At 36.2% G+C, this 144,179-nt stretch overlaps 1 protein-coding gene and 1 non-coding gene across 5 annotated transcripts; both read left to right on the top strand.

The window, feature by feature from the left end:
- The first annotated feature begins 26,862 nt into the window (after window positions 1–26,862).
- LOC145671379 (ATPase family AAA domain-containing protein 2-like) lies at window positions 26,863–143,618 on the top strand. 4 transcript variants are annotated; one of them, XR_014128517.1, is made up of 24 exons: window positions 26,864–27,140; window positions 27,403–27,625; window positions 38,429–38,594; window positions 48,010–48,339; window positions 59,403–59,647; window positions 68,039–68,141; window positions 73,827–73,973; window positions 77,336–77,567; window positions 79,492–79,578; window positions 80,840–81,093; window positions 83,289–83,437; window positions 86,011–86,259; window positions 87,769–87,981; window positions 90,893–91,074; window positions 93,616–93,802; window positions 95,961–96,146; window positions 97,847–97,982; window positions 103,174–103,330; window positions 105,806–106,191; window positions 112,175–112,288; window positions 119,658–120,119; window positions 122,888–123,066; window positions 125,778–126,141; window positions 135,628–143,618. XR_014128517.1 is itself a non-coding variant. In XM_081740461.1 (23 exons), exons 2-23 carry the CDS (start codon window positions 27,536–27,538, stop codon window positions 125,826–125,828), a joined length of 4,305 nt encoding a protein of 1,434 aa, XP_081596587.1. In that variant the 5' UTR covers window positions 26,864–27,140; window positions 27,403–27,535; the 3' UTR covers window positions 125,829–134,113. The 4 variants fall into 4 exon arrangements, 3 of the variants coding, with proteins under 3 accessions (XP_081596611.1, XP_081596587.1, XP_081596601.1); XM_081740461.1 differs by lacking the exon at window positions 135,628–143,618 and having other exon boundaries at window positions 125,778–134,113; XM_081740485.1 differs by lacking the exons at window positions 112,175–112,288; window positions 135,628–143,618 and having other exon boundaries at window positions 26,863–27,140; window positions 125,778–134,113.
- On the top strand, window positions 65,560–65,632 carry TRNAQ-CUG (transfer RNA glutamine (anticodon CUG)). Its single transcript has one exon. It is a non-coding gene; the product is annotated as a tRNA-Gln (tRNA).
- Window positions 143,619–144,179: the final 561 nt, after the last annotated feature.

The raw sequence follows: 144,179 nt of genomic DNA, 5'->3' as shown, positions 1-144,179 counted from the left end.
GGATAATTTTCAAGGCGAGTTTTCTTTGTACGAAGTTCCTCGACAATGGGTAATAATTTCGTTTCTTATCTAACAAGATTTGATTTTATGTTTATCGTTTCTTTTTAGTAGTGAGGATGTATGAGACGTGGACCTTCAGCTTAACGAGAGATTAGAATTCCATGAGTCCCTCCGGAAATGGAACCCTGGGTTTTCCATATCAAACCGCGTACGCTAACCATTTAGTCACAAGGAAGATCTCTTATTTCAGAAGAAAGTGTTTTGTTAGTAACTGCAGCATAACATAATTTAGTGTAAGGAGGGAAGGAAGTTTAAAAGCTGCAATCCATTTACTCCGTATGGAAAATATTTTTCCTTTCGGAGCACGAGACAATCATAACAAGAAGTTGAGTAAAGAATGAGGGTAGTAGGTTATTAGAGCAACATCAAGAAAAATGCTAAATTCCAGTTCAGCAGTGACAAATGACAATCAATGTGCAATAAAAAAACGACTAGCTCAGGAGAGTAATGCTCCCGGAAGTAGGAACGGAAAACACAGTTCTGATTGGTTGGCGTTATCTATGTCTTGCCACGTTCCATTTAAATAGCAGAATTCAGACACTTGCTGTTGTCGGTTCTCGTGGCCGAGTGGGCTAGCGTTGTATGCTAGTAACAAAAATATATTTTGGCGTGAGTTCAAACCCGGCTTGAGGAAAGTTTTTTAAACATTTTTTTTTACATTTTTATAACACTTTTTAAATTAAAATAATACGAAAATAATACTCAAAAATGTGATTTACTTACTTTTGTGCAGATAAGTAGTAGTAGTAGTAGGAATGGGTTATAAGCCCCGCAGGGCTCGTTTTGTTGCCCTTGTACTCTATGATATAAGGCTCGTTTTGTTCCCCTTGTACTAAATGATAGATTTTGTGACCAACTTAAAACAATTGACTAGGATAGCGCGTAAAACAGCTGGCTAGAGTAACGCGCGAAAAAACGTACTTCCGGGAGGACTAGCTCGGGAGAGTAATGCTCCCGGAAGTAGAAACGAGAAACACAGTTCTGATTGGTTGACGTTATCCACTTCTTGCCACGTTGCATCAAAATAGCAGAAATGAAACGCTGGCTACTGTCGACCTTCGTGGTCTAGTGGGCTAGCACTATACGCTAGTAATAAAAGTATCTTTTGGCGCGAGTTCAAACCCGGCCCGAGGAAAGTTTTTTTTTACATTTTTTATACATTTTTATAACACTTATTAAATTAAAATAATATGAAAATAATACTTAAAAAAGTGATTTATTTACTTTTGTGCAGATAAGTAGTTGTAGTACTTATGCCCTTGTACTCCACGATATAGGGCTCGTTTTGTCCCCCTTGTACTTCATGATATAAATTTTGTGATCAACTTAAAACAACTGGCTAGGATAGCGTGTAAAACAGCTGGCTAGAGTAGCGCGCGGAAAAAGGTACTTCCGGGAGTATTACTCTCCCGAGCGGGTCGTAATAGAAAGTGTTGAGTGGAAATGTAACACACCTGAAATACTAAGTGTTTTATATGAACAATATGCTTTAAAGTGTGATGTGGAATCTTTGAAAGTTGAAAACATTGAATTAAAAAAGAAACTTAACGAAGTAAGTATACAAATTGACTCTGTAGTACAGTATACTGCTGAACACGATAAGACTCAGGTATGACATAATAAAAGGTGAACAGAAAACACGGTATCTGAAAAAAGTAATACGCTGGATGGAAAAGATCTATCTACAACGTTATATTCTGTACCAGTGAACAATAAGTATGATCTATGCAGTGAAGTGGTAGAAAATTCAAGTGCAAGGAAGAACTGTGCTCTTGCACACTCAAGAAAAACAACGATCAATGTGCAAGGAAAAACTTCATCTCAAAAATATCATCGTTTGCACATAGGGAAGAAAAGTGAAAACAAGAAACAAAAGAATGTCGCCGAAGAAGTGAAACAAAACTCAGAGGTAAAAAAAGAAGTAACTCCGAGTAAATTGCAATTAAGTAACAAACGACGCGTTCTGATTCTTGGAGATAGTTATGCTACAAATATAGCTAACCTACTACACGAAAAACTACAGTCAAGTTATGATGTGAGCTGCATTACGAAACCTCGGGCAGGAACCAGCAAAGAGTTGAAAGATTGTGTATCACTATCCAAAAACATGACTATGAAAGACACATTAATAGAGATTGAAGGAGGAAATGACGTAGCAAGGAATGAGGGTCAGGAGGCAGTGCGAAACTTGTGCAAAGTGCTGAGTATGTTAACAAAGACTAATGTGTTTGTAGTGGAAATTCCATACAGACATGTCTTGGCAGAGTTCATGTGTAAATATACTACTGAATTGTACTAATCGTAAAATACTAAAGATATGTAAGTTTTTCCCAGATGTAAAGTACGTTGATTTGCAGTTCCTAGATAGGTCACATTTCACAAGACATGGGCTACATTTAAACAGCAATGGAAAGCACCTTATGGGTAATAAATTTGTTCAGCTCATAATTTCACAGTCTACTGTCTCATTTGATGCGATACCTCTAGCTCATGCTAATTTTTCAGATCAATAGACTTTAATGATGCAGACTTAGCCAAAAAATATGCAAGCGGTTATAGCACAACAGGTTAATGTAAAACAAAGCCACCTATTGACTTTAAAATGGGCTACTTAAATGTTCAAGGGATCAACAATAAACATGTAGTTTTAAATGACTCTGGGAATGATAATAATTTAGATGTCTTAGGTTTAAGTGAACATTGGTGCAAAGAGGATGAAATTGTGTTTAATAAATTAGACGACTATGTACTTGTTAATAGTTTCTGTAGGAATCACCATGCTCATGATGGGGTAGCTATTTTTGTTAGAGACAAGCTCTCACTTAAGTGTAAGAAATTAGTCCTTGACTTTCTATGTACTGAAATCGATTCCGAAGCCACAGGTATCGTTATTACTTGTCTTAAGTTGGTTTTCGTATCACTATACAGCATCCCAAAGGTGATTCAATAGTCTTTCTAGATAAGGTCGAGGAACTACTAAATTTATTCAGTAGGCCTAGTTTTAGAAATTTTAAGATGGTTATAGGTGGTGACCTAAAGTCTGATTTTGACGTAACAACAACAAAGAACAGTGTAGATGAATTAAAAAAAATTGTTAAGGCAATTTAATTATAGTATTACAAATATGAAGCCTACAAGAGGTCTAGCTTGTCTTAATAATATATTTATAAATTTCAATTTATGTCAAACTCATTGTGATGTATCTATATTTCCATTTTCTGACCATGATTGTGTATGGATAAAATTGGATAACGCACTATTAAGTAAGCCTTGTCCACAGAATGTAAAATAGTTGTCTCTAGGCCAATCACTGAGGGTGAAGTATCTGAGTTTAAGAATTCACTCTGCAACACGAATTGGTTTGAATGCTGTCGAATTACAATGACTCTAATGCACTGTTTGAACGCTTTCTAAATTTATTTCTCTATAACTTTGACATCTTCATCCCACAAAGAATTTGTAAAGTTAATCAGAGTCTACTTAAAAAGCCACATAAAGTAAGTAATTTCACGTGGTATACCCCTCAACTTTACTCAATGAAGTGTAAGATGATGTTATATTTAAACATATATAAGAGAGAAAAAGATAAAGTAACTAGGTCAGCCTATCTGAAAGCTAGAAAAACATATAAGCAAGCTGTTAATGAAGCGAGAAAGCAGTATACTTGGGCGAAAATCGAATCGTCTGTTAATAAGTGTAAACAAGCTTGGAATGTAATCAATTCTATAGTTAAGAGTAATCGGGACTGTTATCCGAATCCAGAAGATTTTAGTAATTATTTCGTGAATTCTGTAGATGAAGTACACAATAATATTGACATACCTGATATAACAGCATTCAATCTAATGGAACAATCTGTAAATCCTATACAGGATAATTTTGTATTCAGCAATATATCTCCCCAAGTAGTTCTCTACAGTGTAAATAACTTTAAGTGTTTAAACAGTATTGATGTTTATGGATTGTCGAGTAATCTAATGAAAAAGTTATTGATTGTATTGTTCTGCCGCTTACCCATTGCATTAACCAATGTCTAACACAGGGAGTCTTCCCTGAACTTTTAAAATTATCACGAGTTGTGCCTGTGGATAAAAAGCCCGAAAATTGTCCATTTAGTTATCGATCAATTTCTCTGGTACCAATCTCCTCAAAAATTCTTGAAACTGTTATACATATGCAGTTATGTGATTATCTTGATAAGCATAACGTAATTAGTGATTCACAGTTTTGGTTTTGTAAAGGGTTTTGTACTGTTGGAACCATCGAACCTTCGTTAGTAAAGAAGGTTATTAGAGGCTTTGAAAACAAGGATTTTGTTCAGGCAACATTTTGTGATTTAAGCAAAGCCTTTGATTGTGTTGAACACACAATTCTTCTTACAAAAAATAGCGTACTACGGTATCAAGGGTTTAAGTTATAGATTATTCAAGTGTTATTCAAAACCGTAAGCAAATTGTTTTTGTAAATAACAATAAATCTGGTATTGCATCAGTTAAGTACGGAGTGCCCCAAGTTTCAGTACTTGGGCCACTTTTATTTTTACTAATGATAAATGATCTACTTTACTTTTTATCTGCTTACTCTATATTATATGCTGACGATACGACCTTCCTAAATGCTAGTCCTGATCTGAGTACACTTAATACTATAACTGAAAATACATAGGATCAGATTGTGATTTGGTTTAAGGATAATGTTTTTTTACTTAACGAGAATAAAACTCAACATATGACTTTTAGTTTGAAAGAAGTGCTTGTTGAGAATAACTCAACATGTGTGAAGTTTCTAGGTATATATTGACAACAAGTTATAATGGGAACAGTATATTAATTATATTTCTGGGCAAGGGCGCCCATCAGGGGGGCAAGGTGGGGCACACGCCCTAGAGGAAATTGCACTTCGGAATATGGAAAACCCAATAGAATTTTTAGAATAGTTACATCAAAATTTGAAACTATATTTGAAATGTCGCTTATACTTGCCCCCCTTGGAAACCACAACATGGGCGCCGTTGGAGAGACTCTCAAGACTAATATATCTGCTAAAACAACTAAAAAATCATGTTCCTGATAACTATGTCAGATCAGCTTACTTTGCTTTTTTTTAGAGTATAATTTTGTATGGTATATTATTTGGGGGTAACAATTATCATGTAAATAGCATTCTTTTAATACAGAAAAATTCCATCAGAATTATCTCAAACGCAGACAAATTAGCTGATTGCAGACCTTTGTTTATCAATCTTAAAATTATGACAATAATCAATCTGTACTGTCGCGGCCACGAACGGTCTCAAGGGGAAACTAGACCTTCGTGGTGGACTGGTAGGATTCTCAGTGTTAGAAAGTTGTAAAAACACCGCTTCTATCATTTGCATTTAAAGAACAACGAATAGCTTGTTCACGCTCCCAAGTAAGCTCTGGTAGAATTCAAAATATAGGTTTTATATACACGAGCGCTTAACTAATTTATGGGCGTACTGACAGGGTGTGAAGACACCGATATAGAGAACGATAGCCAAGAACAACAAGTATTTATATACCGCCAGAGGATAATTATATCACAACAAGATTAATTCATATCAGGGCCACTATTTATGTGGGCCAGGGTTCGAGTCTCAATGTAGCCACCAATTTATGTCAGTGGGTACATATCCCAACGATTCTGTCATCAAATTATGTGCGTGACGAGGGGTATCGCATGTCACAGGCCGACAACAATTATGTCGCGCGTGCACCTAAATTACACTTGTGACGCGGGCTAGTATCCCGCCGTAGCTGGCACCATTTAGGGTTACAGATCCTTACCGCTTACCACCATTTCTGTCGCCAAAGTATGTCTTGGTGGAGGAGGTTGTTATTAGCACAATAATAATGAATAATAGCAAGAGGTAGCCTTGAAAAAGGCTGTTTATATTGGGACTTCAAATTAGTCCGAGTCAAGGAGGAGCTATGCAGCTCGGATGATAGATGGTTAAATAACATACAATTTCAATAACAACCGAGTCAGGGCGCAAAGGCGCAGATGTCCATCTCAAGCAAATAGGCTATCGAATGACCACTCGTCAAGGGGACAGCTTTAGGGTCCCGTAACAATAGGAATAACAAAAGCAAGGCGGTTTTCGTCAAAATGAGGACGAGTGTGGTCAGTACGCAAGAGAACAATGATTACAAGTATTATGATATTAGCGAGTAGGTGTTAGCGAGTTGGAATACCACTGCTATCAGCCGGTTCTGAATACTTAGCAAATTAGCATATCAAAACATATTATATCGTTATAATTAAACACGAGATTACAGCTCGAATTAAAAGAGATCTTGGAAATCAAAAGTAATTAGCAATTCATACAAACGATATTAAATAACAAAAGGTTTCAAAGTAATTTTGAAACTACTTGGGAGGTGATCCCCTTTACAGTTAAGCGACTTGATGGAAATGATAATGCAAATGACAGGTACATGAAAATATTAAATAAACAGTGGTAACCCACCTGAGGTCCGTGGTCCTACCTCCAGGCACTCCTAGTCGAGATGGGAAGACTGGGTTACCTCGACGTTGCTGTAGCCATTTCGTACGCACCAGGTAGCACAATCACTTGAAAGCACTAAAAACACTATTACGATAAACTTAATCACTTGTACTTCGAGCGGCTGAAATACAAGAGCAGGATAGACGGACGATGATCAGGACTTCATGTAATACGATGTCGTCACTGAGCTTCGTACGGGATTAGAAGTCTTCGGAAATTTGGGACTTCGCACAAGCTGGTCTTCTCCTGGATGGATGATGGAATAGAGGTGAGACGAATGGAAAATGCAGTTCCCAGGTTAGAACGAGGTCACACAGGATTTCATTCCAAAGGTCATCTGCTGTCTCCAGTAGACTACAACATGGGCACGTCGATACGAGGCGTTAATATAGATATTGAGAAAGATTATGAAACGTTCACCAAAAAGGAGTATTGAGATTGTTTTTGAATGACGTAAACAACGCAAGTTCGAGTTAGGAAGAATTTTATTAGCTGGCTCGAATAAGTCCGTGGACTTGATACAACACAGGTGTGACTTCCTACATGAGGTCTTCTATAGATAGGTAACTCAGCGTTAGCACAGATTAACTAATATGGTGTTAGGAAGCGTTTAGGTACACAAGAGTTAAGGTTAATGAGAGATCTTGAGGAGATCCGTGTAGAGCCAGTGCTCAGATTAGGTAAGCAGAATCTGAGTAGAAGTAACTAAGTTTGTAGATTGACTGTATACTCACAGTGAGAACAGAGGTACTGTCCAGTTGAGCACTTAGGATTGAATTAGCGATAACACACTGCTCGTCTCCAATGATGAATCTTTATGAATTGACCGTGGTGAAAGGAATACCGTCCTTACGCCGTATGATGGAAGTTAACAGTCACTGCCGACACAATAGCACAAGTCGGTGAGGGATGTAACAAAGTTTCTCCCGACCGAAGAACGGGCTAGAATAAGAGTGTCAACGTTCCGGCGTAGTTCCAAGTTAGACTGCGGACGATAAGTCCATGTCGTGGAGTTTGATGGAACTTTAACTGAAGGGGGCAACAAGCGGGAGCTTGTGCCTCTTCGAAAGGTTATCGGAATTCCCCCGAAGGGGGCAACGGGCGTAGGCCCGCGCCTCTTCGAAAAACTATGTAGTTATTACCCGATGAGAATCCCCCAATGAATATCCAATGAATATCCCATGAAGAGAGATGTACTCACTTTTTGTTTAGCCCTTATCATGTTCACACGGTACTAGGATAGGGACGTGTGAATGTAGGGGTACGCCAGGGTTTTCTCTGATTGGATTTCTAATTATTTATGAAACGAATTTAAGTATCTGCGGCTGCGCAAGCAGTCGGAGGGCGTATACTAAAAGCTTCCTTTACATGGGAAAATTTCTTGATACAAAAACCCTGATAACCTGAGGAGGTTGACATTTGACCTCATGTGTACAAAGAGTCACTTTTGGTTACAGATAGTACAATTTACTAAGACAAATTTAATTACACCATGACTCTACCGACACATTATATTTCCAACAAGCTATTTTCCGCTGTATATCGCCTGTCATTTATGTTAACCCGCCGAGTGACACGGTCATGCGGGTTGCATATAAATACGTTTATTTTTACCTATGATGAACTAATAACAAAGGATTTGTACGTTATGGACACCTGAATGGTCAATTATCTCAAGACACTGGTAATTAAAAATTAAAGTGATATGATAAAAACCATCTAGGGTCCAAATCCTAATAACCCCCCAAAAATGAAAGAAATTGGTTCAGCCGTATTAGCGTGATGAGCGGACAAAAAATTGTACGTTCTCTTTTATATATATAGATAAAATTTCAAGGGTTTAAAAGTTCAAACTTTGCAAGTGTGCTGTAAAGATAATAACTTAGGTCTGTGACAATTTATATTACTAAAACGTCCAGAAACAGAGTGAATAATCAAATTTATAATCGGACACTTGTGGTTGTATTACGGGAAGATGAGACTCTGTGTCAGAGTTATTGAATATATTACTGGCTAGCAAAATAACCTTTTTAACCTTTAAGTTAACTAAATGAAATTCAGATTAATTCTGTCGTCTCTATTTATTTAAGATTGTGATAACCGAAAGTAGGAATCTATTACTTTCCTGTAGGAGGAAATATTACACTGGTATACAAAATTTTGCTTATTATTATTTCTTGATGAATTTTTATGTATTTTGGCCCCCTGAACACGAATTTGGCACTTATATTTATGTAGTGTCAATATTTTCAGTGATATAAACATGTTTTATTTTTCTGCTATACTGATTTATGTAGAGCAATTTGCGTGCTTTTATTTTGATACTCACTAGGTTTTATCGCATTTGTTATTAAATATACTTGTTCGGAGTAGCAAACAGAGAATATAGATTCTAAAGATTCATAGTAGAATTGTAAATTGATTAAATAGAGTTGTTCAAATGTGAAGCTGATGTTGGAGAAAACTAAATATGAGGAACATCAATGGGACGTGTGTGGGGATTTCAAAATTGTTGGTTTTCTTCTTGGGTTGCAAAGTGGTTATATTAAATATTCCTTCTTTCTGTGTCTGTGGGACAATCGGGCAACTAACCAGCATTATGATCAAACCGTGTGGCCTGAAAGAACGGAGCTAATTCCAGGAACACATAATGTGATAAATGAAGCATTAGTGTCCAGGGAGAAAATTCTCATGCCAACATTACATATTAAGCTGGAATTGGCAAAACAATTTGTGAAAGCTCTGGATCGCAATTCACCTGCCCTACAATGTATCAAACAAATGTTTCCAGCTTTAACAGAGGCAAAAGTTTTGGCTGGCATTTTTAAAGGGCCTCAGATTCGTGTCATGCTTAATAGTGCTACACTTTAAACAAAACATGACGGAGTTGGAAAGAAACGCTTGGGAGGCCTTTCATGAGTTGGTGACGGGAATATGCAACATAACCGAAGTGAAGCGTTTGATCACCAAGTTAAGACACTCATTGATCAATATCGAGCATTGGGATGTAAAATGTCTTTAAAATTACATATGCTTCATTCACACCTGGATTTCTTTAGGGAAAATTAACGAGATGTTAGCGAAGAGCACGGGGAACGTTTCCATAAGGACATTCAGGTAATGAAAAAAAGATACCAAGGAAGGTGGGACTGTGCAATGATGGGTGATTATATTTGGGGGTTAGTCCGTGACGAAGTGAACGTTTCCTACAAAAGTAAAAGAACCACTAACCTTCAGTTCTGACTACGGAATTCCAGTACTTGATGAACACTTTCCTTCAGTCTCAACTACTTTTGTATATATTTTTATAAGAAGTGTAATATTCATATATTTTAGTATTTATGTATTGTTATGTACATTTTTATACCCAGAAAGTTGATGTCCAAAATGTGTTATGTTTGTAGTTCAATGTTCCTATAAGACACAATTGTATAATATATTACTGCTTGACTAAAATCTGACATGCTTATATCATTACAAATTTTGACATTACGGGAAAATAACTGCCATACTCGAGTTCAGCGGGTGCAAAGCACTAAGAAACCAATGAAAAATCAAGAGAAGCACGACTACAATGTTTGTACAGTTCAACGTTCTCATAAGATACAATTGTATAATACGATACTGTTTTAATAAAATCTGATATGCTTATATCATCACAAATTTTGACATTACGGGAAAATAACTGCCATACTCGTGTTCAGTGGGTGCAGATCATCAAGAAACCGACGAAAAAATAACATAAGCACAACCTTGATCAAAATTTGTATACCAGTGTTATCTTCTCCAGACGAGAAAGGTTATGGTTTAACTGCTTCTTGAGCAGACAGTCAGCTGGCTGGGAGGGATGAAGCAGACAAAATATTTCATCCAAAAAAAAAAAAATTAAAGACAGCTGGAAGGAGCTTGAATGAGCGCGAAGAAAATGACTAACATTTCCCTGTTCTCTCGCTTTTCCTTGTTTTAAGATTTAAGAAAAAATAAACTTGTCTACGCAATTAGAAAAATAATTGTCGTTAATTGTTTGAGTAATTGTGGAGTGTAGCAAAAATTTTGGCGCCAATTGAGATGGCGCGTGTGGCACACTACAGTACATTTACACAGTACTTCTCTATATAAAAAATAATCATCAAAATTTACAACTCATGCAAGACATCTATTCGTATAATACTAGAAGCAGTAAATTCATAAATGTCCCATATCAACGGCTATCCAAATCGTTAAATAGTTATGAGACACTTGGAATAAAACTGTATAACAAGTTGCCTGCAACACTAAAAGATGAACACATAGATAGATTTAAAAGTAAGTTATACAATTGGTTAGTTTGAACGCCCTTTTATTCTTTAGAGTAGTATTTTAATTGTTCAATAGAAGTGTAACGTATTTTCTAATCTCATGTTGGGCTAGTATTTAAAATGCATATTGTTATTGTCATTTATTTTGTAATATCATTTCATCATTAATTTAGTTATAGATCATTATTTATTTATACTTACGTATCAATATTGTATCGCATTTTGACGTCTATTGCTATGTATACCTTAACGACAATAAAATTATTATTATTATTATTATTATTATTATTATTATTATTATTATTATTATTATTATTATTATTATTATTATTATTATTATACCTTCCTCTTCAGTCATCCCCAACTGGATACTCTTAAATCTGCAGTTGACTCGTCGTCTTCTCAGTAAACCATACACAAGAGAGCAAACGTAGCATTTTGATGGAAGACATTGGTCTTTGGCAAATAATATGTTGTCTTTTTTTTTTTTGTAGATTCATTGCTTTAGTCTTCATGAGTAATGGTATCCTGGCAACACGATTTTTATTCCATTACACCTCTCTTTTTTTGGACAACCAGTTTGCTCCATCCTGATTTTAATAATCATATATCAGCCTGTTCGAAACGCGTTTTATACTTTCCAATTCATGTAGTCAAAATCTTTCTCACTTTGATTTTCAAAGGTTTACATTTTAAAGAGACTGGGTGAATATCAGATACTCAATAGAACAAAGATGTAAAACAAAAGCTTCCAGTCCACACTTGGGATCGAATCCAGGCCTCCAAGTTCGCAGAAGACTCATGCTTTACTGACTACGCTACTGCATCTTTCAAGGCATAAAGCGTGTTGTTCCTTACAAGATAAAAATTACTACTCTTGTGGGAATGACAATTGTAAGGCAGTGCTAGTTTAATATAATTTTAATAAAATCACATTGTTGAAGTGGAGATCCATCCATGATTTCCACTCCTGCTCTCTCCACAAAAAAAAAAAAAAAATCTTGGACAAGACGTTTAGGAAGTTCAACATTTTACATGAGGTTGAAAACTAAGGGACAGATTAAATATTAACTTGTGTGATCGTAACGAAATATCTGCGACAAACGGCGATAAATATGTTTTCTCGGAATTTGCGTAGGTCTTGAAACTAAATTTTAGAACAAAATTTATGAGTAAAAGTACCATCTGCTTTGTGATGTTTGTTTGCAGAAGAATTCCATAAGAGAACACGATGTTCCAGATATCGAGCAAATTAAGAATATGGGGAGAGGTTACTTCATAAAAGTATTTTACATCATTTTTCTTGCTTTAAATAATACTAGTCCGTTGGAAGCAGGCGCATTAGTGATGGTGGTTTACGCGTAATATTTTCCCCTTACAAACTATAGTCACTACTGATTTAATTTATATTGTATTTATTGTTCTACTCCCATGCTCATTTTTCGCAATACCAGAAAAGTTCATCCACTTTCGTTTCTCTAAATTCAAGCCATATCTTTGTCACATGAATTACACACTTTGTAAATGCACTTGCTTAATTATAGAAACTAGTACATGACAAAGGAGGTTATAGAAGAAAATGGTACATAATCAAGTTCCTATTGATTTGTAAATGCAATTTTATTTGGTTGGTGCAAATTAAATGTCCATTTTGAAGCCTGGGGAAAAATTACCTCGGCAATACAACATAAAAATGGACTAACATCACAAGCTCTACACACTTTTAGCAAACAGGCTGGGGTGCAAGACAATAAGAGGTTATCTATTCATTACATAAAAATAGTGTAGACTCATATAAAAGCAAGCTTGTTGAATATGAGCATATTGAGTGATGCAGTAGAAGCATTTGTAGAGCGATTAAAATTGCAAAAATCTATGACATATATATGTCTATGATCCTTCTTGCAGAAGAAAACAGTGGATATGAATCAACTGAAAATTGTCATAGATAAAAGGACGTTTGAAGAAATTCTTCACTTATTAGAAAAGAAGGTAGAAAGTTTAAATATTTTAATTAGCTATTTAGTGGAGAAAATAAAGGAAGGATTAGAATATTTAGAAGAAGGGCTGTGTGGAAAAAATAAGATGATAATATAGATGATGAAAATGAATTATTAACAGAAACGAAAATTAAAGTATAAAAGATTAACTTGATAAATATAGAAAGGAATTAGAAAAAAAAACTTTAAGTACTATACAATAACCTATAAGAAGTTGCTGATCATGACCATTTAACAGGTCAATTTAGGATTGCTGCTTATTTTTATTGTTCCTGTATTTATTCATAATTTATTTGTATATGATACGCAGCTATAAAGAGTTAAGGAGGTGCAATATTAAAAGAAAAATAGATATAATACCTAATACAGAAGAAAAGTACATTACATTCTAGAAGACAGTAATATATATGGATAAAAGAAAGAAATATTCAATTAAGATTTATTGATTCATTTAAATTCTTATCAAAAAGTTTAACACTATTAGCAAAAAAATCACAACCAGAACAATTTAGAGAAACATTAAAATTGCTAATTCACCTGAAAAATTAGAACCTCTCCCATTATCAAAAGATAAATTTAACAATAGTTTAACAGGAGAAGAAATAAGTGATGTGAATTATAATCTTCATATATTAATCTGTAAGGAATTCAACTAACAACTTTAAAATAATGTATTCAATTATATTAAAAAACTGATTAACTTCATTTAGCAGATATTCTTGAAAATTTCAGAGATACAATGCTTAAAACATAAATTGGATCCAGCATGGTATTTGACTAGTCTTGGATTTTTGTGGAATGCAGTGTTAAAAATGACAAAACAAAAATTAAAATTATTAACTGATTATGACAAATTGATCTTTATAGAAAAAGGAATAATAAGTGGAATTAGTCAATGTTCAAATAGATACGCAGTGGAAAATTATAATCCTAAAAAGATGAGTTATTACATAATGCACATGGATGAAATAATGAATACTGATGGAATATAAATCATCATATGTCTTATGGAGAATTTAAGTGGAAATACGTTGTTAGCGCAAATGATAAATATTGGGTAAATGGAAAATAATTCTAATATTGGATATTTACGATGGTACATATTCAGGTTGTACAAAACATTTACCAAATGGTTTTTGACGATTCTCAAAATTAGGGGGGGGGGAATTAAGCCCTCACAAAAATGTAAAATGGTGCATGAATATACCTATGTCTTATAAAAGTCAACGGGACCCTCTACACACTCATATAATCATATAATGTAATCAATTTTCATCAAATTTTAAATTTTTGATAATTTTATACCTGTGAAATGTAACGAGATAGATTACCCAAATTTATAATGATATATATTAAGATCCTGCAGAACATTTATCAATTATTGATTTTTAATAATTTCCTATTTTACGATATGCTTCTATGCATCCCTTCCAAATTTAGAGAAGAGCACAAACGTATCCATATTCTGTGAAAGCTGATTGATATCTATTCAGGCACATGTGACCATATAAAGCAATAAGGCCTCACCAAAGAGGATAAGTTAGGTTTAAAAACTCCGACATTTGAATTTTTATCAATTTGTTACCCATGAAAAGCAATATAGCAAGCAGAGGCGTCATTTCAGACTTCGCTTGAGGGGGGCAAGAGCACCACTGACATAAGATTGTCACGTTTTGTACTAGTACATTAATAGAGAATCTATTAAAGTATATGTATTCCTCAAACTCTTGCGGGGGGGGCAATTGCCCCCTTCTGCTCTCCCTAAATGACGCCCCTGACAACAAGCATGAAAAACAATGGACCCTCAAAACTTATACCCCGGTCCTATACTACCATACTCAATTTTTAAATTTGACATTTTCCAAAATTTAAAGGGGGTGGTCCAAGGTACCCGTAACAAAATATATGAATTGGGCTAGATATTCCTGCCGAAATCAAGAGGGCAATGACATCATACCACGAGATCAAGTCAAGTGACGTGTCTCAGCCAATCAGCGAAAATCTCGCCTAATGTTCCCCAAATATTATTTATCCTTTTTAGTGGTTATTCTTAATTTGTTTGAGTAAATTTGTTATGTGGATTATAAACTTCAAATCCTATCTTCATGTAATGAATGTCGTTTCTCTTAATTTATAAGTATCTCCAGAATTATTTGTTTTGCATCTTGCAAGAATTTATTAAATTATCGTACATTTGCCTATTATTGGTTGTTGTTAGCTGGATTTGAGTTTAGCATCCCTTTCAGCAGCAAGGCTACATAAGACGTGAACCTAAAGTTTAACGTGGGATCTGAACCACATAAGCTCTCGTTGGATTTCGTGTGCCAAAAACGCGTACGCTAATCGAGTGGCCACGAAAGAGCTCGTTTCCTTCTTGTATATGAGTTATTGAATATCATATAGAGTCAAAAATTATTGTATGATTCGATAATTATCGTACATGTTGGCAATATCTTTACATGAGGTGATGATGCCCCGGATTCAATCTTCGATTGAGACACTCAGCCGAAAAGATGTAACAGCTTTTTTTCAGACCAGTCATGCTGAGTGAGATTTTTCCTCATTCACATCAGGGAAACGCCGGGATGGCATCTAACACACAGGTCCAAGCCCGGTACCTTCCTCCGCCTTTTCTTGGATAGTGTGCTCGCCGACGGACGCCATCCCTCATATATGACAAGTTTAAGAGTATAACTGCCGGCAATGCCCAGAAATATATATATATGTAAAATGAAATGTTGATACGGCCCGGTTGTAGGAGAAGGGAAGAAGACGTGTAGTGTTGACAATTCGGGACTTTGGACTTCAGTCTCATTACTTTATCTACATAGGCCTTGTATACTACCTTGGAAGCAATTACACAGAAGGTTGGAATAATTTCGCTTCCATTATTGTAATCTGTATAAAGATTAGGCCTATTAAATTTAATAAGCAAAATGTAACAACTTTCCTGAGATCTTATAGGATTAGGGTTAGAATTTAGACTTCTGGGCCGTCGGCATCTAAGGCTATTTAGCACGTCACGTATATGAGGGACGGCGTCCCTCAGCGAGCACACTATCCGATGAAAGGGGAGGAAAAAAGGAATGGGGAAGGAAGGACGCGGCCTGGGGCCATTATGTTAGGTCCCGGCATTTGCCTGGTGTGAATGAGGAAAACGCAGGGAAAACCTCATTCAAGATGGCTGGCCTGAAAAATCTGTTACACTTTTTCGACCGAGTGTCCCCACACGGAATCGAAACCGGGACCACTAGTACCAAAGGCGAGAGCATTAGCGACTACGCTACGCGGTCCATGGAGATCTTATACTCCAAATCACTTTGTAGTTATAGTCCTCCAGCTAGCCTAGTATTTAGCGTATGCGTGGTCGCGGGTTCATTTCCAGGTGGAAGAAAATAGAAATATTAACATGATTTGTATTTCACCTTAAGCTGTAGATCCAGATCTCATATAGTCTCAGTGCTGAAAAGGAATGTTAAACATCACCTAACAATTTCTCTGAATTATTCTTTCTAATTGTATTTTGATCTTGTGTTCCGTAATTTAGATGTTCACAATTTATAGGGATGCGCTCGAGTCGAGACATGTCTCGAATCTCGACTCGACTCGACTCGAATTCGAGTCGAGATTCGAGTCGAGACACACTTTGTAAAATTCGAGACGAGTCGAGACAAACGTATTTCTCGACTCGAATTTTCGAGTCGAGACACGAGTCGAGTCGAGACGGCTCTTAAAAATCTCGACTCGACTCGAATGTCTCGAAAATCTTTCTATAATTTTTAATATTATTTTGAAGAAAGTATTCACTCAGAAACAGCCTTGAAACCAATTCCAGCTTTTATTCCTTCAGAAAGGTACAGAACGCATAAAATTAATAGTTAATCTTTAAAGATCAAGATTTAATTTTCAGGTCAATTCAGTTAATTAGAACTAATAGTTAATATCATTGTATTTGGTTGTACTGCAAATATAATGATAATAATAATAATTGATTATCCAGTTTGTATAAAACTATTATCCGTAGTCTAAATCTAGTTTGTATAAAACTATTGCGATAAAGTGAACTTCATAAATTCTCTGAATGAGCAGTTGGTAGTCTATAGTAATTTAGCATAGTTATAATTATTGTGTTTTCGTTCCCATGAACGCAATAGGGTTACGTAACTTCTGGATTATTCGCTTTCCCAACTATTCTGAGGCTTTAATATGTTGCAGCATATCACGAGCTACGGATAATATATAATGTAACATTTGTTGAACATCACATATTATGATACGAGACTATTTTACATAGTATATCTTATCTAATATAAATAAAATAAAGGGTTTGTTTGTGTGTTTGTCTGTCTGTCTGTGTGCGACCTGTGGACCAGACGAGTGGACCGAGAGTTCCCAAAATTTGGTCACGGGTACCTTACTCCAGGCCCCAGATCAAGACGAAGCGTTTTTTTTTTTAAATTTCGAACCAGGGGGGTCTCGGGGGGGGGGGACGTGTACTGGGACCGACCTGGGGACTAGACAAGTTGACCGAGAGTTACCAAATTTTGGTCACGGATACCTTGGTCCAGGTCCCAGTCTAAGGCATGTAGTAAAAGTAATCCAAATTGATCGACATTAGTGTCAAATCCATAGTTTTCACGGTCGCTGAGATCAATGGTGACACTTCCATCAGCGATGACTTGCAAATTCAGCTACTACTGTATGCGGGCCGGGTGTCAGCGGGTGAGGAATACCGAGACATGTATAAATAGCCCATATTGATTGATACTAGTGTCAAATCCATAGTTTTCGCGGTCACTGAAATGAATGGTGATACTTCCACAGGTGTTGACTTCCAAATACAGCCCCCATGCGAAGAATGGGTATATTAACCTAGTATTACAATAAATGGACTGCTTGGATGCCAAGAACTAGTACAGATAAGTACCATTCACTTCTATGAATAGGTATTTTTTAAAAGGATTTTTGTAAACACTAAGTTATAAAACAATAAACTACATACAGTAGTTATAGTTTTGGTTCCCAACATAAAAGAAATATGGATTGTTCATGAGATATTGAACTTCAACTTTCACTCCTGGAAAATTTCAATTTTGGAGTTAGGTCACTTGGCATCAAAGCAGTTTACTGTAAGATAAATACATTCCGCGCATTAGTAACATTCAGGGGCCTTCGATTTCCATCCTCTCAAATGAAAGCTGAACGATTGCTTGATACATGCTGACTATATAGGAGAAATAGTGTATTAAGTTTTCGAGCTTTGGTGCGTATCCGTATTTACACTCTGATATAACTTTAAGTTCACACTCAAATCGAGCTAATTGTTTAATGCATTTCGAAAGCTTTTGTTTTTATGCAGCTCATTAAGGAAAATCTATTTCATAATCGTAACATTTATGTACTAAGAAACTATGAACGTAAAGTGGACTCGACCTAGCCCCGTGGCCGCTGTGACTCAGTGGCACAGCTCTCACCCTTGGTGTGTGAGGACTCTGATTCTGTGTGTGTGTGTGAACTCCGCGGCTAGTGTACGCGTCTTTGCCGCGGAAGACTCGGGTTCAATTCCCGGCGCGAGCTCATGTAGTTCGGATTCCACGTTAATCAGTAGGTCTACATTTCATATATCCTCGCTGCTGAAAGAGACGGTAAAATCAAAATCAACTCAATAATATATATGTGTGTGTGCTTATGTGAATTTTCTCGTGGCTGTATGGTTAACACATACGCCTTGATCGCGGGAGACTCTGGTTCGATTTACGGTGGAAACTCATGAAGTTGTTACCGGTATCCCACTTTAAACTGTAGATCCATGCCTCATATAACCATAGATATAATATATATGCCTTTGATACACTTATTTTCCGACTTGGAAGCCATCGAAAATTTCCGGACACAGAGTCCCGTAGACCGAAAATGAGAAACATGGGTACAGAGTAAAACAGCCATAGAAATTTAAGCTTTTTAGGCTAACTTAATCCTTACATATAATGCAATAGCTTGGCCAAGTTATAATGGAGGAAATGCTATCATTTCAACACTCTGAGAATAGAAAATGTTCGTCAGGTATTACTATCCCCCCTCTCCTGCAGAATGAAAACCCTGACTAAAACTCAATATATATATATATATATAAAACTATTTTGTGTAATGTAACAAACAGTGGCGGATAGTATTCATGTTTCCTTGCAGAGGTCCTTACGAAGGTTCGCTTCCATCTTCCTCTCCCCAAGAACTAAGATAAATTAAAAAATTGCTATTACTTGTTAATCTTGTACAAAGGACGCAATTAAAGTCCCAGTGTAACACCCCTTCACATTTAGATTTTTCCCCTGGAAGAAAACCAGTTATTATTGTTTCTCGATTTCTCAGTCTCACCTACATAAACATACGAATAGAATTACAGGATAGGACATGTTTAGAGTGCTTGCACGTGACATCTAACTATATTTCTCATCAAATGTGTCACAGATGAAAATTTCCGTTTGTACTGCCTCTATTTTCTGGTACATATGTTTCATTTATGTTATGTTGCTAAAATTCGTTAGAAAACAAGTACAGACTGCGCCTGTGTGCCTGACAAAACGTAAATGTACTGGATAATTATTTCTTCACTTTCTTCCAAAAAAAAAAAAAGGAACCCATCTCATGTCGGCTAACCAAAGGAGGTAGCGGACCAAAGATAGCCGTTGTTTACCTAAGGTCGTTACACAGCAGGGGTTTCATTCAGTCAGAGGGAAAAGAAAAAATAATTTAAGGTTTCTACATTTGTTTTGAACTGCAATATACTTCTTCCTTTTATTTTAAGAACCATTTCCTTCTCATTTGTCTGCATCAGAAAAAAATGCAAAAAAATCACTAGAATGTGCCTATTTACCCAAGTACGTACTAGATCACTAGTTCAATAGTAAAATCACTAAATTTAGTATTATACGAAATCATAAATGTGGCATCCCTGGGTTGGAGCGAAAGTAATGGTTGGAGTAAAAACTAGTCCGTATTTCTACTGCGTTCTGTTGTTGAATTCACAGAAATGTTCAAAAATCAATTCAAGAAGTAAAACACGATCCTACAAAAGACTGTTTACTTGCTCACTGGTTTTAGTATTGTGAACTGAAACTCAAGTGCGCAGTCATGTTGAATAGCCTACTTCTGTCCCTTTCTACTTTACAACTTGAGGTGGGATGAGTCGGAGTCGGAATGGTATGTATTGTTTATACTACTTACAACGTTAACACCCACATAAAATATAAATTCGCCCTTTCTCCCTTCCCTTTTTCGAATACAATGAACCGACTCTTTTGCTGAAGAATGATGCTAAAAGAAAATTGAAACATCTGTGTCTAAACTTTCTTTGAAGCGCAGTCTTTTGTATTTGTAAGGTTTTGCGAGTGTTTTCGAGATAGCCAAATCTTTTACCATGGACTCCTGCTGCGAACTGACCGTGAGTAAACACCCGATCTCGCTGTGCTCAATTTCTCTCGCACACGTGAAATGGGTTTGTTGTTTTCAAAACAAATAGGAAGTTACCTTGTGCTTTTGCATTTCTGCACGCACACAGGTACCATTGTTGTTTTAATGATCAGAAGAAATATCAAAACCATTCGATATATATGATACGAAACAGCTAACAGAGGGAGGTAAAGATAAAAGTAGGCCTATACCAAGTTTTCCGCGTGGTACCATTATGGAGAATAAATATTTGATAAAGTCACGTAGATGCGCTTAAACCTATTCCATCTGTCCTTATAATTTTTCTGGTCTCATCAATTTCTCAGGAGAATACGTACAACATATGTCCAAATTCCATATATACTCTTTCTAAACTAATGAGTAAACTTATTAAGAACACCAACTGATATCAATAAACAGGAAAGAAAACAATACTTTATACTTCTATCATTTGGTACACATCTCTATGAAGCACAGCTTGTTTCTTTTCGAAAAAGCTCCTTCGTGTCACAGCTGTGGCTAGTTTTGTTTTCTGTTAGGATGAAAGAAAGAAATGCAACATTTGCTTCGCGGTGAAGTTATATATATTATTAAGATGAGCGGTGATAAGCGAGGTTTAACAAAGAGTGCCTTTCGGATGCACAATTTAACGGGTAGTTGCAGTCCGTGTTGAGAATCGAACCAAAGCTATGTAAGACATGCTAATATTGAGCTCTTTTGTGGTAAAAGTGAACTTCAGAAACACACAAAAGACTTGAAACATCAAGCTAATGTAAAGCAATTGAAAAATAGCCTACCTATCGCTGCATCTTTTCTGTGGCTAGGAACATGCAGTGTGTAGCAACAAGAATCGTGTTAAGGACTTTTTTTTCGAACATAACATTCCCTTCCACACCATAAAAGACAATTTAATGTTTGTTAAAAGAAAGTGCACATAATATTTTTAAATTTTGTTTGTGATCCTATCATGCATAATTATAAATAATGCCTTTCATGCTACGAGAATGAGTTCAACTATACGTCATGGCTCCTCTAAAGCGGGGCCGCGGGGGCTCAGTGCTAGATCGTTCACCTCTGGTGCTTGGGAACCGTGGTTCGATCCCAGCTCGCACCAAGTGAACTTTGTGGTAGACAAACACCGTGTGCGTGGGTTTCCTCGGGGTTCTTCCGTTCCTCCCACTTTCTTCATTCCACGATTTCACTAATTTCTCATCATCACCTCTCTCCTTTAGCCTAACCGGCATAACCGTGGGACGTAAAACTCAAAGATTTCACTTCCTTTTTTTCCTTCGAAAGCGATATCTTTCAAAATTATTTATTGTTAGATATTGTAAATTTACGGTATCTATTTTAGTGGACGGGAAATTTTGCCTCTAATCGGATAATTTCATGGCTTCTAACAGGAATTCGCAGTTACGAAATTTGCATCACTGTCTTTTGAAAGGATCCCTAGAAAAAATACTACTAGAAAATAACTGAAAACACAAAATGGATTTTATAGCCAAATTCACGTCATCTTGGTGCGTCATCATTTTTCTTTAAATATTTGTATTTAGTGTTAGATTAGAGTTTAGTGTTCCTTTCAGCATCAAGGCTATATGAGACGTGAACTTACAAATTAACGTGGGTTCATAACCACAGGAGTTCCCATCGGAAATCGAACCTAGGTCTCCCGCACCAAAGACGCGTACGCTAATCATATGGACAAGGGTGTTCGATATTTAATAATGCGTACATAAAGTTGTGAAATTGCGCTTGTATAATGGAATGCAATTCCTTCTACTGACATAAACTTTCACAATACTCAGCTGGACAAAGTATCTTTAAAAAGAAAATGTCACTCTTTATGTTTCAGTTCCTGGTTAGACTGAAGGATGGAACAAATTGCAATGAGCGTTTTTGGATCCTACTTTGTGTAGTTGATTCATCATAAACTTGGTATTTGATACGGATATGAACTAAAAACGTACAAATATAAATTTAAGTCATTCAAATACCTTTAAACAAAAATTGAATATATATATGAAAGAGTCATGTTATTTCTTTAATACAAGTACATGAATACAGTTAGCTCCTCTTAATGAAAATAAGTGGTGGTTGGTCTTTAAAACTAGTGTGGAAACATTAGTAAAGAATCTGGCATAATTTAGAAAAGATATATGGTAATTCAGGCCCGTGTGTGGCATCATCGATTGTCTCAAGAGTGGCAACCCTGACTTAAAGGTTTCTCTTCGAGAATAATGGATTATCTGGGATATATCAGATATACAACTCGAGTTGGAGCAGTATTCTCTATAACAAACTTTGAAGCAGGCAGCATATCTGTTGAAATAAGTTATTTCTGAGTATATGAGTGGAATTCAGAATTATTTTGAGTCAGTTCGACTTGTTTCTAGTTAAGGCAAGGTAAATCAATCCCCGAATAGAGAAATAGATTACTCTTATGTTATTTCTTAGTAGGGAACATCTAACATTTTCACGGGAGACAGTGTCTTTTTTTGAATATTGACATTTCCACGTATATTTAAGATTGCTAGCAATACCTGGTTTCCATAGTAACGGAGCAAGTCGTAGGGATTTTAGAGTGAGAGCCTTATTTGAATTGTGAGCAAGAAGGATGCTTGTTTACGAGGTTCAAAGACTGTTTTTAAACCACAGTCTGACTGTATTCAACTGAGTGTGAACTTATAGAATACTGGACTAGTTCTCGATGCGAACCTAACCTCAAACGAAGATTCTGCTGAAGGCGCTTTACTTCTCTGGTGAGAGGAATTTTCTTATATTCAACCAACTCAATCCTATAAGTAACAGAATTAGCCTTTTTGATGGAGAGTCTGTTTATAGACCATTCCATGTTTAGGACTTTAGGCCAGACAGCTTTCTGATTATTGACATTGTCTTTTAGATGTGAGGGAGTATGATGTAAGAAAACACATGTTCTGCTCTCTCATGATTGAAGCACAGCTTAGCTGCGTTAAAGAAAATCGATTTGAAGTTATAGTTTCATGAAGGCTTAAGTAGGCGACTTCTTTTCCGGACTGAAAAGTTGGTCTTTTATTTCATGGCAGTTAAAGGAAATTCTTCTCAAATCAGAGCACCATTCTTAAGCACCAAAATATCCTGTATGGACTGTGGAAATGCTTTATTTATCAAAGTTTCCTTAAACATGTGGTATGTACTACTCTGTGCTTGTTAATTACCCTAGACAAATTTACTGGGCAGTTCAAATTTTTACAGTTAAAGAAAAGATTACAAGATTAATAGTTATTTACTATATGTTATTTTAAATGCGACACTAGTAGCAATAGAAGCCACGAACTCATTTTCTTTTCTTTTCTTTCCTTCTTTTTTTAATCGCACACACAAGAACACATGTACACCAAAACGATCATGTTCGACAATGTTCCTGGGTTCATTGCGTGTTTCTATCACTTGGTAGATGAATGTTTGTCCAGAATCACTATTGGAAATCGGGTTGCAGACCGCGAAATGCATGTTTAACCCTTTGAGACCTGGTGGTAACATTTGCGTACATCATATTTGCGAGCACAAAATACTACTTAGTAAATAACCAGTGGTTTTGAAATAGTCTTTGTTACTACTTAGTTTATTATTTAAACAAATTAGATGGAGCACTATGGCTCAGTGGTAGAGCGCTTACCTCTGGTGCGTGGGGCTGTGGTTCGATTCCCGGCAAAGTAGTTTTGTAGTGGACAACATCGTGCTCGTGGGTTTTCTCGGGGTACTCCCGTTTCCTCCCACAATTTCATTCCAACAATTCTTCCATCATCATTCACTTACTTTAATCATTATCTCCCTTACCCTAACAGACATAATCCCGGGACGTTAAACTCAAAGATTTCATTTCATTAAAAAAAAAATTAAATCATAATTAAATTGAAGGCTTATTCTTTTAGTATGGGAAACATATTGACACCCATGGCCGTAATCAGGCTTGAAGATTAGGTCGGACAGACATCATTTAGGGTCAGGCTCTTAAGTATTCTTTTAATAAACAATGCTGAACAAACTAGACAATCGTGTTTTAGGATTGTAAAAACGACCGTGAATTATGTTCAAACACAATTATTATTATATTTATTTCTCTGACTATTGGATCTTTATACCCTACATTACAGTGTTAAACAAAAGAGAATAATTGTTTGTATAATAGTATTCAAGAGTTTTCTCATCATGATTAGTTTTGTAAACAATTCAATTACACTTATTTGGTGTTTATTTCTAAATAATAAGTCCTAATACAATTTCATAAAGTTGTAATTCTTCTTTAGTTTGTATCACTTTACACAATGACAAATCCAAAAGGTGTTGTATCGGTGCAGTACCAGTTTTTCACATTTTTCAAAATGTTCCAAAACCCAAAGAATAATCTTTAATTTCTGATATTTTAGTCGTCACAAATTACAATTTTATAATGTAGTCAATGTTTATAATTACTGGGCAGTTGGGCGTTTAAACTAATGACATCATAATAAAGTCAAAACCATAATCTTGAGTTGAATTGATTCTGAGTTTAACGTCCCGTTCAGCAGCGAGGCTATGTGAGACGTGGACCTACTGATTAACGTGGAATCCGAACCACATGAACTCCCACCGGGAATCAAGCCTAGGTTTCCCACGCCAAACGCAAGTATGCTAACCGTTAGCCACGAAGGAGCTCCACCATAATTTTAGTGGGCGATAAGAAATATCTCGCCAGTGCTTTTACAATAAATAAAATTTTATAAGTATTAAAGAATAGTGGTAAGAGATTTTATAATAGCTCTTTTATTTATGAGATATGAGTATTTTGAAAAAAAAAACAACTAAAGAATAGGTTGGCGGAACCAGAAAAGACTCGTAAAATAAACTTTCTTATAAATACATACGCACCTTACTCACCTTTTATAATTGCTATGCTTACGTTCTCCAAAAAAACAGAAATTCTGTTTTAGTGATACTTTACACAAGATCATGAAGTGGGTTCAAATTTAATTAAAGGCAAAATATAATACAATAATCCACAAATATTGCCTCAAGTGAGTTTAAAGATTTCTAAACACTAGTGCGAAACCGGGCTCTGCCGTTGCGATCGATTTACAGGTCTTGAGACGAAAGTAAGAAGGGACTTACGCACACAGTAAGTAAAAACAATTACTATTCCTGTAACTTTCCCCCAAATGGGTGTATCTTAAAACTAACCTCACCATTATTTTTCTAATTAAATTCTAGCCCGAAATTATGTATCATATTACCCTATTCCCATTTTGAAAACTTGACCTTAATTCAAAATGGCGGATTTCAAGATGGCTGCCATCAAGGTCATATCTACCATACGACTTCTCCCCAGGACTTATATGTATCCACATGGTTTTTCTTCACTTTTCTTCATTAACGCTCCGTTTACAAAGGGTAGTAAGGGACTTCTGTAGTAATCTCTAATAACCACATCACAACTCTTAAAAGTTAATTTTTTTTTAAAAAAAAATAGAAAACATGCACCATGGCAAAAATTTGTCATCACAAGTAATGATGCATACATGCCTTCTATCAGCAAAAAAAAAAAAAAAAAAAAAAAAAAAGTTTCATTGAAATTGGAGCCGGACATTTGAGTGATGTCCCTTGTGGGATGTGATTGAACGTGACGTCAGAACACATCGCCCCCCTTCCCGGAATTTACGGGAATTAGGTGACCTGAGTGAGCACATGTGGTGCCAGCTCTCTCCAGCGACCTATCAAGGATCATTGCGTGTATGCCAAGACGTGTCGCCGTTTTTATCCATGCCAAAAGTCGACATACTGACAATTAGGTAGGTAGTCATGATGGTCTGGCTGATGTGTGCGTATATTTTAACTCGTATATTTTGTCTCGACTCGAATTTCGAGACGTCTCGACTCGAATTCGAGTCGAGTCGAGACAGAAACATATCTTCGAGTCGAGACAACATTTTCTCGAGACGAGTCGAGACAGGCTTAAATCTCGACTCGATTCGACTCGAATGCATCCCTAATAATTTATTCCGATAAGTGAAATTTATTTTCTGCGGAAGAATATTCCCTGATTTTTCTCCTAAATTTATTTCTGATTACCGCACTCTCTGGCTATTAGGTTTATCTTAAGTGCTGCATCATACTTCAGGCGATTTTTAAGACAGAAATATCTAAAAATATACAGGATTTGATTTTATAAAATATTAGCAGCGCTAATTACTGCAATGACATTTAAGTGCTAACATATGGTATTAATTAATATTTTTCTTCTAAATATTTTACTTATATGTTTATTTCCAATATCGTTATTCATTTCGGAAAGCATTTAAAGCTTGACATATTCACTGTTGCATTAAGATATATGCAAATTCGTAATTTCAAGAACAAAGCGGGAAAAAAATTCAGGAAACACTCTTCCCGCGCGTTCCCGCTCAATTACTAATTTTAAAAACATAATTAGTTGTTTCGCGATATTTTATAAGTATTTTCAACTTTACTAGAATGCGAAAAGAAACTTTCGTTGTGAAGGAAAAGCAAGAAGACTTGCTGAATGTTAACTAAATGGAATGTAATTCATAAGAGAAAGAATATATTAAATCTTTTAACTTCCTAAGATTTTAACTTTAGGAGTCAATATCAAAGGCGCCGTAATGACGAATATGCTGTAAAGCTGTATACTATAGATCAGCAGCCAATAAGAATTGTCGCCATTTCACTTTATGCTGTTCTGTTGTTAGTCGGTGGGGGTCGGTGTCGGTAGTGGCAGGTAGAAGAGGATGTCTTTGTGATGGTTGTGACAGTGATGGGATTGGGGTAAGTGAAACTATCAATATTTTTTAGTGTTAATGTTGTTTAAAATATATATTTTAAGATTTATTTAAATAATATTGGTTTATAAGGTCATATTTATCTGACATAGTTATATCTCACCTGATACCAAATTGGTGGAAAGCGTTTTTATATTGAGGGCTACTAGCACCAAATCTGTTTATATTGTTGTCAAAGGTGATATATTTACAATGGAAGCGGTTAATTTGTAATGCATAAGTGATACGAGGATAATTTTTTGTTGCAGCGAACTTCACGTAGAGTCTCAGTTGAAAGAAGAAATTTTCCAGGAAGGTGAAGACTGCCATAGTGAAATGAGTGTGCATAAGAACATTCCTGTGTTCTGTATCTGCATATTTGATTGTTTTCTTCTGTGAAAAATGGTCAAAACTAGAAAAGCAGCTGAAGTGACTGAGAATTTTCAAAGAATGCCGGTTAGAAGTAGTGCGACACTGAAACAGGAAGTGGAGGTATGTCCGTATGATTTAGCTTTTCTTCTCGTTCAATTTTGTTGTGTAAGCGACGTTTTTTGCTCATTATATATATATATATATATATATATATATATATATATATATATATATATATATATATATTTTAAAACACAGAAGCTTTATCTGAACTAACAGTAGTTGTAATACAGAAATATCGGAAATTCATGTATATTGCTCACCATGAAGTTTTCAGTTGAAACTAATAAATAAATAACCTTACTTTAATGATGTAGTCAAAACGTATCGATTTATAGGATGCATTGATAATTTGTTTAATAAGCAATAGATAAGAGTGAGCTTGGTAATTGCTGCTCTGAAAGGATGTATATTGCTTTGATTTTAACGTCTAGAAAAGTATGCTGGATACGTAAACAAAATTATATCCAGAAGTACAAGGTAGACTTTTATGTCGTGCAAGGTGTGATTCGAAAATTTGTGTCTATAGTGTGGAATATCAATTTCCGCGATTCGTTGAAACCGTTATTCGAAAGTGAAAGTATCACCGAATATCATTACTCCTTAAAATAAAATGCTGAAATATATTTTTCAGTGCATGATTTTGATTTGATTAATTTATTCGTAAATATGAACGAACTGCGTTCAATGTTAGACTAAGTCTCTAGGGTTATATAAAAATATTTTTTCATCTGTCCTATGTTCTAATTTTGGTTGCGTGCCTATCCTTTAGAATTAGAGTTAACTGGCCTTTGCACTGTGTGATTCACACAGTAAGGCTATAAGGTGCATTTATTGTTGCTAAGCTGCTGGACAGAACTTTCGTGTAAGTGTACAAAATAAAGCACTTTGTGACAGTGATTATTAGAATTACTAGTTAGACTTGGTCTACCCAGTTTTTAATCTTTTATTTATTTAAATCAGTGTTTGATTGAATAAGATAGTAGGCTCTGTCATCATTTGAGTGGTTAGAAGTAAGTGTCTAGTGTTTTCTATCGACGTGATATACCAAACTGAATCCGGCATTAGCGCCCTATCGCCAGACCACTTTGGAAACTGAAAAAAGCACCAAAATGTACTGCATTCGGTTCTATTTTGTTGGATTACATTAAGTTAGGTTCGATGATTAGGTTAGGGGCATAAAAACTACAGCATAAATACATAAACCTACCTGTGCTAGGTGACCACTAAAAAAAAAAAAAAAAGCACGTATGTTATCTAACCGAGTCAGATCAGGAGCGCAGCAGAGAGCCCGAGTGGTGCGAGTGGGCGCTGAATCCGAATGGAGCAGGCGCGTCAGCGGCTGTGGGTATACGCGTAGGCGAGGGTAGTGACATGTGGCTTTTGGCGATCATAAAAATTTCAATAGCTCTTATCATGGTTTCATACTTGCAACGCGTCACTTGTTAACTTACAATACAGCTTCTGTACACTGTGCTGAATTACATTTCCTTTCAGTTAGAAGTCACTTTCCTTCAAGACTGAGGCTTCTAAACTTTTCCAATTTCAAGAAGAGAATCGTTTACAGCAGTTTCCTTTCCTTAAATGAATACCCAGCTAAATAGCCCTCGGAATGCTCTTCCTTCTTCCCCAACGCTATGCCTTTCACGCTACTTTTTCGTAAGAAATGTACCTCTCCACGAAGCAGGGTTGGCTGGTTTAAACCAACTGGTTTTTTTTTTAAAAAAAAACAACTGGTTTAAACCAAAAAACGAAAAATGTTCGTAAAAGTGTAAGTGTTTGTAAAATCTTGATGAACACACATTTATGGGTTATTACGTTTCATTCCCATATATTATTCGTATTATATTCAGACCTAAATTCCCATTCATTACTCAAAAAGATTATACTACAAAAGCAACTTTTTTTTAAATAAGTTTATAAATGTTTGTTTTGTGATTGTTATTATTATGTAATTGCAATCAAAGAAATATTCTAAATATTCTTTCGTTTCAATGTTTACTATTGATAAAATACATCAAAATGCCGTACTTTGTGTGTGTGTGTGTGTGGGGGGGGGGGGGAGTCATACAGACCTCATGAGAGGCATTTAGTGAAATGAGAAGAATCTTTCCTATCTATTTATGTATGAGTCTGAGCCAAAGTAGACTCAAATAATTCGTATCTTTATTCACTTTTCTTACTGATATGCAAATTAAGTCGTCGTATTTCTTTAATTTGGACCAATAAAAGTCGTTGTTAACTAACTAGAACTAAATTAGTTCTTCTGTACTCCGTAATACTTTGAAATTGCCCATATGTAATTCTGTATAATGGTTTCACTTGTGCAACTGTTTATCTTTTTGTCCTTCTGAAATGACTCTTGACAGTTATATTAAGAAGCATGTAAAGATCCGTACATCGTATTTTTTTATCAGGATTCCTTCGTGAGTGAGTCGGACGCAGACGTATCGCATTTGTGGCCAATTAATCCTGGTTCCGAGTTCAAATGGATGACAATTTCTCTCGGATGTAGCTCGAGAAGCGATTTTTATTCCGCTTTAGCTTATGTGGCCCCTTCCAGCATAATCCGGTTGTTGCATAATAACATCAAGGCGAAACAAACTTATTTCTGTCCATATATATGATATGAATATATAGAGCAAATTATTAAAACCAAAAAAACCTGGTTTAAACCAAAAAACCGGTTTTATTGGTTTTTTTCAATAAAAACCATGGTTTTTGCCAATCCTGCCACGAAGTAGTCCTTCCGCCTCCATATACAGTGCCGCTTACATCATCGAAATCAGCCAACAGAAAAAACAACTTTCTTCAATTTTATTATTTTACTTACATCACTATCACTCATTCCTCCTCACTAACTTAAATAAATTCTTCAATTGACCCGGTAAATTTCCTAAAATTGGTCCAGCGATACGGCACTTAACCCCTGAATTCTTTTTTGGGTTCACTTGAGCAGACGCATCTCCCAAATAGGAAATATATAGGTAAAATACGATGTGAATCTTTTTATTTTTATTTATTTATTTTTTTGGAGAGTGTGAATGTAATTACTGTCAGTGCACAGCATATTGAAATTCATTGTGAGTAATAATGAAAGTAGGTTTGCTTTTCCACCATCCTCGTTTATGCGTACACTCCCCGTCGCTGACGCGCCTACTCTCTATGGAAGCATCCACTTGTTACAGTTTAGGCCACGCTGCTGCCCTGCCTAGGTTAGATAGCATTGGTGGTCATCTGGCACAATGTTCGTGTTTTATGCACTGTAGTTTGTATGCCACACGTTCAAACTGTATTTATACTCAGCTCTCCTGAAGTCAATCTGAGGGTAGTGATGGAGCTCCTCATTTAGTGCATGCACTGCTAAAAGAAATACGGGGCCCTAGCCTAACCTCAAATTATAAGAACTGTGTCAAAATTTGGTAGAATCTATTGTCCGCGTAATACCTTCTTTTTTTTTTCAGTTAACTAAATACTATGGGAGTAAACGCACAAGGATATAATTGTTTTCGGTGCACAGATTAAGAATATAGAGTCATGTAATGTAGCGTTTAAACTCATATCTGCGTAAATATGCTATTCTAATCTCTTGCATTTTTTTTTTTTTTTTTTTTTTTTTTTTTTTTTTTTTTTTTATATATGTCCACATATTGTACTTAGCATAGGTACAGTTGCGGAGCGCCATCAGGAATGTCATTTAGAAATCCACTTAAGGCTGCAGACTACTAAATATTTTTGAAAAACTAATAATTTTTCTTTTGCCCGTTTCTCGTAAGTGGAAAGAGGTAATAAAATGTAACTTACCACAATAATAGATAATGTTATTCTACACCTGAAAATACAAATCGGAAGAATTTTCAGTGTTGCCATCCATAGAAATTACAGGGTGACCAGAATTTGAATTACTCAAAAATCTAGGTAAAGGCAGCGACTAGAAAAATGAATTCAACGGTAATTGATGACTTACCGTTCTGTCTATCCTTGTTTACTACTTTTTAAATAATGTTTCTATTTATTTTGTAATGACTTATTTATTTTGTAAGAATTCATGTAAGGTTTATAAAAAAAATGGAAATATTGTTAAAAAAGTAGTAAACAAGAAGGATAGACAGGATGATAAGTGATCAATTATCGTTGAGTTTATTTTTCTAGTCGCTGCCTTTACCTAGATTTTTGAGTAATTCAAATTCTGGTCACACTGTTATTTCTATGGATGGCAACACTGAAAATTCTTTCGATCCGTATTTTCGGGTGTAAAATAGCATTATCTATTATTGTGGTAAGTTACATTTTATTACCTCTTTCCACTTACGAGAAACGGGCAAAAGAAAAATTATTAGTTTTTCAAAAATATTCAGTAGTCTGCCCCCTTAAGCTTCTATATTGATCTACTATAGCAAAAATGATAAAAGATAGTCAGGAACGGCTTTTCGGAATCGATTTGGCGTTCTAAGAATGGGAACTGCCTTCTCTTTTAACTCTCTATTCAAATCAGAAGTGGGGCACGGTGGCTAAGTGGTAGAACGATTACCTTTGGTGCGTGGGGTTCCTGCTTCGATCCTCGGCCAAGTAAATTTGCAGTAGACAACATGGCGTCTGTCGGTTTTCTCCCGGTACTCCCGTTTCCTTTCATATTCGTTCCACCAATTCTTCCTTCATCATACACTGGCTGTAATCATCCGTCTCCCTAGCCTAAAGGGCATAAACATGGGACGTTAAACTGAAAGACATCATTCCAAAGCAAAAGTGGCAAAAAAAAAAAAAAAAAAAAAAAAAAAATCAATCACCTCCGGTGTTAACGTTGAGCACTAGAGAGTATTGTAATTAATTGAGAGACAAGCGGTTTCCTGCAAGCAATTAAGCTCCTCGAGAATATATATATATATATATCCCATCTCCACTTTAAACTCTCTACAGCTTCACCGATAGTGATTGAAATCTTCTAGACTTTCAGGTTTTAGTAATAAGTGATAAAATACAAGTTCTTCGTGTCATTTATGGTTATTCGGTTGTAATGATTGAATTTCGTGCTTCTCTCGTCTTCAACGTTCGTTTATTTATGGAATTTCAGCTGCCCTTTTCAGATATCAGGCTGTAGATAAGAGTTCAAGATAAAATCCGAATTACCATAATGCGTTCATATTTCAATGTGCTCTATCCGAGAATCGAACCCGGGACCACGTGCAACCAAAAGGATGCGCTAGCTACTATGTCAGGATAGATACAATATATTGTAGGGTTTTGTTGATAGCATGTTTTATTACCTTTAGGCCATATAGTGTAAATGGCAAACGTAGATAGATATTAAATGTGATGTTTCTATATTGCAGAAATAATATTTACCTACATGCTATTTTGTTCGTTTCTTGGGAATTACCTTTCATCACATGTGCTATATGAGACGTACTTAATGTGGAACCAGAACCGTATGAGCCTTCATCTGAAATCGAATCCATGTCTTTCGCAAACTTACATGACTGAAGACCGAACTATTCAGGAACGATGAAAACAGTAAAGTTGTTCTTGTTTGATAATATATAGTGAAGCCTGTCTCCGTTGACCACCATCGGTTCCACTGAAAAGCTCACTGCCACTGGGAATAGATGCATTTTGAGGCAATAACTGTTGTAGATCATACATAGCATATACTTTTCTAAATTGGTAACTATTATTACCTGCTTATCAGTTCGTATCGTATAAATAATATAATATAATATAATATGTACAGGGCGTTTCAAAACAAGAACGACGACGTTTGGGAGGTAATTCCTGATACCAAGATAAAGTATAGACCATCCTGGGTGCACAAATGCTTCCTTTCGTAGTTATAAACTGGCAAAAACATGCAAAAATGAACTTTAAAGATCCATAGCTCCAAAGCTGTCGGACCTACTGTAGTCGGGTAAAGACTTCTGCAACAATTTTTAGAGTGAGTCCTTCAAATTAAGTGCCCGTAGCCAAACTCCCTCTATAAAAATTGTTGCGTGAGCACCTTAGGATTCTGGTAGCGCACGTATTAGTTCCTAAGTGAAGTCTTGACACGACTACGGTAGGTCCTATAGTTTTGGAGGTATGGACATTTAAAGTTCATTTTTTCATGTTTTCGCAGCCTATAACTCCGAAAGGAAACATTTGTGCACTCAGGTTGGTCTATACATTTGTTCTGGTGTCAGGAATCACCTTCCAAACGTTTTGAAACACCCTATATATATATATATATATATATATATATATATATATATATATATAAATCTCAGAACTCCTTCGTGGCTGTAGGATTAGAAACTGGAAGACTCACTCTCTCTCTCGTCCCTATTGGTTGTTAGTTCTGGATTCACAAACAGGTTCAAATTATTACTAAGTTACGACCACCAAGGAGTGGATAGCTGTAGGTATTTGTTTTCATTTCTACACTTTTGAATATGAATCTGATCGTCATTTGTTATACATTTCTTGCAAGTTTCATAGGAGCAAAAGCGCTACGAGCACATGATGAAAACAAATCATGTTAGTCAGTTTGATGTGATTGTACTGAGTTAGAGGTTTTTTTTTTTTTTTTTTGCGTTATCTTTTTTGACGCTCACGGTAACGTGAATATATATGCTTATGAACTTTTCCTGGTTAAGATCTATCAAATCTTGTGTCAAGAATGCGCAAAACTGAGCAAAGGTTTTGCATGATACTGTTAAATATTAATTTTACACGCCCCGAAATGAATACTTACGTTTACGAGTATTGCGACTCATACATCCCATCGTTATCTATTCCTGGCGCCAAAATAAATGAAGGTAAATTTTCCAAAGCTAAAAAGCTAACTTTGTGACAAAAATGCCCCAAATTAATCAAACCTTTTCGGCGTGACGCTGAGTTCGAATTTCGGGCATCTCCCTTCTCGGTTCATTAGATCACATTATGTAAAAATGACAAATTCTTCCAATGAACGTCCAGCCTCGTAAAAACTAAAGCACTATGATGCAGCGGGGTTGTACCAGTAATATACTGATAAAAGCCCAAATACCCAGGTGGATTTTTTTTTTTTTTTTTTTTTTTTTTTTTTTTTTGCCTGATTGGCAAATCCTGATTCCGGTTCAGAGCAAGTCAAAGTTGGAAGACTCGCTCGGAATGCGTCTGATAAAACAGGAGCGTTAGCAACGGTAGCAGGGTTGGCTATTTGGTTTTATTTATTTTTTTTTTTTTAATAGATTTACTTCACTTCATTTATTCAGATAAAATATGTATAGAAATAAATTTCTTTGTACTTAATGCCCTTACCTAACACTGGGGTTGTGAAGGACGGGACCTACAGCTTAAAGTGGTATCCGAAACAGTACCTGGTTTGCATCTGAGAGAAATTATCCTCCCTCTGGATTCGAACGCAGGATCCCTTCCTTGATTACAAAGGCGACGGGCCTATCGACTTATCCATGGAGGTAGTCTAATGGAAATTCGTTGTATTGATCTTGCGTACTGATGAATATTTTAAGTCATTTCAGAAAGACAAAAATATACATAACTGCACAAATGTAATCAAATTACATAGTTATACAGCTTATTAAAATGACAATTTCAAAAGACTACAGATGATATAATTTAGACAAAGTTAGCTCATTGAGTCAGAACTATACCAACTTAATTCAATATGCATATCAGTAAAAGAAGTGAATTAAGATATGAATCAGGTGAGTCCACTCTGGCTCTGAACCATTCATGCATATACATACGCAGAAAATACTCTTGATTTCACTAATCACTTACATACATGTTTCCTGAGTTTGTATTGTATAAGGATGATTTGAGGTATGTGCAGGGTTCCCACATTCTGGAAAATCAGGGAATGTCAAGGAAAGTCTGGGAGATCATGCATTTTGCGTAAAATGTCATGGAAAGTTAGGGAACGTAAATGTGCAAGACAATTCATGAAGTGTGAATTTTGTTTCTTCAAAACTGTCACAGCAAAGTGTGAACCATTTTAAAGGAAATTCCAGAATCTTGAACCATTTGTTTGTTTCCCTGTACTCAGAACTTCTTTCTCTCTTAAGGAATCTAACGAGTCGTTGTGTCAAACAAAGCATTATAAAACTTGCTGACAGTGCAGTGAAGCTTCTTGCTTTGGATTTGACTGCAAATGAAAATTTACTAGAAAAAAGGAAGGTGGCCATTGGTTTTAAGACAGAAAAACAACTGAAAGCATCAAATAAACTAGCTTTCAGGCTTGACTGTCGAAACTTTTTGCTGGGCATAATCAAGAAGATCGTTGAAAGGAGCCCTCTGAAGTACAAACTAGTACGTGCTCTGTTAGCTTTGTACCCCAGATTACAAAAGGACAATCCAGAGCTTGCTCAGACTAGGATGAAGCGCATCCTACAAATTCTGTATGAGCTTGACAGAATATCTGATTCTGTACCTGAGAAAGCAAAGTGTCAATTTGTCTTTCTGTACTGAAATCCAGGGACCTCTTGCAGTTGACTTCAGAGAATACGAAGAGAAGATGGGCAGCATCAGGTTAGATGACTTCTTTGCAAAGATTATGACCAAAAAGCAAGAATATTCCGATTTGCGGCATGTTGTGAATATATGATTAATTTTATCCCACGGCAATGCCTGAGTGGAGGACGGGTTCTCAGTCAATAAGACCAACCAAATCAGTAGAGAACAGAACCGAAGATTCTCAGGTACCACAGAAGCGAGTGCATGATGCAATTATGTACTATGGGGGTGTAGAATCTGTTCCTATTGGTCGAAGAATCCTATGATGAATACCTTAAACAACCGAATCCAAAGTGCAGGGGACTGTAAAATTAAAGGTGAAAGAAGAAAACTAAGTGCTGAAGTTAAGAAATTTGAAGAAGGAAGAAACAAATGGAATTATGTTACAAACAAGAGAAATACGCTCTCGTAAAATAAATTTAGGAACTGAAAGCAAAACAAAATTGTTTGAAAATGTAAATGTCAGGATTAACCTGTCTTGCTAATATTGGGGCTGATAGGGTTAGGCTCAGGAAGAGTTGACAATATATTCTTGACTGCTTTTTATTGTCTTTTCAAGAAAGAATAAGAAAGTTTAATTTGCAATGTCACGGTATGTGCAGTGCCGGATTTAGGTTTGATGAGGCCCTTTATACGTCAAGTTCCTTTTTCAGCGACAAAATGTCCCCCTACTTTAGGTTTGAATATATGCTGTATACTAATTTATGGACCAAGAGATACCTAAGTGGAAATAAGGGCCCACTGCAAGTGGGGATAAGGAATAGAGTTCTGTTACTTGCTACATACGAGCCTAATAGATAACAATACAAAGCACCATTATTGTATTTTCTTATCTTATTTGAATTTTCTTGTTATTTGGAAGTTACATTACAATCAGCTTTTTCTTTAAATTTTTGGGGCCCTAAGCTATAGCTTGTGTAGCTTATACGTAAATCCGGCACTGGGTATGTATTACTGTATCATACATATATTATTAGATACTGAAATGTTAAAATTTTGTGTAAATAACGATTACTAATATTGACATAACAAATATGTAAATTGGAAATTAAAGTTGTGTGTTCGACGGCTATTGGAATGAAGGAGACCGTTAAAAAGTGTATGGTAGAACTTACCCCATACATTCCCATTTATATTCAAGAATTTGTCAGGGAAAACAAGGATTTATGTCAGGGTAAGTCAGGGAAATCGATCTTCACTTTTTTATAGGAACTCTATATGTGGAAATCTCACCATGAAGTTTAGATGACTTACGGCATTTTTGCTTCTAAAATTATTATTATTATTATTATTATTATTATTATTATTATTATTGGTTTAAACCATGGTTTAAATCACCTTGGTTTAAACCAGCCAACCATGGACGCTGAGTATGCGCGAAAATGAAAAGTAATTTGTTTATTCATTTTCTAATATGATTGATTGTTCTCATGCTCGAATATAGTGCCATTTTTGGTGTGTGTACCAACTGACGATACTAGTATAAACTTAACCCGTTTTATTACATACGTTTACAGAAAGCCAATATATTTTTGCTGTAAGGTTTCTCTAGTGACTCATTTAACGGCCCGTCTTCGTACTGCCTTGTAAAGGGTTATTCTTTCTCTTTTATGTATTTATTCTGTTTTGATTTTATTTCGAATTTCTTTCTTTAGCACGGATTCTTATGTGATGTTGACTTACATCTTAATGTCAAATCTTTATCAGGTGAATTCTCGTTGGAATGGAATCTGAACCTCGCACCATACGCCCCAGACTTGTGTAATACCGTATTTACTCGCGTAATTTTCGCACTTTTTTAGACGAAAAAAGTTGTTTTGAAACAAGGGTGCGTAAATTATGCGGGAAAAAAAAATTAGCCACATCAGTGAACATCATCTAATTTTTTTTCCCCCCCGTCAAAATAACACGAAAATACCGGTACACATTTTCTTTGTAGCAAGAAGTCGTGTGGTTTCTTACCTTACAACAATGGCTTTGCTGCATTGCCAATTGTTCATTAGCTACCGTAATTGATTCCTGGAAAAATGCTGTTTCACAAAAAGTTTCCGCGTGCGCAAATTACGCGAGGAAAATAAAATATACAGAAAATGCCCTTCAAAATTGGGATGCGAAAATTATACGAGGGCGAAAATTACGCGCGTATTTACGGTAATATGGTCACAAGGTACCTGTTTGACTGGTGATTCATTTTAACTTAACTTTCCTTAGTAATAAGCAAAGTAACTTTTTTTTTTTTTTTTTTCGTTTGTGTTATTAATGTACATTTGTGGTACAATTGAATTCGTGGTAATTCTTTTTACCTGTTGTAATGTTCATGTTCATTGTATACTTGTAATTGAAATAAATATATTTAAAAAAAATGTACTGTTTCAGGTTTCCGATTCTGATGGTGAGCAGGAGAAAGTTATAAATGAAAGGCGATATTCGTCGCAGGCTCCTGCAATATGGGGTAGAGAATTGCGCAATCGCTTTGTATTTAGCTCGACATCTAGAGTTGGGGCTGCATCACCAAATATTGCAGTGAGATGTATGACCAGAGGTAAGTGATAGTTAATTCTTTCAGGAATTTGGTTTAACAGCACTCATTTGTGGATTTACTGTGTTTGTATGTCCGTTGGTCCAGGAGACAAATGAATCTCAGGAATTACCTAATGGAACACCATTAATATTAATTGGGATGTAAATGGTCCATTAAGCGACAAGTTTGTTGATGAAGATATTCTAACCAGAATCACTAAACGTTGATCACTAGTACAATGAAACTGAAGTGAAACCTTTTTAAGTTTTATTTTCACGATTATGTCGGCTTGGCTGAAGGAGACGGTAGTGATGAGAAATGAATGAAATAGTGGCATGAAGAAAGTGGGAGAAAACGAGAGAACCCCGAGAAAACCCACGTACACGGTTTGTCCGCTACAAAGCTCACTTGGCACGAGCTCTGATCGAACCAAGGACCGCATGCACTCAAAGCGAACGCTCTACCACCGAGCCACTGCGGTCCCCACTATAAAGCAAAAGAGATAAATGCTGAGAAGCTATTTTCTACAATCGATTAAGCGTCCTAAGGGGACATTTCATCTCCGTCCTTAACTCTCTATTAAAACCGGAAGTGGTAGATATTCACTACAACTTCCGGTTTTAATATTGATCTACTTCGAGCGAAAGCTATTGTGGATAGGGAGGAGTGCTTTGTGGAAGTGATTTAGCGTTCTAAAAATAGGTATCATTTTCTCTCTCAACACTTCATTCAAACTGACAGTGAAGATAAAGATTTACGGGTGTTTAATGATTAAGCTATTAAGTCGTGTTAGTTCTTCCTGGCTGAAGAACACTAAGAAAATACTAAATATGAAGGGAATGAGAATACACTTCATTTATATAAATAAAAATTAAAGTGATTTTATTTTTCCCATCACGGGAAAACGGTTGAACCTAAAGGAGAAAGAGAGGTGTTCAAAATTTATGCCAACAATAGAGTGCCTCACAAGCCCTGCAAGTTATTATTAGTATTAAGTATTCTGCCTTTGGCAGATCCTGAGACTAATGTTTTTTTTTTTTTTTTTTTCATTCTTTCTTTTTTCTTGGGTTTAATTTTGTGTGTGGAAATTTTTCTTCCATGTTTCTCGATTTTCAGATTTCTCTTTTAACTCCCAATATTTTCTTCTATAGGGCAGTGAATTTCGGTACATAAACACATTATTAGAAAAAGTAGGCACATAATATTCCAGCGCTTTTGAAGAAAAGGAAAAATACGGGAGCAGGAAGTAATTTCTATATTTGTATTCATAAAATGGTGAAAGTGAGGAATTAGGTGAACCGTTTAAAATGAATTTTTTGAACATAGCTCGTAGGACTACGTGGTTTTTATAACTTCACTAGCGTTAGTTACCCGCTTCGCTAGGTTATAATAAGAAAGATTAGTAACATGCTCCGTTAGTCAATCACTTTTTACTGTTACTGAAGCGCTCTCTTGATACAGGTCTTTTTAGTTTATTTTTATGTATCTCCCCCTTCCTCCAAGTTGCAGGGCTGAATTTGGATCTAAACGGCACCGGAAATGTCACTGTTCATCTCAGCGATCCCGAAAACTGTAGATTCGAGAATAATGTCGGTCATTTTCGATCATTTTTAAATATCTCTCTCTCTTCTCTACGTTGCACCATCACAGTGAAATGATAAAAGCCATGCCTGGCCAGAACCTCATTTATGTTGAAAATTTGATCGAAATCGCTCTCGTGATTCAAGAGGTACGAAATCACAAACATAGTCACTTTCAGTTTTGCATATGTAGATTTCGATTAAAATGCGCATCTTAAAATGTGTGAGAACAGTATCCCAGTACGAAGAACGAACATTTCTGCTAGTTAAATAGTAAGAAGGGGACAGAGAAATCGTGGTCGTACAAGAATTTTATGTACACTGTAGGTTGTACATTGTAAATAATAACAGGTTCCTACACCTGTGGACAAAATGAACAGGGTATATCAGTATGTTATATACCCTCCCAGTGCCCAGAAATGTCGGATCTCATCATAGGAAATAGCGTTCCACGCTGTGGTGGTGCAGTTGGCCAAGATATCGTGGCTGGTATAACGAACTGACTATACACAATGTACCAAAATTCCACAATAAACTTGCTGTGTGGAATAAAGTCTTTATATATATACCCTCCATTCCAAAAGAAACCGAACTTTTGAAAGCAAATAGTACCACTAGTGCCATCTGTTGTAATATTTTACCGGTAGATGGCGTAGTCCCTCATTGACAACTGGTATAAATGTCATGACATTTGGATGCACGGCAACAAAGTTATTGCGTTTCAACTGTCAGTGTGTTGTGTACATCGGTCGGAAAATGAGTTTCAAACAACGAGCTGCAATTGAGTTTTGTGTTAAACTGGGTAAAACTCTTAGTGAAACGCACCAAATGCTACAAAATGCATATGGTGATGAGTGTCTATCCCGTACGCAAGTTTATGAGTGGTTCGGGCGATTCAAATCGGGTAGAGAGACGCTGGATGATGACGAAAGATGAGGCCGTCCCAGAACCGGATTATCGGAAGAAAACATCGAAAGAGTGCGTGAATTCATCAAACATAACAAAAAATCGTCGGTGAAAGTTATTGAAATGGAATTAGGCATTCCTCAAACAACCGCATACCGCATTTTGACCGAAGTTTTGGGCCTTAAGAAGGTTAATTCGCGGTTTGTACCACACAAACTCACCGAAGACCAAAAAGTTGATCGAATTGCTCATTGCAAAGATATCGTTAAAAGTGCTCGGCAGTATCGAAACTTCCTGAAATCGATTGTAACTGGCGACGAGACGTGGTGTTTTGAATATGAGCCCGAAACAAAGCGGCAAAGTGCTGAATGGAGAGCGCCGGATTAAGGAACACCCAAAAAAAGTCGCTTGGTGAAGTCAAAAGTTAAGGTGATGCTGATTTGTTTTTACGATTCAAAAGGAATTATCCACAAAGAATTTGTTCAGCCCGGCCAGACAGTCACTGGAGAGTTTTACTTGGGCGTCATGAAGCGTTTGCTGGCAAGAATTCGTCGTATTCGGTCCGAATATCGCGAAATCGGCAGTTGGACTCTTTTGGACGATAATGCACCATCACATCGTTCGCGACTTGTAACTGAATTTTTGGTCAAAAATCACATTATTCGGTTGCATCATCCGCCCTATTCACCAGATCTCGCTCCGTGCGATTTCTATCTGTTCCCGAAACTGCATTTGGCGATGAAAGGAAAGTGGCACGCATCGATTGATGCCATTGAGAAGGCGACGACCGCCGTCCTAAAGACCATTCCAATAAAGGACATGGAGAAGTCGTTTGACAACTTGTTGGAGCGTGCAAATATGTGTATCGATGCAGAAGGGGAATACATTGATTAATAAAAATGATTTGTTCCAAAATGTACATTGCTTTTTTGTTTTTTTTTTTTAAAACGTTCGGTTTCTTTTGGAATGGAGGATGTATATATATATATATATATATATATATATATTAAAAAAAAACTTTTCATGAATTACTTTTGTTGAATGAATCAACAATGCTTATTTGATACCTGTCCTGGGGTCGCGATGGCTCAGTGGTGGAGCGTTCATCTTTGGTACATGGAGTCCGTGGGTGGATCCCAGCTCGCACCAAGTGAACTTTGTGTGTTTTCTCGGGGTTCTCCCATTTCCTCCCACATTCTTCATTCCAGCATTTCGTTCATTTCTCATTATCACAGTCTCCTTTAGCTTAGCCGGCATAACCGTGGAATGTAAAACTTAAAAGATTTCATTTCATTTCATTTTGATATCTGTCCCAAGTCCACCGTAGTATTTTTTTATCAGGAAGAGCAGGAAAAATTATAATTGAGTGTTTTTGTTTAGAAGTGCTTTTTTGTGGTTTGTCTTATTAATTACGTTCCTTGTTTCTCTTCTTGAAGTCCCAACTGCGTGAAACATACATTAGCGTTCACTATTCTATTAGTCCTTGCTTTCATATTGTCAAACTAAACAGTCATTCACTGAGCAAGGCTATGTAATAAAAATATATAAAAACATAAACACGTGACAGTTTCAACACAGTGTCTTCACGAGACATTCAACCTTATTCAGCACGTAGCTTTGCACCGTATATTGTGTTTAGTTAGTTTGATATATTAACGTGAAATATATGTGTCTATCTACTTGGAATGTTTTTCACAGTTCATGCCCTAAATTGGAAATATTTTTATATTGTTAAGTAACGAAAAGTTTTAAACTCTACTGAAATCAGAAAAGGCATGCACTCTTTGCCCCCTCCCCCCTTTAAAGCAAATCCTCAAGTGACGCCACTGTGTTGTGTTATTATGTGGAATTATGGTTGATATTACGTATAAAAAGTAAATAAAGCCGCGAAAAAGGTATTGCCTTACCGCTTCAAAAGGTGGACGAAAAAATTTATGAGCAACTTTCTTCGATTTCTCATCGATTGCAATTAAAATCAAATAAAGCATTATAGTCGAATAAAATCTTTCTCAGTCATTAAAGTTCTCCATTGCAGCAATGTGATTCTCTCCAACTGAAATGAATAACATTCCAAGTCTGATCTAGGGTGTTATTCTGTTCAGCTGAAATTGTGTTGTTAAAAATAAGATTTTGAGTTCGACTTAGGCTGTAATATTATGCACTTGGAAAGTAGATACTGACATATAAAAATCGTAAAATACGAGTAAAAGTGGATTTTGGAGATATTTTTCGATTCAGATATTTAGTGAAAGCGAGTCTTATAGGGTAAACCATTTATTTTGAAAACCCCTTGTAAATTTTAAAACTATTAGATAAAAAACGCATATCAAATTCACATTTTAAACCCATAATTGTGTATATGATGTTTGACTGACTGTAGTATTTGTAATTCTGGGCAAAAAGTTTTGATATTGCAACGCTGTGTAGTCTGAGAGTGGGGATAATGATCACTGGGCTTAGAACCCTTAGTGTATGCCAAACAGGATGGCAAAATGGTTGTCTCTGGAACAGCGTATGCGTTGTGTACGTTTGTATTCTGCAACAAGACAGTTACGCGGAGACGAGAAGGAGCTCGATCTCCGGATTTGATACCATCGGACTTTCTTATGCGGTATTTTAAAGGACAAAGTGTGTCAACATTACATACGCAATTTGGCCGAACTACCACAGAAGAGTTCCACAGGACACAAGTACGGGTCTGTCAAGCTGCTTGTGACAACGTTGTTCTTAGTCTTTAGGCATGTATCGATTTGGTAGACCATGTCATGGAGAATAAGAGATTAAAATTCTTGTAAGGAAAGGTATGAGAGTAATGTGTTTATGTTCAAATTATGTTGGTAGTTTCTTTACCGCAGTTTTTGAAACATGATATGATTATGGACCACCCTGTACAGTATCACATTATTGTTCGGTATTACAAAGAACGCTACAGGATCAGAAACATACAGACACTGGACGACTCTGCAGCAGTAATAATGCAAGTGAGACGACAGGGTAACGCACATCCGAAACTTCCTGGTGTCGAATATTCTGATCATAACATGATTAATTTTGAATAAATGTGATTAAAGGTACAAGGGCTTAAGAAATTGACTCTTTCAAAAAAAGGCATTTCTTTTTCCGAAAAATTTGTTAGATAAATACCACATCTCAGGATTTACATATGGTTTTTCAATAGACGTAATTATCATAATACAGTTTACAGCAATTTGATATCAAACCGTTCCGGGGATATGAAAGAAATGAGTAAACTTTGCTGTACTGCTTAAAATAGCGTATTTGTAGGGAATTCTACAAATGATTTTTGCTTTCCTCTGCTTCTGTAAGATTACAGTAATTGTTTGCTGTAATTACCAGTTTACACAATTATATATTTTTAAACAGTATTGAAAACTTTGCCAATGTTTGACGTCTCTTAAACGGTTTGAGATTCATTGCTGAAAACAGGATCGTTGTTCTATGGTACGTCCAGTTTACCCTACCGTCTACCACATTCACATGGTATTACTCCAGGAGTACGCAGAGCCATTCTACCAAAATCCAACTAACCAAAACAGAACATGCTGCTCTTAAATTGCTTCGTAATAACGTAGACATAATAATACTACCAGCTGACAAGGGTAAGGTCTACACAAGCTTGTAAGAAGATAGCTGACCTACTAGATGACTGTACCTACAAGAAAGTAACCAGAGATCCTACGTCAACCGTTGAGAGGAAAACCAACCTATTGTTGAAGTTCAGACTTCCCGAAGATCTACGGAAGAGTCTGTCCGCATATGGAAGCCAACCACCTCGACTCTAATAGTTTACTAAAAGTTCACAAGAATGGTGTACCTCTGAGACTTATTGTCAGCGCCATAGGGAGCCCAACGTATCGCTTAGCAAAGTAAGTTACGTCAACTCAAAATCCGTTGGATGTTTATTGGAAACTGTACATCATATTAGAAACCCTTCTGATTTTGTTAAAATCCTGAAGAACTTGAAAGTGAATCCAAACGACCTCTTGGTCAGTTTCGACTGACTTTCTCAGTTCACAAGAGTTCCTGTCAAGGATACGATGCAGCTGATACGAAATCAATTCAGGCCGGAACTGTCCAGCATACACTGACGTCCATGTACTTTTTGAATGATGGATGTTACTATGAACAAACGGATGGAGTAACTATGGGGTTCCCTCTTTCTCTCCTGGCATTACCAGCTTCATCATGGAGTTGTTTGAACATGAAGCTCTCGATGCGGCGGTTCTTAAGCCGTCCTGTTTCTTTAGGTACGTTGATAATACTTTTGCTATCTGGCCACATGGTCCTGAAACACTACAGGATTTTCTTGAATTCTCAACAGTCGTCACCCTCAAATCAAATTCGCTATGGGAGTGGAGCAGAATGGATGTCTCCCAGTTCTTGATATTCTTGTTCGCCGTAAACCTGACGGAACATTAGGACACAGCGTATATAGGAAGCCGATACATACGGATCTTTATCTCAACGCAAGCAGCTTCCATCACAAGTCACAACGTCTTACAGTTCTAAACACCTTGACCCACAGAACATTCTCCGTAAGTGCCCAAGAAATTTTACAAGAGGAATTCAACCATCTTTGTTCGACACGACAAAAGAATTGCTATAGTCTCAACAGATATCAACACGGCCGTGAAAAGGGCCATTACTTTCCAGCACAAAGTGATCAAAAAATTAAGAATGAGGATTATCTCTCTACTACTGTATTGCCTTTCGTCGACCGCACCTCTTACCAAACTCAGCAGAATACTTGCCAGACATGGTATAAGAGTTATTCATATACTTTTACCCAACATCAGATCATTACTCAAACTACTGAAAGACGGCCTTCATTTGCTCACTCCTGGTGTATACTGTATACTATGCGAATGTGGCAGAACAAACTGGACAAACAATAGAACAGCGATGCAAGGAACACAACAGCTATAAAAGACTTCAGCAACCCGAAAAGTCAGGACTAGCAAATCATAGTCTAGAACTTGGGACACAATTGGTTTTACAAATACCACCGTAGTAGCCAAGTGCAGCAGTTTTTGGAACAAAATAATAAAGGAAGTCAGCTTTCTCATGGGAAAGGAACAGCCTCAATAGACACAATGGATTTAAACTTAGGCCTATCTGGTCGGCCCTTTTCAGGAACAAATAACAGACATTCATCAAAGCAATTTCTCATAGCCACAACGGCAGCCAATCAGGAGCCAACATTCCTCAGCCAATCACAAGTCTCCATTCATAGCCCCGCCCCTAAATTGTCACCTAATATATATGCCCACATATCCGATCTGTTCATTACAATCCCTGAAGATGAATGCAATGTCTGTATCGAAACGTCGGATTTCAATACCTTCACCTGGCTGATAACCCTAAAATATTTACTAAAGTCACGAGGTCAGGAAAAATTCGAATTAATATCAATTAAAAAGAATAAACTGTACCGGTAATTTCTTACGGATGATTACAGCTTCAGCAATTACCCCGCTGTCTTGTAACGAGAATTGTAAGTTAATGGATGTCTTGAGGTAAATCTTACATTGTTATTGTCATTGAATTGTCTTCAGCAAATTACACTCTAAAGTTTCTTGCAGACTGGCTGTAAGTGTATACTTCCATTGAACTAAAACGAAATAAAACTGTTCAAGAAAGATAGGGACTGTAGTTTCTTTCACAGCTGTTATTCTGGTTGAGTATAAAAAAATGATCTTTTTCGAAATACACTCCACCCATCTCAGTGCACTTATTATGTTTCTTCCAGTTTTCAAACATGTACCGTAAGTCATTCTTGATAATTACCTCATGCCTCTCTTATCCTGCCTTAGAGATTTCAAAGTGATGACCACTTAGCTTCTTTAGTTTTGAGAAGAGCAAAACGTCGCACGGGGTGTGATCAGGGCTGTAGGGAGATGTGATACCAACTTTCTCAAGTATTCCTCATGCTTGACATATGAGGCCTCGCGGTGTCATCGTGAAGCCTCCATCCATTCCGATGATGTTCTTGTTGTTTTTTTGGTAGTGCTTCCTCAGACTCTCCAGAATGAACTTGTATTACAATACTGTAACTGGAGCATATGACGGAATGTCGTGTTGGTAAGTCATCCTTTTACAAAGTATTCTCAACTTATGAACATCAACTTTATTGGGTGTTAGGAATGACGGTGATTTCCACACATTGCTGTTTGTCTTTGAATCTCAAAAGTAATCTGTAAAAACTGATTCCATGATGAACTCCGCTATCAGCAAATAGACACAATACCTTTATTATATCTCAACTTGATTAATACTCACTGATTTTGGTAGCTGTATGCTTTTAATAACATCTTGTTACTATGCACGTGAAACAAGAAAGAAATGATCACTGCGAGCAACGGAAGTCACTTATACTATTACTATTTAAAGATAGTATGTACTAAAGCCCGCCCTTTTCAAATATAAACATAAAATACATGCGGAACTATCCCAAAAACAATTAGTCTGAGACTTACTTCAACAGCACTTGTTCATCGTTTTAGCTGTCAACAAATTAGCAAGATTTCTATTTGATTTGAAAATAATAAATTACATAGTTAAAGAGTAAGTAAAGCTTCAGTTGTTGACTGCTGTCGTGATTGAAAATATCTACGTAATACATATGTATCTGCTTAATACATAATACATATGTTTCATTTAATTATGCTGATAATGGGAGTGCGGTGTTATGTATCTAACACCATGTTCAAGTTACATATGTTTTGGAATTGGTTCCACAGTCAATGAGAATTTCTGATAGTGATGTGCACCTTGAGAACCGAATATATAGTCAAAAGTGTTGCGGTAATAAATTAGCCATATTCTTACGATAGAAGTATCAGTTTACTCTTTTTAATGCATCAAATAGACCTTTTGTATATGTATTTTCTCGTGATATTAAATTAATCTGCTTTGGGTTATTGTTTCAGGTAAATCAACTCACCATCTGAAACGCCGTTTGAAAGCTTCTGTTAACTCCCGCCGAGAGGTATATACTGATATTGAGGATATTCTCAGTGAGGATGATCTGGATGATGATGATATATTTTCGCCTCGTAGACGACGTTCAAGGAGATCTCAAATGCGAAACGTGCATTCGTCTGTTCTTTCGCGACGAGAGCGACAACAAACCAACCATGAAATGCAGACTCGTTCATCTTCCATACACGCAAATGATGTATCTTCATCTCATAATGAGGAGATGGTAAATGGTCATCTGGAAGAAGAAAAAGCTGATGATGAGGCTGATAATAATGAAGGTAAACGAGATTGTTGATGACAACCTTTTTTTAATGAGTGCGGTTTCAACTTGACTCGATTTTGCTTTCTTTTCGTCAAGTTCACTAGAATTGTTAATGAAGTCAAAGGTCGTGCATGCATAGTTTGTAAAAGATGGAAGTATTTTTTGAGTTCGTTACTGAAAAATTATTCTTCAAAAGTTAGCATTTAGTTCAATTCCATTTACTTTCAGATATGTGTTGAAGTATAAAGGTGTAATTTTCTTGATTAATAATGTTTGCATGTTAAAAGAAGTCAGTTAATTAATCATGTTTATATTGTGCTCAAAGATAAAAGAGACTGAAGTTTTTCTGTTTATTTGAATTAAGATATGCTTAAGAAAAGTAGAAATATGTTAATTGTGCAATTTTGTTTCCACCGTGGCCCCACGCAGCATAGTCGCTAACGTTCTGGCCTTCGGTGCATTCGAGTCCCGGTGGGGGTAATCGGTCGAAAAGGTGTACAAAGCTTTTTCAAGCCAGCCATCCTGAATGAGGTTTTTCTGGGTTTTCCTCATTCGTACCAGGCAAATGCCGGGATGGTACCTAACTTACCGGTATAAGTTCCAGGTCGCTTCCTTCCTTCCCCAATCCTTTCTTCCTTCCCTTTCCTTCGGGTAGTGTGCTCGCCGAGGGACGTCATTCTCAAACGTGATGGGCTAACTGGCCTTAAGTGCCGAAAGCCCAGAAATCTAAAATCCTAAATTTTGTTCCCACCGTCTTTTTCCCGACATTCGAGGCTTGATTGTATATATATATATATATATATATATATATATATATATATATATATATATATATATATATATGGGTGATTCCACGAAAAAGGGAAATTTTCTGTCACGGGCATTTCTTCAAACTACTACTAGAAAGAATCACCTCATTTTTATTTTGTTTGGTAGTAACCGTCACAAATTAGGTATGCCATGTATAACAGTTTGCAAATATAACACGGAACATACGTAAAAAAATTATTACCCAATTTCTCAACACCGTGGGCTGTCACAGACTACAGTTGACTGATTTTAATCAATAAATTACAACTGAAGTCACAAATCAAACATCATTTAATGGTAATTAAATGGAAGAGAACACTTCAATGTTTCGGTTTTGTGGAAAGTAAACCTTTATAACGATTATTTTCGAAAGCTTGACTATGCTTCGTTTCTGTCACCTCTATTTCGTCTCAACTCCATGGCAATAGAAAAAATTATCATTGCTCTCAACAGACAGCATGGTCGTCCACATTGGCAACACCCACAAGAAGACAAGGCAGACATGTTTGACTGAAGAACAGAAAAAGTTGTGTGCATGTGTTAAAAGCTATAGGAAAAATATTTTTGTATGTGGAAAGCAGGTGCGTATATTAATTGATTCTCAACACCATGGTATTTATTACTGATTGTATTTGTATGGTATATACCTTCTTTCCCTTGAGGAACCCACGTCTTAACGTAGAAAATTCGTACACAATTACTCACATGTACTGATTAAAAAGTGGGCCGGTAAAACTAAATTATGTTCGATTTTCTCAACTCCATGGTTCTCAACTCCATGTCCATCTGAAAACTAAGGAATCCACGGTGTTGAGACAAGTTCACGGAGTTGATAATCCTGTAGTGTTTGTTATGCTCATGCTCTTCCAAATATTTGTTCTTTCAATATATTGATAGAAATAAAGCTCGTTTATGATCTAGTGACTAGTATGCTCGCCTTTCGTGCGTGGTTCTGGGTTTGTTCCCCGGTGGAAGCTCAAAAATTAATGGTGTTTACTTCGCACAGTGAGGCAATTGAAAAACTCATTTGAGTAGAGATGTACTGAAACCTGATCGCGCAGACCATCACAACGGTCGTAGGAGCCGACACGCTGACCACGTGTCATTCACACTCAAAGGCCGGCTGGTGTGTCCTAGCCCATTTAAGGAGTGTTTCGCGGAAGTTCAGATTTGGGGCTGTCAGGTAGCCGGAGGTAAAACTTCGGTCAAGTCAAGATGGATGGTATCTGTTTTTAACCTGCTGACGTCTGAATCTTATGGTCAACTAATTGTTTTCTTTTCAGGGATTGTCGAAGAGTCTAAGGGCAATATACGGACAGTCAATTTTATGACGCGGATCGGGAGGAATTTCTCCTGGCCTACTAAACCTGACGTTTAAAAAGCGTTGGCAGTTGTCATTCTGTGTAGACTAGAACAGCCCTTCCCTGTTTCCTCAAGACATTTCCTTCATTGGAGTGGAAAATGAGGGCTACTGAACAAAGAACATCGAATTATCCAAAGAAAACAGAAATGATGAGTGCCTTACACTGTCATTTAGTGTGCATTATACAGGTCGTTTCAAAACAATAGCGACAACGTTTGGGAGATGATTCCTAACACCAAGATAAGATAAAAAGTATAGACCAATCTGGGTGCACAAATGCTTCCTTTCGCAGTTATAGGCTGCCGAAAACATGAAAAAAAAAAAATGAACTTTGAAGGTCCATAGCATAAAACTATGGGACCTACCGTAGTGGGGTCAGACTTCACTTAGGAATTAGTATGTGCGCTATCCAAATATCCATGTTTCAGAATCTTGCGGTACTTCCACGACAACTTTTATAGAAGTAGTTGGTGAGTACTTCAGATTATACGCCCGTAACCAAACTCCCTCTATAAAAATTGCTTCGTGAGTACCTCAGGATTCTGAAACATATTTTTGGATAGTGCACATATTAGTTCCTAAGTGAAGTCGTGACCCGACTACGGCAGGTCTCATAGTTCTGGAGCTATGGACCTTTAAAGTTCGTTTTTTTTTTTTTTTTTTTTTTTCATGTTTTCGGCAGCCTATAACTTCGAAAGGAAGCATTTGTGCACCCAGCTGTCTATCCTTTTCGTCTTATCTTGGTGTCAGGAATCAGTTCACAAACGATGTGTGTATTGTTTTGAAACACCTTGTATATATACCAAATATACGGTACAAATACACTTACCAAATGTTGAAAAAGTATTGCACTTTCGACGTGTTGGCTTGATCACACAGAGAAGACAGACGGTTTACATAAGCTCAGAAAACAAATGAAGTAGACAATAGACAGGTTTAGTGACTACTTCGTCTGTTTCGTAAGCTTATGTGAAAAGTTTGTCCTCTCCATATGATAGTCAACATATTGAAAGCGCAATAATTTTTCAATATTCGATAAGTGTATGTGTATTTAGTTTTTTCTTATTTACGTCACATATTCATATATATATATATATATATATATATACTCAATTTTGGAACTTCATTAGATATATTATCATATGTTTGCAGTATTTTCTGGAGTATTTTTGCATAACAAATTACGTGTCATCTAGCTTGTCAGAATTTTATTCAACATAAAGAGAATAATTCTAACTTACAAAAACTATTGGAAAATTATTTCAATTTTTATGTAAATTATAAGCTTAATCACTTATAAACCAAAAACTTATCACCCAAATGTATCACGTTTCTCAACTCCACAGCAATTTTCAACTCCGTGTTAACTAATCTCAACTCCGTGAACTATGGTCTCAACTCCGTGGGTGCTGAAAAGTTTATTATTTTTTATTTACTACACCAATAACGATTCAGCTCTGCTGAACACCTAATTAACATGTACTTAGTAGTAGTAAGTGCATGTGATATTTTTATTGAAATAGGCGACCATCAACGGAACAAAAATTTTCCAAGTGAAAATTTCCCTTTTTCGTGGAATCACCCATATATATATACTTAATATACATTTACAGGGTGTCTACCCGTCACAAAAGTCACGAATGTCACGAAATCAGAAAACGGTCATGAAAGTCACGAAAAAGTCACGACATTTAGCTTTTGGGTCACGATTTTTTTTAACTGTTCAAATGTAAGTACAGATTGGAAAATTTTGCTCTATAAAACGTCAAAGTTCACCATAAAAAATGTCTATGGTCAGTTTTAGACGCTACCAAATGGCAAGCAAAGTATGTTTCTATCGCATGTATGAAAATCCGGCCTAATTTGCACCCAAATTCGCTCTTGAAAATATGAGGAAATTTTATGATTTGGTAAAGAAAAGGTCAAGAAAAGTCACGAAATTTCATTTCGGAATTTTAGTAGACACCCCGATTTACGACTCAAAATATTGTCCATCGCTGGCTACTACTTTTTGCCATCTTTCGGGTAATGTACTAATCCCGCATTTAAAAAAAACAGCTCATTCTTTGAGGCAAGCTACGTATCAATCCAATTTTTGACTTCTTCATAAGAACGTAAGTGCTTGTCAGCCAGGGAGGGAGCAATGTCTGGATTATACGGCGGGTAGCGAAGGACTTCCCATTTCAACGTTTCCATGTATGCTTTAACCGACTTTTTGACTTGGGGTCGATCATTGTCATGCTGCAAAATCACTTTATCATCTCTTACTGTTTTGCGACCGTTTGTCTTTCAATGCTCGGCTTAAACGTGCATTAATTGCTTTCGATACAGATCGCCTGTGATCGTTTCAGTCGCTTTTAGCAGCACATAATACACTTCGCCGAGCTTGTCCCACCAAATATAGAGCATGACCTTGAAGTAGTAAATATTTTGTTTGGCCGTCGACGTGGAAGCTTGGCCGGGAAGTCCCCATGATTTTTTGTACCTGCGGTTATCGTAATGAACCCATTTTTCGTCCCCAGTCAGAATGCGATTGCTGAAATCCTTTCTGTCTTTGCCTTTCAAGTAGCTGTTCACAAGCAAACAAACGCTGTTCAACATCTCTCGGCTTCAACTCGTACAGCACCCAATTTCCTTGTTTCTAAATCACTCCCATGGCTTTAAGGTGTTTTAAAATGGCTTGTTGAGTCATTCCCCGTGTAACGTGGGTTCCTGTCACCACGGCATGGCGCGTCCTCAGGTTGCGGATCGAGGAGAAGGCCTCTAGATATAGAGGTTAGCTGCGAATATACTGAATAAGCAGTCGCGGACAGACGACTAGGAGTGGTCCTCCAGCTTGGGGGTTTGGGTAAGGCTAACACCCTCATCCTGTAAAAAAAAGGTACTTGTTCAGAAACATTCACAAAAGCCTCGGACAGGGACTGATAACTTGGCACGACATCAGCAAAAGAAAATGGACATGAGATTTGGAACATGGAATATTAGAAGTCTTTATAGGGCAGGCGCGTTAAAATCTGTAACGAGTGAGTTAGAGAAATACAGGATGGACTGAGTAGGAGTTCAGGAAGTTAGGTGGGAAGGAAATGGATCTGAGAATTCCGGAAATTTTACGTTCTTTTACGGGGAAGGAAATAAAAATCACCAGTTAGGAACAGGGTTTTTCGTTCACAAACGAATATTACCAGCAATTAAACGGGTTGAATTTGTTACTGACAGACTTTCTTTTATTACTCTTAAGGGACGGTGGTGTGATATTATTGTTTTAAATGTACATGCTCCAACTGAAGATAAGGGTGACGATATAAAAGATAGGTTTTACGAAGAAGTGGAACAGATATTTGACCAACTCCCGCGATACCATATGAAGATTCTATTAGGGGATTTCAATGCGAAGGTAGGACGAGAGGATATTTTCAAACCGATTATAGGGAACGAAAGTTTGCATAAGGAAAGTAATGACAACGGTGTTAGAGTCGTGAACTTTGCAACATCCAAAAACCTAATCGTGAAGAGTACAAAATTCCCACATCGCGACGTTCATAAATACACTTGGACATCACCAGACGGAAAAACACATAATCAAATAGATCACGTTTTAGTAGATAGAAGAAGACAATCTAGCATAATTGACGTCCGGTCGTTTAGAGGGGCTGATTGTGACACTGATCACTACCTGGTAGTAGCGATAATACGGGAGAGATTATCGTTGAATAAAGGTAATATTCAATGTCCGAAAACGGAGAGATTTAATTTAAAGAAATTAGAAGAGAGCCAGGTAAGAGAGGAATACCAGATTGAAGTTTCGAATAGATTCGCGGTTTTAGAAGACTCGGAGTGTACTAGTGTTGAGGATACTTGGATTGAAATTAGAGATAGCATTAAAAGTTCAGCAATAGAAAAATTGGGACACGCGGAAATACGTAGGAACAAACCATGGTTCGACCAAGAATGCGTTAAACTAGCAGAGAAGAGAAAACAGGCAAAATTACGGTGGCTACAAAATCCGAATGAAACAACTACACAAAATTTCGCAGATATCAGGCGGGAAACTTTCAAAACTTTTAGAACAAAGAAACGGGATTTTTTGAAAGCTAAAATTAAGGAAATTGAAGATAATAGTAAAAATAAAAATATTCGGGACATGTATAAGGGGATCAGCGAATTTAAGAAAGGCTATCAATCTCGTGCTTATATATTAAAGAAATCTGACGGAACAGTTCTTACCGATACGGATAGCCTCTTAAATAGATGGAAAGATTTCTTTGACGATTTGCTGAACACGCAGCCAAAAACTAATGTGCGTGGAGAAAAGGAGATACACACCGCAGAACCGTATATTCCAGAACCCAATCGAATAGAAGTGGAAGCCGCTATAAAGAAATTGAAGAAACACAAATCTCCGGGTGTAGATGAAATTCCGGCTGAGTTAATTTTAGCTGGAGGCGAAAAATTGTGGAACAAGATACACAAACTCATTCTCCTTATCTGGAACAAGGAAGAATTGCCAGAAGAGTGGAAAGAATCAATCATTGTTCCAATTCACAAGAAAGGCGACAAAACTGACTGTAATAATTATCGAGGCATTTCTCTTCTGTCAACATCCTATAAAATCCTTTCAAATATTCTGTTAGCAAGATTGACCCCATACGCAGATGAAATTATTGGAGATTATCAGTGCGGATTTAGACGAAATCGATCAACTATCGACCAAATATTTACCATTCGCCAAATACTCGAAAAGAAGTGGGAATACAATACCCCGGTACATCAACTATTTATTGATTTTAGAAAGGCTTACGACTCGGTTAGGAGAGAAACATTATACAACGTTCTTACAGAACTTGGAATACCGAGAAAGCTAATTAGATTAATTAAGATATGTTTATGTGAATCCCAAAGTAAAGTCCGGGTAGGAAAATTTTTGTCCACGAGCTTCCACGTCGAAAATGGCTTGAAACAAGGAGATGCGTTGTCGCCATTATTATTTAACTTTGTGCTGGAATACGCCATAAGGAAAATCAAAGATAGCAACCAGGGCCTAGAGTTGAACGGCATGCACCAGGTTATGGCATATGCTGATGATGTAAGTTTAATAGGGGATGATAGGAGAACAGTAGAAATTAATGCAGAGATCTTATTAAACGCTTGCAGGGACATGGGTTTAGAAGTAAATGCAGAGAAAACTAAATACATGGAAGTGCATCGGGACCGTAATACGGCGAATTGAGGAGGCGTTAAAATATTAAATAATACTTTTGATAAAGTGGATACTTTCAAATATTTAGGATCAATATTAACAGACGAAAATCATATTCACGAAGAAATTAAATGTCGACTAAAAGCAGGGAATTCGTGTTACTATTCGGTTCAAAATCTCTTGTCGTCGCGAATTCTGTCGAGGAATTTGAAGCTTAAAATATATAAAACGATAATCATGCCTGTTCTGTATGGTTGTGAAACATGGTCGCTTACTCTGAGGGAAGAACATAGACTGAAAGTATTTGAGAACAGGATCCTGAGAAGAATATTCGGACCCAAGAGGAACGAGAATGGGGAATGGCGGAAGCTTCATAACGAGGAACTACATAGTTTATACGGTTTACCCAACATTGTTAGGGTCGTCAAGTCTAGGAGGCTTAGGTGGGCAGGTCATGTAGCTAGAATGGAAGAAAGTAGAAACGCTTTCAAAGTCTTGACTGGTAGACCCATAGGAAAACGACCATTAGGAAGACCTAGGCGCAGATGGGAGGACAATATTAAGATGGATCTCGCAGAGATAGGAATACAAAGTAGAAACTGGATGCAATTAGCTAAGGATAGAAGTCAGTGGAGAGCTTTTGTGAACGTGGCACTGAACCTCCGGGTTCCATAGGCCATAGAGTTAGTTAGTTAGTTGAGTCATTCCTAATGATCCTGCCAATTCTTCTTGCGTTGGACACGATTCTTCAAAAAATAATACAGAAGGGTGTATCTCCAGTTCTGCATCTTCGAAAACCTTTTATCTTCCACCGCCATGCCGGTCTGCCATGTGAAAATCACCGTTCTTGAACCGTTGAATCCACTTATGACACTTCTTTCGCTAATAGCGGTCTCGCCATAAGTATTTGAGAGTATTCGATGAGCCTCCGCTGCTGATTTCTTTATATTGAAGTAAAAAATTAAAACCTCCCGCAAGACGAAGAAAAAAATTAGCTCGTAAATTGACATTTTCAATCGAGGATGACTTTATGATGCGGACACAAATCGGCTAATGTTTCTATGGGGTTATGTTGACAAATGCCCAAGCTTTTTGCATGACGTCTATATCTGTTTATTTCCACCACCACTTACCACGAGAGCCATCTATTGGAGAACGGCGTAAACAAAGTTGTACACCTAATAATATGTCAGTTATAGAAATTAGTATTGATATAATAAGACATGTAGTCAACGCTACATATGTTTACGCAAAATTAATTCTAATATTGTAGATTGATACGCCTCTCTGTGTAAGGAAAGGGTCCATATTCTTGAACTACGTGACAATCTAATATTGTACATATTAATCTTATCACTATACGAGGATGGCAGAACATATACGAAGGTGGTTCAAGTCAATCCAGGACTTTTTAAAATCAAATAGAACAAATTTGAAAGTGTTCACTATTCTTCACAACAGATTACACACCCTTGCAATTTCACGACAGGTTATGCGACGATTGTCCAAGATTAGCTGCTCCACGCGCGGAATGTTCTCAGAAATGACTACCGTGGACTGTGATCCACCACGACCGGGGTCGTCAGTAATAGAGAGACGACCATCTTTGAAGCGCTTACACCATTCATGTGTCTTACTGCGATTGAGTGTCTGATCACCGTACTTAGCCTAAAGTCTTCTGTAAATTTCAGCAGGTTTTATGTCTCGTTCACTAAAAACTTCATCACAACACGCTGTTCCACGTAGACGTTTACACTGTTGCCCGCCATCTTGAACAGCGGTCTATCAAGAAGTGCGGGAAATAAGCGCCATTTACCAGTAACAGGACACAGATGCCAGTTTCTGCTACATACAAAACTTCCAGCTTAGGCGTCCATTTAAACCTGGAAAGAAAAAAATGTCCCAGATTGAGTTGAACTACCCTCGTACTGTATAAATATATTTGTAGAGGCAAGCAAGTTACAACCTTGTAAATTTACAATATTTTCAGTTCAGTGATGAAAATGAAATATATATATATACTGCTAAATAGGGAATTACTTATTAGACAATTATCAAATTTTTTTCATTATATAGATCTCAGCGTGATAAACAACCGAAAAAAAAAACTGAAAATAGAGGCAAGAGTTTTTCGCAATGCGCGATAAAACGAAATGAGTCAGAATTTAAGTAATTTTCAGTTTCTTGACGTTTTATGATATTCTGTGTGTATTTTCATTGGTTTCCGTTGCGCGATAAAACGCGAGATTGGAAGTTTTGCGCGAAATTTCTAACAATGCACGATATAACGCGAAATTTTATAAATACGTTTTCATTACTTTAAAAACGCTGGTTTTCCGCTGACGGAACGGTAGAACGTGGGATGAACTGTGCATTTTGAGTGATTCAGACACTTGCTGTAGAGAACATGTTACCCGTTAGCTATCACTATCGCAGCTGGATGGGGAGTTCCCGAAGTGATGATTGTTTGAAGCTTGTTGTAAATGCACTTACATATATGTGGCTTCGAACAAGTAATGCCATTTGTGAGAGGTTTTTCTTTTTCCAAGTATGGGCTGATGATAAGTGACAAATGTACAACAATGAAGGAGAAAAATGTGGAAACATGTAACATGCTTACGTTTAATGCTTAAAAGTAACCTGTGCCTGTGTGTTTTCAGAAGACAACAAAACTTTCCTACTCATAGTAAATTTTAGTTACTGATTTTCCTTCAGCTTGATATGAAAAAAATTTTGACAGTGTCAAGTGAAATATTCAGTGTATTTTGTTTTTAGGTAATTAATGTTATTTTTGTAGTGATCTATGAATAAAAGAAACAATTGTAAAAATGTCAGGGAATTCTCCACAAGAGCTACAAAATGCAAAACTTTATTTCGAAAATGCGACAAAACGCGAAATTTTCAGATTCTTAGTGCGAAAAAGTCGTGCTTGTATTCAGGACGTAATGTTATGCTTCATCACTCAACTTCAACTTTTTTACAACCAACTCTGCCCACAATTCCATTAAAGCATTAAAATCTTGAAAAATGCAACTTAGGAACTTTCATAATCTTAGCACTAAAACTACTTACCTTAATAATCACTATCATAGAAGTCGAGGTATGTGATCAGAAACATGGCAGTTAACCCCAAATTTTCACACCGTTACACGATTAATAAATAACAGGTGGAATTATCAGAGACTGCATAATAAATGTAAGAAATGACCGAATAAATTGTTAGAGACCATTTACATTGGCATTCCTCTAGCTGTCCACGTTAGACTGTGTTAATAGTAATAGCTTCTGTAATGACAAAGTTTATAGTTTTTCAAATCTTCAGTGGAATGGATTAGCACCAAAAACTATTACAATTGATTCATGTTGGGGCCGCGGTGGCTCACTGGTAGAGCATTCATCTCTGGTGCATGGCGTCCTGGGTTCGATCTCAGCTCGCGCCAGCTGAGCTTTGGGTGGACAAACACGACCGTGTGCGTGGGATTTCTCATTCTTCCATTTCCTCCCAATTTCTTCATTCCCCCATTTCATTCATATATCATCATCATCATCGTCTCCTTATCTTAGCCGGCATGCTCGTGGGATGTAAAACTTAAGGATTTCATTTCGTTTCAATTGATTGATGTTTATATCTGAAAATTTACCGAAGTATACGCTATTTATTTGTGTATTTTCCTTACCTTAAAGCTTTTTTTTCTTTCTTTTGTTACAGGAGTACGTCGTAGTACACGTCAGCGAAAGCTGATCTATGATAACTTTAATACTAGTTGGATTCTAGGCACACAGACGCTCCGAGGTTATCCAATGTTTGAACAGCCACCAACTAAAAAAGTTACTCGCATTGTTGAAGAGGATGACGCTTTAGAGGAAGAAGAAGGGCGAGATGATGATGATGACGATGATGAGGCGACACAGAAAAAGAAAAAGTCTATGGAGCTGGAGCCAATTGTGAATGATGTAAGTTTTTTCTTTTTTTCGTTTCGTATGTTTGTTTCTTCATTTATATAAACTAATAAAAATCGCCCAAAAAGTAGTAAATAGTTTTCATTTCGGTTGGAGAAAAGTGGATATTATTATTATTATTATTATTATTATTATTATTATTATTATTATTATTATTATTATTATTATTATGTTAAATAATATACTAGTAGGAACATGAATTCTTTTGAGAGTAAATTCTTTTCCACTGAATTTAATTGTTCCCGCCTAGCATAGTCGCTAACGCTCTCCACTTTGTTGAAGGCATTTTCCGGCCAGCCATCCTGAATGAAGTTTTCCATGTTGACACCAATCAAATGGCGGAATGGTATCTAACATAGGTCCCAGCCGTTTGTTTCCTTCCCTATTCCTTTCTCTCTTCCCCGGGTGTGTGATTGTCGAGTAACGTCATCCCTATCTCTTTCCAGCCTTAGAAAAAAGTAGATGTAAACAAACCCATCTGACTAACAGTGGGTCGATGACCAGTGATTGCATGTTGGTCTCACTGCACTAGTATCCTACCGCAATATAATCCCTACTAAAATAATAATTTCAAATAAAGATATCTGTATTTATCCTGCATTTTGTGATAAGAAACTCAATATATATATAATATTTAACAACAGATGCAGCTTTATTTCAACCTCATCAGTACTTTGATGTATAGTATTTACTGCGCATGCGTATACGTTCGCGCGCCGACCCCGCTTATTTGAAATTATAGAGTGCAGAGTTTCATGGCGACGATGATTGACAATAATCCATTTTCGTCTCGTGTTATGAAACACAAAAGAGGACAGCAGGAACAGAGGCAATCTCGTTTATATAACGACTTAAGAACATACATATTTTCAACATAGCAGTAGTCAGTATCAGTGCGTTAATTATTTACCAATCAATCGTATCCTTATACTTTGGAAATTATGCAACAACAGTAAGCTAGCAGACGATCTTGCTGTTAACGTTTCTCGCTGCCGAAGTACGTATAAGCCGCAGATAGTATATTTCGCTTTGTTTACGTCTACTTTGTTCTAAGGCTGGAAAGACTTTAGTATATGATGTGTTTATGTAGTCCATAGTTACCAGAAATGCCCAGGGATTGAACTCCTAACCCAATACCATTCATGTGAAAACTTGTGGTTAGGACCTTCGTATAACTGGTTTGCTCTGAATTTTATTTACGAATTTTGCACAACTGAAACGAAAATCTTTGACTTTTCACAACACTTACGGCCACCTGGATTGAATTTTTGTTTATAATTCAGTAACATTTTTTTTAAAAGGAGAATATCGCATATTGTAATTAAATGAACTAATAACTCTTTCAAAACACTTCACTTTACATTTTCGACATTTATGACATCATAAATTACTCCACGGATTTTAAGATGATTAGAAAACAAAAATGAATGTTCTAAATGTTAATGAAGGCTAGGCGCATTGGAAATCGGATTCGAAACCTGTGCAACGTAAGCATACCAAACTATGAGAGAGGCGTGTTTGCTTTTGGCACCAAGATAGTACAGGGTGATTCATACAGGGTTACTAAGTACGCAACTCCCTGTCACTTGCAAGATGCACAGCGGTCCTTGACATTTTAGTTTTTCAACTTAGGCACAAGCGCTAGCATCACAATTTTGCACGTGAGGATTAGTATTGTTGATACCTCATTCCAGCGTGCCTTCTCCCAATCTTTCCTAGTTATAGCTTTCGAATTGTCTTTTCTTTCTTTCTTCAATGTACACTTCCTCTTTAAAATACTGTCAGAAAAACAAGTTCGTAGGGTTAAGTCTGCACTCACCTTCTACCCAAAATTTCCACGACGCCTCACAGCCTGTCGTGGACATCGGTGAAATGAGGCAATGTTCAGTCATGCATATAATATCCGTCGTGTCCCGGCTTACAGCAGTGGAAGGAACGAAAGTTTCTTCATTGTTTCGTGTCGAATGTTCAGGTCAAGAAGAGTATTATTACACATCACACGATAACCAGGAGATGTTGCCAAAACTTTTAAATTATTATCGATATTTTGCACACTACCAAAAGTAGTGGCAATTATGGCGATCGACTCACCTAACCCTTATGGATGTTTTCTCCGTATGACTACCGACCCTTATCAGATTCCATCCATGCCAGCAATAGTTGATTGAACTCTGCCCGATATCACAATCCTCGAGCGGGCAATGCATGGTCAAGGTGTGGTTTTCACATTCACTGCTTTGGAGTAGTTCCTTCATAATCCGTTCAGCGTATCACAATAATCTTCCCGGGTTTATGTGCACCAAATATCACAGTAATGTGCTGGATGTAACTGGATTTTATATGGCAAAACATGTACGTCTAGACAAAGTTATCAATCATATACGAAAATTACGGTTTACTTTACCATACTTATTTGATAAGTACCACACAATGAAACTTTTTTTTTTTTTCACGCGGAAAATAACACTTAGCATTAAGGGCGGGTAGAAAATAACGTTTTCATGTATTGTGCGTTGTACTGTAAAATTATATCCCGCTTTATTCAAGCAATTATACTTCCATTTTAAATGATTATTTGTTCACGTTACTAACCTCGTATCTAAATACACGATAACACATTTTTATTCAACAAAAAGTAACAAAATCTTAAAACGTTTTCGACGAGATCTTTCCATACATGTAACCACACCTTTTATGCAGGGACGCCAGAAGCCTCACAAAGGCAAAAGTTTCGGCCGATCAAAATTTTGGATCGGTGTCACTGCTGACCATTAGCAAACTAGAATAGTACACATAAACATACACTTTTTCCCAACTTCACGAGAATTTGAGTCTCAACGGAATTATTTTTATAGTTGTTTTTTTTTTTTTTTTTTTTTTTTGGCAAAAAATATCAGTTTATTTTTTTTATTGATAAATCACATGTGTAAAGATGAGTTACATGTGTGGTAGTATTTTTGCTGAATTATTGTTGCCAGAATGCGCTATTTTACTTTAAAAATATGTTTTTTCTGAATATGGAAAAAAATTGCCTTTACAACTGTCAACGCTGAAAACAACATGAAGTTTTTATCCCATTCGATAAATATGAGGGGGGCCACGGTGGCTCAGTGGTAGAGCGTTCAGCTCTAGTCCATGAGGTCCTTGGTCCGATCCCAGCTCGCGCCAAGTGAACTTTGTGGTGGACAAACACCGTGTGCGTGGGTTTTCTCGGGGTTCTTCCGTTTCCTCCCACTTTCTTCATTCCACCATTTCATTCATTACTCATCATCACCGTCTCCTTTAGCCTAACCGGCATAATCGTGGGACGTAAAACTTAATCAATCATTGCTTTTTCTTTTTTGATAAATATTGATGCGTATTAAACATTTACAATAAGAATTACCGCGATTAACTTTTTTTCTGTTCCTGACAATTTATTATAAGCAATATGCAAATTTTGTAAATTACACTTATGGCTATTTAAATAATTACTCAAATTCAACGTTACGATTTGTCTTATTGGTTTTATTCTCAAAATATCTGCATAGACAACGCTAACTTTTGTCACAAAAATCATGTCTTTGTCAGTCTTCAACAGATATATTCGATCAAAGTTTGGGTTGCACTTCTTTTGGGACACACTGTAGAATTTAACATGGTGTCTTTCCCAAGAGGATAATGTGGGATGCCACAGACTCATCCAAGTAACGTAGAGTGTAATAGAAATCTGTAGTCATTTAAGCAGTATTATATTACGTGTTATTGAAATGTTTTGTAATGTTACAGAATAAAGACTCAATTCACGAAATTACATTTTTTTATTATCCATAAATAATTAAATAGAATTAAACATAGTAAGTTTGTGTTATTGCGTGTCACAACAAATAAGAGAATATAGAGTCAGGAAGGATATTGCGCATTTGATTCATTCTTGGACGGTTATTTCAACCACGATGCTGTGACTATTTACTTCTGGTCTTTATTAGATGCAAATCAGTATCCACTTGCCACTACAGTTATTGAAATCACTTCACTCGGTGTATTGTAGAATTCTTTGAACAATAACTGACTTTATCTTAAATAGGTGGAGCGAAAAAATGAAGCCAAATCGAAGGTATGTCACTTAATATGTTACAATTAAAAATTTTTATGCTCGTGTGTTCTAAGATTACTTCGTTTTATTTTAATCGTTCTTTTATCGATGTTGTTGCATTCGAACGGCTGTTCGTGTTTACCACTGTTAATATTATACGAATGTCAGCTTGTTTAATTCTGTCAATCAGAAACAAATGTTTAATCTTTTGAAGGCAATTGAAGTAATATATCTTCAAATCACCATTTAGTTTGCATGCGTGATACGTTGGCCATTTCCATGGCTATGTTTTGTTATGCATGTATAGTTGGATGAATCTCATTTGAAACTTTTAAATAACCATTGACTTAGTGTAGGGAAAATTCAGTTCCTATTTTTGTGTTTTATTCTTATGCATCAATAATTTTAAAGTGTATCGAGATCTCTCTCTTGTTAGAAGTAACATTAGGGCAACAGCTAAGTAACCTCTGGGATTTTTTTTTTTTTAATGTAATAGGAATTTTGGAAAGAAGTGCGTCGTGTTTTGCTCTATAGTTTGTGAAGGAAATGAAAAATAGTGTTGCGTAGTTATGTCCTAGTACGCTAGAAGGGACTGAAGATAAATTGCCTGGAATAGTCGTAAAGCATTTGTGAAATGAGAAAGTGATAAGAGACTGAACCCCCCCCCCCCCCAAAAAAAAAAGGACACAATTTTATCCACTTCAAGTTTACATGACGTGGAGTCAAACCAGGGACCATTCGCATCAGAGATAAATGTTGCGCCATTGATTTGCCATGTCCTGTAGTCTGTTAATTTAGGTACATTTTTGATCATATTAAATCCAAAACCGTTGCTTCTATCACCTGGCGCAAAAGGTATGCGTATAACTTTTCGATGATCAGGGCCACCATCTTCATCTTAAGTTTTCTTTGCAAGAAGTGGGCAGATTTTATAGAACTCGTAATATTGGATTGAGTCATCAGCTCGTGCCGTTTGGAACCAATAAATACATATTTCATGTGAGGGTTGAACTAATGAGACAATAGATTACTGATGTATTTTTAGTTTTCAGGCTGTTGTCGTCAATGAAATTTTGCAACTGCTGTCATTTTTGAAGGATGTGCTGCGGAGTGCATTCGACAGGTAGCGGAAAAGATGGTACTCTGTCGGGGACACATCTGGGGAATACCCCGGGCAACAATAGTTAATGGAGAACCTCCCATTGAAGCTGTTAAATGGCAACGGTTGTCATGTATGTCACATTTGGTTTAACCTTGTCCATGTCGTTTATTCATCCTTTTTCTTCTTGAAGTGTTGCCTAAAGACGTTGATCACAATATACAGCAGCAGTGATTATACGATTAAGTGGTAGGAGTAGGGCACCATTTCTCATCTCCTGTAATAATACGGAAAGAAAGGGCTGATATTAGCGACAGGGTTCGCAATGGGATAAGCAGAGAACCACATAAAACAAGATGCTAGTTCTTGTTGTTTGCATTGAATGAATGGGACATCCTTGAACCCAGTTTCTGAAAGTTGAAGGTGGTTCACAGCAGTTGCTTGTCCACTTCCCATCTCCGTTTGCTATATCTGGTGCTTTGAATTGGGGTCACTGTTTATCAAGTCGTTGAAATGGCTACCATCAAAGTGGGATAAACGACCAGAAAGTTGGGCATCTCTCAGGTCAAAATTTCCACTTCAGAACCTATCAGACCGTCTCCAAGTTGTCTTTTCTTCTCCGTACATTGCACAGATTTATCTGGATGCCTCTGGCACTAGAATCTTTGTTAAATTCTTACAAAAGAACATGTCGCAGGTTGATCCTTTTTTTCAACTTCGGCACTCTGCAGGGGCCGCGGTGGCTCAGTGGTAGAGCGTTTACCTCTGGTGCATGGGGTTCTTGGTTCGATCCCAGGTCGCGCCAAGTTAGCTTTGTGGTGACAAACACTGTGTACGTGAGTTTTTTTTCCGGGTCCTCCCGTTTCCTTCCACTTTCTTCATTCCACCATTTCCTTCATTTTTCATCATCACCGTTTCATTAAGGCTAGCTGGCATAACGGTGGGACGTAAAACTTAAATATTTTTGACACTCTGTATTTCAGACTAAAAAACAAAAATTGATCAGCCTCTGGAAAACCACAAATAGTGATACATGTTACTAATAACATAGCTACAATTTAGTATCATTTCTACATCAGTGGTATCATCGCTTGTGCCTGGGAAAAAAGTTTCTGAAAATAAACGTCACGAATTAATGAATCAACCCAGTAATGTAAGAAAACAGTCAATACTCAGATTCACGTATAAATTTTCAAGCTATGGCGGTATTACTTCCGAGTCTCTCCGTAGCCTAAAACTTGCCAAAATCTGTGCATACATATAGTGGAACAAAGGAATTTCCAAGCGGTTATGAAAAATGAATTACCACAAAAATAGTGTGGACATAGTCATACACACCAAAATAGGTTCACTATAATCTGTGAAGCCTTCAGCCCTGTGAAGTCTTATGTTGTACTTTACTATTGCGGGAAAAAGAACAAAGAATTAAAGGATAGAAAAGAAGCAGTGAAGAGTCCAGATGGGCAGCGCCATTTTGGAATTCAGTGTATCATAATAATATAGTAAGACTGAAAGTGAAAAAGTTTTAGTAGCGAAAGTTAAAACAAATTGGACGAGTGGGTTGATAAAAGTGTAGGAAGTTAAACTACGTGATTCTTAGAGTGCCGTGGTAGTTGTGTCTGTGATTGTTTTCATTTCTGGTAATTATTTTCCAATGTGGTCATGCTATGAAAGTTTGATTCTAATTCCTCCATTTGTCTTGCTCTTGTTCCAAAAGATGATGACCGCTCCATTAGAAGTTTGCACCGAAGAGGAACAACGAGCAGTGTTCGGGTTTTTGTGGTCGGCCATAAAAGACTACAATACGGAAACAATGTCTGTGAATGTATTGAAAAATTCAAAAACGGTCACACAAGTATTACACACGATGGAACGAGCCGGACAAATGACCACAGATGACAGACAATCCAGGCCTCAAATGACAACAGCATTGAGCATGCAATGATATGGTTCTGTTAGACAGACGAGTGACTATTGATGAAGTAGCATATCGTCTGGAAAGAAGTCATGGTTCTGCATACGAAATCACCCACATCAGACTTGGGTTTCATGAAGTCACGTTCCTCTTTGGTGCAAACTTCTAATGGGGTGGCCATGATCTATTTGCAAGAAAAGGAAGACAAATGGAAGAATTAGGATCAAACTTTCATAGCACGAGGACAACACCATAATAACAAAATGAACGAGGACAGATGTTAGTCAGTATGAACAATGTAAGAAAAGTTATAGCTACATTGCCGATAATTTTTGACTTACCTTCGTATGATATTTGATAGTTTTTAGCTTAAAAACAGGTTTGGAAATTAACAAAGGACGGAGATCGAGAATAAATATGTAAATTTGATTGTTAACTTATAATAATTAATCTTAAACCTACTAAAAGCCGTATCCACTATTAGCAAAGAAAGCTCAGATGAAGGTGGCAACACAGATAATTCTGCCTTAATACTTAGTTCAGAAATAGGAAAATAGGTACAGTGATTTCTAGGACAGTTCTTTGTCACTTTCATTGAGATGCTATTCTTCGTCTTTTGAAGGAAAATGTTTGTTCTAACAGTTTAATCAAAACCTGGTCTTACGGATATTTATTTTCCGCATAACACAAGCAGTGTAATTTAGGAATAGAAGACCTATTTTTGGAGATAATCAATTCACGCTCAATGAACGGAAGTGCAATTTGCTCGAAGCTCTGATTTTATATTCAGCTATATACGGCTTACGGTCTCTATTGTTGATGTATTACCGAGCTGCATACAGAAATTATCTGGAGCTCATACTGGTTCAGGGAAAAACTTTGGGAGACTATTCGTGCTACAGGGGACGAATTGTAGTAAAGATTGCTTTATACCTTTAGGTTACTCTATAAATGGTGTTTCCGTTGGACTTGAAGCTTATGTGATTGGAACCTCATGTTAGTTTGTAAGTCTCACCTTTCTCTCACAACATAGTCGCAGTGCAGAAAGAGAATGGTAGGCAAAACTAGTTTTTGGAGGAATACGTAAGGGGTCTCATTACCCAGTTGACAGGAAGGTTGTTGGATAATTGATTTCCATTAAGCAAATATGAATTTTATAATACACGTAAAGCATCGAAAGACTTCAATTCATGTAAGGTTACTTTTTTTTTTTTTTTTATCCCTTACAATGTGACTTGTATAAAATTCAGTATGTGGACAAATTTAGATTCTAATTTCATTTATTAATTTTTGTAGGGATACGAAGACATGTATTCCCGAGTTAAACGTCCCAGACGTAGCACGCAGCAAATGATGTTTTCTGGAGATCAGATGCCTGAAAGATCAAGAAAACATTCAGGTACGTACTTTTACCAAAAGAAATATATAAATATTTATTCTTTTCCATCATCAATGGACGCTTGCAATGGTTTGTGAAATGGAATGAAATCTTTAACTCAGCGTTCTATGCTTATGTGCCCATGCTTTTCGTTTGTACCACGCGTTACTTCGGTACCTAGTCTACCTCACAGTACAGTAATTCTACTTTCGAGCATTACATCCATCTACTGTGACGAGAAGATATCGTCTGGGGTGGTTTGGCGGTGTTGCAGCTAGGATTTCTAGAAACAGGATCAACGAAGTTAAAGATTGAACTTGCTCACAGCCGTACAACATATCAGTGCAAACAAGTTATTAGTAAGACGAGAGAGGAATCTGTGTTGTTTTCTGGAACAGTGATACGGGGGGAAAAAACCTTAAATGAGGGACACTAAAGTGTAGCAGACACGCTTCGGCAGTGTTGCTGAAATGTAAGTAAAGAGGAAGTGCAGGCATCTGGCGCGTTGCTGGAGACTGACCGACGCCAGACGGTTCGTGGGTTATCGAGTATTATTGCATAACACTGTACTTCATATTCTGAAGGAACACCTGGGAATGAGAAAAATTACGTCGCAATGGATTCCGCACTATTTGACGGAAATGCAGAAATAACTACAAATCGTCGCTGCTCCAAACTGCTTGGAGGTTTATGAGCGCGTGAAAACTTCGGCACACTAGGTGAAACGCTGAATGAAATGTAGATGAGATCATTCGGGCTAAAACTGGAAATAATAATAATAAGTGGAATGAGCGGAGTGATTGTGGGTAGGGCTGTTCCGATAATCGAGTATTCGATAAAATTTCAAAACCGTTCCGTCGATAAAGAATTTTAATTTTATCGAATTATCGAACTTTCGAGACTCGAATTTTTTGACACTTTCGAAACGTTTGACACTCGAAATGTTAGAGACTCTCGATACGTTTGAGACACTCGAAGTGTTAGAAAATTTAGACGAGCTTGAGAGACTCGAATTGTTAGAAAGCAGCAAATACTGAAAGATCTGGAAGAAACAATGCAATCGATGTTACCATAGGTGTTGGCCTCTATATGTACTACATATACGCAGGGTGTTCATTTTAAAAGTTGCCTCCCTTGATATGAAGTTAAAGAATGGTTTCTACCCACATGTCTTTAAGACCAATGTTTATGTATGTACAGGGGCATAAATAAGGGCCCCGCAGACCACGCATTGCGGGGGGCCTCAAGCCATTAGGGGGGCCCAAATCGTGAAGTAGGACGTAGAAAAAGGGCCCTGCTCCACGCTGTCTGCGGGAGGGACCCCAAGCCTCTAGTTACGCCACTGTATATGTACAAGGATTAAGTAGTCTGTCAGGTAAGGGAGAGAGAGAGATACAGATAGACAGAGACAAAGGAAGATAAAACATGTATCACCCGAACAGGATTGGAATCCAAGACACCATGGGCCTTATGCACAGTCGTTTTGACGTGTGATTAGCGTCATACTAAAGGCCTGACTATTGCAGGAAATATATGTTAGTCGAACTCTAGTATGGTACTAACCACGCGTCAGAACAACAATGATACAATAGATAGTCAGCAAATAACAGAGTTAGAATTCAGGAAAAAATTGAATTGCCTGTGTGCGTATGTGTGTGTCTGTCGAAAAAAAAAGTTCCTTTCTGCACGCTTTCCTTTCTCTTCATAAATACAACTTTGCAATAACTTATCAGATGACAAAAGTTGTCTGACTAGTTTGGCTGCGAGAAGGAATCATCGGTTGCGAGAGACTTTCATAATATTCGTACTCTCGATAATACCCGAAATTTCGATAATACTCGAAACTTCGATAATTTCAAATACTCGAACAGTTTCGAGTAACCGATGACAACTCGATAAGTTTTCATTTCCAAAGTTCGATAGGTCCTCAGTCTTACCGAACACCCCTAATTGTGGGGTCACAATAAACATCAAAGGTTCCGTCGTAACCCAACGCACAGTGGTTCAGGACGAGCAAAAAGCTGGCCAAAACCCAATTTTTAAAAACTGCGTTAGAAGGACACTGGTTTAGTGTATGGGTTACGAAATATCCATAGTTTACTATATACAAATAATGAAAACGAGTAACATGTAACGTGTGAGTTAGAAAGGGTGAAAGTTAACCATTGTGGACATATCTGTGAAATAGCTGCTAATTAGAGTATTTGTTATTCAAGTTCTTGGCTTGGTATCTGAGAATGTGTGGTTACAAGAAATATTTGTTGTATATGGCACCAACATACCTCTCAAGCACTGCAACTGTCCAAAGTGGCTATGCAATATCTTCCATATCTACGTTCCCTCGAACAAAATATGTTAATGTGACAAAATCTAATTTGCTTTAGCAAAAGATCCACAAAACTACAGAGATTTAGTATAGTGCCCAGCGTTCCCCAGCAGAGTTATTGAAATGGTCTGAAAGAATAATCCATAATGAATTGTTTTTCAGGAAGTTTAGGTGCGAATATGTGCGAATTTGTGAAATACGTGTTACTTTGTAACTGTGTGTGGTGACAGGACACTGAAATTAATTATTTCTACTTTTTACGTGCAGGACATCTATAGTTCATAATGATGTTGAGACGCATCCAGGTCAATGCGAAAATGAGAGAAATGTAAGGACGTTGTCAAAGGGAACAAACATAGCAAGTCCAGACCTGGTTTTGACGTAATTGGACCTTGATAATCACCCAGCCCACGTTAGTGAAGACATTCGAATTGTTTCCAGGTTTTGCAGTCAAGTGTACCAAAAACTGTATAAGAGTGGCAGAAATCATGACATCTTTCTAAAGATACATACAGAATGGCTTGATGAAGAACTGAAATTTAAATTCTGGTGACAGATGGAACGTCGATCAAATCCTGACGGTTGTCCATCGAAGGATTTCAGAGAATCTATTGACGGAACTAAACGGAGGAAAGCGGAAGATTTACTTGCATCTGCAAGTACGTCGGAACTGGCTTTTGCTACCAAAATGAGGCTTCGGGCATCAGAACAAGATGCAGAAAAAGTACTTCGTGACGTGACAGAAACAACTTTGACTAGAATTCGTAAGATGAGACAAGCGTTTATGAGCGCAAAGGACCAGAGCATTTTACCCATACCATGCACCAAAGAGGAGGCGCTTGCATTGCTTCTCGATCGTAAGTTAGCCAAAAGCCAATACAACTGTCTAAGTCTTGGTGCCTAAACACGCAAAGCAGACATTTATCCAAGTTATCACCAATTACTCGAGGCTAAGACAGTTGTTACCCGTCAAATGAGAGTATTACTGTTCCAGATGTCAGTGCAGAAATGAAATCGCAGGCTTTATTGTAGCAAAAAGTTGAACGAGTCCAGTGCATCGAACAGCAGATTCAAGATCACCTATCAACTGTAAATTTCAGTGGATTCCAATTTACTGTGCATCACGAGCTCATTCTCACTATGGCAGATGGAAAAGTTGTAATGCACTCCTGAACAACAAATCTCTTCAAAAGTGTTATATTTGCAAAGCATCTCCCAAAGAAATGAACGATTTAGAAAGTTTTTATGAAAGACATAGACGCATCCACATTACTCTTAGGATTGTCAGTGTTACATGCGTACATACGATTTCTTGAGTGCCTCCTTTATATTGTATATAGACTCGATTTCAAGACATGGAAAGTTCGAAAGAAGTACAAAGAACTATTGAAATCAGGAAAACAAAAGATTCGGAAGCAGTTTAGAGAAAAAATAGGACTTAATGTGATAGACCCAATACAGAAGACACTGGAACAAGCAAGGATGGAAACACTGCTAGATGTTTTGCTGACTCACACCGATCTTCGCAAATAATGGGGATTTCTGAACAACTGATTATACATTTTTCGGTGATATTATCTGTAATTAATTCTGGACTTGATATTGATCCCAACGCTTTTGACAGTTATGCACTGGAGACAGACAAACACTTCGTTCATCTTTACAGTTGGTTCTATGTGTCTGCTAGCGTCCATAAAATTCTTGTTCATGGATCGGTTACAAAATGCCATTTTACCAATAGGTCAGCTTTCATAAGATGCACAAGAGGGACGGAATAAAGACTTACGAACATTTCGGAAAGATCACTCATACAAATTCTCTCTCACTATTACGAATCAGGATATGCTGCATATGCACCTTATTACTTCTGATCTCTTTCGTTCGCGTATTAGGCACATGGCTACCGGGAAGAAAAGACGTTGCTTGTCACATGAAGGACGACTGCTGTTAAAGACGTCGGAGCGTGGAGCAGAAGGAGATACCGCGGCGTCCAGCAACCAAAAAAATGAAGGCATTCCATTTTCATTCAGCGATATAGACAGTGGCAGTGATGATTGACGTACAAATGTGGTTGACAAAATCAATTCTCGTTTTTCATTTATATATGTGAATGTAATGAAGTTTTGTATGTGTGAGTGTACTGACATAATGCATACCAATACGCAGTACTTTATCAGCATTTACAAACATTTCCTACTAACTCTCTCCCGCAGATAAGGCTAGTGCAACCGAACGATGAACCTGTTCATTAATTCTTAGTACTATACATATACAATTTTCACATATTTGAAACATTAGAAGCATTTTGTACATTGTTATAAACGGTTATAGGTTTTGGCCAGGTTTTTGCTCGTTCTGAACCACTGTGCAACGGTGTGAATTGTTGATGATTGTCGTATTCTATTCTGATTCCTTATTGATAGATTAATTTGCATTTTTGTCATTTGTCAGCAGCGAGGCTATATAGGGCAAGACTTATAAAGTGGGCTATCAACCACTGTAGTGGGTTAGGTGCTGTCGCTTTGGGAATCGAATTTGAAACCTTGTATACTAAAGGCATGTGGTGCACTAGCTGTTAGACAAGTGAGAATAGCATGCGAAGGACAGACTATCAATGCGCTGCATTACTGTTCATTGTTTGGAACTTAGCTTGCGAGAGAGCTTCTTCGTTGCTAAACTGTTAGCGCTCTTGGCGTGGGAAACCGGGTTCGTTTCCCAGAGGGAGCTCATGTGGTTCGGATTCCACGTTAAACTGTAGGTTCACGTCTCATATAGTCTTGCTGCTGAAAAGAACGTTAAACCCAAAATTAACTTGTGAGAGTTTCCACGGAAGCAGGAACACTTTCTGCCGAATACTTCCATCATTTTTCAGGACAATACTAGGGCGCATGTATTGTAATCTTTAGCTGATTTATGTGCTCGATAAGGCCGGGAAGTGGTCTGTCATCCACCATATTATCCAGACGTAAGCCTTTAGTTCCTTTTTCTCGAAAACTGCTAACAAGGATTTATCCTCAAGCACCTCATGTGTTAGCTCGATGTAATTATCGATTGAAATACGTCTTATTTTTTGCACGTATAGTTAAACAAAATTGAAAATATAAGAGCTAATCATAATTTTTCTGTATATCACATTCACCATACCGTATGCTGTCATAATGAAAAGTTGGATGTATCAGTTCAATCTTAATAGGTAGCGTGGTTATCACGCAGCAGTAATTTTTAAGTTTACAATTCTCGATAACTACACATGAGAATATACTCTCCCTTATCATTACCATCAAGTTAATGAGATTTATCTATTGGCATATTTCTTCTTTAGACATCCTCCCTCTCTTCGTTGAACGCTAATTATGTTGAATTTTCTTCCTCGCTTGCAGAGAGTTCAGATGATGAGCAAACAGAAAGCCAAACTAGCCAAATGGGAGGAGACAGCAGCTCAGGAGAAGACGAGCGTGAAGGACGAGTTGGGAAGTATCATCTTCGAAAAACGAAGCCAATTGTGGAACGGTTCCAGGTGTCTGTTGGTGAGTTTACTCTCTATAATACTAATAGTTATACTCCTGCCTGTAATATGTTTAGTCTTATTTTTGTACTTGATGTAAATAAGTATACATAAATTAGGTGTTATTTACCTAATAATACATGTAGAATTAAATATAGTATCGAAACGAAAAAAAAAAAAAAAAAAATGAATGAATCACTAAGTCACACGAGATAAGGGAAATACAACCAACTCTTTTCACGTGATTAACTCCGTCGAATGACCCGTAGCTTTCACGTGTAGTCTGCAGGCAGAGGACTGTTTATTAGTGCTTTCTGAGAAACGATCTTATTTCCGATACTAAGCCAAGTGCTTTTAGATAGAGACGAGAACAGTCCTTGAATGTAATTTTGAGGGAAATAAACAATTGTGAAACCACTGAGTACTACCATATTTCCAAAGCAACAGTGGGCCATCCAACAGGACTGCTTCCGCACACAAGGCACGGTCAACACAGGAGTGGTTACGGTTTAATGTGTAAGACTTCATCTCCACATCAGACATCCTCTAATAGCTCGAATCTGAACCTGCTCGAGTTGTCATTGCTTCAATCAATGGCCTGCAAGAAGAGACACCCTAATGTAGACTTCCTGGTCAAGACACCCTGCCAGTTCCCCGTTGATACTTCGTAATTCCATTGACGAGTAGTCTGCCAGTCTCCGGGCCAGCATTCAGGCTTAAGATGCATATTTGGAAATCTGATTTGTGCTTTTCATTCTCCTACTTGCATGGATCATCTTGCAAAAGGATATCAGTATATATATTACCAACACTGTCTGTGTTTTATTTCCAAACCTCTGACAATTTATGAAATAATTAGATATAGAGGGGATCGAAGTGGCTCAGTGGCAGAACGCTTTGTAGTGGACAAACATCATGGAAGTGAATTTTCTCGAGGTTCCCGTTTCTTCCCAATTCCTTCACTTCATCATTGCCATCCATGTCATTATCTCTGTCTCCCATAGCCTCAGTGCATACTCGTAGAACGTTAAACTTTAAAAAAAAAAAAAATAAAAAAAATAAAATAAATAAATAAATAAAAAAATAAAAAAATAAAATAAAATATATATATATATATAAAAAAAAAACCTTTATGTGGATTAAAAACCCGAAACATTGTTTAGCTTTGAAACATTTAACGCCAAGAGAAAGATGAACTTTTTATTTGTTTCTCTTCGTGAAATTAATTGTGGTATAGTTTTCCTTTCTTCACGGTGAAGGTAAGCAAAAGCCTTCACCGAACTATCTGATCTCATGTGGTACTCAGTCAATACATCACGTAACAAACTTAGAGCTTTGATACCTTTCGAACAGGTTGAGTATGTTTTTTCTTTTTTTATATGACTTTGTCAAAAGAATATTTTCTTTCGCTTCTCTACGAGAATTAGGTAAGACGTTTTAGTAATGTATTAGTATCAGGCCTTTGGAAATTTATGTGATTTCAAATATCAACTTGAAAAAGATCAAAGTTGATAAATAGAGCATCCAGATATTTGAACCAGTTTTTATTGAAGATAAAATTCCGAAAATAAACCTAAATTTTGGCAGAGTGCACAAAACTTGGCTTTTAGTTCCCCACAACTGCAGTACCTGCAAAGAAGAAAATGATTATCGTGCGTAACATCAGTCTTCACACTTTCTTTACATATTTGTTGATGTTGAGACATTCGTTTAGAGCTTTATTATTTGTATCTAGTTCGTGTCTTTAGCAAGTTTCTAACGTCCCCATGTACGGTCTTGTTCATAACAATCTGGCCATTATCTCTGTTTAAGAAGCTTATAAATTGAAATTAAATAAATGTGGATAGTCTTTATTTCAAGTCAATATATATTGTGTGATCAATTAAAACCCGTTTGTAGACAATATCTACGGAAATATTAATAGCATTTAACTGCCCCTTATACACAATATGAAGGCATTTATGATGATTGTGACGTGTGTTTGAGCTTCAGAAGAAGTCACTACACGCTTTCAAAAATTTACTTCCCACCGGCCATGTAAGTTGGTGTTGGACAACATCGTGTTCGTCGGTTGGTTTTCTTGGATATTCATGTTTCCTTCCACATTCTCATTTTACCAATTCTTCCATCATCATTCACTTGCCTTAATCATTCGTCCCCTTAGCCTGAAGGGCATGATCATGCGATGTTAACTGAAAGATTTCATTTCATATATTTATCCCACTGTATCACCAATCTACGAATACCACGTTAGATTTGAAAGAGCGGCGTTCAAATTATTGACCATTGACCTTCTGGTCAGATCATAACTCATTTTTAATTGCTTCGCTATGGATCGAATGCTCAGGCGTCTATTCTCACGAATAGCTTAAGACATTTTTGCACAATTGTTTTAACATGGACTTGTCCAAGATGAGAATCATCACTTGTTCCCGCACATCCTTTCCAAAACATTCTTGCCAATCGATCACTGTTGTGTCGATTCGCATCTGTCGTTGTATTCGTCCTCATTCAACAAACAAACAAACAAACAAACAAACAAAAAAGAAGCCGCGGTGGCTCAGTGGTAGAGCGTTCACCTCTGGTGCTTGGGGTTCCGGGTTCGATCCCAGCCCCCGCCAAGTGAACTTTGTAGTGGACAAACACCGTGTGCGTGGGTTTTCCCGGGGTTCTCCCGTTTCCTCCCACTTTCTTCATTCCACCATTTTCATTCATTACTCATCACCACCGTCTCCTTTAGCCTAACCGGCATAACCGTGGGACGTAAAACTCACAGATTTCATTTCATTTTCATTCAACAAAACACATTAGGTGGTTGTCATCCTTCAACAGTAAGGAACTATATATGACGGCTCGTTGATATTGTTTGGACGGGTTGTGGATTCGGAACGCCATCTTTCAATGGTTATTCCTGTAACGGTAAAAAAGAATGAACGATTTTTCCTATTGTTTGGTGAAGGATATATGCTATAGTATACTACTAACTACGCATTACTTTTATGAACCATACTGTAATTACGGCCGACGAAAGGGTTTCAGTTGATCCGTTCGTTGACTTAATTGTTTTATTTACGATTCTGAACTTGGAGGTGGATAGCTAGTTTTTTACTTCTGAACAAGAGTTTGCGTTCGTCTTTCCTCTTCTGTTGTTAGTTTTAATCTATTTCTCCCTGATGCAGTAGTTTCTAAAAATCTTATGTATTTACAGGTTGAAGTACGGGAAACAAATGAGATTGGTAGTGTTATAATTTCTATGATTATGCTGCTCAATTCAATTTTAATTCTATGATAATGTGCTATCCATTATTGTTATAAATAAGAAATCTGTATTAAGTTTGTTGAATTAATATGTGCATAAAAACTGTTTCTTTTTCTACTTCGTAGCACCTCCTCGGCCATCTCGTCCTCGAAGCACAAGCATTTGTTACCGTGAAGATACTCCACCCCATGTTCGAAGGAGACTAGGGATGATTCGTTCGCCGGCACATAGAACACCTATCCGGCGACTAAGACCTCGTCGACAGCCTACTCACAATGAAAGCTCCACATCTAGTAGTAGTGATGAGGAAAGATTTGAACGAAGGAAAGCTAAAAGCGCTGTAAAATCTCGTAACAGGTTAGACATTATTGTGTGTTCTTTTCAGTCAGTTGTCAATAACAAGCATGATAATATTATATATAAGGTAGGGCATGAAGTTAGGGCGTTTTATGACATTGTAGTGCGAGAATAAGTACGGGTCATCGTTAGAAGTAAGAAATGGATTTATTGCAACTTGTTAAAATCTATTCAAGCCTCCCAAGTTACCTTACGGTAGAAAGGAGGTTTTCATCGCATTAAGTGCTATGTTGCAATCATGCAACGGCAACTCATAATCCTGTGGATGTTCTAGTGAAAGTTTTCTGCTTTGAGCGCGCACTATGTGCGAATTATAATAAAACTTACCATTATCCTGTGCATGTTACAGCAGGGTTCATCCTGTGCGTGTTATAGCAGGGTTCCTACTGGTCAGAGAAATCAAGGAAGTCAGGGACCCCACTACAAAAAAGAGCCCGTTTGAATTGGCTTATAAAAAACCACACACACGAAAGCTGGTTAGGAAATAAGCAGATTTTTGAACTCATTCTGCTTTTTATTCGAGGACTTTCCATTGAAGGGGAGAGTTCATTATAGCCTTAGGAACACTGGCGTTTCCTCTTATATTCTGTTCCATTAGATGAGTGGAAAATTCAAGTGTGATCAATCGTATAATGCCCATGATTCCTGCGTTAATTATTTATGTCGAAACAATTAAAAGCAAACCACCTGAAACATCAGATTTTACTGAAGTCAAGACCAACATTAGTGGCGCACTTTTCCGGGCAAGATGCCTTTTATCTCTTATCGCTAGGTACTAGAGAATGTCTCGTAAAATACCAGACACAATCATTGCTTCCGTTCCGCAAACAGCTTTTCCCATTCAAGTAGAATATGCAGTTACATGTAATCATATGCTACTACAATAGATATCACACGGCAGTTAATGGTGAGAGCTCGCCTTGGTTTTGTTAGTTATGCACATTTTTCTTAACTGGCTTTCTGGTAAGGGTTATTAACAATAACTTCTGTTTGTTTAAAAAATATTAAAACCTATCAGATGCTGCCTTTTATCAAATCTTGACATGTCCTGCCAAAGAATATCATAGTATTAATCTCACATGATAAACAAATTTCTGTCATTAACAGTTGCAGAGCACCAATCAGACATATCAAACTTATTATAAATCCATTGTAAGATTAAACAGGGTGTCTATCGGTCTTTCGTCACGAAAGTCACAAAAGTCATGAAAAAGTCACGAAATCAGAAAACGGTCATGAAAGTCAAGAAATTTAGCTTTAGGGTCACGATTTTTTTTATCTATACGAATATAAGTACAAACTGAAAAATTTTATTGTATAAAACATCAAAATTCACTGCCAAAAATCTCTATTGTCGGCTTTAGACGCTACAAAATCGCAAGCAAACCACGCTTCTATCGCATGCATGAAATTCGGCTAATTCACATTCAAATTCACTCTTGAGACTGTCCTTCAGCCGGCATCATTGAGCATTGGCGATGCAAATCACATCGCATCGCCGAAACTACCTACGCATCTAACCAATTTATTCAACTGTGAGAAGATACCAGCCTTTAATTACTCCAAGGAACAGCCTTTAAAAGTAGAGATAAGATAAAGATAAGTGCTGAAGAATATAGGTACTGTTATGGGTTTTTGAATGTAACGAAATTTTATGGTTTGGTAAAGAAAAGATCACGAAAAAGTCACGAAATTTCATTTTAGAATTTTAGTAGACACCCTGTTAAAAGGCTTCAATATGTTCTTCGTGCTGAAGTTTTGGACACCAATGTACTTTATTAAGGTACACTGGCGATTTAATGTAACTTAGATGTAAGATCAGTTGTAGTTAGAATGCACGGTAGAATCCTTTTCTTTGAATTTTAAGGTGATGTGTTGAATTTAAATTCATATATTTATTTGATTTGTGTGTGTTTGTATTTAGACTATCACGAGAATGTGTGATCAAAGATGAAGGTACAATCACCTGCAAGTTCCATACTGAAAGAAAAAAGACTAAAAAATGTACAAGGTATTAACATAACATAACGCTGCTTTCTATGCTTGCTAGCTCACAGCAGCGACATTTTGTGTAAGGAATTGCAAAATGTAGTCGTCATGCAGAAAGCGGAAAGTGTAGTAATTAGATTGATGTTTGTAAGATACGCTAGCTATTTCGAAATTATTATTATTTTTTTTCTGTAATGTTTTGTCAAAGTAATGAAGTAAATTAATCATGTTGTAAAAATTAGTATATTCCGAATTAGATCATTAGTGGATATTATTTTTAATGCTAATAAAATTTGTTAGATAATCATCGTTCCATATTAAAACAAAATACATTAAGTTCTAGTTTCTGTACGCTTTTTGTAATTTTCTAAAGAAGTAAATTGAACATAAAATGAAATTTTTAAGCATGACTTTAAAAGGAATATTTGGATGGAGATAAATAAATTCAGAATTATCAGCATTAATATGAATTGATGATACCTTTTTGAACCTGTATTAGTCTTTTGATATGTAATCATGATGTTAGGCCTTCTATATGATTTTCCTGGTGTTACTTTCGTTTCGCAAGGTTAAGGTATTGACACCCGACGTTTCGAATGCAGACATCGGATTTATCTTCAGTTATTGTAATGAAGAGACCGAAGACGTGTGCATGTATATGTAGTGACTATTTAGGCGCAGACTATGAATGGGGGCTTGTGATTGACTGAGGGAAATGCTGGGTTCTGATTGGCTGAGGGATGCTGGCTCCTGATTAGTTGTTGTTGTGGCTAAGAGAAATGGCTTTGTTGAATGTCTGTATTTGTTCCTGATAAGGCCAACCAGATAGGGCTGAGACAAGACATTCAACAAAGCCATTTTTCGTAGTTATAACCAACAAACAATCAAAAGCCAGCATCTCTCAGCCAATCAGAAGCCAGTATTTCCTTCAGCCAATCACTAGCCCCCATTTATACCGCTGCCCCTAATAGTCACTATATATACATGCTCAAGTCTCCGGTCTCTTCATTACAATCTCTGAAGGTAAATTCGAAACGTCAGATGTCAGTACCTTCACCTTGTTGATAAGCCCGAGAAGAGTTACTAAAATCACGTCGCTAGGGAAAATTCAATTCCTTCTTCATTATGCTTTCAGTGTATTGAACTGAAAGATTCAGCATAATATCGAAAAAAAACTTTTGCTCCTTTAAGTAAATTGTATTATTCGTGAATAAAGAGATATTATACCATTTATTGTAATAATTGGTGAAGGCAAATATACAACTAAATTTTCTGTGTTACAGGTGTCTTCCCCTTAACTTCACTGCCGAAGACCTTGCTCATGGTGCTGTCAGAGAGCGCACTAAAGTTGGAGCGAGTTTAGCAGATGTTGATCCAATGTCCATTGATTCTAGTGTGAGATTCTCTCACGTTGGCGGACTTGAAGACCATATCAGATGTTTGAAAGAGATGGTTGTCTTTCCGTTGCTTTATAAAGAAGTCTTTGAAAAGTTCCACATTCAGCCTCCCAAAGGAGTTCTTTTTCATGGTCCACCGGGTAAATAGGTCTTTCGCTCTCGCACTCTCTCTTTCTCTTTCTCTCTCTCTTTTTGTTATAAATGAATAGAATTTCTTACCTTTAGTATCCGATTCAATAGATTATTATTAAATTATATTTATACTCTGACGTCTTCTTGAGATAATCCATAACCTAGTCACACAAGATTGATTACAAGAATCGGATACCAAAGGCGAGAAATTCTATTCTTTTTATATGAATGGCCTTTTATTTATGCAGAAAATATTTTATTAGGTACTTCGTTAAGTTTTCAGAGACTAAACGATGTGAATTGAATCATGCTTTGCTTTGAAAGTATAGGGTGAGCATAAAGCCTTGCCCTGATTACAAAAATTTATTACAGAAGAACCGTTTGATATAATGTAAATATTGGTCAGTTACATAGGTTAGTATTACAAGTTTTTTTTAAGACCACTTACATTAGACCATTTCAATGTGTGCCCCCTTGGTAGCTCGGAGAATGTCTAAGCGGTATTCCAGCTCCCGCCAGGTGTTTTGTAACATGTCTTCTGTCACAGTACCCACAACTGCTTGTATCCTAGCCTTCAGTTCCTCGACGTCAGCAACAGGTGTGGCATAGACTCTGTCCTTGATATAGCCCCCCCCCCCCAAAAAAAAAAAAAAAAAAACGCTTGCGACACTTGCCGAACACGATCAACAGTTGTCTCACTCACACTAGGCCTGCCACTTGTCGGAAGCTCTTCAACGCTGCCTGTTGCTTTAAATCTTTCATACCATCGCTATATTGATTTCACATCCGGAGGGCTGCGGCCATACGAAGTCACAAACTTACGCTGAACACTGATGGGCGATTTGCTTTCGTGGTACCACAGCACGCATTGCGCTTTCTCCTGCTTCGAGGCTATTTTGCCAACTAATCCGCGCGCGCCAAGTAACGTACTGCGTCACTCTTGGGTAGCACTAGTGCCATCTATTGGTCTTTAAAAAAACTTGTAATACTAACCTATGTAACGGACCAGAATTTACATTATTCTGCCCAACGGTTATTCCGTAATACATTTTTATAATCAGGGCAGGACTTTATGCTCACGGTGTATATTGCTTCAGTTTGGAATCCCCTGTTTCAATCCGCGACCATGTAAACTTGTGATGAGCAACATCGTGGACATGTAATATAAGAATGAAATTTTCACCTAAATGTGTTTCAGCGATAATTTCTTTAGCTAAAGTCCTTCTAATTTATCGATATTCGAAACAGAAATTAAAAGTATTTTATTTCTCAGGAAAAGTTAGTGATTTTGTGTGTAAGGAAGGTCATGAACAGTCATGAGGAAAAGTTTGGAACGAGCAGACGAGTGATCGAAGAAAGTTACGTAACGCGGAACTCCAAAAAATATATACGCGTCACCGGACATCATAAGAGCTATTAGGTCAAGACACCTCTGATGGATGGGACATGTCACTCGTATGGAATGTATCTAGTTCTGGATGGAAAGTCTTCGGGTATACCTAAAAGAAGATTGATGGGGGGAGGCGATGATAATACAAAACAAGACTTCCGAGAAGTAGAATGTACCAATCCCGATTGAATTTGGCTCAGGATAGAATCTAGTAGCGTCCTTTTGTTTCCTGCGGCGATGAACCTCGGATTCCTTAAGCCATAAATTAGTTAATTTTATGTGTAAGGTATGGAATGTGGACGTGCTATGGTGTATATTACGTACATGGTGAAGAGGAGCTCGGCAGCTTAGCAATAAGACGTTCATTCTGGTGTAAAGGATCCTTGGTTCGATCCCAGACTGAGACTATAGTGAACAACATAGTTTCCGTGGGTTTTGTCGGGGTTCGCCCATTTCCTCCCATATTTCCATTCCACCAACACTTTCATTAATCATCCGTCTTCTTTAGCCCACAGAGCGTAGGACGTAAAACTGAAAGATTTCATTTTTCGTATATAGGTAATTGTTACGTGATTTATAAATGACTTTAAGCGATAATGATCATGTCTAATTTGAGTTAACGTTAAAGGCGGCAAAATATATTTATTGAAGATTTACAGAAAAGCAATTGTTAACGTTAGGTTAATGTTAACTTTTGATGGAAAGAAACCATTAGTAACAACACTTTTTAATGCGGCTGTATCCAGCATATTGTATCTTCGTGTATCTTCTGAAGAAGAGAAAGGAATGTACTTCATTTATTGTTTTTTGTAGGAACTGGGAAGACTTTAATAGCTCGAGCATTAGCAAATGAATGCAGTCAAGAAGACCGTCGTGTAGCATTTTTTATGAGGAAGGGAGCTGACTGCTTAAGCAAATGGGTTGGAGAGTCTGAGAGACAGTTGAGGTTTTTATTTGATCAGGTAACTATTTTTCTTTGTTTTAAAATGTGATTGATTTTATTTTATGCAAGTTACACTGTATAAATAAAATGAAAATTATTACTTGTAATCTGCATGCTTTGTTTTAATTAATGACTTTTGAATCTGTTTTTAAAACACTACGCCGAATGAATAACATGCATGCCTGAAGTGCCCGTGGTTCTAGATACTAGTCCCGGTTGAGGGAAACAAGGTATTTCGTTGTTGCAGCATTGTGAAGCAATTTGGGAGCTAAATAATTAAACAAAAAGCTTACCATTGAATGCATCTTTGCCAGAATTGTCCTTATTACTTTTGAAAATATGAGTTACGAAATTTAACAGTCTTAATCTTATGAACAATATATGGAAATCCTATGCTCTCTTAAAATACAGTCGTATTAACATACACACTACGTTGTGAACAAATCTTTTATCGTTTGTTATTCTTTAAGTCCCTTCTACATTATATTCTTATCTTAAATCACCAGTACCGTGTCTTTAATCTGAGCGTTATTATTCTCAATGACTCCTTGTCTTAGATCTTGAAATCTATTTATTTAAATCATAATTCTTCTTAGGGGACACGATGCATCAGTGATAGAGCGCTTATCTCTGGTGTGTGGAGTCCTAATGTTACCTGATTCCCTTGTTCTCTGAATGCCCCGTATATGATTTGTTGTATTGTTGTTAGCTTTTATGTACGTATATGATACGATATAATAATAGCAGGGTGTCTATCGATCACGAAATCAGAAAACGGTCATGAAAGTCACGAAAAAGTCACGAAATTTAGCTTTTGGGTCACGATTTTTTTAAACTGTACAAATGTAAGTACAGATTGGAAAATTTTGTTCTATAAAACGTCAAAATTCACCACCAAAAATGTCTATGGTCGGCTTTAGACGCTACCAAATCGCAAGCAAAGTACGTTTCTATCGCATGGATGAAAATAAAGGAGAAATAGAAAAAAATAGTACGCAAACTGAAATTTTAAAAGAACTTGGCATGGAAACGTTATATCAGCTGCCGTGTATAGCATACTTGAATGATATACATAGATGCCAATTTAAATTCGTACAACGACATTTTGTCTGTAGTATTTGTAGGGAAGGGAATTCTGTTAAGCTAGTTTTGGTTAGGAGGGCGATGGTGCTCTGTATATCGCAAAAAACTAAGAAAGGTAGTCTTGGTAAAAGAGGTCGTCCTTATCTCCTTGATTCACCATTGGATGAACATTGATACTTTTTTCACAACACGTAGACAAAATCTTTATTAAGCATCTCTATTGTGAAATCCATTATTTCAGGTATATAATTTTCTTTCGCAAGTAAATATATAAAAACGAGTATAGAAGCTTGAAACTTTGTACAGTTAAACGTTAAGTGTAAAAATTCAGATGTAATTATGTTAATCTTCCCTTCCTAAAATGTTTTTGAATTATAGCAAACGGCCCGTACTATTGGTACGCACCTATCGTAAGAAAAGCAAGAATAAATATAAGTTGAAGATAAGCAGTTATTGTGCTAGCCGATGACATGGTAGATCAGTCAAAGGCATTAGAGTGACGGTCACAAGACTTGTCTGTTGCAGATTTGAAACCTGTTCGATGTCAGGAGTTGCCAACCTTTTTGGAGGTGAGAGTTAATTGTAATTTCAACATAGTACAGTGGCGGTCTGTTTATCTGTTCACTAGCTCGCTAGAGGAAATATAATAATGCAGTAACAGTGATCAATATAGTATGACACAGACCACTGCGGGCTACCTCTCACGACTTACCGGTCTACGGGTTGGCCATCCCTGTTCTGTGGTGCCCTTTGACCATTTATTTCTAAGTAAAATTAAAAATGTTTGTTAATACAGTTGTGTTAATACAGTTAGCTAGTTTTAACTCCTTGCGTTCCAATGACATCTATGGGGATATCATGAAAACGTATCCTTTATTAAGGTCGTATTAATCTTTTATGTCGTAAAAGATTTTAGTGGGCGCAAGGAAGAGTTAGTTCTACTGTTTCTCCTCAGCTGACACCATCTTACTCATCTCCGGTCAGTGTGGCCAACATGAAACAGCATAAAATCCCTTCAGAACATCAAAATTTCCCTTTTTTTAAAGCCCAAATATTTAACAATGCATTTTTTAAATATATATATATCAGTAATATGAATGCTCAATTCGCACATGCATGTGTGTGTGTGTCTGCGCATGATCGCGCAGTGTATGTCTCCAAATTGTATGTACGTGCGCGCGCGCGCGATTGTACAAAAAATATTCATTGAACTTTATACAATAACGGTCTAAACTGTCTTAACAGTAAATAAAAACCTGGCATCACAGCACGCACGTAGGAAAATGAACCTGGAACACAAGGGGTTAATTGTCTCATAAGTACTAATAGCCACGGAAGAACATGGAACAGGTCGTGATAATGTTATTTATGTAATTTTTATGATTTAAATTACAATCTTTGTAATTTACGCCTTCTGTTTTAATTCATTATCCTAAGAGTAATTAATATAGTTTCCAAGGTTTATTTTGTATATTAATAAGATAAATTTTTGTTCTTTTTTTTTAAAAGGCATATCAAATGAGACCGTCAATCATATTCTTCGATGAGATTGATGGCTTAGCTCCGGTGCGATCTTCCAGACAAGATCAGATCCACTCTAGTATAGTCTCCACATTGCTTGCTTTAATGGATGGCCTAGATAATAGAGGAGATATCATAGTTATTGGAGCAACGAATAGAATTGATGCCATAGATCCAGCTCTTCGACGTCCAGGTCGTTTCGATAGAGAATTGTATTTCCCGTTGCCTGCGAAAAAGGTGAGTATCGAATAAGGAAAATCAGTAGTTCACAAGTATTCGAAAAAGTATGCAGCAAAAGAAGCTTAACTTATTTAGTTTGAAATGTATAGGAATAACAGTGAATCAAGAAGTCTGCGATATCATTACCATCACTATCTCAGGTCAGCAGTCTATCGATTGATTTGATGCAGTTTTTCTCCCTTCCCTTTATCTTGTATTATTTGGTCCGTACATTTCAATCACGGAATTCCTCTAGTCATTTTTCCTTCTGCAATTCCCTCCATAGCTACTAACGTGATTTCTCCATGTTTCAGCATGTATTATGTATCAAAGGGTAAGGGAAAAAAACAAGGAATGCCCATGTGTGTGCTTTAACGAGTGCTTTGGCCTATCTGTTGGTGACTCTTGATACTATTTCACTGCGTACAATAACGAATGGACAATAACTTGTAACTTTATTAAGCGATCGTTCTTGTAATTCAACCCTATTCATTTGTACACGGTTTTCAATATTAAAAAACCGTTTTCTCGAAAATGTAATTTTGTGACATTCCTTGTTTTTTCTCCTTCAAATATTTTTCAATATACGTTAAAAACAAAATCAGAAGATCCAATATATTTCAATCAAAAATTTTCTTGTAGGCCTTATATCTGGAGAACTACATATAGTGAAGCCAAACCCAAACTATCACTTAACTCATACGATGTGCTTATTCTGTAGAAAATACGAAAACTCGATTTTAGGGGCCGTTCAAAAATTTTGTGGCCCCTGATTTAAAAACTAATTATTGGCCAAGATCGCAATTTTTTTGTATCATTCCTAAAATTGGTGGCCAAGATCGCAATCGTTTGATTTATTTTTGATCATTCCTAAAATTCTTGTTCTCTACCATTTTAATGTTTTTCTCAAATTTTCCAGTACTTTCTCATAATACTGTGTCCGTCCATCTAATTTTCATCATTCTTCTCTAGCACTACATTTCATTTTCCTCTTCTATGTTTCACATCCGTACAATTTTATACTTCACATATTTGCTTTCATGAGCCTTTTCGACAGTTTTATGTCGATGCTTCCAGTTTGAAGCTTCTGTTTTTCTTCGAATGTCTTCTTCGCTTGAGCCTAAATCTTAAATCTTGTTTGAACCTGTTAACCCTCGTTATTTTACTTCGTAAGTAATAGAATTCCTCCACTTCTTCCACCAAGAAATCTATTTTGATCGTCATTTTTCTTGTTTATTTTCTAGCATATTTCATAATGTTTATTTTGCTCTTTTCTTATCTTTTATTCCATTACATTTTATTCCACTGTAAATTTTAGTGCAGTATCTATATAATCTTTTATAAACTTGGTTAGATCTTACAGCAGGAAAATGCCGTTTGAATTACTAAAATAATGACTGGCTTTAGTGGAAAGGCTCTAATACTTTGTGTTCATTTGCGTGCTAACTAGAAAGCTATAGTCGTTCATGTTGGTTTGTATTCCTCTCTACTGAATATTTCTTTGTAATGTTTTTGTTACATTTTCAGGAACGCAAGGAAATCCTTCAGATTCATGTAAGAAATTGGGAGAAGAAGCCAAATCCTGCACTTATTAATCATTTGGCTGAGAGTGCAGTTGGCTACTGCGGATCTGACTTGAGGGCACTTTGTTCAGAAGCTGTAATACAAGGATTGCGGAGACGGTATCCTCAGATCTATAATTCTACCAAAAAGCTGCTCTTAGAGCCGAATGAAATTAAGGTAAGTTTTAGACTAATAATAAATTTTTCTCAGCATTATAATTGGAAACATTCACGTGAAAAATGATATGAAATTGTAAGCATTTGCTTCGAGTACATATTAAGAAGTGCATGTGCAAACTTTTCTTGTTAGACCTGTTATAGATCTATAAGCTAAGTGTACCTGCAACTATTTATTGAATACAAGTACGAGTGAAGGAAGGAAATACTTTTGCACGGGAATCCTTTAGTTCATGACAGCCTCTAGAGCCTCTGTGATGACTTCAGGATACGGTGTTTTGGTAACCTTCTTAGCTCATGGCAGCATCCAGAGGTTCAGGTTGTAGCTAGGAAACCCCCAAGCATATGGTATCCTCCAGGGATTTGGGTAAGGTAATACCAGGGCTCTTAGCGAGTCACTTTTTTTAATTTTTTTTAACTAAAAGTTACTTTTTTCCAAGTTGGTCAGTAAAAGTTACTTTTTTTTTCAAGTTTGTCACTAAAATTTACTTTTTCTGGGGGGTTAAGTAATTTTTTCGTGTGATTTGTAGTGCATTGGTTGTTTTCTAAGAATAATAATATAAAAATAAATGGAAAAAGGCAGAAACTTGTTACTTATTACTCTTCTGAAAACTTCAGTATTTACTGCCATGTGCAGCTGTGCTGCCACATGTGAACCAAGAAAGTGAGGAAAGATTTGCAAGATGAACATAAACAGACCGATGACTTACAGAAAAATGGATAAGAAAAAGTCCTTCTTAATAACTCACTGCTTTATTAAGAAAGACTAAGTTTTTGTGAAAATATGAAAATCTGTTAGCATACGTTCTTGTTATTGCTTTTTATTTCATTTCGTATGCAACTGCATTTTTAGTTAATATTTGTAATTTAATTTAAAGTTCATAATAAGGGTATAATCATAATCCATATTATTTGCTTTGATCTTATTGTGTTAAAGGAGAATGATATATATTATTATAATGTGTTTACAGTTTACTTTTCATTGTATGCGGAATGTTTACCAATCATGTGCTACCAAGACAAAATTTGTAACAAAACAATTGTACAAGACAAAATTTTATTACCAGCTAATGGTAATCCAGATGCAAATATTAATTACATAACTTTAATTTTGTATTATTGGACGTAATTGCACGTAATGAAAATATAGAAATTTGGTCTTACCGTATCCAGTTCAAAGTTGAAATACAAAACCAAGCAAATTATGTAATTAATAATGAACCTCTAAACACAAGTAATCCAACTTTTTATTAGCTGACAAACTTAAGTAAAATAATTTTTAATCTTAACATGTTAAAACAATACGGCTTTTAGGTATAATCCAGCCGGTCCTATTTTGGTTGGGGAAAACAAAACCAAACAAAACAAAAAATAAATACCTAAGTGTATTGAGTGTATTGAGATAGTGTATTGAGCATTGATAGAAAGGATTGGGTTTTCCACTCACAAGATGCCAATAGTGTCTCAAATCTCAAGATTATGAGTCGGAGTGGGTCAGGTCTAACGTCATTTGACAACTGATAGTTGAAGCTAATAAATGTGCAAAATGTGTTGAAATTCTTGTAATTAGATGTAAGGTATTGCGCCATGAAGATTAGTGAACTTTCTGCAAAATTGCACTACATTTTACAGTTTCATTTCGATAAAGACGCAAATGCTGCGCAGGCCCGTAAAAGAAATGTGTGTTGTTTATAGGTAAGATACATTATCGAAAGTAACCACCAAAAGGTAATTCAGTCGCATTCGTACTGGAAATTCCGATGTCCAACATGCTCCCCGCAATACGCGACCTATCACAGAAAAAGTGGATAAAATTGTAGCAAAAGTCGAGCAAGACCGACATGAAGCTAGTCATAACATTGGCAGTGACCTACACATCCATCATCAAAGTTAAATCATTTAGAGAAAGTTGGCTCGACAGACGCTCGACGTTTATGTGCCACATGATCTGACTTGATCATAAACATTTACTCGATCGAATTTCTGTCTACGAATCTCTAATGAAACATAACGAACTCGAGCTATTTCTGAAGCGGTTGATCGCGAGTGATGAACAGTGGATAACCTATAACAACAATGTGCAAACAGTATCGTGATCGAAGCGAGGACAGACACAATTTTGCTAGTGATGGCGCCCAGGAAGGTTATGCTGCGCATTTGGTGGTGGGATTGTAACGGCATTTTGAATCTAACGCGTGGTTAAATACTATGTATGCGGTCGGCCATTGTCAGCGTGGCTGGTACACGACACTCAATTCTGTTGACCAGTTCCACCGTTTCTTCTAAATTACTAGATGCCAAGCAGAACATTAGATTTGGACCTGTACTGTCAACTAGTGCGAATGCACCTAGCAATTCAAAAGAAACAGTCGGAAGAGGCCAACAGAAAGGCTGTCAACACCAGTCCGCATACATATTTAACAACTCGTCAGGCATTGTGAGAATGATACTTAATACATTCATCTTGTAGCCCGGACGTGGCACTTTTCAAAGTATCGTGTATTTCGACCTCTGCAGAACTCCGTGAATGATGATAGGTTAGTTTCGAAAGGGGCCTGTGAAACCATGTGTCCCAAGTTTTTGACCAGAAATCACAGTTCTGTAGCCATGGGTTACAGTGTTGCCAAAAAAATGACAGAAGAACATCGAACAAAGTGGCGTACATGGTGTTCCATAATGGTGTTTTCAAATAATAATAAATGTCTTCTCAAGTTTGACCTCCAAAGGGTCAATAGCTTTTAGATAACCTGATACATGTATATACAGTCATGTTAAAGAAAGAAAAAAAAACTTAAAAGGTTCAGTAATTTGGCTGGAAAAGAAAAAAAAAACATTGAGGTTTACCACTATTCTACGATGTAACTACGTTTATTATTATTTCTTTTATTTTTTTAATTGAACGTGTGTTTCAGGTTGAACGCTGTGATTTCATGCGGGCAAAATCTGGAATTATTCCAGCTGCACGTCGAATGAACAGTAGTCCAGCTAGAAAGCTGTCGTCGCTAGTTCAACCACTTCTTCAGAATGCACTAAAGGCTGTTATAGAAGAATTAGAAACTATATTTCCATTTGGGCTAACGAGGACAGTTTACAGGTAAAGTTAATGAAAAATATATCACGAAGAAAAAAATAGTATGCATTTTCTGTTGTACTTGGTTTGTTGCATTCAGATCTGCTATAGAGAAGTTTTCGTATGGGTATATCATGCAGGCTACTTAATAAGACTGAACCACTATAACAAACTGTTTGACTTTCTTGTGAACATAGGTTTAACAGAACTAAAGATAATTGCATTATTTTCTCATATGGTTGTTTAGTCTTATTAACAAGTGGATAGTCGAAATAACATTTTTCTTCCTTTTTACCATACGTTCCGTACTATTGAGCTCTACAGCCCATTATTGGCTTCGGCTTTTCCCACTATTCACGTTCGTTCTTCCTGTTCTTGGCTTTTGCTTTCTATCCGTACACCTTCATCATTTAGAGTAGATTAGACTTGGTTTTAAGTTAGCATCCCTTTCAGCAACAAGGCTATATGAGATGTGGGTCTACAGCTAAACGTGGAATGCGAACTTCATGAGCTCCCGCCTGGGGTCGAACCCAGGTTTCTCACGCCAAAGGCGCGTACGTTAACTGCTTAGTCTCATTTAGAAATCTTTCTTCAAAATCTCTAACCTAAGATTCGTATTTTCTTGTAATAATAATAATAATAATAATAATAATAATAATAATAATAATAATAATAATAATAATAATAATAAAAGGGGAGAAATTTCCGTCATAATTACACGATATAATAAAGAAGTATTTAAACGTTAGATTTTCTGTGGGAACATATATTCTTTTCGGCATTTTAAAGGCACATAAATTAATAAACCTAATTTCGATTCATAGCAGATTTGTATCATGTCAAATAAGTCGTGCTTAATTATTGTCGTGATCGATAGAGGCACTATTCATGCAACATAACGGTATTGACATATTGATATGACATTTTTTATGACGATGGATATCGCTTTCTTGCTAATTACACATTTTGAGTGTAAGAATGAGAACGTTGAACACAATCGACAAATTAGTTCTGCATCGGGAAGAATTTTGTTGGGACGCTGGGACTCAACCTCGTAATAAGGACAAATATCATAAAATATGGGACGTATACGAACCCTAATCTAACCGTCTGTGTCAACCATTTAAGAATTCCTCAATATTTAAATCAATTCACGAATATGAAATTATTAGTTACCTTAATTCGTAGCGTGAACAAGTAACAAATCGCTTTGCACTTAAGATATCCTGGTTTAAATCTCGTAGACGATTATTCTACTTTTCCGTGGTGTCAACAGGTGGATACTAAGATGAAAATATGTCATGGTGGGAACACATAGCGCTCACGTGGTGGGAGAAGTCTCTAGTTTGATTCCATGCCATATGAGTTCGTGGTGGACATCTTGTCCGTGGGTTTCTTCCACATTCTCATCCCACCATTTCTACCATAATTCAGTTTCAAGATCAATTATCTCCTTTAGCTTGCAAGACATAATCGTTGGACGTAAAACAAAAAGTTTCATTTCGTATCATTTATTAATTTTGGTAAACTTGCTTTCTTGGAATTTCCTTTTATATGACTGTGCATTCAGCTACAAATACAGCTAAAATTATTTTATATTGGACATTATAACATAAGCAACCGATAGAATAAAGAATATAATTTTAAAAATATATTACCATGAGACATACCCTTTACTAAACTAAATAACTAATATTTACCTGTATCTAGCTAGAGAGCATTCCATCGTATCTAATTAACAGGTAGTTTTGTTCGATTGAAATTGCAGACTCTAGAGTAAGTAGGGTTTGATGGTTATAGAATAGTAGTGAACTACACAAGTGAGAACATTCTGCTGCTGTAGTAGGTATTTGGAATAAAGGGTCATTCAAGATTTGTAGAACCTTTTGCAGCGTGTTTAAGAATTTCAAACCCTATTACGTATTTTTTTTTCGGTTATTTAGTTATTTCGGTATTTGTAGTAAATTCACGATAACGTCGCTAGTAAATAAAATAATTAAAAAAACAATAACGTAGAATCATTAGCAAAACTGGGCATAGAAATAATAAAAAAAAAAGTCTTGTCAGTAACTTCAGGAAAATTCAACAAATTCCAGTTGTTTCCCTTGATGCAAAATAAACAAATTTTCCACATATTACTGAAAACTGTATTTCAGTTAGGGGTGGGATGGTGGGCACGATGGCTCAGTGGTAGATCACGTACCTCTGCAGCAGGAGATCCCTGGTTCGATCTCAGACCTTGTGAGTTTATGGTGAGTCCCGGTTTCTTCCGTTTTCTCCTTCATTTTATCAGTTCTTTCATAATCATCACTTCCAGTAATCATCCCTCTCCTGTAACTTAAAGGACATAATCGTGGGACGTTAAACAAAAAAAAAATTAATTTTATTTTGGTCAATTCGTTTGGAAGTGTTGACATAAAATGTGTATTAAATTTTTAATGGTAACAGAAAGAAATGAACGAACAGCAGTCTGAAAGTAACAGCTTGATAACAGGTAGAATAATACGCAGATTTATTTTGAGTATTTTGTTGATGGAATAAATACTGTATCCTCCTTTTTTCCAGTTCGAAGGTTGTGAAAACTTCAGTATATAGGCCACGTTTACTGCTTGTGGGTACTCCTCAACAGGGTCAGACAACACATTTAGCGCCTGCAGTTCTTCATCGTATGGAGCATATACCAGTGCATCAACTTGATCTCACCGTATTGTTTGCAGTCACTGCCAGATCACCTGAGGAAGCCTGCATCCAGGTAAAAGATTGAGTTCGTATAATGTAGTAGAGATAATGCCTAATACATATTTGTTAAGAAAAACAGCTCATGCGCTTATGAAACGTAATCATGGTAAAGCGAAGTCCAGGTTTCACAAACTTATGTAAGGTTGCTTTGGTGTTAACCGAGAAACTTAAACGTCGCTTTACCAAAATTAAGCTTCATAGACGTATGAACAGGTTAGTGACGTTGAACGTGTTTATACAATATACACATACATCCATGCTACCTCTTCATTAATTATATACTGTCTCCTTTACAATCATGCTGATCAGTTCTTCCCATAAAATTTATCGTCATAAAATTCCTCCGTTTTCAATTTGACAAGCTATCATCGAGATTTTAAATACTATCGTGGTTTATCTCTGTGGACTTCTGAGTTGCTGATCCTTTCTATGATAAATCTGGCTTTGTATGTCTTCCCATGCCGCTTTGACAAAGTGTATTCCGAAAGTTGACTCAGGTCTGTAAGGAGTTTGGTTTACCAAAAGTCTTTTATATACTTACTCTGTCGATATCATCATCATCATAGGTACTGCCATTATTGGCAGATTTCTTGCCGCAGCTGAGAAGTTTCCATGCTCCACGGTCTTCCGCTAACGTCTGCGTCTTCACATACGATTTCTCTGTTTTGATATAGTTCATTGTAGTCTCCGCCCCCTTTTTCTCTTTCCTGCCACCGTACCTTGTACAACGTCCCTCATGATACAGTTCCTTCGTTTCCAATGTCCCAACCATTTCTAACACCCTGTCGTTCGTTTCCGCTCGACTCAGCTAATTTTCTCCACACCCACATTTCGAAAGCTTATAGTCGTTTTAAATCATTTTTGCGTAATGTGCATGTTTCTGACCCACACGAAGCACTTTATGAGTCTTTTTCTCAACTCTTTGTTCAGAGTCCCACAAAATAGTATTTTCTTTCTCCTAAAGGCTTCTTTCGCCATTCCTATCCTTGCTTTCATTTCACGCTCACATTTCATATCATTGCTAATAATACTACCCAGGTATCGAAAACCTGTTTTATTTTCTCTCCTCCTCCTTTTATATTTGACACTGAGCCCCTTTGTTCCAATCATCATGGCTCTTGCCTTTCTAACATTTATTTTCATCATATATTCATCTCAGCCCTGCCTCAAGTTTTCTAACATCTTACTGATTTTCTCCTCAGATTCTGCAGCAATCACCATATCATCTGTAAACCGTACTGCATACCGCGCCATATTATCTGCTTTTGCTGACAGCAAAAAGAGAACATCTTTATACATCACGTCTCTCTCTCATCTCAAGAATTACTTCATGGATCACACCTTTTTTTTTTTTTTTTTTTTTTTGCCAGGATCTAGAAGGTAAAAATAAAAAGTTATGAAACGAGGTCATTGATCGAGGTTATCCCTCCACCGGAAGTGAGAAATTTATCATTTCCGGTTTTAATGTTGATTAAGAAACGGCAATAGATAGCGAAAAAATGGTTTCCTGTAATCGATTAAACGTCCCAAGAATGTATTTCAGATCCATTCTCACCTCGGTACTAACAACGAAGGTGGTAGAGATTCATTATAACTTCCGGTTTCATTATTGACCTCCATAGAGCATAAACAATAAAAGATAGTGAGAAGCCGGTTTGTAGAATTAATTTAGCGTTCTCAGATAAGTGTACAATCTTTTTCCCTAGCACTTTATTCAAACTGGAAAGGGAAGATCTCAATCACTTCCGGTTGTAACTCGCTATAGAGTTAAAACGGTAATAGATAGCGAGAACCTGTTTTCTACTATTAATTAGGAGTTCCAAGAATATATTCCATCTTCAGTCTAATCTTTATACTGAAACAGGTTATATATTTCTTTTGAGTTCTTTACATCATGTTTGTTTCACTTACTACTTCTCCTTTTGACAGAACGGTACTTCAAAATATTGTTACTGTGGAAAGTTTTGTATCCTCAGTACGTAGAATCATATGATGGAAACGTCCGAACTAGTTCTTAACACTCGAAACGAAAATTGGAATCTATTAGAAAGGCACATTCATTGTATGTTCGTCCCTGTGGGATACTTATGACGTTATATTATGATTACTTTTATATTTTTCTGCGTATTAATAGAGATTTGATTTTTGAAAATTAATGTTGTACTTTTCAGGTTTTCCAAGAAGCTCAAAGGAACCTTCCAGGTATTATATACATGCCAGACATAGGCAAATGGTGGAATTTGGTACCACAAACAGTACAAGCAGTATTTTTGTCACGTCTGAAAAGTTTAGAAGCAACGTCTCCCTTGATGCTACTTGCAACAGCCGATATGCATTATGAATCTCTCCCTAAAGAGGTTTGTTATCTTTCTTGTTTATTTTGAGGATTGTTTGGAAAATTAGTGATATCAACCTTTAATTACTTCGGAGTTGTTTTTTATAATCACTAAGAAGCTTAGGAATGTTACAGCTCCTTTTTGTACTCGCATGAATAGTCCTAACTATATATATATATATATATATATAACTACATGAACTCACTCACTGACATAAAATAACGAGTACTTCCGGTTCATGTAGAAAGTTGAAATTTAGCACGATTGTATATTTTCGGGACTAATCCACAGGAAAATTACCAAAAGTGAATATTTTTAATTTTTAGGGGGTCTAAAGGCGGAATGAAGAAATTCCCTATGTCATTTAAATGCAACTTTCTTTTGGTACCTGCTGTTGTAGGTACTTGGATTTGTTATAAAAACTTGAAACAGGGTCCTGTGAATATGATGTATGGCACTGTCTCCCAGCTAAGTTGCTGAAGTCTCCTCGACCCTATTTGCTACATGTGGCTTGGTATTATTGTGCAGGAATAACACACCTATGCGATTCACCAGTGGCGGCGCCTTCTGCTGCAATGCACAGTGCACTTTTTGCAACTGCTGAGAGTAGAGGGCAGCAGTGATGATCTGACCAGGTGGAAGGAGCTCGTAATGCACACCTTGAAACAGGGTCACGTGGCGATAATAGGCGTGGGAGTATCATAAAGAACTTCTTGTCCCCAGTGAGCAAGCGGTCGAAGATGAGTGTGTTCAGGTGCCTAGTTAACAAGGACAGGCTGTTACTCGTTGTTGCTTGTTGGCTGCCAACAATGTGTGAGGTATCTTGACTTGTGTGACTTCCGTATCCCATGCAGGTGCAGTCTGACTGTTTCAGCGGAAATATGGAACCTTTCTGCAAGTTCATCACAAGTTCACTGCCCTCCTTGATGGCTGCTTTCGGGGCGTCATCTAACACATGTGGTTGTCCATTTTGAGGTTCATCCGAAAGCTGTGCGTACGTTCACGACATTCTCCCCAAATGCCTTGACATATGTAGCGACTTAATGCGGCAGCTAACAGGCCCACTTTAAAGTCATACAACAAATACATGCGAACAAGCTGCTTCGATACCTCCATATCTCTTTGACACTGGACGAACTATAACTGCTGTTTGTGCGCAATGTGCCTGTATTACTGGAGGTCGATGGTCAAACTAACTCCTGATCGCTTCGCAGACACATGCGTCATTTCATTTCCTCTCTGTGAGCGAATGTTTATTGGGACTTTTAAAGCTGCAAGAACTTATTCGGTTACCGTGTAGGATTCTTTTAACTTTGATAGACCAATATACAGTACTACAATAGGGCATACACGTAATTGAAGTATATGTAAGCTAACACAAAGAATTTGCACCTATTCAAGTCCAATGAAGATATTAGTTAAATATCGAAACTGTTACCGGTACAAAATAATTGCTATACTTAGTGGTAAATAAAATTTATATTCAATAGTTCTGAAATACGTAATTTGTAATCCTTACATTAAACCTGCAGATGTTCTCATAACCTATCATCTCGAAAACAAATGAGCCAGAGTTCGAAAATTTAGTGATAAATGAACTTAACGATAAGTATGGAATGAACGAGATACTATTGCTTAGGTCTTGAAAGTTCTTTTCTATGTACCGTGTCTTTGATTTTGTATTAAATACATTAAATTATCTCGATTTTTTGTTTTTGTAGCTACAGCATTTATTCAGCCATTATCGGAACGAAGTGTTTACAATGAGGAATCCAAATGAAATAGAGAGGCAGAATTTCTTCAAGCGGTTGTTTTCAGTAAAGGCTGTGTGTGCACCATCTTTACCTAAAAAGAAAGGTATGTAATTGAGTCTGTGTATTATTATTATTATTATTATTATTATTATTATTATTATTGATTAAAAACGGAAGATTTTTTCTTTAAAAAAATCAAGATTGTTTTATCCATCACAAGTTCCCGCGGAGTGGGCTCGAACCTATAACTTTCTAGAGATGAATACACTGTTACTGAGTAACTGTTTTCAAATACTACATAGCAAAAAAATGAGGTGTTAAAACAACAATGACTACCACTTTAGGGTGTTACTTGTGTGTTAATTTAACACCAAGGACATCGCCTTCCGAGCATATCAGAAATAACAAGTAATTATCAGTGAGAATTTGAATTGCATTTTATTTTTTGCTATAAGCAAACCTTTACGCAATATATTTGACATTTATGTCAAGTAACGAGTAACGAACTATGTTCTCTGCAGTCGGTCCCGAAAATTATTTCCTAAATTTATGAATTGTCTGAGAACAGTTACACGAGTAGCAGTTTTGCCATCTGTTGTTCTTATGTTTTTCTTATACGCTAGGATATAAGAACAGATTGCAGCACTGCTCTACATGTAACTGTTCTCAGACAATTCATAGGCTTACAAAACTATTTTCGTGACCAATTACAGCAAAACATATGTTATTCGTTACTTGGCATAAATGTCAGATATACTGCGTAAAGCTTTGCTCATTTCAAACAATAAAATCCTATTCAAATTCTCACTGACAATTACTATTTATTTCTGATATGCTCGGAAGGCAATGTTTTTGGTAGTAAATTAACACACAAGTAACACGTTAAAGTAGTAGTCATTTTTTGTTGTTTTAACACCTCATTTTTTGCTGTGTAGAAAATGGAAGGAAGCATTATCATCAATCTATGGATTTATTTATGCACTGATTTGGCATTCGTGTGGTATATTTTATAAAATTACTATTCCAACAATTTAACAATTGAACTATTTGCCATTGAGACCAATAGTAATAATATTATAATGCACTTTATTATTAGTATCACTACTGTATCTCTGTTTAAACGGTTTCAGTTTAATAATATGACTGCAAGAGTTCTTATCCAATGAAATTCCTGACCATATGACAAGTGTCTAGAATTACTGATCTTTGTAGATTTGCTAAAAACGTTTTGCGTTTATCTGTTCCAATTGCATCGCAGTACTTTTAGGGACAATATCTATAGCTTGGATAATCATTCGTCTTACTGTAACTCTCTGAGGTTTTCATATCTTCTTGATTTCGTCTGCCAGGTCTTTATATTTGTTGATTTTCGTACTAAATCTTGTACGTATATTGTGAGCCAATGGTGCTACTACATCAATTAATTTCGTCTTGGTCCATTTTATTGATAATAGTGATGTCAGGTACGGGTACATCCGTTTTATCCGCTCTGATTTCTCGATCCCAGTATTGAGACGTATACTTTCTGGCTGGCATCGCCAACTTGAAACGTTATATTTTACGTTACCTTAAAATCCTGTGCTAAGTTGTCAACTTGAAACGAGGCAATGTATTCTAAATTAAATTTCGAACTGGAAAACTAAACTTGTAACGACTTATATTAATCTCGTGGCTGGGAAGCCAACTCTGTAATGTACAAGTTTACACTAATGGATTACACTTTCGTTCGTTGCTAATATTGTATTGGGGAAAGGAAAAGAAAAAAGAAAAAAATCAAGTGGGTCGCCGTAACTACTTCCTTCCTTTAAGCTACGATTATGGACCAGCAAACACAACGCTATTTAGTTCCAGACTCTTGCACACTAATGGTATTATCGGTATCATGAAAAGGAAAGAAAGAAAGAAAAAAATCATTTCAAAACAACAACACATACCTTGCATATTACATTTATTTAATTTCTTTGCAAACAGCAGATAATAATTAGAATTGTATCAATATTAGCAATCATGAACAGCTAGACTCAATTGCCCCCCCCCCCCAAAAAAAAAAAAAAAAAAAAAAAACCAGACATACGTATTTCAGTCTCTTGGAGAGTTGGAAAACTTCTCACACCAACGCAACCGAACAGCTAGTAACAACAGCGTGTAAACCTTATCCTTGGTAACAATTAAACAGTTGTTTATATTCCTCGACCAAATATTTGAGATAGACACTTTAGTATGCTACATCATAATAAGTGAAGGGAGATTACAAATTACATTACTGTTTACAATACATCTCATCACAGAGGGAGGGAGTGCGCGGCTGCGTCGATTAACCTTCCTCCTCAAAAGCATAACGTTTCCACTACTTTCCGCAACCAACTGTTAAGAGGGCGCTTCCCTCGACTTAGCTTACAACTAAACAGCGGCGGTAATAATAATAATACATATGGTAGAAACATTTATAGGAAGTACTAAACCAGCCAGCAATCTGGACTCTACCCCTGACACCATTACATCTAGGTGTGAATACAATCGCAATACCCACCGTCTTCGACGCGTCCAACTGGACTATTCGAGTAGCTTCGTAATTAAAGATAAGACATGAAAACAATTCGAGGATTTACATAAATCTTTTCCTTGCGTGGCGACTTAATACTTAGACTATGAACTATATGCTAGAGTAAACAATACGGAGTGCCCACTACTGGGACGAACATAAGCTAGCTGTTAACGAGTGATACACTATACATCTGCGCAACTCGAGAGAATAATATCACTTAAAGCAAGAGAGAAATGGTGTTGACATCGGACTTCCCCGTCGGCGTATGAGTTGACTTACTGGATGGAGAACTCACTTCCGTCTACTCGGACATGTTACGAGCGAAACTTACAATAATAGACAACATTGTGGACATTGTAGAATTAAATTGTATATTAAGTGAATTCACTGAGTAGCAAGCCAGTTGATGAGTGATATCTTCTAAATAAAGTGACTTGAAACAGCATGGTAAACACACGATATTGATAATATTGTACCAGCTAATTACAAACGGAGACAAACATTTGAATGAATTATATGAATTATGGACAAAATTTCTTCCAGTTCCCGGAACGATGTTACTTCTTCCATAGATTGAGTCAGAAATAATAATAATAATGACAAAGTTACCTGGAAGCGGTGACCAAAGCTCATCCAACCGCTACTTACAAAACACCCACTGGTAAACAATACCAGCACCACGGACCAGTCCCAAGGGCACAACTTCGGGCAGCATCTTTTGGGCAGCAACCGGTCTCCGACGACCTCTCAGGTAGCTTAACATGCGGTAATCGCAAACTCTAGCCAAAGGTACCGCCTTTGCCCACAACGACGACCACAGACGACGATCCAAGAAGGCGGCAGGCCTAGGTCCCACTAAAGCAGGATGGGGCCAGTCGGCAAAATAATAAAGCACCAAGTCCCAAACTAGGAGATGAAGAAGATGATGAGAAATCGCTACGAAGAATAACCACGCTGACGACGTCACAGTCAGTCAATCCAGGGAAAATGCAGCAGGGCCGAGCTGGAACTAAATCAAAGGGGTGGCTCCTGGTATAACTGCCATATTTCTACTTATGGCATGATGAACAGTTAGAGAGCAGCAAGTCAGTCCCAATAGTAACAGGGATAGACAATAATATACGTCCATAACAAATTACTCAGTTTTGAACGAAATACAAACTCCGATTTATTTCAAACAGCTAGCGTTATCTGTTAAGATTGAGAGATATCCACTCGATGCAGGCCATAGACGTACAAAGAAAGTAGCATACTTTAACTACACATATACACATACTAGCCCAATTGTCGACCATCTTGAATCCTTCATGAGGGTCGAGAATTGAGAGAATATAAAGAAAGAAATAACACTAACTAAGAGCTGATTAAATATTTCTATGAAGTAATCTCTTTGAGAAAATGTAACGTTCAAAGAGGAACGTTACAGTATAGTTTGTATTATCGTTTGCAGGTACTGGATTGGCATATATTTGCAATATGATTTGATAGCAGTGATTACTTCCATGTTACGTACTAGAAACTGGGGAACGGTTTATGGAACATTTTATGTTTTGTCAGATAGTCTGTGGGAATCATTATTAGGCTTGATCCTGTTATTTATTTCTGATATGTTGTCACATTTTCGACAATTTTTTTTATCTGGTATTTCTTGTTTTAATATGTATTTACAGTAGTTTTGGGTTAGTATCACTCGATCCTTTATGGCCATCATAAACCCTACTGTTTCAGAAAAGAGTCCAGTTTTGTTGAGCCAGTCATTTGGTTGTAGTGTATCTGTATTTTAGGTGATCCTTAAAGGTTCCATGGATTCTCTCTCTCTCTTTCTCTTTGTATGTGTGTTTTTCTGCATTTGATTCATATTTTGTGGTGAATTCTGTCATGGTTAGTTAGAGTGGTTAGCTTTTGCGTCTGCATCACATATTACGTAAAATATTGGCTTTCTTTTCTGTTGATTAAATATTGACGAAGGTTTTCAATCTGCTCTTGGAGGAATTTTGGTATATTTGCAATACTAATGCCTTCTTCCGTGGGAAGTTGTGACTCGCTGTGTTGCTGCTTTTGAGTGTTTTATTCCGAATTTCGTCCTTAATATCTAGATCGCTGTATTAAATTATTTAAGTCAGTTTCTGCTGATTTGATTGAATCAAATGAGTATGTAATGAAGGATACTGTAAATGTGTTGATGGCTTTTATTTTGCTAGCGTTTGTGACTTCTGAGTATCGCCTTATTTCTTGACTGGAAATCTTTCTGCATTGTCCTCTGTTCAATGCCTCGAAGCCGCACTATTCCTAGATATTTGTAGTGTTCTCCTTTTAAGTTTTATATTTTGCAGCGTTCATCATTGGAAATCCTATGTTTATTATTTTTCTTCTTTGAAGATGTATTGACTTAAATTTGTTTATTCCTAATTTCACGCAGATGTCACAGCTGAAAACTTATTATTTGTAGTTATCTGTGTAGTTGGCTTGGGGGAGTTAGCGTATAGTTTTAAGTCATCCGTATATATCAACTGATTAATTTTACATTGTTGCATTCTTATATTTCATTTTAGCCCCGAATAATAGTCATAGGTATCCGAAACATAGGTATCATTCGACGGTATCGGGATGAAAAAGTCCATGCATGGGTTTAAGGATTTTAGTATGAGTGTTTGAAGTGAATCACCGTAAGAATGTTGTTATTATTTTACTAAAGATGTTACGATAATTTCGTATATATCTGTAATTAATATATAAACTTTTATTGTAGTTGCTGTACTTGAGGAGTTGCCTTTGGCACCTCCCCCGCCACCCAGGAAACTAACGGAGAAGGAAAGACAAGCATTGTATGAACAGGAAGAGGCAACGTTGAGAGAACTACGAATATTTCTTAGAGAAATTTGCTCAAAACTAGCTCGCAACAGGCAGTGAGTATTCAGATTATTACGTACGGGTGGCTGTATATATTTACTCAGTTAATAACAGTAAAACCAATCATCCTTCTGTTCATTACTATTTGTTTGTATTATTTCGAAATATTTTTGGAATATTAAGGATAGTAAAGTCTGGTCAAAGATTCCTGTCAATCCTCTTATTTAAGAAGTCTTGTCTTATCTATGAGCGGAATTTAAAAAAAAAAAAAAAAAAAAAATCCTTTTATTAATTACGAAACTGCAGAAACCCGGAAACACTAATTTTTGACCTTAAAATAATAATAAATCAAAAATAAACAAAATGTGGTGGTCGAATTTTACAAATCAGTTTAAGTAGAAAGATACATTTGCTAATGGATGCTATAAGATATGTGTTATCAAATTAAAATCAAGTATTAATCTTGTATCTCAAAAGAATGTCGTGTTGTAGTAAATTATTTTATTTAGTATGTAACAGAGAAGGATAAAATCGTTTAATACAGGGTAATCCACAGTTATATCCCTATTTTCATTTCACTATTACTCTGTCATTAACAATTTTATATAGTTGTTGTCAGTTTTATTATGTAATATGGTCCTTGCCATTTCATTCAACGTAGACATCAGCATTAGTAGCACACCGTCGTAGTTGGGGCCCAACGCTCCTCACAGACCGTCGCATCATGTCATTTGCTACCCTCGCACACTCTTCCTTAATGACTGCTTCCAAAGTATCGAAGTCACGCGGTTTTCTGGCATACACTTTCTCTTTCAAATAAGCCGAGAGGAAAAAATCCAATGGGGTCAAGTTTGGACTTCTCGGTGGCCACTCAACATTTTCGCGACGTCCAAAAAGGCGGCCTGGAAAAGCATTGTCAAGCCATTCTCGCGAAATCAAACGCAAAATGGAGAGGTGCTCCATTATGCATAAAGTACAAATTGTCCACTCCTTCCAGGTTGAAAGAATGAGATAAACAAACGTTTGTACAGTGTGCACATACCTTTCCGCATTCATTGTTTCACGAAGAATGTTAGGACTCGTAAGAGCGTCATCACGAATACCACACCACACAGTCAGCGAAGGACGTGACTGCAGTTTTTCAATTGTAGCTCCTTAGGGGTCCAGTAATGGCAGTTAATGACGATTTATGAACCCACCCACATGGAACACTGCTTCGTCTGACAACAGAATGTTACTCAGGATATCTGGCTCTTCTATCCATTGTAATGTGGATTCAGCAAACTCCATCCTAACATCACAGTCTTCCGGTGACAATGCCTGGACAAAATGTGGTTTCCATGGTCACCAGCCGATCTCCTTCATTAGCCGTTGCACCGAACTATACGATAAACCAGATTCTCTATGATATTGTGTCAGGAAGTTCGTGGGACTTTGCGCAAACGCCATAACAGCGTTGACTTTAGCCTCTTCAGTAACAACTCTCTTTGGGGCTCAGCACCCTTTTGGTGAGTAACCGAACCCGTACGCAACAAATCCGCATGCAGTCTCTTTATTGTTTCCACGTCCAGGGTCGCATGTCTCCACTTCTCCCGTCTCCATCTTTGCACCATTAATAGGTGACTGACATACTTCCATCCTCGCTGCTATCCGAGCACAGTCAGCAATGTTCAGTCCCTGCGTCATCTTCACTTAATTACTGGTTAGACCTGCAACAAACAACAATAACGTAAAAATTACATAATGGCATAGAATAGAGCATAATATAATGGTAGAGTTATTTATATTACGTCGTTTGTGATAAAATAGCAGTAAAATAAAAATAGGAACATATAGTAGATCACTCGGTATAACATACCATGCTTTTGGAATACAAAATTAGTACTAATTTTAATTTAGAAAGATATTTGTTTGCATCTATACACACTAAAAGATTCTTCTTTAAATATAAATAAGAAAAACTTTAATGAAACTTAAGATAAACCCAAAGATTTATTTCCATAAATTGCACATTATAATTTTTTTCAGAGATTATTTTAAAATAAAATTCGTATTTTTTTCTTAGTTTTATCATTTGTAATATTTCTGATCTAACGTTTGATAACAAATTGTTGACAGTAATGTATATAAAGAAACGTCCAGCAATAAAAAAAAAAAAAAAAAATCAAATTTAAGTAATCAATTCGTGAGTCCCTTTAGATGTAATTTAATCCAAAACCAGCGAAAATTCTCATCCTAGTATTGACTGCGATGAAGACTTCATCTGCTAGCTTTTTTCTCGGTTACTGGGGTCGGCTTTTCGAATCGCTATCCTTCACCTGTTTCTGTCTTGTCATATCCACTTTGACACCATATCGATCTCCTGCAGTATGTAAGAACCGTTAAACATTTAGCTAGAAATCCTGTGCTGGACACCTATTGAAGTAAGTTTTTGGGCAAATGTTGAATATGTAAGGATTTCCCGTGTTGTAAAATCTAACTAATGTATTACTTCATATAACAATTTGGATAAATGCATGATCTCTTTCCAGGTTCTACATGTTCACAAAACCAGTTGATGTAGAGGAGGTGCCAGATTACCTCACAATAATCAAAGAACCAATGGATTTGGAGACGATGATGACCAAAATTGACCGCCATCAATACGAGTGTGCTCGTGATTTCCTTAACGACATCGATTTGCTTTGCCGTAATGCTCTTGAGTACAATCCAGATCGAGATCCAGCGGATAAACTGATCCGCCACCGTGCCTGTACTCTAAAAGACACTGCCTACGCTCTCATCAAAGCAGAGATGGACTCTGATTTTGAAGAACACTGCCAGGAAATTTCTCGAGCGAGAAAAGCTAGAGCGGAATCTCCGTCCAGATTTGCACCTGATTTTATTCATACGCTCCCGCCACCACCTTCTGAAAAGGGTAAGTTTGTCCTGGTGATATATTATGAAAAAAATTGATGCTGCTTGCTGATAGTTTGCATGGCTTGTTTTGAATGTTTATTCGTAGTGGCGTGCATGTTATTATCTATGTAGGTTATTTGGTAAAGTAGTAGGTAATCTTATTTTATTTATTTCTTGCTAGAAGCTACACTTCGTTTGCTATTTTTTTTTTTTTTTTTAACTAATAAACTTTCTTTCATAGCACAATTGCGAACTTAAGTTCATGATGAACATATCATGCTTCTGTATTTTCATTAGGTTATGTAATTTCTTTATATTTACTATCGCACCCTTAATAAAATTGTGTTGACTTTGTTGTCTTTGTAAACTTATTGTTACATAAGCAGCAGAATGTTAGTGGGGTTTTAGGCCGGTTACATCCGTTTTCGTTACTTATAATTTAACCCCTCATTTGCATTGTTGTTCGGCGAATTTCTGTCTAACCTGGCAAATAAAATGTTACGTGCTCTTTGAGGCGAAGAACTAACGTGCCTGCTTTTTGTACGCTTTGTCCCCCAGCGTTGATTCTCGGTGGGAATACTTCTCTCGGATAAGAACTTGAATAGTAGTTGGGATCCTATTTGAAGTTGAAAGTCCCATTTCATAGTCCCGATTGGCAGACATTAAACTTTAATCTGTCCAGTTATATTCTGTTCATATTGTCCATAGATTCATTATGAGCTGAGGCTATGCTTTGTTTAAAAAGCACTTGAACTCGGGTGATCTCAGCAAATATGAATTAATAATGGACGACGAGATTGCGTTTGTTGGTGTTTCGAGTTCTCCACGCCTTCGGTGCGAGCGGTCCCGGGTTCGATTCCCGGTGGGGGCACTCGGTCGAAAAAGTGTAACACGCTTTTCCAGGCCAGCCACCCTGAATGAGGTTTTCCTGAGTTTTCCTCATTCACATCAGGCAAATGCCGGGGTGGTACCTAACTTATAGGTCCCAGGCCGCTAACTTTCTTCCCTAATCCTTTCTTCCTTCCCTTTCCCCGGATTGTGTGCTCGCCGAGGGATGTCATCCCTCAAATCGTGAAGGGCTAAATGGCCTTAGATGCCGAAAGCCCAGAAATCTAAAATCCTAAATCCTAATCGAGTTCTCCATTTCTTTTCTTATCATACTATCAATTCTTCCAGTATCACCCACATGGGTTTATGTAGTCTCTTGAAGCGTACAAGACATAATCATAATGAGCCTTATTCAGAGTGGTTATTATATATGATTAGCGTCATACTAACGACTTGACTAACCATTGAATCATGCAGTAGTCAATCCCTTAGTATGGCGCTAATCATATGTTGAAACGACTCTGCATAAGTCTTAATTATATTAAACTTGATTAGGAAGATATAATTTTTCTTTACCATCAGATCTTTTATTATCTTATTCCTAGATGGGTGAGAGTAAGAAATCGATCACAGTAACCTATTTTTGTGTTAATACTGCCATTTATTCAATTTATAATAATTTCTTTATAACCGTATTCTGGGATAAGCTATTAACAATTAAACGCTTTATTAATTTATTTAGTTCCAGCACTTAATAATATTCGCACATTTAATGTCACGTTCCAATAACGTTAATGTTGGTTTAATACTAACAACTAAAGATATAATCGAGCGAAAAGCAACGACTAAATGTATATAAATTTTGTCGTGTTTTGTTGTTTGTATTGTACATATACATCAAACTGCATTCTGAATTGTTAGAGTTACTGTTAAAATTCAAATGGACCATGTAAATTATACGATAATACAATTTGAAATATGGTGTGTGTTGTGGGCTTACCTTTAAATTATGTCGCTAAAACGTTTTAGTGTGCTGTTTCAGCCACTCTTCGTATGGTCGTTTTTAACGTGTTTAAATCACTCACTGAATATTTTTTTTTTTTTTTTTTGGAGGGGAAGGGGAGGGGGATCATCTTGCACATTATTTTGTCCTGCAAGAGATTAAGAATTGAATCTGACAGCTTTCGGTTCACTGATTCTTTTGTTATTGATGAATTCTTGCAGTGAGAATTCGTGATGGAACACTTAGAGACTAAAACTTTCCATGTGGCAAAGTACGTATATGCCTCAACTTCTTGGGAGTGCTTTTAGTTCCTTGAAATTAATTTCACATTTAAAGTTCAAAAAAACGTGAAAAAAAATTGAGTGTAAAGTGTATATAAGAGGTCCATTTAGTAAATAACCGGAAAAGTTGTATAAAAAATACAAAAGTTCGACCAAGTTCAGTCTTGTTATCTTTTTGTTGGTGTCCTAGAACTATTATCAGATGGGCCTGGCACACCTGCCTCGCGAACGAGATGGCTGGGAATCAGTGAGACAAGATGGCGGCACCCTTGCAGGTGTGCATCAACGTGGAGCAGCGGAATATCATTAGATTTCTGTTAGCCGTGAAATCAATCGAAATTCACCATCGGATGGCAGTGCAATATGGTGAAAGTTGTTTTGAGTCGATCACAAGTATACGAGTGGGCAGATAAGTTCAAACGGGGTGTAGCAAGTGTTGAAAATTTGCCACGCCCAGGACGCTATGTTTGTGCAGTCACGGGGAATAACATTGCGAAAGTTGATACGAAAAAACAGGCGTACTACGGTGAGTGATATTGCAGCAAAGATGAACATTAGTGTCAGATCAGCCCACGATATTGTTCATGACGTACTGATGTTCAAGAAAGTGTGTGCGATGTGGGTTCCAAAACATTTGACATCAGAAATGGATGTGGACAGGGAGCTTTTATGACAGTACGAGGCTGAAAGGGAGACATTTCTTTACCGTATTGGAACCCACCTCGCACATATTTTCTTGAACATCAGTATGTCATGAACAATATGGTGGGCACATTCTTAAGCTAAGAGAAATCTAATGACACTGCTGCTCCACGTTGGTTATCTTGTTTCACTGGTTCCCAGCATCCTGTTCGCGAGGCCCATTTGATAATAGTTCTAGGTCACAAAAAAAAAAAAAAAAAAATAATAATAATAATAATAATAATAATAATAAAATAATAACAAACAAGCACGAACTTTGTCAAAATTTTTGTATTTTTTATACAACTTTTCCCGATTACTTATTGAATGGACCTTGTATATAATTATTTATATTACACTCTAAATCATGTCTGTTGTCGACATTGAAAATTATGTGTAGCTGATTTGAACGTATGTTTTTGTAGAAAGAGAGACAATTTTGTAGTAAGTGACTTCTACAATAAAAACTTCTAGCGAGACATAATTTTAAAGGAAGACTATAACACTTCACATTATGTAATACATTTCTTCATTACTCTCTTTAAATAAATATAAAATATTTATAGACTATATTTTTTATGAACTATCGTAACAAGATGAATAAACTGAAAATGAAATGGGGATTAGAAAGCAAAAATCTGAGTAGGCTAGATGGGGCAAAAGCAACAGTGTATGGTTTAAAAAGAAAATAGTAATAAAAGTAAAGCAAGTAGGATACTAGGAACTCAGACTGCAATGTCATTTCTTTCTTATCTGTCGCCTCTTCAACTGAGTATTCTATATAATTAACATGCTTTTAGGAATAAATTATGCAGATGTAATTCTTTTCTAATTCGTTTCAGTTGTTATGTTTTCTCCTTGCTCTTGTTTCTGTTTCACAGGCCCAATCAGGACCGGATTTAGGGGGTGGGTGCAAAGGTGCATGTGCACGTCCCCTTCATTGTTAATATACTTTATCTAAAATGAGGAGTTAGCAGTGAAAATACCAACGCTTTCCGAAACTTTCCTCCATCAGGTTTCCGTTTGGGGCTTAAAAGAAGGCAGAGCTTTGCAAAAGTACTGGCTTAAGCCGATTTTCAGAAGGTTGAAAGAAAAGGTTTCACCAAGCAAAACAATACAGCATTTGTAAGTAAGGGAAAAAATAGAAGCCAGGAGGAGAGAACATTTTTTCCTCCATATCACTTCAAACCCTCTTTAAAATACTCCCCCCTCCGTTCTATGTATCAGCGTGTTCAGGGGTAAAGATAAAGGGGCATGTCACTTTGAAAACTTTCAATCTGATTGGTTATTTTGGTAGTTATTGGAGCACCTCCCCTCAGGCAATCCTGGATCCGGCCCTGGTCCCAATCATTGTTGATTACTAGACCAGAGGAGGAAAAAAAAAAAAAATATTACGAGGGTATTTACAAGTTTCCGGCCTGACTTTGAAATTTTACCCCTGGTAGCAAGCCGTTCGTGACACATGGTGCCATCTATGGAAGAAATAATGTATCAATTTCAACTGTCTAACAGTGGCAGTTAGTTCATTAGAGGTAGTCATTTGAATTAGTCGCTGTGTGTTGAGCACGCTTATTTGCACGACAATGCTTCAGTCCACACGGCTTTTGTTCCCAAGGCTGCAGTGCTAAATCTGGCCTGTAGGATGAATGCTAAATCTCCGCAAAGCCACAGTCTTTGAATGCACCCTCGGCAACAACAGCCGTGTGGACTGGAGCATTGTCATGCAAATAAGGTGCTCAACACACACAGATTGGTTCAAATGACTGCCTTCAACGGACTGACGCAGCTAGACAGTTGAAACGGATACATTATTTCTTCTCTACAGGTTTTGAGGAGAGAACTGAACAGTGCGGACTTCAAAACTGTACTGTAAAATATATATATATATATATATATATATATATATATATATATATATATATATATATATATATAAAATTCAAATTAGCGCTATTTTATGAAATTGGTGATTGATTATTCAATCTTTTCAACTACTGTGATTGTACAAATTGTACTTATTCTATTTACAAATCACACCAATTCCGATTTGAGAAAACTGTACACTACGTTATCCGGTAATCTCTTCGTCTTGACGGAAGATTATTTCTCTTTAATATATTACATCAATTTAAATGTTTTCTCTTTCCACCATACTCTATAGTACTCCACTTAGAATACAATTTCGTCATCGTCTCCTTTAGCTTAAAGAGCATAATCGTGGGACGCTAAACTGAAAGATTTCATTTTATTTCATTTTTCTCATTTTGTACTTAACAGGTGCTCTTGGCATTCTCAGATCATGTCTTTGTGCCTAGGTAATTTTCTTTGTTGTTGTCCATTCACACATTGCAAAAGTCTCTCGTTTCTTATCCTTTTTATTCTGTAAAATACAGTACTGTACACAACATTTGATGTGGCTTTTTCTTAACGCTGTAGACATCCTCAAAAACGCTATACTTACTAAAGATTCCTTTCACCATTTCTTACTTGTATTTCTCATTCACACTTCATGTTTGCTAATTATATTATTTTCTTCTATGGTATCACAGCTCTTAGACGAGTTTTCGCCCTCCGTCAGAATCTGCCTGTCGTCTGCCTTCCCTTGTTCGCTTTTCAGTTTTTTTTTATCGAGCTTCGTTTATATCTTCTTATTCCATACGTCATCAATTTTTTCTCGTTCTTTCCCTTCTTGTGGCTGTTATATATCAGCTAAGAATTTTTTTTCTCTATTTTTCTTTCCTCATTCTGTATGCCCTGCTTTCTCTAAGTGGTTAAGCTTTTGTAACATACTAAGTTTCATTTCAGAATTTGTTACTCTGAAAGAACCTATTATTAGCACAGTTAAATTATCTTATCACAGTTTCTTTGAAACAGTGAAGAAAATTTATGAAAGGCAGCATGGAATGATTGGCAGAAAATGGAATAGATGGGGAATTTTTTCTAAACTTGTTCCTTAAATTATTAAACCTGTGTATTGGAACAATATCGTAAAGCTTTGTTTAAATAGCCTTATTTGTTACTTTTGAAAACAGCTTTGAGATCGAGAGCCAATGTAAGATGAAAACGGATTTTTATCAGTTATGCCTTCAGCGTGCGTTTTAATTTGCAGATTCTTGTGTCTATAATGTACGTGTTATGTCCCAGTGTTACAGTTTGAGATCGTTGACGAAGAGTGTATTACTATGTCGCTTATATATACTTCTTTATAGAGAAAACTCAAGCGCAGGAAACAACTGTAGAAGAAGAAACAAGTGTAAGTAAACGCATCCGTAGAAGAAATTCTGGCCTTTCTGGTTCTCCTACCGAGAATAAAGAAAGCCAAGGTAAATACTAAGTTGATACTTACAATTAAATGTTACGTAGAAACTAATTCCATAGGTGGTGGATAAATAATCTGAAGGTATAGTCATTGTTAATGAAAGTTTAAATTATGTTTGGTGAATAGGTTGTGTTATGGTTACTTTAAGTGGATCGAATTTCAGCATGTTATGGTAAGGACCTTTGCCTTTTATAAATCAATAATGAAATAATGTCTAAAAAAGTAAAGTAACCTAAATATTTGTTAACCAAATGTTACAGATGTAAAGCATTCATTATTTTTGCTGTGGAATTTTACGATTTTTTTAACGTATAATTCCCCATAGCAGCAACGCACATGAAAATCCGTAGCGTCTTTTCAAGCACCTATCCTTATTAACGATTTTTTTTAAAAAAAGTCTGTATTGCAAGGGTTGCACTGAAAGTTTCGGGAAAATAATAGAACGCAAGAATATCAAAGTACAGCAATTCTTTATTTATTGCTTATCAAAGTACTCCCCATGTACAACAATGCATTGTTTCACGCGATGGAACCACACCTTGAAACAGCTCTGACACTCCGAAGTTGGTACCTGTGAAACACGCAGTTTGTATGCCTCGATGGCTTCTTCTGGAGTGCAAAGGCGCTTCCCACGCAACATGTTCTTGATTGTTGGGAACAAAGAAATCACTGGGCTAAGTCAAGGGAGATAAGCCGGATGTTTCATGATTTTAATGTTTTCCTGGTCCAGAAAATCACTTGTGGTGGCAGCTGTAGTGTGAGAGGTGGCATTGTCGGGATGCAGAATGATTCGACGGTTTGGGTTGGACTGTCTGCTCACATTCAGTACTTCTGGTAGGTATATGGTTGAGTACCATTCTGCATTGACTGTTCTACAATTCTCCAATGGGACAGTTGCATTATGACCTGATCATTTGTTTGCAGACACTTCGTGCATGAACAGCTTCAGTTGGTTTAGGTTCATCGCAGAACTCCCACACAAGACATTGTCGCTATGTTTCCGGTTCGTATGCATAAATCCATATTTAATCACCTGTTAAAATGTTAAATACCAAACTAGATTATATAGACTTGAACCTTTATGTCATAGCTTTGCACCACTTCACGCGGGCGTCTTTTTGTGTTTGAGTTAAATTGTGTGGGATCCAACGATCGCGAAGTTTTTTTCACACGTAAATGATCATGCAATATTGTTTGTAATTGGCTCATGCCAATGCCTAAGATCTCCTGAATTTCGCGATAAATCACATGTCGATCAGTGTTAATTAATTCACGAACAGCTTCAATGTTTTTGAACACAATGGTTGTCGATGGACACAAGTGTGGACCAAGTCAAAATTTTCACCCGAGCAAAGTGACTTTTTGCCCCTCCCCCTTCAAGTCCTAGACTATATTCAGTACTTAAGTATATTCAGTAGTTAAAATATACTTGTACATATGGTATCAATTACATGGTATTTTTTTTATTGTTACTTATGTATCGATATGTATAAACAAAAACAATATCAAACAGCATTTATTGAATACTACTAATGGTGACATGATTACTGCTATATTGTAATTTGTTTTGTTACATCAAGAGTTATTCTACCACATATCCAAATATGTAACAATCTATTCTAATAACGTGAAATACCAATTAGATAATACCTTTCACAAATGTTAAACGTGTTTTACGCACAGCAATATAAACAATCCTTTTTATGTAGTTCGTAGTAGTTGAAGTCCATAGCATTCATAAAATGTATCTCATGAATTTGTACAAAAGCTGAATACTCTTACAAGACTAAAGCTTAGTAACAGGTTTTATTAAGCATTAGAAATCCTCTAACTTTGATAAGTAAGTAGATCATACCAGTCAATTTAGGAAACTTTATGACAAAGCGTCCATTCGATTCTTTTCAGCATCCAAGCGTATATACAATTTCACAAACATTGTCGAAATGAACGATTTCGCAACAACTGTACATATCGAAAAATAACATCTTCTAGACATTACTTTCAACAAAGGCCGACAGTTTGACTCGGCGATGTAGTTTCTAAGAAATCAAAAGTAAGTGCTGCATATACTGTTTCCCCCCTCTACTGCCACTTTAAAAGAGTATCATATAAAATCCAATAACATTCATTGCATAGGAAAAGTTCAAAAGAACATAGCCTGCTATAAACAATACCAACTCCCCCTCCACTCTTTCTTCTACATGCCATATCTCCACATGTCGATACAGCCCCCTAGTACTACGAAATTCTCTTCTTCCATAATGGAATAGAAAAAGGTGAGGTAATTGACGCTACTTTACAAGAATATAAACCAAAAATAATCAGTAGAAAACACGTTATAAAATTTAATTTTTGAAGCTCGTTTTGGCGCCCCCTTGATTGTGGCGTCCCGGACAGTTGCCCGGTTCGTGGTTCGCCCCTGGATGGACGACTTTCACGATCCTCATCACTCGGGCTGATTCAAACACATTTGAATTCGTGAAACCACCTGTAATTGTCGTCTGGGATGGGGCTTCATCAGGAAAAGCAGTAGGCATCCGACGAACACTCGTGCTGTGTTAACCCTTAGCGAAAATCGTAGTAAATCATGGCACGAAAGTGCTCTCTCATCAGGTTCCATTTTTTATCATGATCACCTCAATTCAAACTGGTGCCTTGCAACGACAAGATTCCGAGTTACATACGGTTTTTGCATTTAGAATTGACAGTTTATAAAGTCATAAAGATGAACAGTTTATAACTACAACAAAATCTAACAGATTACATTGTTCCCAGTAGGTGGTTCCCGAAACTTTCAGTGCAATCCTCGTAACGAATTTAATTCTGACTAATTTGTTAGCATTCTCGCCTTGACTTCCAGATACAAATTAATTCCAGGTGGAATACGTTCGGTTCAAATCCCTGGGTTCATGTCTCATGTAGCCTTAACTGTGGAATAAATTCGGAACAAACAAACAAGTAATCTAGTCTACGCCGGACTGATTCCAATTAATGTATTGTTGTAGTGAGGAGTTTAACATTTTTATCTAACACCAAGCCCATATAGGGTGTAGATGAATTTAACAGATGTAACCGACTCTTGTCTATGAGGAATTCAAACCATGTAAGTTCTAACCAAGAATAAATGAAGCTTGCATACTAAAGGCGGGATGCAGGGTAAGACGCGGGTACGATACAGTGGTACATATCTAAGATTACCATATACACGAAATTATTCCACATTTTAGACGCTGTTGCAGTGTCTTCTTCATTTTACTTTGCCTTATATTTAAAATGCCAATGTGTTTCTTCATAGCTATACTTTTTTTTTTTTTTTTTGTCATTCAAAATGTTATTTTATTCTCAAAATCAAGTAATATCTTCATATTTTGTTATATAATTTGTATTTTCGTTTCAGCAAGTATATTTAAATTATAATGTTATGAAACAAATTTACCACCATTTCCCCAAGATACGGAATCAGAGAACCAAATCGACGGAATATTTAACAATAATAATCTATAAATAGCTGTGTCCATCAATACAAAAGTTTGACAATTTCTTTCGTTTTTTTTTCTTTTGTTTGTTTGTTTGTTTTTCGATCATAGCGTAGTTTACATGGAAACAAATAAAGTCCGAATTCACGGAATTTTCGGAGCCGATTTTATGTATATATGAATTTTCCAGTCAGCAGATATCACTAATAGAAAGATTTCATTTCTCTAAACTTAAATCTTCTAGAGTCTGCATTGTTATTGTATTAAAATGAGAAAATAAACAATAGCTAACAATATGACTAAACCTAGAATAGATTAAACCTAGAATTGATTCGTAAGGCTTCCTACAGAAACGTTTCGACGGGATATATATATATATATATTTCCGCATCATGTTCGATCTTACTGATGGCTTCTACATTTAAATTTGTTAAATGTGTTTCTGTACGTTCTTTGTCTTAGGTCAAAACCCACAACAGTGATTTAATACACAAAATGAAGCTATAAAATAATTAAGCATTCAAAGATTAAAAGTACAAAAACTGTCTGTAATTCGTATCGTCTAATGTATTTGACGTCGAAAATTAATGCAACCTTAAATGGATTCCTTAAACTAGCACCTTATGGAGCTTCAGTGCTAACTCCAAAAGAATCAATCGTAGGCGGGAACGCTAACATAGAACCACCAGTGTTTGCATTTGTGTAAGGGAGTATATTTTCACGTTCTTTAAAATATTGGAGAAAAAAATAATAAATTTTGACATTTTGGTCTAGTACTGACAAAGCACTGTAGTGGTTAGAATGTTGGACTCGCGTCGGCGTTGTCCTGGCTGGTGCATCCCAGTTTTCGGCATCCGTCTAGCGTCATGAGGCAAACTGGTGAGTCACGTGAATAAAAGACGTTGATGGCCAGTAGATTCTGATACGCCTGTTAGAGGTAAGGCGGTGTCGCTAGACTGGATGTAATTCAGTTGGTCGCTAACATATCGCATTGGGCGGTGCAGGCCCACGAAGAGCTGTCACGCCAATCACTATTGACTTGCTGACGATTACGTAACATTAAGGAACTTCAAGCAAAGTGTTTTAGAATAGAGAATCTTGAAAATATTAAAAAAAAAGATTATATATCGTAGAAAAATCTGTTTGTTAAGCTGGCAAAGAAGTTTCGGTATTCTGTATGCCAAGGATAATATTAAGTGCCAGCGCAATGGCCAGTTCTGTTGTTGCTGATTTCCATGAATCCCTACTAACTAGACAGCTTTTGATAATTATTTTGTGGAGGAACCCTCATAGAAAAATGCTTCAGCTGCTGAAAGATCATGTGACAAAAGTAACCCCTACGGTAAGTGAGAGAACGGGGTTTGAATCCCCACTAGTCCAGCAATCATACTTTTCAGTGTTTCCCGCAGATTTCATTAAAACTGATATTGTGTGAAAAGTACACAGTTTTTTGAAATTAATCAGCAATTAAAAGAAAAAGTGAAAATATGCTTTTGGTTATCTTTAAACTGCCTTTTCTCCCCTCAGTTTGGTTAGTTATATGATTTTGAGTAGCAATGCATGCCACAACTTGTAGAAGTAAACGTATTTGATTAGTTAGTAACGATCATTTTGCTGTTGATCCAAGTCGTGTAGATTATGTCGGAATTGGATTCAAACATCTAAAAGTTACAGATTTAGAGTAGTGCTGATGCTGATTACTCTATCATAAAATGGCTATTGTTTTGATACTTAAATTATATTCATTTATAAGTTTGGTAATAGTGGTAAGTTGTAAAGACGTATGTTCTGCAGTTAAAAGTTTTTAAATACCTACGATTTGTTAGACTTGCAATATCAGCATGTACTATTTTTTCCAACACGAAATTATTTCTGTTCATCGTAGTAATATTTTAGTTCAAAATAAATATTGACATAATAGCTTAAATGCATTACCTTAGAGTACGTTTGTTTTATCTTGGCACAGTGATCTGAGTGTGGTGTGGCGTTTTGCTATGTTTCCTGACGTATTGTAACTCTCAACCTAACAGTGGCGTGGCACCAATGAGTTGCAGACAGATCCATCCTTTAGGCGGGAAGCGTGCCAAGATGAAACAAACGTACTCTAGTTCCGAATACATGGTGTCCGAAAATGACTACCATTTTAAAGAAAATTTTCTCTGTACTCCTGATGTGATATGAGAATCAATTTTATACCAAAAGTAAGATAATATCTTTTAAAAAAATAATAAATCGGACTCCCTAATGTGATATTAATATGCTTACCTTATAAAGATTCATTATTTGCACTCTTCGTGACACGCCAGATGTCAGGTCGATAATCCGTTTCCTACCATATTCAAATCAACATGGATCTTGCAGCAAAGGATTCAGTGGTCCGTTGTGTCACCTTCATGAGATCTCGAGGCAATGATTGACATAGTTCCACAGAAGAAAATCGCGTGGCGTCATGTCTAGAAACCTTTCATCAACACTTCATTATCAGGACCAGTGCGACCTAGCCAACGATGTGGAAGATGTTCATGAAGATACATCCTATACTGTCGAGCGGAGCAATTCTTAACTCCTGGTGCACCTCTCGAATTGACCATAGGACTGCGCTGGAAAAATTACCAAACTTTATTCATTGTCTTGTCCGAATGCTTTTTTCCTTTACATAGGCAACCTGTCTCTAGAAGTTGTCTATACCAATACTTGATTAAGTTCTTGTCAGGTGGAACAACGCTATACAACCGCTGAAAGTTGTGTTAAACGGTGATAATAGTTGTGATTTTTGCATATTGTGCTGCACAAAGTGCCTTCTGTGTTTGGAGCACGTCACCTTGGAAAATCTTTTAACTAGAGAAACAAATCACTGTACGAAGCAACGTTTATTTTTAATTAATAACTATGCTACAGTTTCTTCAACTAACTGAAGATACTCGCTTCATCGGACACTGTCAATGTCTGATGTCTGATAAAGCCAATATCTTCAGTTAGTTGGCGAAACTGTCGCATAGTTATTATTTTAAAATAAACGTACAGTGATTTGTTTTCTAGTTCAAGTTATTTAAGATAGCAAAGCTAATGTGAGCCAGTTAGTTATTGGAAAATCTGTGCGTATGCGTACAGCGCGTATTTCAAGTAAAACTTTGATGATCTTACTATGGAGATACAGAGTATGATTCTTACAAGTATCTCCACAGACAGTCACCAATAGATAAATAAATAGGTAAAATCTTTTCGGACACTCTGTATTTGAACACATAGTATACTAATAGTTGAATATCTAGTGACAAATGTTGCATTTTTTTTTGTGTGTGTGTGTCTGTGTGATGTGTGTATTTTATGATGATTGTTCTTGGAACTTTTTAGATTCTTTATCGTGTTTTACTTATAATTTTCATGTTTATGAATGAACTTATCTTTACTAATACTTTGATTTTTCTTTAAAGGAACAATTTGAAGAGAGAACTATAGGATGACTGATATGTCATATTAGCGTAAGAGAGAGAGAGAGAGAGAGAGAGATTTATTATCTGTGTTTCAGTCTGTGTATTTGATGGGTATATAAACCAACGTTGAAATTTGTATCCACCAATAGGGAAACTGTGGGAGGACTTATTATACTTAGATGTTGTAAGCGACCGATTTTCGTAGTTTTCACCGTACAAAACAGACATTTTGCTTACTTTTATAAGTAAAATCATTCTTTCAAGTTTTGTAATGGGAATTCTGAAAAACTGAGTTGGCAATCAGTTTAAATATGTGTCAATGTAACCAGTTTTTCTTCATGTAATTATACTACTTTCAGTTTTGACACTGTCTTCTCTTGGCATTTTATTGTATAAAATCGGTTGAGTTGCTAAGTTAACGTAGTGGTAATATAGTAGTGTTGACTTCGTATTTGTATTTCAGGTTCATCAAAGTCCTCTTTGTGGAAATTTGATTCTCGTCCGAAGAAACGTAAAAGTTCATGGGCGAAAGGCGTTCTGAAGCCTAAAAGAAAAAAGACTTTACAGAGTGACAGTCCACACACGAAAGATGAAACAACCGAAGTGGAGGAAGAAGTGGAAAGCCGAGAGAAAGAAGAGAAACGGGACGAGAAGAGAAATGTAGAACTAAAAAGCAAAGTAGTTTTCAATGGTAGACGCTTTAAGAATAACGTTAGCCGAAGGAAATCGAGTGAAGGATCTCAACTTGAGAATAGTGATAAGGATAAATGCGGGTCGAAAGATTACTTAGAGGCTGTTAGTTCTAAACACCACAATGATTCTGAAAGTAAGGAACATTGTAAGAATAATGAATCCAGTGAATGTAAGGAAAACACTTCCAGAAATGATAAAATATCTCCTTCAAGGCATGAAAAACAGAAAAGAGGTGAGCTCTGTTACTTTTACAGTTTTGAAATTCGAATCTACAGTCTTGTTTTAGTTCGGACCTCCTCAAAACAAAACTTAATACGGTTTTTTCTCTTTGAGATAACTCATCCATCTTTATTGACTAGTGTTTGGTAGATCTGTAAATAGCTTTCGTGATACGAGGTTAAGTCATAAGACGTGGCAACATTTTTTTCTTTCTTTCGAATGGGGCATAATGGGATAGATGGAAGATAGAGGTTGGAAAACTTATGGCATGTAATGTCGGGTGGTTCCATCAGATAGTGTATGCGAGTCGAGCTGTATGTCCGAGCACAGCCCAGAGTTCAATGGGTGAACGACAGTGGTCCGGAATGGCCACGAAGAGTGAACAACGTGCGTATGTGAAAGTAGCATTTATCCATGGCAGAAATGCACTGGAATGGCACATATTACGGGAAACACTAGGTGCGCGTGCACTACCCTATCGAACAATGACAAGGTGGATAGTGGCTTTCAAACGTAGCAGTGTGTGACAGCATTTCTACACGAGGTGGCTCATGTTATCGATTCACATAAAGCAGATGATGTTCAACGCTTTCCTCACCGCTGGCAACAGACCATTGATGAACTTGGAGACTGTTTCGAAGTTCGCCGAACATCAGGGTAACTTGCGAGACCTGTACTGTGCACGATTGTAAAGTCTATGTAGTTTTATGTAACCATTGCTAATACGATTATAAATCAGTGTTGTCCAGTTTCCTGTATTATGCTTGTTCCACAAGAGGGCCTCCTTTATCCAGCCTTCCTCCGGTAAGGCCATTCGATGACCCATGCCATAAGCTTTCTAACGTGTATCTTCGATCTGCCCCATTCGAAAGAGAAAAAGAAAAAAAAAAAAGTACTGGCCATGAGTTACGACGTAACTAGTATATACAGGGTGTTTCAAAACAACAACAACAACATTTGGGAGGTGATTCCTGACACCAAGATCAGACAAAAGATGTAAGAACAACCTGGGTGCACAAATGCTTCCTTTCGGAGTTATAGATGGCCGAAAACGTGAAAAAAATGAACTTTAAAGGTCCATAGCTCCAAAACTATGGGGACTTTTCGTCTTATTTTGGTGTCAGGAATCACCTCCCAAACGTTGTCGGTGTTGTTTTGAAACACCCTGCATATATATATATATATATATATATATATATATATATATATATATATATATATATATATATATATATATAAGGTGTTAATAAACTAAACTGACAAACTGTAAGAGATGATTTCTCACATCAAAATAAGAGAAAAAGTTCATATGGACCTGTGGAGAAAAGTGCATAGTTTCAGAGCTGGGGTTGTCCAAAATCGCGAAAAGGCTAAATTTCAAGAGGCCTTATTTCAAATTTGAGAAACTGTGGATGGTGGTTCTTATCAGCGTAAAGGAAGTCATGCATACACAGTCCAAAAAGCTCATTTCGTTAATGTTCAATGGGTGTACAGAGTATTCCCTGCAGGGTGAAATTCCCAGACACGCCATCAACCGAATTTTAAGATATGCTCTGATTTTATGATTGGTCCAAAGTAGGCAAATGATGAGTCTTGATAGCAGTAAACACGGAATTCTTTGGCGCGATGTCGGAAGTGTTAAGGATCGTCAGGAGCACGATCTCTCGTATTCGAGAAAACGCATGCTGCGCTGTTTTTTCACGCTTATAAGTGAAGGAAACATAAAATATACTGTGACTAAATACATCGCACCACACGTTATTCTGAACACAAACAAGTATGGAGCTGCCGGTTCCTAATACTTCCGATTCCCCTCCGAAGCACTGGATGTCGATTGTTGTCAAGGCTTACCTTCTGCCTTCTTTGTATATCTGAAAACTCTATTGAGAGCATATCTGAGAATTACACCCTGTAGGGAATACCCTGTACTCCTATTGAAAATTCATGAAATATGGATTTTTGGATTGTGTATGCGTGGCTTTCGTTACGTTAAGGATCACCATCCATAGTTTCTGGAATTCGAAATAGGACCTGTTGAAATTTGTTTTCTTCGCTATTTTGAACAGCCTAGCTCTGAAAATATGCATTTCTCGTCATAGGTCCATATGAACTTTTTCTCTTATTTTGATGCAGGGAATTACCTCTTACAGTTTGTCGGTATAGTTCATTAACGCCCTGTATATATATATATATATATATATATATATATATATAATATTGTGAAATATTATTAATATTCAACGACTTATTGGTATGCGTTTCAACGTATAACCTCATTATTAACGGTGTTGAAGAAACTCCCGTCAATGCATCACTTCTAATACTATACATTGTAGACGTATCTTCATCTATCATAGGGGAGAAGAATAAATAATGTGCAATAGCATCTTGTAGCTAATTAGCATTTTAAAATTACAGCCTTTAAACATAGTGTACGAATAACAAACTAATAGATAGGTATTTATTCCTAATGCTTTTGTATTGCAGAAATATTTTTTATTTATAAAATATAAAATGATACACAGATAATAATTAGCATCTGTATATTAGATATTAGGTAATAAGCTTATTACTATCGACAATAGTAGTTGCTTCAAAGTACACTTATTCTGTTTAAGTTGGCCACTTTTCAATGAAACCGTGGTAAACACATTTCACTGTATGTGTTCTTTTTGAACACTGCTGTATAGCTATATTCGTGAAAGCCAGTGAAATGAGTCACTTTCTTCTCTATAGTTTCCTTTGTATTGTTTGTGTAAATTGATTGTTTTTTTGTTTAAGGAACTGAAGAGAAGCGTAAGGAAGTAATCATTAATCGCCAGGAACTATGTCATCTACTATTCCGCACAGTAAAAGCTACAAACAACTGCCCTGTGGAAGTACTAATTGAATTGTACATATCTCTAAGTAAATGCATTGTACGCTATAGCAAATTATGGGATAGGACTAAACTTCTTGATGTAAGTATGATTTTACTTATATCACATAAAAAATGAACTGGATTACGAATAACATTTGATGAAATCTTAAAAAATTTGGAATAGTTTTAGTAATCGGGATATAGTTACGGTATGTATCATCATCATTTTTTTTTTTTTTTTTTTTTTTGAAAATTACTATCCTTTTTTTTTTATGGAAGAGTCAGTAACAGAAAATCAATGGAAATATTCTGCCGTTACTGGTATGGTATTTGCTGGGAATAAGGAAAACTTCGGTCTTCTGTCAGCGTCTTCGTTTTGATATCGTTCAGCAAATTGCAATTGCTCTTCCTTTCTTCTGTAACCTTGTAATATATATTTTTATATTGTAAAACTTTTTGGTAGGTAGAGTTGGTAATAAAACAAGGTTTGCAATTGACTCCCACTATCTATTTATTTTATAAAATTTACTGTATAATAGTATTTACAGAAGATACTATAAAGTTCTTTTTCCCCTAAAATATTAGGTTGAAATTAGGTAGTTTTTAACCGTGTGGCAGAGGACAGGATTTTTATAAAGCCCCTAAGCAAGCTAAGCAGAGTGACGAAGGAAACCCCAATGCTCTGAAGCAAGTAATAGGGAGGTTTAAAGTTTCAGATCCCCAAAGCAGGCTAAGTAATTGAAGTAGAATTTTTAACAAAGCCCCAAAGCAAACTAAAGGCTTTGGGGTTAAGATCTCCCAATACCCCGAAGCAAGCAGTAGAAGGGACACCAAAAAACTGGTACTAATCTACAGGTTGCTGTTGAATTTATAGGCCTCCAGAATGGCGGTGGCGCTGTTGCTGTCCTCTCGTCATGTACTTTGTAGGATGTGCCAGTAGTCCGTTATCTGCTGCTTGTAGTAATTCTACGTAGTATGTAATAAATTTATGTGGTAATGTTCACAAACAAAAACGCACAGTATTGTTTGTACATGTTTGTACACAGTAGTACGCAATACATTACGATATAGTCATAAATAAGGATTTCTTCTCAAATTATCCTTTTTCTTCTGTGTTTTTATCTCCAAAGATATTCTTTTCTTCCCTTATATTCTCAACAGGGTGTATGCTAATACGGTACTTAAAATACAGGAAACCTACTGAAAATTTATATTGGTATTGGAAATACTGAAAATTTTTGTGTAACACTGGAGAAATGTAAATAAATCCTTTGAGGCCCTTCAAGATGATTAAGCGTGAACATTAAACATGTTCTCTTTGTTATTTGAAATTAATTGGCCCTCTATTTAAGTGTTTTCTATACTAAATGTAATATGGATATAAAAAAGGAGTCTATATATATAATACGGTGAACCAAGTGAAGAAAGGATTGGGTGAGAAGTGAGTGGAGATCACAACAGCAGAAAGTATGTGTGTGCATTACAGCAGATATTCTGAGAGAAACAATGTACAAAAAGCACTTACGCTTCTTTTCTTTATTTTTGTATTTGTATAACATCAATTTCTGTGCATTCTTTCTATTAGAATATTGAGAAAACTTTGCTTTCCTAACATATTTTACAGGCTGTTAAATATCACAGTATAGTCATATGTGGCACTCACGACTCTTTTTAGTTAATCGTAGTATACTGGAAATTTATCTCAGTAGACAACCTACTCAAACAACCACTACCACCACCATCTGAAAGGGGATAGTAATTTTTCATCGCTTTTGCATAATTTCCATTTTTCTTCTTCGTAGTTTCATTATCCCACATAAAGCATATGTCTTATCCATACTTTTGATTCAGCGACTAACAAAGCTTTTCTTCTTATATAGGACTCTTTCAGTATTCTTATCCTTTGCTTTCATTCCCCATACACAATTCCCGATTTTATTTCTATATATAAAAATGGAAGTCACTATGTTTGTGACTTCGTATTTCTTGAACCACCCGACCGATCTAGATCAAAGTTTCAACATACATGAGGTTCAGGTCTGAGATGGTTTTTATCATTTCGCTTTGGCGGTACAATGTAGGGGAGGGGGACGGGGGAGATACATAAAAATAAAAAAAAAATAATAATCACTCCTGAACCGCGGGACTGATCTCGATCAAATTTGCCACATAGGTGATGTCGGGCCTAGGATGGTTTTATCATTTTACTTTGACGGTGCAACTTAGGGGAAGGGAGGGGGGCGATATTTAAAAATGATCAAAACTGACCGATATTAGTGTCGAATCCATAGTTATTGAGGTCGCTGAGATGAACAGTGACACTTCCAATGCCGTTTAAAACCAAATTCAGCCCTTTATATCCAAAATGAAATGTATTTTCCTTGTGTGAAGAACTGGTATTCTGCTAATATCAAATGAATTTTTTGTCCGGTACGATAGGCGAGTGCACAGTCCTTTATAAAAGTTTTTAGCTTGCGCGGAGCAGGCCATTTTATACCACAAACCCTGGCTCTAATTCACAGGCTAAAAGAAAATTATTTAAATTGTATATACAGACGCATATTTGAAAAAGAGTAGACACCACTCCGAGATAATAAGTCCATTGTTTCAAAATATTTCAGCCTGTTTTCATCGACCGGTACATTTGAATTGGTGAGTGCTGGGAGTTTCAATATTTTTTTTCTTTCTTTAATCATTACATTACCATGAGACTGACAAATTAGGAAACTATTTTAGGGAAAAAATTCAGAAAAGTAATAAGATTTTGCTGCGCAGAAACAAATTATTTTATTTTATTTTTCTTTCTTCTAGGATTTGTATAGAGAACTGGAAAGATTTGAACGCTATAAGTCACGAGGCTGACACAAGAAGTTTATAAGGGCATGGCTTTGAATTAGAGAATACGAAGTGACTCTTATGCATAAGTTGTATATACGTATATTTGGATATAGAAAGAAAGCAGAGAGAGATATTATATATAAATACATATATTAAGCATCGTATATTTAAGTGCAAGATGTACGCTGGTAACGTGGCAGTCTCGTAGAAGAGAAGTTTTGAGATACGAATCAGTTGCCTTGAATAGTTTGTGGGGTTCGAAAAAGAAAAAAAAAAATGCCACTACTCAGGAAGTATGATAAAGGAAGAACGGGAAAAAATAATAATTCATTCCACAGTAAGTTTTTTTGATATGTACATACTGTATAAACTTTTTTTTTTAACAAAAGAAATGTGAGAGGATCACATAAGTACAGTAGATTTCTAGAAAGGAAAAAAATGTGCTTCTTGTGAACTTAGGTCTTTGAGTTATTGGTGTAGAAAGTTTGGGAGAACTCCAGTTAAAGTAAAAAGTTCGTACTCTAGTCCTTTTTTTTCTCTATAATTCATCAAAGTAAACAACACTGCCCTTTTTATTTGACTTACAGCAATTTGCGTGTAGTCTTATACAATATAGTAGAAACTTGCTCGAAATAATACCAAAAAAATAACAGACTGAAATTCTTATGATATATACTTGTGTTGTGTTCATATAGGTGAGCGTACGATTTTTTTCTATATATATATATATTGCTCATTTAGTATGTATCTGACTGAATGTTGAGTGCGAGTGAATGTAAATATCCGTGTGCATTAGCCATGAATATCGCTCTATTAAAAAGACCAAACAGGGAAGATTTTTACTGCCGATAAAATTACATCAAGGAAAGGTCTCAGGTAAACAAATGTTAGGTTTATGATCATCGTAGCAGGAGAAAAAAAAAAGAAAAGAAAGAAGTTGCCATGAGTAGATTTCCATACTGCCTGATTTAAAAAAAAAATGCCTGCCATAATATGTGATAATAGATAGATTGTGACATGGTATTGACTTTCGTTGTAAGAGCTTATTGTATTCATTGATATATGCATATCTTTTCGAGTATGCTTCTTCAGTTGTTTTGTATTTATTTGTGTGTATTTTCTTATAGCACTGTTAGTTTCTTTTTTTTTAAAAAAAAAAGTGCAATGTAGCTGGCTCTCTCAATTTTCTGTAGACTTCTGTTGCATAAAGGGTATTGGTCTGGTTTTCTGAGAAAAGGCTTGAAATTATAAATAGTGGCTGGAATTACATATTAAGTAAACCATGGTGTATCTTTTGTCAAGCAATTATGTAGGCGTAACAACAGTTGAATCTAGAAAGTATATGAACGAAAAGGTATTAAATTATCTTAAAGATAATAAAAGAGTAAATTATATCAAAAGTAACATGCGAAGAGTGAAAAAACGATTGACGGGACCGGGACTCGAACCTGGTATCTCCGGCATACCGTGCCGATGCGTTAACCACTACGCCACCCAGTCCGCTACACACACTCACTCCTGTAGTCGATGCTTTCCACTCAGACCACTCTGCTTGTACCACAGCCTAGCTGCTGTGCTTGGACAATCCAGTGTCCATATATTGAGAATCTTTTGACTGTTGTAATTTCATATATATTTCATAAGTTTAAATCGGTTGTTACCTCGTCATTAATATATGAAATCACAACCGTAAAAATAGTGTTCTTAATATATGGACACTGGATTGTCCAAGCACAGCAACTAGGCTGTGGTACAAGCCGTGTGATCTGAGTGGAGAGCACAGACTACAGGAACAAAGAGGATGTTTGGCTGTTCTGGAAAGTGGACTGGGTGGCATAGTGGTTAGTGCATCGGCACAGTATGGCGGAATCCCAGGTTTGAGTCCCGGCCCAGTCAATAACTTTACAGTGAGAGCTGCGTTGTTATGTAGGTGTCCTGGATCCTGCCTTAAGAGACAGGAGAAGATGATTTTGTCGTTAGGAGGTATTCTTGCTATTTATCCTCAGAGCTGCTTGTTTCATTCAAATCTTATCAATTCGAGAATCTCTGAAATAACACAATATGGTCATTATTTGGTAATTACTCGAAAATCGAAGGCTTATCAATGGAAGGACATTACGTATTTAAATAAGAAATATAATGATCGTTTGAAGGTTTTCGCGCCTATAAATGTATGAGAAGTCTAACCAAATGATTTGAAGTACTAATAAAAATAATCATCATAATTTATTGTGTTTTAGTAAATAAGATGTTCACGTATGTAGCGCTTTTAATATTTATTTCTCAAAACAATTCGGAAATCTGACCCTTCAGTCAAATATCACGAAGAAACAAAGTAGGTATCAGTGAATTCACTAACACGAAAACACTTGCCTACCTCTTACAAAAAGCACTGAGTTAAAGGTAGTTAACAAACAATGAGCTGGTTAGCAATTATTTTCGTGATGAACACTTTAAAACACGGTTACAAACTTAAGAGAAGTTCATATTAGTACAAAATTAGGAATAGAATGCTACAAATTACGTATTCACGCAATTACCCAAGTTCACACAGTTATTGCTTTTGTGTGTAGCCTCTAAGTAAAAGCGATAAAGGACAATGCTGTAGTCTACAATTGGATTTCAGTTCTGCAATTCATATTTGCAAATACAAATCCGCGAAATCCCGATCAATTTGTAAATAAATTGTAGTATTTTATATCCAGTATCTTAGTAAATTTAATATATACTTCGTCTGAAGAACCACTGCCATGTTTTTGAAGTATTTGATAGAAGAATAATTTCCGGCCAACGTGTTGTGAACTACCGCCAATTCCGTACTTTTCATTAAAGAAAGACATATTGGTAGTCAGTGGCGTATTTAGGGGGGCTACCGGGCTCTCCCCGAAATAAATTTATTATTTTTTTCGCATTCCACGTACAACAATAATCTTATCATTTCTAAGAATTTCATTGACTTTCCATTTTCTTATGCTGGTTGTTCACAAATAACACTCTTTTTGTTAAATTTCATTCCACGCAAGAACTGCGTTCTTTTCATCCATTCTAGTCTTCTGTTTCTCTTTCTTAGTTGTTACTTTCTTTCGTTTCTCTTATTATATTTTCGACTGTTGTTGTGATTCAAGTCGGCCGTCGTCAGTAACACCAAAACTAAGGAAGTATGTATCTTAATATAGGCCCTAATCTTATACTGTTCACAAGGAGCTGTTTTAAAAAATGTAAAGTTATTAAATTAGTTGTGAATAACTACGTAAGAACAAAATGTATGTTGTTTAACAAAATATAGTGTAATAATATTAATATCCTTCAAATAGTTCATAACTGTATTATTCTTTGGATATTTCATTCAAATTTCGCCATTTGCTTTAAATGACTTACATTTCTTTTCCTTATCGCGGGATCTGTATTAAAGGAAGAAAAATGAACTTCATTAAAATTTGTCGGCACCCAAAAGGAAAAATAATAATGCTTATTTACGTGTTGTGCATAGCCCCCCCCCCCAAAAAAAAAAAAAATCTAAATACGCCACTGTGTGTGGTGTTAGGTGAATTTATTGATACCTACTTTATTTATTTTTCTTAACATTTGGATGATGATGAGAATTACAATTTCCCAAAGTATTTCAGAAAACAAATATTAAAGGCGCTGAAAAAATTAGTTATCGTTATTTATTGCCTTTCGTAACAATTACACCAAAGTTTTACCGGTACATAAATTAATGTAATGATCCCAATACAGGTATCTAAACCCTCTTTCATACCCAAAGCTTATTATGTTACTTACTTTCTTAAAAATTAAAAAAAAAAATAAATAAATAAAATAAAAAACTAAGATTCGGAGTCCCATATTTGTACGCATAATTTAAAATAGAATGAGGCGATGCTGGCATCGTATACCAGGAATAAATAAACAAGGTATTCAATAATGGAAGAACTTAACTAATTTCACGAAAAGCAGTGTGTTCTAATAGTTTATGCAACAGTAGTTTTGTGCGTAGCTGTACAGTAGATCTTTTGTTCCAAAGTCGTGTTCTACAAAACTCGTTGTAAATTCTAAATTATTATCTGCTGTTGGATTTGTGTACTTCATAAGTCGAAAAACAGCAATATCCATTACATAACAAAATTAAAGCATAGTTCAGTTATCTTCGGTATCAGCTTGTATGGCAGCGTTTCCCAACCTTTTTCAACTTGCGGCACACTACGGGTGTTACTTGGATTCTCGCGGTACACTTATACAGTGGTATTTTTTTCTGTGATTATTGATCTCCTTCTCACAGAGAAGAGAGCTCTATCACTGGGTTTTGCTTGTGATAAATCATTATGCTTATTTTTCATTCTAATTTTAAAATAGAAAACAATTGCAATGAAATATTGAACTCGCGTTTTATAAAAATACGCTTTCTTTTTTAAAAACTGTGTCCAGCCTTTTACAAAGAAGGAAGATCACTAAATAACGAACGAACAAACAAATCTCTTTTACTTTTAAAACACAAATGTAGGTAATTTGTCGAAAGGATTGAATGATATTTTAAATTTTCAAGTTACGAAATAGTCTGCAACAATAAGGAAGTAATAATGATAACACATACTTTTTTCAACATTAGAAATGTACAGAACAGTAACCGGTATGAAACTTAAATTTGTAGATTCATAGTAGAGGTTTATAGTAATGTGAAATACAAATATACATTTTCCCCCTACGTTTTGACTGCTATAAAATTCATAATTTTATTTCGATTCCTCGCGGCACACCAGCGGCCCATTCACGGCACACCGGCTGGGAAACGCTGTTGTATTGTATTAAATGAAGCTAGCCAAAGTACTAACTGGTATATATATAAAAATACGGGCACTTCCATAGTATATCATACCAGAACTTGCGAAGTTTTCCTGCCTAAAATTAGTTCATATATATATATATTATATAATTATTGTATTATTACCCAGTGTTAAATACTGCTTTGCTCAAACTGTTATTTATCATATATGCATATATATAACTTTTATTTATAAAGATACAATCAAACCAAAAAACATGCTGAGTATGGTAACAATATTAAACCAGTTACATCTGATAGCATAATAGTTATTTATGTTAAAAGCAATGCATATTGTTTTGTCAGCAGAAAACTTGTATTATCGGTGTCTGAAGAAGTTCCAAGGACACTAAATTGCGGGTAAAGATTTCAAAAATATGTAAGAATGGTATTCTTGGACGGTCATGTACAGAAGTGTATTCTGTTTCAAAAATTGGTTTAGAATTGGAGTTTCCGTGACTTTTTTTTTTTTTTTTTTTTTTAAAGTTGTGTTATCAACTAGGCTCATTTTGATTGGATTTCCAACGTTCTGATACTAAACACTATTATCTCATGGTTAAATTCAGGGGTATAGAAACAGAGCCTGCTAAGTCCATTTTTCAATTTTGTCAGTAAACTAGAAAAACGTGCCACGCCCTTATGTTTCAAAATTGTTTAACAATTTTTTTGTTTAGTGGTAGATTTCACTCATCTGCGTTAAGTACTGCCCACTAAACAAAAAAATTGTTCAATATTTCTGAAACTTAAGGGCGTCACGTTTTGTTGGTTTCCTGAGAAAATTGAAAAATGGACTTAGCAGGTTTTGCTTCGATACCTCTGAATTAGGAGGCAGTGAAGTTGCTTGCGTTTATGATTGCTTGGGAATCTGTTGAGAAATCTGGATTTCTTATTGGCTATTAGTAGGCTATCTGCATTATTGATTAGATGGGCCATGTATCTTACCCATCCGCGTTTTAGTAATTAGTTGATCTTAGTTCGAATTAGACATTGGAGAAAACTGACTATTTCTCAAAAAATGATCTATTATCAATAGGCCAGTCCCTTTAGTTTTAGTACCCCTGCACTAAACGTTCAAGATGTTTTCTTTAAGTGAATCAGTCTTCATATGAATACAAAGGAATCCTTATAGACGCAACTAAATCACTATATAAGTACTAGTTTAAAATATATTTAAAAGTGCGTCAATTACTTCCTGCAAGTAAGCAGTTTCATTCTCGCTATTCTTGCAGAAAGCTAGGCTAATTAGATTATACTACTTTTGAACATGGCTGTACAACCAGGTTCAGACTTACTTTTAAAAGGTAAAGACGTTCTGTATTTACATGTAGGAAAGAAAAGTTAAATTATGACCGCATAATAAAAGAAAGTAAGAGCGAAATTCAAAATTAATAACTAGTAGAAACTTTGTGAACGTAACTGTTTTAACATTGTGGACTGTAACCTGAAACTTTCCCAGCGTTATTTACTCAGTGTAATACTTCCAGTGGTAAGAAGTTGTGAATCTTAATAGGGCGTCATAGCAGATTCACATTTTTTTGTTTGCAACTTTTAAAAGAACTATTGAATATAGCCAAATTTAAGTTTGTAATTAAAGTTGGCTTGTTAGATCAAGTATTATATAAATTGAAATTAGCAGTGTGTTTGGAGATACGCTTAGTTCTGAAGTTGATTTTCCATCGATGACGACATACAAATTGAGTAAAGTAAAAATTATGTAGCTACAAACATTACCTCGAAGGCAATAATTACTTCGACATCGCTAGGTTGTGGACTTGTGCTTTATTTTTTTTTTCAAAATGGTAAAATAATAATGTGAACCTGCAATGATACTTGCTTAGCAAAAATGGTTACGGAAAACATACGAATGAGTACATAAAAATCTGTGTGTGTGCATGTATATGTTATATATGTGATTTTTGTAAATCATTGAGTTGTTGCAGAGAGGGAGAGAGTGACATTTTTTCTCTGTATTGTTTTTAAATACGATGCAGTGATAAGATACGTGCACAAGTGTGTAATTTCTCATGACTGTTTATTTTTCAAATCGGGATTACATTTTTTTAAATGCTGTTATTAAAGAAATACGAACATGAAATGCAGATACGTAAATTGTTTTCACTGCATACAGATACATTCGTTCATGTTACTTCATGTAGGTACCACTAGTTTAGCAATAACCGTTACCCTTAAAGACGAGTGAACCAGATCGGTAAAGCAAAACACACAGTTCTAACTTGAAAATGTAGTTAACTATTCCTGTTGTTAGAGGAACCTTAAAATCTATCGCCATTGGCTCATTTTCTGGGAAAATACGATCCAGCCATTATGGTTTTGTCACTCAGTCCTTAAAATTCAGGTCTGTATTGTCCACAAAATAAGCCAGACGCATCGTCTCTGTCTAAAGTCCTCGCAGAGAATTGATACATGAAGTATAGTAATGTTTCTTTCTTACATCTGATAATCGCCAAATAGGAAATTCTGGCAAACTAACTTTTTTTAAAGATAAAGATTTGTCTTCTGGTCTGCATTCATATCGTTAATTCCTGGAGAAAATAAAGTTACTTCCTCCTTTTGCATCTTTGGGTTTTTCTTGACCACAGAGCGAAGAGTTGCAACAATTTTTACGTCAGAACTGTCAAAATGTAATTTAGTATTTTTATTTAGAGCTAACTCAGGTGCCTCTGTTCTTTATAGTCTGTTTTAAAAAATCCTGAGCATTTTTTTTTCAATGATAATCTATACCACAGTCTTGTAAACCCCTATAATATTTGTTTCAGTCGATTTTTTTTTTGTAGACATTGTTTTTAATTGGATATATATAAAAGGAAGTGAATGAATGTCTTCCTAGATCGAACACTAATTATATTTGTAATGTTTCCGACTCAATATGTATGTTTTCAGGACCAGTGATATATTGGTTGATCATTATATAGATCTAAATTGATCCGTTTCGATTCTCTTGATCTGTGTTCAAGTGAGAATGTGGTGTAATTGTATGTATGTATGCATGTGTGTGTGTGTACTGTGTACGGAGTTCATTTGATTTAAGTCTCATATGGTTGTAATTACAATAGGTAACACACACACACACACACACACACACACACACACAAATGCGTTATATAATGTAGTTTGTTTTATACATTTAATAGCATGTTATTATACAGTTGTTTGTTTGTGCAACAGCAGCAGAATAAATGAATTTTCACATTTTATTTTCCTGAGAATTCTAAAATACAAGGATTTATTATAATGAAATATTTATTTTTACCATTGAATTGACTGTTTCAGTGGAACTCAAAATAATAAATTAATTAGTACCAAAAAAATTGAGGGTAAGTACCTTACGTTAATGCGAAGGGGAAACAAAAATTGTTATTAACATACATCCGAAAAAAATAGCTTCAGAGCTGAGGTTTTTGACAAGGAAGAACAGTGAAATTGTAAAGTTGACTACTTTCAATGTTGGGAAGTAAAACTGGGGTTTAAATAAACATGCATGGAATGATTGACCAATAGGGAAAAAGTATCCGTTCATTTTAAATTGTATCTCTTCTCTGATAGATTAAATATGTTGGGCGATTTTCGTAACTTTCACTGTGCGAGTGTGCATAACTTCAATATTAGGGAGGACCCAAAAGAAACTGGACTTTTGTTCTAAAAATAATAATTATTAAGTTTTTTTTTACAAAATCCCTTCAGTCTCCTTCAAAGTACTCTCCATTAAATACGATTCATTTCTTCAGTCTTCTTTCCCACTGTTTGAACCACTTCTGGGACTGTTATCGTCCAGTGCGCTCTGCGAAGTTCTTTATGCAGCCTCTACTCCATCAAAAATATTTTCCTTTTAGATTTTGTTTTTAATTTTCGGAAAATCATCACGTTGGTTAAAAAAGTTTGGATCACTTTCAACCTGATTTTTCAAGTCCTAGCTCAAATTCAGATGAATGTTTTTGATCCTGTGTGAGCAGGCGAGAAACAAACTTAGCGGCAACACGTCTCATTTGCAAAACCTCACACTGGCACGACCTCCAACTCACTCCTGTCTGTTTTGAAATATCATCGATCATGAAACGACGATCCTCGTTAATTTTTTGCAGATTTTTTATGTTTTCGTCGTTTCGAAATGATGAAGAGCACCCAGAACGAGCATGATCTTCAACACTCATCTCGACTACACTTAAAGCGTCCAAATCACTCAAAAAATTATGTGCGATTCATTGTATCCTTCTTGAAAGCCAGTTGAAGCATTTGATGTTTTCATTTCCGATTTTCCTATTTCGCAGACGGCAAACGAGAACAGTTGAGAAAAACAATGATACGATCAAACTTTAATCTCCTACGCAAACGCCGCGCCGCTTGGCCAACTGATTTGGGATGGTCTCGACTAGACCCACCTAGTGGAAGAACTCTCTACTACGCCTAGGAACGGCGGCGCTCTTTCAATCCGGTTTCTTTTGGGTCTCCCACCCCACGTAATTTGGTGGGAAAATTTTCAATTTCTACTGAAAGGAACAGGATACCATTGTAAATTCAAATTAAAAAGGAAAATTCAAATTCACCTTTTTAAACTGATCTCTCTTATTTTTGAAGATAGGAGCCCCAATTTACAGCTGAGGAGTGAACTTCTTTTTGGCAAAATTGTAATACATATTTTCGTTCAGACATGTTTTTTCTATTTCGTTTTGATAACGTAAGGTATTCACCCTCAAAATGTTTTGTACTGTTATCTTTTACTTTATATATATATATATTTGCTTAGACTACGGAAAATGAAATTTTCTGTTAAACTGTATTGATTTCGTTAAAAACCAGTTAACTGTTGGGAAGCTATGTTTTAAAAAAGTATATCCTGAAGCATTTATAGCATTGTCTAAAATGACTTTAAAAAGTACATGAAAATTGTTATCAAGCATATTTAAATGTATCTGAAAGGGGGATAAAAGGTACTGTACTTGATATCTAGTGTAAAAAAATATTTATAATAATAATTTTCATATACAGGTGTGTTAAAATCGGCATATCTTTATTTAATAATCATTTCCGAAAGAAGTGCCCAGCTTGAAGAGAGTCAAGGATGACTCATTTTCTAATGGCATCTGCTTCGTCAAGGCAAGATTTTTTAATTTGAGAGTTAGCAGTGAAAAAGAGATTTGGTAGAAAATTTATATGATTTCTATAAATAGAAGACACATATATATGTTATGTATTAGCGTTAGTAAATAGTATTTTTTATTTATCTCACATTGTGATCTCTATTGTGTTGTAGTACCGTGTGTCATTCCTTAAGTTTTTTTTTTCTAAAAAAAAAGAATGTAATATATCATCAGCTAGATTTCTTTTGATTTGTATTCTAGAATGACCCTCGCATATTAATCTTTAAGAATTAGATTTCTCTATTATTATTATTATTATTTAATAATAAACATACAAAAGTAAAAAGATATATATATATTAAAAAATAGAAAATTAATTGGATAGATTAGCCAAAGAATGGCTTTTTTTTTTTTTTTTTTTTTTTTTTTTTTTTTGACGATAGCAAACATGAAGAAAATGTTGGGAGTTCAATCAAAATAAAATGCATTTGTATTAATTTTTTCTTTTTTTGTACCTACCGTTATGAACATTAAATTGAATTTTTTTCACTGCATTTTTATTTTATTTTTTCATTAATTCTGTACCTTATATTGTGTTATTTTTTAATAAAAAAATAATGCATATAAAAGATAATATTTTACAACGTAACTTTTTTGTTAATTGAGAACTCAGTGATGTTTTCTGGCCTCACGCAATATTGGCACTTAATAAAAGAAAATAATAAAACATGCACAGTTTTTCTAGCCATTTTGTCCCTGGTTCGATCCTTGACCTAGTAAGTTTGTGGTGGACTCCCGTTTCCTCCCACAATTACATTCAATCAATTCTTCCGTTATCATTCACTTGCCTTAGTTACCCGTTTTCCTTAGCGATACAACACAAAAGCTCAAAATGAAAAAAAAATTTATAATGTGTAAAATTGTAACTATATACAAGGCTTGAAAAATGTTGCTTAGAAGTACTGGCCAGCCAAAAAATCTACTAGCCGGACCATTTTGCAGTCACCCACACAATACAAAGGTTTTAATTCTGTTTTTTGAAACATTTTAAGGAAACTGAATTCACGAAATTTCGGAGTAGATAAATATTTCTTGAGCTAATTTCGGTTAAGAATATGATAGGGTATTTCATAGTTTCATTCAGTTCACAATTTTTCTTGCAGTGGAGTACCTGTCAAATAGTTACAATTGTTTTCACTTTACCAAGAAGCTTTTCAATCATCTTCCCACTCAATTGTAGATTGTGCTTTTTTTAGTGACTTTTTTTACAGATGATTTCAGTGTTTTATCTTGAAACAAACACATTTTTAATTATGTATTCAGAAATTTTGGAAGAAGGTCTGTGAAGAATATGTGGAGATTTGAAGTACTGCAATAAATAAGTTATTTAACTGAAACTTCCAAACATTCCACTATCTTTTCACAGCAGATGCAGTACGTATGTGTTGCGGGGATTTTTGTGTTTCATACGGTGCTGCGATGGCTCTGTGGTAGAGCGTTCATCTCTGGTCCTGGGGTCCTTGGTTCGATCCCATCTCGCGCCAAGTAAGCTTTGTTGTGGACAAACATCGTGTGCGTGGTTTTCTCGGGGTTCCCCCCACTTTCTCATTCATTTCTCATCACAGTCTCCTTTAGCCTAACCGACATAATCGTGGGACGTAAAACTTAAAATATTTCATTTCATTTCCTTTTCTCATATCTCAGACTGAAGATTTGTAAAAGACCGCTTTATTAGCCAATCTTGCTCATTTTCTGATTATATAAATTAGCAGTGGAATGCAAATCAGTTTTCAAATTGTTAGGATATTGACGGCAAAGGACATATTGAATGAGCCAATCAGAGTTTCGCAGTGGCGACTTGACTGCTGAAAAATCGAACTAGATTGAATTCAGTAGAAGTTCGGGGACCGTGGCGAGATGTTTGACTGTGTGTTAGAACGTCATACTTAAATGTGCTGGAATTACTGAGCAAATATCAAGGGGAACTGCTCGCACTATACTATTACACTTAGAAATACTGGTACTTCTAACAACTTTTTGAACAAGAAACTTTATTCCTGTTACTTTATCGTAATTTAATACATGAAATTCCCTGCATCCAAGTCCGCTTTACGGTTACGTGAGATCCTTATGACAAATTACACAAAGGAGAAGATTAAATTGACTGAATTTATTTCGCCGTAATCTAAATGTCGAAATTAAGGCTGCAAGAAACCCTGTCTGCCACCTGAATATAATACGAAATTTCAAAACAATGTAGTCCGAAAAGGATATCAAAACGAAAACACGTAAAATCAAGAAAAAATACACACATTGTGCAAATACCATTTTTACACGTACTCTCAAATTATACACTGCTATGTGTATATATAACAATAATGCATTATGTATGTAGTTGTGCTCTTACGTATTGAGAGGTTACTACATTGATTAGCTACTGCTTTGGTAATGTAGAAGGAGCAAAATAGCCGACTCGTCACTATTCATTGCTATACATTTCTTTTACACTAGTGTCATCTACTTGAATTGGAACTATCATTGTTCAAATATATGTTATCTGGAATTATCTGTAGCAGTACATACCAAAGTGTATGTCAAAATTGATTTGCAGCTGTATTGTTCGAAAATGATAGTTTTTGTAAAGAAAACGATGACAAGTTTTTTTGAAAAAAGTTACGTTGTGTTATTTTAATATTATCTTTTATTCTTTTTTATTTTACTTTTTAAACTTCTACAAGCAACCTTAATTTCGTAATCATAACCTTCACTTTTTTTCCCTTTTCGTTTAGTTTCATTGCTTTTTTTATATTAAAAAAAATTAAATTGTGTATCAGGGTGGTTGGAGCAATGAGCCAAGAAAAATGTACGTTAAAAAAAAAAGTAGTATAAAATTGAGAATAGAACAGTTCTGAAGCTGTGTCTTTCGAGGAATGTTTCATAGAATTACCAATTTCGTGTTATTTGTTCATTTCTATTGCGTGAGTGTTAACATATAAAGCTAATAATTGTTAGATGACGCTGGATGCGTAACTTAAGTAAACAGTCTTACTTTGTATCACGAATTTTTGTAATTCAGTCGTGAGGTTTCAGTGTTCTCTGACAGTTTCATCCGTGACATCTCAAAGATGGTTAACTGAGAGCATACTCAAAATTCCTCCTAGTGAAACGCTTCCGAGAGAATAGTAGATAACCTCACTCCTCAAAGCTATAAGAAACTTTGCTTCTTGAAAAGAAGTGTTTTAACCAAGTTAATAAATATGAGCTGCTCGGGAGAAGTCAATAGCAAGCGCCACTTCCGGTTAAATTGAATTGATACGAGGTTTATTACTGAACAGAATACTGAAACCATATATGTAAATTACAAAAATTCGTGGCTAAGCGCCACTTCCGGTTAAATTGAGTTGATACGAAATTTATTATTGAACAGAACACTGAAACCATATATGTAAATTACAAAAATTCGTGGCACAGGCAATAGTAAGCGCCACTTTCGGTTAAATTGAATTGATACGAGGCTTATTATTGAACAGAGCACTGAAACCACGAGTAAATATAAGTTCGTGATACGAGGTAAGACAGTTCATAAACTTGAAATTATCATTATTATTATTAAGTGTATATGGAGAAGAAATTACGGTTTATAGTAAAATACTGATGTGGTTCCGAAATAGCGAGCCTATGTTACTCAAGTACTGTAGATAACATGTTCTGGCCTTAGGGTTGTTTCTCTTCTGGCTAATGCATTTTTCTCACCAAATTTGTTGAAATTTTTCAGTGCTTTTTTGTATGCGTTCTCTTTTCCTCCCTAATCTCTAAAGCTAAAAAATTATGAAGAATTACTTATACCAATTGAATCTCCATTATTTTCGACCACTGGTCTATACGTTCCTGCGTATTACTTCAGTTAAGAGGTAACAAATTCCATTTAAGGAAACTTAGAATTAATGTTTTGAACCGGTGTGGTAATTGCACATCACTTGTTTGTACAATCGAAAGGTAAAGTGATTCCTTTCTTTAAAATAATTTTTTGATTAATTTTAAATAACATTCTCTTGACAGAAAGAACGTAATTTTTTTTTGTTCATTACCGAGAACCACATTTAAAGTTATTAATACATATATTCTGAACTTATTTATTGTCAAGAAAATACATTTCTGTTTCAGACGTGCTTCCTTCAACTTGATCATTTAGCGAGATGTAATATGCAAAATTAATGAATTCTAAGTTGTTTTTTTTTTTTTAAATTAAATATGGTAAATACAATTGGAAACCAATGGATATATGCGTTACTCTAATGTTGTGTTACATTAATGTTACAGACAAAAGTGAAGCAGAGTACTAATTCTGGCAAGCAGGATGCCTGATGAACTTACCTTAGGTTACAGGCGGGAAGGATGCAACTTAATCTAGCCCTCTAATGAGTTTAAGGACGATGGATATTTACTAAGTCTGGGAATTTTATTTTGAACTTTCGTTTATTTAGATACATTACATTGCAGATTTTCAATGTAACTTCAGTTTATGCATTTCTCGCATTGCTAAATTAAATGCTTCAGCAAAGAACTTTCCGGGGTCGTTTTATCGCGTACCACGCAGAAGTTTCTTCGGTTCTGGGAACAGATAAAAGTAGGGGACTAGGTCAAGTGTATAAAATGGATATAAATAGTTCGTAGCACAGGTCTCCTAAAACATATATCGTTATGCGGTCAGTATGTGGGTTTGCATTGTTTTGTTGGAGCAATGGTAATTTGCGGGGTTTCTGAAGTTGTTGTTTGATAAGCACTTGTCGCAGTGGACCATACAAAAGGTTAATGGTGGTTCTGTTTGTAGGGTTATTCACCAAGATTATAAACTCAATCTCAGAATACTGTAATCATTATTTTGCCAACAGAGCATGCTTAATTAGAGGTTCTTCTGGTCTGTGTTACTTGTTCGACTAACTTCTAGTTTTCTGATTAAAGCTTGAGATCCATATTTCGTCAGTTTTTATTTGTTGTGAGAATAAATCCCCGCAATGAGCCCGTGAGATTTATAGCAAGTATCAGATCTGCGCAGTTGCTACTTCGGTTCCAACATACAGGGTGCTCAACAAATTGAAATCTTGCCGAATCTCATATGACGGTCAGAATCTTATGATCTGCTGTATACTAACCTCATGCTGCATAGGAACTTCATGAATTCTTGTCTGTTTTACTGCAAGATGATCTAAGCAGCGATGTTAATGTCTAACGTCATTTACAGCTGGGCGTGTGTCAAATCATCTTGTAGAAATGTTCTGCCATTTTTAAGTCTTAATATCCCAATGACAAATCGTACTTTTGGGTTCTGCAGAAACGTTAAACACTTCTCGTAGTTGCTGAACGATTTCAGATGTTTTAGCACCCTCTTTCAACACAGAAAAACGTATCTTTGAGAATATCAGCGTCTTTCATATTTTCAAAATTAACATTTAAAAATGCGCGAGAGAGATGATAAACCATACTGAACGGCTTTTGACTAATATCATCGGACAAACATGTCATGACTTGTTTACAATCAGCTCTGTATTATTCTTACACAGCAAATCCCAGGAATCCGAAATGGGAAACATTCCAAATTAATATACAAAATAAATAATTGACTTGACTTAAATTTGATTGCATTTTCGCAAAAATATGAAAATTGTCTGCAGCCTTACTTTAAACAGAATTTACAAATATGAACTTGTGTAATAATAAGGAAATATGAAAATAAAGTGTGTATTAAAGGTGGCTCGAAAATTGTAAAGATTCCTTAGCTCGGACAGTACAGTATTGAATGTTTCTGGCTGTCTTCTGGGCTTTAGTCATAGTTTTGTCCCTGGCGTAGAGTTTACAACGGTGTGCTATGTTAAATTTGGTGATAATCAAGAGGCAGGTTATAAATAAAATATTTTAACCAGAGTGGTAATATATTGATTAAGTATGATGTAAAAAGAAAAATGAAGATTCACACTTAAAATAGTAATATTTATGTAGAGTATGTCGTAGACAAGAACTCATGTCTTTGTTTTGTTATGCTTGGGTCTGGATCCATGAATTTGTAAATTATTATTATTCATACAAAACAGGATGAAACAATCGAAACAGTCAAAGAGTGAAAGAAAAAGTTCCAGGAAGCACAATTTTACATGTAATATGTACAGTATATGCGAATGAAGGTGATCTAAATTTATTAATATCAAAATATTATTATATCGTAGTTTATGGAGCGTGTGATGTGATAGAGATCCGTATGGAACGGATTTTTGAGGGCCACCCCGTGAATTTAAAATTTGATTTCCTGTCTAATACCTCAAGAATCTCCGAATTTAAGAAACATACTCATTCGGAATTTATTATATATATATATATATACAGTAGCGTACCCAGGAATTTATTTCGGGGGGGGTTCAAACTAAATATGAAGCTATTTTATATTAAAATTGCCCCTAAAATTAGGCTAAATTTTTAAAAAGTCGAAATTTCGGGGGGGGGGTCCGGACCCCCGTGTCCCCCCCTTCCGTACGTCCCTGTATATATATATATATATATATATATATATATATATATATATATATAATATGAAATTCCAAATTAATTTTGGTGTGTAATTAGTTAATGTGCAGGAAGGCGTTCGTAAAATTTCGTCCTACTAAACCACGTACTGTATCCACTGTATGTAAATCTGTCGTTTCATTAGTTGTAATTTTCTTTTGAATTTTCAGCAAGTATCCAGTATGTTTCTTGTGCGGCTTCCTGTTTGTACCTTTCCTGATTTTTTTACATTTTTTTATTTAATCTTATTTGACTTGAAGCAAGATTTTTCAGCTTAGAATAAAAAAAAATACTATTGAAAGAAAAACATAAATGCTTTGTATGCTAAAATAGTCTGTAGAACTAATGTTATTCCTTAGATAGGTTAATGTTTTAGAATTGGGTGTGATCCAAGAGTAGCCGCTTCCAAGGTCAGGCGATAAGGTATGACAAATATTGGATCTTTTGTTTTCAAATTTTTTGTCTCAACCTAAACTCTTGAATAAATTGTAGGCCCAGATCTGGCCCGGGGCCCGTACAGATCTCTAGAAATGATAGCATTTTAAAACTTTTATTCTGTGATGTGTGTTTGGAGGGTATTTTGTGTCTGTGTGTGAATGTGAACTTTTTCAATATAACATTGTTACAAAGTAGCCATTTCCAACTAGACATTTTATGACGCCGTTGTTCGCTCCACTTATTTTTAGTAGCCTGGGAGGTAGAGAGATTCGGAGCATTAAATTTATCAAAGCAGTGTTGGCAGGTAAATACAAATTTATGTCTTTCAAGTACACTCTTCATGCAAGCCATGACTACTTGTATACTGCCAATACTGCTCGTATGCTGGCCTCTTGACCTGCTGTACTTAAAACTGTACTTTTACTGCTGCTTCGTACTCATTCTCCGAGAGGGAAGACACAACCTGATGTCATACATTGGACCAGTTGGAAATGACTGTTACAAAGCAATGTGTTTTAACATTACTATATGAGATATATTTGAAACTTTTTCAACATTTCTGTTCAAATGCTTGTTTCGTATGAAGATCGGCTCTGTGGCTTCTTTTTGTCATTGTTAAGTAAAATGCCTGTACACTGCCAAGCCAAAACTAAGGAATTAATATTCGTACTTTTATGCTGTTCTCATTCCGTGAGTGTCTTACTGAATATGAATTTTTAAAACATTACTGAAACTTCCCACGTTTGTGTCATTGTATAGCAGACAAGAGCCAACCCAAATAATCTCGACTTTAGTTCCTGTCATCTAAACAAACCTATTGTCAAGATTTTTTTTTACTGATTGCACTTGTTTGTGAAAATAATTTTAAACTTGAAATAAAACTACTATTACAGAAATATAAATAAATATTGAGATCTTTTTTTATTTCTTCTTGAATATAGAAGGTAAAAGGAATATCCGAAGCAATTGAATTAAAATTAGAACTTTGCACATACGTAGAATAGCTGTTGGAAATAGCAAATCAAGTAATCGAACATGACAAAGGGTTTACAAAATTGACAAAACTATCCAATTTGCGAAAATTCAAATCAATATTAGAATTGGAAAGGACAGCTGGAGTAGATTATTTTCCAGTTGTCTTATAAGAATAAAGGAAAGGTTTTGCACCAACTTCTTAATGCAATGCAGTAAAACTTCTTTTTTGTTGGCAATCATTAACGTAGTCACTCGGTTGTCATATTTGTCTGTGGAAGCAACGGGATTGCACACTTGTATACTTCATATTTTACTATTGTGTAGGTTGGTGACTTGTACACGGGAGCCACGGGAAATGGGACACTTGAAAGTGATAACATTGGCAAACAGGCGCATGGTGCCGTCTATATCATAGAAGTCCGCCATTTAGTTTACCATGAATCGTTGACTAGTACAAGTGTATATTAAGAGCCTTTGCGAGAGTAATATAGT

This window comes from Thermobia domestica, chromosome 2 (assembly GCF_964235325.1).
Source record: "Thermobia domestica chromosome 2, izTheDome1.hap1.1, whole genome shotgun sequence".
NCBI classification, from domain to species: domain Eukaryota; kingdom Metazoa; phylum Arthropoda; class Insecta; order Zygentoma; family Lepismatidae; genus Thermobia; species Thermobia domestica.
The sequence above is the reverse complement of the archived record's forward strand: the minus strand, read 5'-3'. Positions and strand labels throughout refer to the sequence as shown.

Bases quoted from the DNA above. Each gene is read 5' to 3' on its own strand.
- LOC145671379 (XM_081740461.1), top strand. From the start codon at position 27,536: ATGGTCAAAACTAGAAAAGCAGCTGAAGTGACTGAGAATTTTCAAAGA. The intron at 27,626-38,428 runs GTATGTCCGTAT...GTACTGTTTCAG, and splicing joins CACTGAAACAGGAAGTGGAG to GTTTCCGATTCTGATGGTGA. The intron at 48,340-59,402 runs GTAAACGAGATT...CTTTTGTTACAG, and splicing joins TGAGGCTGATAATAATGAAG to GAGTACGTCGTAGTACACGT.